General features: G+C 42.0%; 12 protein-coding genes, 1 long non-coding RNA gene and 1 other non-coding gene across 27 annotated transcripts; 5 read left to right on the top strand and 9 right to left on the bottom strand.

Moving 5' to 3' along the window:
- Window positions 1-369: 369 nt before the first annotated feature.
- On the bottom strand, window positions 370-12,726 carry rpgra (retinitis pigmentosa GTPase regulator a). Of its 2 annotated transcripts, none has more exons than XM_069532329.1 (14): window positions 12,497-12,726; window positions 11,990-12,117; window positions 11,455-11,565; window positions 11,259-11,351; window positions 10,907-10,969; window positions 10,666-10,824; window positions 10,421-10,570; window positions 10,104-10,262; window positions 9,406-9,561; window positions 8,968-9,092; window positions 8,615-8,815; window positions 7,651-8,140; window positions 7,472-7,554; window positions 370-4,875 (listed from the first exon to the last, which is right to left on the bottom strand). In XM_069532329.1, the coding sequence occupies exons 2-14, from the start codon at window positions 12,018-12,020 to the stop codon at window positions 853-855; spliced, it is 5,844 nt and encodes a 1,947-aa protein (XP_069388430.1). In that variant the 5' UTR covers window positions 12,021-12,117; window positions 12,497-12,726; the 3' UTR covers window positions 370-852. The 2 variants fall into 2 exon arrangements, with proteins under 2 accessions (XP_069388430.1, XP_069388429.1); XM_069532328.1 differs by having other exon boundaries at window positions 11,455-11,571; window positions 12,497-12,634.
- A 78-nt stretch (window positions 12,727-12,804) lies between these two features.
- On the top strand, window positions 12,805-17,122 carry otc (ornithine transcarbamylase). Its single transcript, XM_020089620.2, has 10 exons — window positions 12,805-13,010; window positions 13,126-13,264; window positions 13,361-13,442; window positions 14,065-14,152; window positions 14,308-14,461; window positions 14,548-14,670; window positions 14,985-15,038; window positions 15,127-15,276; window positions 15,802-15,939; window positions 16,043-17,122. Exons 1-10 carry the CDS (start codon window positions 12,928-12,930, stop codon window positions 16,100-16,102), a joined length of 1,071 nt encoding a protein of 356 aa, XP_019945179.2. The 5' UTR covers window positions 12,805-12,927; the 3' UTR covers window positions 16,103-17,122.
- A 487-nt stretch (window positions 17,123-17,609) lies between these two features.
- Window positions 17,610-25,041, top strand: gpr161b (G protein-coupled receptor 161b). Of its 3 annotated transcripts, none has more exons than XM_069532337.1 (6): window positions 17,610-17,797; window positions 18,951-19,338; window positions 20,709-21,430; window positions 21,795-21,902; window positions 22,941-23,066; window positions 23,193-25,041. In XM_069532337.1, the coding sequence occupies exons 2-6, from the start codon at window positions 18,995-18,997 to the stop codon at window positions 23,468-23,470; spliced, it is 1,578 nt and encodes a 525-aa protein (XP_069388438.1). In that variant the 5' UTR covers window positions 17,610-17,797; window positions 18,951-18,994; the 3' UTR covers window positions 23,471-25,041. The 3 variants fall into 3 exon arrangements, with proteins under 3 accessions (XP_069388438.1, XP_069388440.1, XP_069388439.1); XM_069532339.1 differs by lacking the exon at window positions 17,610-17,797 and adding an exon at window positions 17,967-18,068; XM_069532338.1 differs by lacking the exon at window positions 17,610-17,797 and adding an exon at window positions 17,973-18,100.
- A 357-nt stretch (window positions 25,042-25,398) lies between these two features.
- On the bottom strand, window positions 25,399-43,138 carry dcaf6 (ddb1 and cul4 associated factor 6). Of its 7 annotated transcripts, XM_069532330.1 has the most exons (21): window positions 42,613-43,138; window positions 39,766-39,827; window positions 38,531-38,623; window positions 37,852-38,037; window positions 37,627-37,740; window positions 36,510-36,645; window positions 36,096-36,307; window positions 34,757-34,850; window positions 33,571-33,690; window positions 32,928-33,332; window positions 32,434-32,619; window positions 30,762-30,821; window positions 29,697-29,901; window positions 29,271-29,371; window positions 28,735-29,071; window positions 28,510-28,551; window positions 27,360-27,498; window positions 27,069-27,225; window positions 26,877-26,965; window positions 26,624-26,729; window positions 25,399-26,475 (listed from the first exon to the last, which is right to left on the bottom strand). In XM_069532330.1, exons 1-21 carry the CDS (start codon window positions 42,698-42,700, stop codon window positions 26,417-26,419), a joined length of 2,991 nt encoding a protein of 996 aa, XP_069388431.1. In that variant the 5' UTR covers window positions 42,701-43,138; the 3' UTR covers window positions 25,399-26,416. The 7 variants fall into 7 exon arrangements, with proteins under 7 accessions (XP_069388431.1, XP_069388432.1, XP_069388433.1 ...); XM_069532331.1 differs by lacking the exon at window positions 28,510-28,551; XM_069532332.1 differs by lacking the exon at window positions 30,762-30,821.
- Window positions 43,139-44,208: 1,070 nt separating this feature from the next.
- mpc2b (mitochondrial pyruvate carrier 2b) lies at window positions 44,209-49,465 on the top strand. The gene is made up of 5 exons (XM_020109029.2): window positions 44,209-44,599; window positions 46,657-46,697; window positions 47,087-47,171; window positions 47,504-47,615; window positions 48,364-49,465. Exons 1-5 carry the CDS (start codon window positions 44,506-44,508, stop codon window positions 48,428-48,430), a joined length of 399 nt encoding a protein of 132 aa, XP_019964588.1. The 5' UTR covers window positions 44,209-44,505; the 3' UTR covers window positions 48,431-49,465.
- Window positions 49,466-50,622: 1,157 nt separating this feature from the next.
- On the bottom strand, window positions 50,623-53,590 carry rpl24 (ribosomal protein L24). Its single transcript, XM_020109028.2, has 6 exons — window positions 53,512-53,590; window positions 53,310-53,385; window positions 52,472-52,582; window positions 51,357-51,493; window positions 50,951-51,014; window positions 50,623-50,753 (listed from the first exon to the last, which is right to left on the bottom strand). The coding sequence occupies exons 1-6, from the start codon at window positions 53,514-53,516 to the stop codon at window positions 50,673-50,675; spliced, it is 474 nt and encodes a 157-aa protein (XP_019964587.1). The 5' UTR covers window positions 53,517-53,590; the 3' UTR covers window positions 50,623-50,672.
- LOC138411959 (small nucleolar RNA SNORA23) lies at window positions 51,852-52,032 on the bottom strand. Its single transcript, XR_011244448.1, has one exon. It is a non-coding gene; the product is annotated as a small nucleolar RNA SNORA23 (small nucleolar RNA).
- Window positions 53,591-53,624: 34 nt separating the features above from the next.
- Window positions 53,625-59,629, top strand: cep97 (centrosomal protein 97). The gene is made up of 11 exons (XM_020109027.2): window positions 53,625-54,151; window positions 55,236-55,378; window positions 55,508-55,666; window positions 55,751-55,852; window positions 55,947-56,060; window positions 56,176-56,342; window positions 56,442-56,606; window positions 56,720-56,898; window positions 56,989-57,643; window positions 57,783-57,858; window positions 58,007-59,629. The coding sequence occupies exons 1-11, from the start codon at window positions 54,115-54,117 to the stop codon at window positions 58,535-58,537; spliced, it is 2,328 nt and encodes a 775-aa protein (XP_019964586.2). The 5' UTR covers window positions 53,625-54,114; the 3' UTR covers window positions 58,538-59,629.
- A 3,390-nt stretch (window positions 59,630-63,019) lies between these two features.
- Window positions 63,020-64,282, bottom strand: LOC138411752 (uncharacterized). The gene is made up of 2 exons (XR_011244239.1): window positions 64,148-64,282; window positions 63,020-63,495 (listed from the first exon to the last, which is right to left on the bottom strand). It is a non-coding gene; the product is annotated as an uncharacterized lncRNA (long non-coding RNA).
- nxpe3 (neurexophilin and PC-esterase domain family, member 3) lies at window positions 63,363-68,034 on the top strand. The gene is made up of 5 exons (XM_020089622.2): window positions 63,363-63,503; window positions 63,989-64,770; window positions 65,174-65,244; window positions 65,341-65,562; window positions 65,651-68,034. The coding sequence occupies exons 1-5, from the start codon at window positions 63,411-63,413 to the stop codon at window positions 66,205-66,207; spliced, it is 1,725 nt and encodes a 574-aa protein (XP_019945181.2). The 5' UTR covers window positions 63,363-63,410; the 3' UTR covers window positions 66,208-68,034.
- A 474-nt stretch (window positions 68,035-68,508) lies between these two features.
- On the bottom strand, window positions 68,509-80,166 carry me3 (malic enzyme 3, NADP(+)-dependent, mitochondrial). Of its 2 annotated transcripts, none has more exons than XM_020090119.2 (15): window positions 79,972-80,166; window positions 79,368-79,629; window positions 75,054-75,187; window positions 74,398-74,547; window positions 73,938-74,013; window positions 73,655-73,816; window positions 73,312-73,415; window positions 73,125-73,234; window positions 72,890-72,987; window positions 72,630-72,743; window positions 72,420-72,525; window positions 71,784-71,926; window positions 70,869-71,042; window positions 70,524-70,622; window positions 68,509-70,076 (listed from the first exon to the last, which is right to left on the bottom strand). In XM_020090119.2, the coding sequence occupies exons 2-15, from the start codon at window positions 79,581-79,583 to the stop codon at window positions 69,915-69,917; spliced, it is 1,848 nt and encodes a 615-aa protein (XP_019945678.1). In that variant the 5' UTR covers window positions 79,584-79,629; window positions 79,972-80,166; the 3' UTR covers window positions 68,509-69,914. The 2 variants fall into 2 exon arrangements, with proteins under 2 accessions (XP_019945678.1, XP_019945679.1); XM_020090120.2 differs by having other exon boundaries at window positions 79,368-79,588; window positions 79,972-80,126.
- Window positions 80,167-80,927: 761 nt separating this feature from the next.
- On the bottom strand, window positions 80,928-86,362 carry ildr1b (immunoglobulin-like domain containing receptor 1b). The gene is made up of 8 exons (XM_020090300.2): window positions 86,067-86,362; window positions 84,919-85,089; window positions 84,414-84,563; window positions 83,959-84,078; window positions 83,700-83,846; window positions 83,327-83,452; window positions 82,043-82,959; window positions 80,928-81,667 (listed from the first exon to the last, which is right to left on the bottom strand). Exons 1-8 carry the CDS (start codon window positions 86,116-86,118, stop codon window positions 81,629-81,631), a joined length of 1,722 nt encoding a protein of 573 aa, XP_019945859.2. The 5' UTR covers window positions 86,119-86,362; the 3' UTR covers window positions 80,928-81,628.
- Window positions 86,363-88,553: 2,191 nt separating this feature from the next.
- On the bottom strand, window positions 88,554-102,722 carry ildr2 (immunoglobulin-like domain containing receptor 2). 4 transcript variants are annotated; one of them, XM_069533048.1, is made up of 10 exons: window positions 102,369-102,545; window positions 98,650-98,979; window positions 97,650-97,769; window positions 94,326-94,382; window positions 93,454-93,600; window positions 93,130-93,291; window positions 92,746-92,859; window positions 91,592-91,793; window positions 89,723-90,383; window positions 88,554-89,163 (listed from the first exon to the last, which is right to left on the bottom strand). In XM_069533048.1, the coding sequence occupies exons 1-10, from the start codon at window positions 102,406-102,408 to the stop codon at window positions 89,128-89,130; spliced, it is 1,869 nt and encodes a 622-aa protein (XP_069389149.1). In that variant the 5' UTR covers window positions 102,409-102,545; the 3' UTR covers window positions 88,554-89,127. The 4 variants fall into 4 exon arrangements, with proteins under 4 accessions (XP_069389149.1, XP_019945795.2, XP_069389150.1 ...); XM_020090236.2 differs by lacking the exon at window positions 92,746-92,859 and having other exon boundaries at window positions 102,369-102,722; XM_069533049.1 differs by lacking the exon at window positions 94,326-94,382 and having other exon boundaries at window positions 88,989-89,163; window positions 102,369-102,679.
- A 285-nt stretch (window positions 102,723-103,007) lies between these two features.
- gpa33b (glycoprotein A33 (transmembrane), paralog b) lies at window positions 103,008-108,491 on the bottom strand. Its single transcript, XM_020089888.2, has 7 exons — window positions 108,318-108,491; window positions 107,777-107,943; window positions 105,997-106,210; window positions 105,694-105,858; window positions 105,486-105,602; window positions 104,473-104,596; window positions 103,008-104,374 (listed from the first exon to the last, which is right to left on the bottom strand). The coding sequence occupies exons 1-7, from the start codon at window positions 108,367-108,369 to the stop codon at window positions 103,768-103,770; spliced, it is 1,446 nt and encodes a 481-aa protein (XP_019945447.2). The 5' UTR covers window positions 108,370-108,491; the 3' UTR covers window positions 103,008-103,767.
- Window positions 108,492-109,234: the final 743 nt, after the last annotated feature.

The raw sequence follows: 109,234 nt of genomic DNA, 5'->3' as shown, positions 1-109,234 counted from the left end.
TCTCTGCTCACCTGGCTCTGAGGATCAGTCTGACAACTTTAATGTGACGTTACAGGCAATGATTTGGGATTAGGTCTGTCTCTGAGCTTTATTTAGTTGTGTTTAACTGTTGTTTACACACAGTTTAAGTGAGTTGGTGCTCTCAAAAGAATCTTTTTGGGTTTAAGTGAGTCAATTTGAATTCATGTTTTTAACCCTAAAGTGCATATGCACTTATAAAGCATGTCATTTCTGCAGGTAGTGAATAGCACATGCACGTTAGGAGTCTGATTTTAGTGCAGCTACAACATGAACATATAACAATCAGCTGCTGCAGTTCAACCATAATGATTATACAAAATCCAGGCAGAAACAAGGAATACAAAACAATACAATTCATATATGCAATTTAATAATTGAATCAAATCATATCCAATTATGTACGGAGAAACAAAATGGTAATTTAACTTGTGTAATCAAGCATAACGAGCATTTCCCACACTCTATTGTAAACCAAATGTATATTTTTAAAGGATGATCTGTGATAATCTGTTTTTTCTTACTGTCAACAAATCGCATGAAAAGACTAAAACCACCAATACAAAGTACTGCAGATGTTTCCAGAGCCTGATAACTTATTATTATTATTTCTCTTTAACAGAGCTCTGCTGCTGTCGGTGAGGGATGAAGGAAACATATTCTAGAGTCTTCAGAGGGATACAGATTACAAATGTAGACACTAAGATTTTGTGTTTGTGAAATGTAGTCGTACATCATTAAGTGTGTATGTGGACAAAACTTTCTTTTGACCACAGTGGAAACACCCAACAACAGTCGACAGGAACCTTTAACTTGCTTGATGTGTTAGACACTTCACTGCAGGTCCAGGTACTGTGGGAGAACATTGTTCCAGAACTTCTGCTCCTCCTCTGGGTTCTTCTCTCCTGCAGTTCTCTGCCTCGTCCTCGGAGCTGGTTCTGGTTTTTCTCTCTGTTGCTTCTCTTTTCTGTCGGGAGGCAACTTCTGTGTGTCCTTTCTTTTGGTTTCTGTTTCTTCTTCCTCTTCATCTCCCTCCTCTTCTTCCTCCTCCTCTGCTTCTCCTTCTTCTCCTTCCTCCTCTTCTTCCCCTTCCTCCTCATCTTCCCCTTCCTCCTCATCTTTTCCTTTCTCCTCTTCTTCCCCTTCCTCCTCATCTTCTCCTTCCTCCTCTTCTTCATCCTCCTCACTCTCATGTTCGTCTTCAGCTGCCTTTGAAACCCTTCCTCTTTCCCGACCCTCTTGTTCCTCCTCACCTTCTTCTTCTCCTTCCTCCTCTTCTTCCCCTTCCTCCTCATCTTCCCCTTCCTCCTCATCTTTTCCTTCCTCCTCACCTTCCCCTTCCTCCTCATCTTCCCCTTCCTCCTCATCTTTTCCTTCCTCCTCTCCTTCATCTTTTCCTTCCTCCTCATCTTCTCCTTCCTCCTCTTCTTTACCCTCCTCACTCTCATGTTCGTCCTCAGCTGCCTTTGCAACCCTTCCTCTTTCCCGACCCTCTAGTTCCTCCTCCTCTCCTTCATCTTTTCCTTCCTCCTCATCTTCTCCTTCCTCCTCTTCTTTACTCTCCTCACTCTCATGTTCGTCCTCAGCCACCTTTGCAACCCTGCCTCTATCCCGACCCTCTTGTTCCTCCTCCTCCTCCTCTCCTTCTTCTTTTCCTTCCTCCTCTTCTTCCCCTTCCTCCTTATCTTCTCCTTCCTCCTCTTCTTCATCCTCCTCACTCTCATGTTCGTCTTCAGCCACCTTTGCAACCCTGCCTCTTTCCCGAACCTCTTGTTCCTCCTCCTCCTCTCCTTCTTCTTTTCCTTCCTCTTCTTCTTCCCCTTCCTCCTCTTCTTCCCCTTCCTCCTCATGTTCTTCTTCCATCTCTTCTTCATCCTCCTCACTCTCATGTTCGTCCTCAGCTGCCTTTGCAACCCTGCCTCTTTCCCTACCCTCCTGTTCCTCCTCCTCTCCTTCTTCTTTTCCTTCTTCCTCTTCTTCCTCTTCTTCCTCTTCCTCCTCATCTTCTCCTTCCTCCTCCTCACTCTCATGTTTGTCCTCAGCCGCTTTAGCAACCTTTCCTCTTCCCAGACCCTCTTTTTTTTCCTCCTGTTCTTCCTCACCCGCTTCTTCTCCCCCTTCATCGATATCTTCCTCATCCTCTTTTTCCTGAGTTTCATGATCTTTCTTTTGTTCACATTGTTCCTGTCTCAGATTTTTAATTCTCACTTCTGTTGTCGGATTAACCTTTGTTTTATTCTCTTCTTCCTCACCATCCTCTTCATCATCCCCTTCCTCCTCCTCTTCCTCAGTCTCTGCCCTAGCCTTTTTGTTACCCTCCATACTTTTCTCTTTTTTCTTTATTTTCTCCTCCTCCCCTTCATCTTCCCCCTCTGCAACCTCTTCCTCGCCCTCTTCTTCTTCATCCACTGTAACATCCTCTCTTTCCTCCTCTCTTTCACTTTCCCCCTCATCTGACAACTCCTCTTCCTCACACTCCTCATCTTCTTTTTCCCTTTTTTTATCTTGCTCCTCCTCCTCTTCATCACCCCCGTTGTCCTCTTCTTCCTCCTCTCCAATCTCAACACTCACTTCATCCTGGGTCTCATCATTTTCCTCCTCTCCTTCGCTCTCATCTGACTCTTCATCTTCTGAGTCTCTCTCCTCATCCTCACTTTCAGTGGAATCTTGATCGTCTTTTTGCTCCTCAGTTTCACCCTCTTCCTCTACCTCATTCTCTTCTTCTTCATCTTCCACTTCATCACTTCCTCCAGACTCTGCAGTGTCACTTCCCTCTCTCTCCTCCTCCTCCTCTTCTTCCTCTTCACTCTTGCTGCCTGTTGTGCTCCCCAACTCTTCACCACTTTCATCTTCTTCATCCTCAATCACCTCACTTTCATCCTCTTCCTCTTCACGCTCTTCTTTACTGCACTCTTCACTTCCTTCCTCCTCCTCTTCATCTGCTTCGCACTCACTCCCTCCCTCACCCATCTCTTCACTGCTTTCTTCCTCTTCTCCTTCTTCCTCCTCTTCAATCTCTGTTCTATTGTTCATCTCACTTCCTTTATCCTCTTCCTCACTGCTAGAGTTTGTTTCCTCCTCAGCCTCTTCTTCCTCAGATTCACCATCTCCCTCTGGCTCACCCTCTCCAGAAACACTCTCTGCTTCATCCTCTTTGTCATTGCTGCTTTTTCCTCCATCCTCCTCCTCTTCTTCCTCTTTGTTTTCCACATTGCTTACACTCTCTCCCTCTCCCTTCTCATCTTCAGTATCTCTGTCTTCACCCTTTTTACTCTCATCCTCTTCTCCTACATCTTCTCTGGAGACCTTGGAGGTTTCCTGATCTTCATCCTCCCCCTCTTCATGGTCTTGCTGGGAAGTATTGAGTTGTGTACTTCTGTTCTTGTTCTCCTCTGTTTGTGAGAAGTCTTCAACCTTTGTCTGCTTGGACGTGTCACTTTTCACCTCCTCATGCTCAGACGGATCACGATCATCTTCATGAACTCTATTCCGAGGTTTAAACGGGACACTGACTTCAGCGTGTTTCTTTGTGTTTTCGTCTTCTTGATGTGACGATTCTGTTGAAGACAATGTCGAGGCGAAGGAAAGCTGCCTAATCGCACTTTGCTTTGTGAACTGTTTCCCTCTATTGGACACCCTGGTCGGTGTAGAGACGGCCGTGTCGCTGTCGGCCTGTAGCCTTGTCACTGCCTCACCTAGGACCTCCACCGCTGCACCTACCATCCCAACAGCCGGAAGAACAGCGGCTGCATTATTCAGAATTTGTGCCAACATTGCTTCATCCTCCGATTCCTTGTTTTCTCTCTGTGAAACGAGCAGATCTCTATCAGCAGGTTCAGAGGCCTGCTGGAATTTGGCCCCTGTATTATCCTTAGTGTCTGCTTCACCTTTATCCTTGATTTCCTCTCCTTCATCCAACCCAGTCTTTTCCTTTTCTTCCTTTTTATCAGGTAACTTCTGCTCGTCTGCGGGTTTACCTTTTATTCTCCGATCCGTGCTATTGATAGATCTTTCTGCACCGGGTCCTTCACTTCCACTTTGAACTGCATTATTTTCGACATGTTTACTCTTGAGCGGTTGTTGCTTCTCTTTGACTTTCACAGGTGTAGACGTCACACGCGCTTTCTCAGGGGTGGTGACAGCTACATTTCCTTTTTTCACTGGTGACAGTTTTTTACTTTGACCTTTTCCTGCTGCAGATTTAACCTTGTGCACATCTCTCGTTGGGGTCGGTTTGATGTCTGTTCTTTTGATTTGTGCTCGTTTGACGTCTTCCTCTGCAGTATTTCCCCTGATATTTGAACTTCCTCTTTGGAAGGACATGCTGTTTGTTTCATGTCCTTCTCTGGCCTTGATAACAGGAGACGTCTTGTCCAAAGCTGACGATTGAGCTTCCTCTTGTTTTGGTGTCCCTATCAATTCTGTCACATCCCCCTGGTTAATGTGGACTTCTTGCAGATTTCTACTTTTCCTGCCACTTTCCTTAATTTCAGTTGCTCTCTGACGTACTTTAGTCAGATGAATAGATTGTGGAGTTTTTTTATTTAACTCAGATGAATTGTTCTTACTGTGTTTTGTGGATTTAACATGGTAGAGCTCCTTTAGTGCCTTTTCCTCGTCTTGATTTTTTATTTTATTGGGCTGCTTTGTGATGTTCTCTTTTCCTTTGGATGTGACTTTGTGGTTCTTTTTCTTTGTTGCAGAGTCGTCTTTCTTTAAAGAGCTGAAGCCTTTCAGAAGCTCAGCGGGGAAGGCCCTGTGAGAAATTTGGTCTGTTTTCCCTTCGGACTGGAGCTGCTCAGAAAACGCAGCGTCGTCTTTTGTTGTTCTTCTGAGAGCTCGGCCCTTTTTCTTTTCCTGAAATAAATCGAAGAGAAAGCAGAGATTTGGTAAAATGTGAAATTAAAAATAAAACAAGAAGAAAAAGGTCATATGCTGACTTAAAAAACAAGTTGTAGAAGCACAGAACAGACCTGTAATCAATGTGACTGCACATGTTATTATGACATTTTACTGCCAAATTCCATCTGACTGTATCATTTCAGACATGGATGTTATTCATTAACATTATTTAAAAAAAAAATATTTTTAGTATAACAGTGAATATACATCATCATGTCAGCAACAACACAAAAATACATTATTTTGTATTTTGAGATTAACTGTTCAGTATAATTGTAAAGGAGGTGGTCTAAAAAGTTGGAGGGAAATCATGACCTTTTATGTAGATTTCAATTATCGTACCCAGAATATCCCAGGACATATGTTCACGGTGGGCACACATAACAAATCAGTCATCAACTAATCTGTCGCCAGGTTTGAACACAGATGTGGGCATGAGAGGAAACCATGGTAACGGTGGAGAAAACTAGAGGACTCCTTATTTTTTCCATTTATAGTGGAGATCAACAGATGGTGGTTGATTTGGGGTCAGTGAGGTGATGTGTAATCAGTCGCAGCAGCTTCTCAAGCACCATAAGTTGTTTGGAACTTCAATAACTCATGAACACTCTTTCATATAATTATCATTTGTACCTCGCTAGATTATTTCTGTGTCACACACCAAGGCTTACACACAAGAGCAAAAGAGAGGTACACTCACTGAAGTACTACTGTATATAATATTGAGTTTCTTTTATTTCAGCATTTCAAATGGATGCAACTTTATAAATACGACACTTCACTACATTTCTGAGGGTAATATCAACTTTAGACTCCCAAAATTTTTTTGACACTTTAAATTACTTGCAAATTACAATTTAACATTCAAAACATAGGAGCAGTTTTTAAAATATGATGCAATTTTAAACCTATTTAATCACTAAAAGTACTAAACTAAGTCCCTAACATTTTAATGTAATGAAAAATACCTTATGCATTTTTTTCACTTGTTTTAAAATATTAATAATAATGTGTCATGACAACATGGAAACAATGTGACAATGTAAAAGGAGTCACTCAATGTAACATATCAGCTGAATCCCTCTTGGCTTTACAGAGCTTTACACTCCCTGAACACTTCATATGTAGACTTTCCTATTCTTATTTAATCAGCCAATCATGTGGCAGCAGTATGATCCCTCTCCTCGTGCAGTTACAGGTCAAGAGCTCCTGTTCAAAGTTCAAACCATTAATCAGAACAGGTGAAAAGAAAATATGATCTGGAAGGATTGTGTGGGCCAGACAGGGAAGGTTGAGTGTTTGTGAAACTACCACTCACAAAGTCTTGAGAGTTAATACTCACAAAGGTGTGATAAACCAAAAAGTCCTCCAGCATGGCCAGATGGATGGAGCCTTTGTATCTGCAGTCTATGGCTGGAGCTGGCAGAATGCCTCAGTCACTCTGATAACCTCGCTCTATATCGTTTCCAGCCGCCACTGAAGCTGAAAAAGCTCTAAAAAATCCACTGTGCACTAAATGCTCAGCACCAAACAGATGCAGGTACAGACTGTCTGGTGAATAAAGTGGAGAATAGCAGCGACAGAGACAATTATTTCCCTCAGTGGCCAGTGGAGACCAATAACGGAACTAAAAGAGATTTAAAATATTTGACAGAGCGGTTCTCTAACAAGAAGGTCGCCGGTTCAATCCCAGTCTTCGGCAAGAGACTGAATCCCAAATTACTGCTCATAGTAAAAAGCTCCTGCCCATAGATGCACTGTATGAATGTGTGTGTGAATGGTGTCAGGTTTCCAATTATATAAGTAGAAAAGAAAATACCATCATGTGAGTCACGTTTTCATTGTAGTTGGTACATAATTCTATTGTTTTATCCTCATGTGAAGCACGTGAGTATGAGTACGAGTTATTAATAAAACCCCTGGACTTTTTAAAACTACAGCCAAGAGAGGAAGGAGTTACTGAGCACCACATGTTCATACATTACTCCACAGCTTGCTTCATCCCTGGCAGTGGAAACAATGATGAGATGTGGTGAAGTTCCTGCCAACTCTTCCAAAGCATTGTGTGTGTGTGTGTGTGTGTCTGGGTGTGTAGCCCAACAACATTTGTTTATTAGTAGAATCAATCCAAACTATTGTTAGTGATTCATGGAAATGAATGTGAAAAATTGAGACACTAAACCACGCAAACACACAGCCTGCAGAGACACACACACACACAAACACACACACTCACACACTCACACATGCAGCATGTTTGCTGAGCTATGCACATTTCTTGGAAAACCCAGTGAGTGTTCAACATTGCCTCTTCCTGCCCTGGAGTGCACACAACTTAAACCACAACCAAGAAGCCTACAGAGGAAAGTAACGTCCAACTATGAACAATGTGCTACACACATCATTATGAACTGCACTTTAACTCTGGTTTAACTCTCCTAACTGCAATATTCATTCTGCCTGTGCACGGCTTAAGTGCTATGCAGTCCACGCTATATATTCTAACACTGTATATATATGTTTTATTCAATTTGTATTTTCTCCCTCTCACCGTATCTGGCGAAATATCAGAGTCGACTTCTCTTCTCTTCTGCAAATCTTCACTGATCACTTGTCTCTGAACATTTTCTCCCTCTGAAAGAAGAAGACAAGAATGTGTTTAACAGCTGTAATATCTAATATTCCTTTTTGGATTTACATGGATCTCCAACAAGCACAGGTGTGATATACCTGTTTGTGATGAGGCGAGGCCTTCACTCTCTCTGAGACCTGTAGTGGGAACATGAGTGCTGTGTGATGACATCCTGCTGTTTAAGACCTTTTTAGCACTCGACATGTGTCGGACTCTATTTCTTCCAATCCTCTTTGGGAACGGGACGTTAGGGTTACGTTTGGTTATGGACTTTGGCAACAGTAAGGAAGAGTGAAAGTCTCTGGGTTCAGACGTTGATGAGGCGACTCCATGGGATTTACTCTGAAGCAATGATTGAGAATGTGAACTCGATGGCTTGGAGGATTCAGACAGAGGTGCTGGTGAGAGTGGTGGGCTTGGTTTTACATCTGACAGGGGTTTGGGGGGTGACGAAGGGGCAGTCACGTCCTTTGAACGTGTTCTGGGGGTTAAGATGTTTCTGGAAGTTTGCCAGGAGGCATTGAGGAAGTCAGAGTTCAAACGTGGGAGGTTCTGGAACATTTCCCCAAACAGATCCACTGAGCTCTCCTGAAACACAAGAGGAGGGAAACAGCAAAAATAATCATTACTGAGCTCAAGGTTTAAATCTATGGAGCTCCTCCACCTGGTAAGCTAGTGGCACTACAGTAGAGGCACATGTTGGTGCAGCACTGTCCCCTACTGGATTTAAACAATGATTACAATTATCTGAGGTTAAAACTTTTTTTTTTTAATCCAGGATTTGAGCAGGAGACTCAAGGGACTGTTCATTTTTAATACCACATGAAAGACAGTTAAATATCTTTTTCATCATCACATCAGCCAAAGAATGATGGGAAACCACTAAGGCATAAATAATGTATTTGTTATATCATATTTTTTCCTCTCATTTAAAAAATGTTACAGTCGAAACTAAGCTTCCTTAGATTTTTAGGGATACATCCACAAAGTCTGAGGTCAATCAGATGAGCAGTTGTTGAAATAGAGACTGTTAGAATTAGAAGTATCAGTGCAGGTTCTCACTTTTTCTCTGCGGCGAGCTCGAGCAGCGAAGGCCGACTTTGGGACCAGTTGAGTTGGATCTGTCAAAGTGTCTAACAGGAGCATTTCTGAACGCAACAAGTTGTCATTGACCTCGACATCCTTCTCTGGCACCACCACCTCCTGGCTCTCTGGTGGTCTGGGTGCAGCCAGCACCAGCATGTGGTCACAACCGCAGGACACCTGAACGTAGGAAAACACACGGAGTTTATAACCGTGTGCCGTATAAGTCCTCTAATCTAACCTAACAACCACTCAGACTGATTTGCTTTCAGACACAGGTAATTGTTTGGCTAAAACATAGTTTGGAGCTACAGATGAATCAATCCACTTACTAACTGAACGTTGTGTTTGAGAAAACGTGAACAAAGTGTTGGGCTGAACTGGTTTGTGAAGTTCTCCTCCCCTGACCCCAGTTTTCCATGACGACCGTCACCGAATGTGTAGAGCAGCCCGTTTTCTGCAGAGGAGGGAAAATTACATGGAACAAGGTTTAAAGGTTGTGTTTAATCTCTGCTGCCTCATGTTATCATCATGTAACTGTTGTTGTGTTGGAATAATACGTTTCATCCATTTGTCAAAAAACTAAAAATTTACAAAAAATGGAAAAGAGTGATTATTTCTCAGATTAAAAATATTTACTGTTTTTCATAGTTTGAAGTACAAAAAAATCATTATTTTGAAGCCTTGAGTAAAATGTAAAGTATTTAAAACATGCATGGACAACCACAACGGTGAACAGGCTTTACTGATGATGACTAGAACAATCTTACCAGTGATCACAGCAGTGTGGTTTCCTCCACAAGAGATGTGTCTGATGCCGCTGGTAGAAAAGTGCTCCAGTGGTTTTGGCAAATCGACCTCAAACAGAAACGTTCCATGGCCCAGCTGACCGTACTGACCCCTGCCGAACGTGCACACGCTCTCCTCTGGCAGAGACACAGACAAACAGGCCATACTGGTTATATACGGTTAACACCAGTGGTGCTCAGTAACTGTAAATATTTGATCTTTATCTTTTATTAACTTGCTTCTTTCCATCATATGATACTCATACTCCACTACATTGCACAAAGAAGTATAGTTATTTTTTACACCACTACATTTATCTGAGTGATTGAGTTATTTCTTAGATTTAGATTTTTTGTTATTTCTGAAATGTCCATGACACAGTTTCACTTGTGTCGGCCACAGGTTGAAATAATTTAAATATAAACTGGAAGATTTTGTCACTTATTTGAGACAAAATAGAACTTTCCTACAAAATAATTCAAATATATCTGATAATTGATTTTACTTGACTTTACTGATAATGTACTTTTACTTGGATAAAACTTTCAAAACATACAATGGAGTATTTCTACACTGATATCATTACCTTTACTACAGTCAGTAAAGGACCTGGAGGTGAAATGTTTGTGTTTTAGTTCAAACAGAGGAGTACGTTAAAAATAATGATTTTAACACCTACCAGTGAGTGCTGCAGTGTGCTCCCCTCCACAGGACACCTGGATGACGCGACCCAGAATTCCTTGCACCCGCTGGGGGACTCTGTGATTGGCGAGCTGCTCTGTCTGGAGACCAAGACGTCCATTCGCACTTTCACCAAACGTGTAAAGACCTCCATCCACTGGAAACCAACACAACAGTCCCAACACGAGGAATCATGTTCGAGGTGTCTGACACAAAAAGTCTTAAACTTACTGTATCTTTTAAGATGAACTGCCTATTTAAATCTCTATTGTTTTATGATTGAGGAGTGGGTCTTGTGCTGTGTTTGTGTTGTACCTGTGACAAATGCTGAGTGGTGGTATCCACAGGAGACCCACACCACCGCTTCTCCAACATCCACCTCTCTGGGTTCTGCTGCTGATCCCACGTCCCCCAAACCAATCTGACCCACGGAGTTGTCTCCCCACATGAACAGCCTCCCGTCCTCTGCCAACACACAGAAACATTGTACGACAACGACACACACACACACTCAGATTGGACGATGTGCAGCAGAGACACGCTACATAGATTCCTCAAACCTGTTAAGGCAGCTGAGGTGTTGCACCCTGCAGAGAGCATCCTCACAGGGGCATGGTCACAGAAGGAAGGCAGCAGGGTGAAGGATGTCGTGTTGCTGCAGTGACCCAAACCGAGCTGGCCCTCCTGGTTACTGCCAGAACCGTACACACAACCCTGCACTGAAAACATGCACAACCTCGTTCAACACGAGAACAACCACCGAGCACAAACTATTCACCATTTGGTCATTATTGATCTTACATGTGCAGACAATTGTGTGATCTCTCCCACAAGCTACAAGCTTCACCGTCTCAGACTTTAAGGCTAAAAAGGAAGAAATTGCAGTTAAAATGTAAGTAATTTGTTAGTAAGATGACAAAATTAATCAAAAGCAATATTGAATTATTGCTTTAAACATACCTATAAGCTAATATTCAAATAATCGTTCATTTCAACAAGTCATTTGTGAGGTTTTGCTGATTTTCTTTGTCATACGTTGTGGACTGTTAAGTGATTCAGAGTTGTCACCTCGGGCATTTCAATGTTGATTAAGGAATTAATCAGGAAATAATTCCGCTTATTGTAGTTACACTCCTAATGTGAAGTAACGCACCTCTCACAGAGGCAGGTTTGCTGGAGGCAGGTTTAACTCCCAGCCCCAGTTGGCCGCAGGTGTTGGCACCAAACATGAGGATCCTCCCACTGTCTGCACAATCACAAGAGACATGAAAGTTTGACTTGGCTGCAGAAAATGACTCTTTATCCACAAGGAAGCATGGTTTGTATTTATTTAAAGAAGTACTTTGTACCTGTGATGACAGCCGTGTGCTCCCCACCCCCAGACATATGCACTGGATGGTCATTCTTTAACCAGAATATACTGTCTGCAAAGCTGCTCTTTCCAAATGTGAAGATGGCTCCTGTTTCTTCAGGATGCACACACACACACACACACACACACACACACACACACACACACACACACACACACACACACACACACACAGCAATGCACATTTGCTGAACTTCACAGAGCTGGTTGCACTGATTTGATGACAGGGGTTCATCATTGTCAGACAGGAATCCTGCACTGCACAGGCCCTGAAGGCAGCACTGTCTGACTGACTGCTTTCTAACTTAACACAGGCCCTGAAGGCAGCACCGTCTGACTGACTGCTCTCTAACACCGGCTAAATCCCGGCCCAGCCTGCTGTCACATCTCATCTCTTTTAAGAGGCAGCCTGACAGAAATAGCAACAGGTTTTTACAACACAAACACACGTTAACAGTAATTCAAGGTAAATAGAACCATATGGAGATCATATATGTAGAGAATAGTCTCACCAGGTATGTCTGCATCAGTCTGTCCGGTCATCTCCTCCACTGCCCCCCCTCACATGTCACATGTAGCTCTGTGCTCAGGCAAGCAGATGAAGGAGAGGTCAGGGAGGGGCAGGACCAGGAAGATCATCCTGGTTTTAGCCAGAGAAGAAGTCATGGGCAGTTATATTTTTGATTATTAATGTAAAGAGCAGACTAACATTTTGTGTTTGGTGTAGAGTGAAAAACAAAGTAACAGGAATTAAAAAAAGATCTACTCAAAGACTTTTCTCAACACATTAGTTCTCAGGAAATCCAGGATAATAGATGGATGCATATTTTGAATGTCCTCATTCTGACATGGCTAACATTGGCCTTGTTTTATGAGAAAAGGAGACAAACAACCTTTCTCAATAAACAAACACTGTTTCATTTTCAAAAATGCATGTGCTCACTATGTTTTCCATTTTTTGAAAATGAAACAGTGTTTGTTTATTGAGAAAGTCTGCTTTGGTTTGTTAAATAGCCTACCTTGATTCAAACTGGGAAGAATTTGATTGCGTTGCAAGAACTCTAAAAAAAATGACGTCTTGTTCTGTGTGACCATGTGCACACAGAGGAAATACAAACACTGATCATCTGTGATAATAACTGAAGAAGTCTGTGGGATTGGAAGTTCACATGTACAACTCCTGCACGTATGATGTATAAAATGTAGAGGTATCTTCTCTGCAGGCTTTGGTTCTTCATGTTATGACATCATCCAGTGAAGTGAAGCAGTGATATTTATCTGTTGCTGCTCGAAGCCCCGCCTCCCCCTGCGCTGACGTCACCAGCAGCCAGGCTGTCGGTTGGCTCTCCGGCTGCACGTGGCTGAGAGGCAGTGAATCAAAGCCGATCCATAGCTGATGAAACTTTGAATCAACGTATGTTCTTCCACTGGATTAATTTTCTGAGCTGCGATGTTTGTGAAACTATTTCCTGTCAACAGCTCGGTTTTCAAAAGTCTGAAAACTTTGCACAGCCGCTCTGCACGAGGGTTTAGGTAAGAAGCTCCACATGAGTTGTTTGGAACTTATTGCTTTTCAGGTTGTTCTGCAATTAAAGTGTTATAGTGCAGAGACAGTTTCATGCATTCTGATTTCATTTGTTTCATGTAGCTGCGGAGCTGCTTCCTTCGCCCCGGAGAGTTTAAAAGGTCGCAGTTGTCTCACACTGAGAGATTTCAGCTCAGATGAGATCAAGAGGCTGTTGTGGGTGTCAGGAGATTTGAAACACAGGATCAAACATGAGAAACAGGCACGTTGCTCTCGTAACTAATGCTGTGTATTCAATATCCATTTGCTTTGAGTGTTTCACTGTGCAGCCTGTAACAAAATATCATTTCTATTTCAGTATCTTCCTCTTCTGCAAGGAAAGTCCATTGCCATGATATTTGAGAAGAGGAGCACCAGAACAAGAATGTCCACAGAAACAGGTGTGGTGCTGTTAGCTGCTCCGGTGTGTGCTGTGAGGCTCAGTTAGACTTTCACATGAATGATAGTGGAGGTGGGTCATTGTGGGTAAAGATGTGTAAATGCACTGGACAGTTTTCATGTTCATACAAATATCTTATTATTATATTACATTTGTGTGAACACTCGTAGAAGAATGTGACTTCACACTGTTAGCTGGGCTGATAGCGTTCCTCAAAGTTATTGTTGTATGGACACAAAAGAACTGCTGAAAGGACGACTTTTAGTGCATCCCTGTAACAAAGCCTCTGTGCAGCAGTAACACACACACACACACACACACACGCACGCACGCACGCACGCACGCACACACACACACACAGTTGTGTATCCATGACTTCAGGGAACATTACATTGACTCTTATCTTAACCATACTTCCCTAACCTCAACTTAAACTTAACCTATACCTAAACTTAAAAACATGTCTTCACATTAAAATGTAATGATTTACATTATGGGGACTTGGATTTCGTCTGCAGTCTTCATAATGTGAACAGATTTATGTCCCTGACATGAACATGAAAAATACCTGGATCACATCTACACACACTTGAAAATAAGTTGTCTAAATATCATAATTGCAGGTTTTGCTCTGCTGGGTGGACACCCCTGTTTCCTCACCTCTCAGGACATCCACCTGGGAGTGAATGAGAGCTGTGCAGACACAGCCAGGTGAGTCTTCTTATAGCAGCATCTGTGTAATGTACTGTTCATAGAAACACTTTTAATCGTCTTTGTTTGTATTTTAACAAACATTTTATTTGTGTGCAACTTTAAACAAAGTCAAACCAAAAGCCCCATATTTAATGTTTCATCTTCCTCCTCAGGGTTCTCTCAGGATTCTGTGACATTGTCTTGGCCCGAGTGTACAGTCACTCCATGTTAGAGGAGCTGGTTAAGAATGGCTCCATCCCCATCATCAACGGTCTGTCCGACCTCTACCACCCAATCCAAATCCTGGCCGACTTCCTCACTTTACAGGTACCTCGACTCTTCAGTTTACTCAACTTAAAAAACCCAATATATCATAATGATGTCGTGTTTTTTAAATGACCTCCCTGTTACAGGAGCATTATGGGTCGCTCAGTGGATTAACGGTGAGCTGGATTGGAGACGGCAACAATGTCCTCCACTCCTTCATGATGACTGCAGCCAAACTGGGCGTTCATCTCAAGATTGCTACACCAAAGGTTGGTCTCGTTATCCACCGTCACAAGCATTTCTCTTGTCTTCGAGTCCACTTTTATCATTTTCATTTGCAGATTGTTGTTTCGTAGTTTGCAGGTATAGAGGCATGCAGAAAACTGTCAGCATCTCTTGGATGATTGAGAGAAAGGGTTTGGTTTGTCTTCAATTTTTCTCCCTGGATCTTTGTTGTCTGCTCTTTTCTGAGCTTTTGGCAATAAAAACTATATCCGCATAGTCTTGAGAGAGGAAATGCTTGAGGAACAAATGGATTGTAATTTACATCACAGTTCACCTAAAACTGTATCTTTATTAACAGGGGTATGAGCCAGAGAGGAGCGTTATTCAAGAGGCACAGAGACTCTGCAAAGAGGTGAGCTCGTCATTAGGCGTCATTATTATAAACATACCTGATGTCTAATAACATTTTAGATGAGCATGATATTTTATTTTTCTCACAGCACGGGACGCAGCTTGTTTTGACCTCTGACCCGATGGAGGCCGCACACGGCAGCAATGTTTTGGTGACTGACACCTGGGTCAGCATGGGACAGGAGGAGGAGAAAAAAAAGAGGCTCAGAGACTTTGAAGGTTACCAGATTACAATGAAGGTAAAATCTGTTTTCGTGTTTTTATTCATATTTGAGGAAGAATCCAACATCTTGACTTTTCCAGACTTTGTTTGGTACAGACAGCAGAAGGGGCCACCCACCAACATGCCTGTCACTTTAGGTGAACTTAGCAGGAGCCTGTTTCCACACAACTGTACACACACTGAAAAACACCCACTTTGTCCTAAACAGGCTCCTGTAAGAACAGCTGTTCTACTGACTAAACAAACCAGCTGCATTTAACTGTGTTACTTTATTTATACGAACAAGGAACCAAGGTTCAAATTAAAATCAGATGCACTTCTATAAACTGAGAAAGATATTTGTACAGTAGATTGTTATATGAACAAAACTGCCTGTGTGATATTATCTGTAAAAATGCACAAAAAATATATTCTGTGAATAAAAAAACAAAAGGATTCAGTAGACCATGTGTAGGGATGTAAACTGGTTCACTTTCTTTGTTATGACACATACTTCATTGGGATTATTTCATTAAGAACTTTGTATTTTGTGTCATTTCAGACAGGAAGTGTGGCCAAACCAGACTGGACCTTCCTTCACTGTCTCCCCCGTAAAATGGAGGAGGTGGATGACGAGGTTTTCTACTCCTCCCGCTCCCTTGTCTTCCCTGAGGCAGAGAACAGGAAGTGGACAATCATGGTGAGATGAAACACAGGTTTAACAGGAACCTAGATTAGATCCCACAGTCTTCAGCCTCCCTTGTGTTCAGGGTATTAATCTGTATGTTTCTCCTCTCTGTCAGGGTCTGATGGTTTCTCTTCTGACTGACTACACTCCACAGATCCCCATGCTGAAGTTCTAACCTCAGGTCCTAAAGTAGTGTTACAGTCACACTGCAGGTGACTCTGCTGGATGACCCATCTTAACACGAGATGGATTTTTGATTTAGAGCACAGATGGCATGGTTTGCCTGGTCTTGCTCTTCAATAGTAGACTGTTTCTGTGCAAGGTTTTCTGTTTACATTCTAAATTTACTGTGACTGAGAGCAATGTTTGTGGCAAACTTTAAGTTTCCAGTGGAAATGTATCTTTACGATGTGTGTTACTGAAAGAGAAAAGATTAGCAACTTGTACAGTTGGCGAGCATGATCACACAAACACCGCTGTTTTTACACATCTCAGCCAGTTTATGACAATTATAAACTTTATGTAACTGCAGACTCGTTTCCAGGATTAGATCCAGTATAAAAGTATTGTTTATTACAGTAAGAAAATCAGTGTATGGATTGGATTTTGAGTTAATTTTATTATTGTGTCCCAGCACAAATGGGTTTACAACCATTAAGAAAACAAAAGAACAGAATTACAACATAGTGAAGATAATCAAAAAGAAAGAGCAAAATCCTGAATGGCGACATAAATAACAGATAATACTAAACAAATAATCCCTTTTTTCTTGCACTTTAGAAACAAAATGAATTGAGATTGGAATTGATATTAGCTTGTGAAAGATGATCCGCAGCAGCAGCAGCATGGACCACATGTGATGACCCTATTGTTGTTGATTGCTATAATGTGAAATGTTTACATGTCTTAGCAAATGGTCTTAAAATTAAAACAAACCATGGTATTGTAGAAATATTGAAGTAAATAAATATTTAGTTTTAAGTTAAATATCTCTACTCTGTGGTTAAATATGTCTTTTTGTCATTTCTTTTGGTGTAAATCTCTGGATTTGTTTTGCTGCCTCGGAGTTTCATCCCTTAAGATTATGAAAAACACAAGCAATGCAATAAAACACAAATACTAATCATAACATTCACATACGGAGGATTTACTGCAGCTCTGCTAAATTAATAAATACAATTAAAATAAAATAAAAATGGTGATTGACAATGATTTCCTCTACGTGCATGTGTTGTCATATAATATTTATATTTATCGGCCTCAGTGGAACCATGAACGCAGCATCAGGCAGACTGCGCGACCACATGGACGGAAGCGGTACTGCTCCCCTGCTTCTCATTGGCTGACGGAGGATGACGCGTTTGTGCGGGAAGCTTTGATCCATGTGGGTGGTCCGGCCGAAAAAAAAAACGAGTCTTCATTCACAAATCTGAAACACACACACACACACGTTTATATTGTGTTTGTGTTGTTTCTACACTTCCCGTTGAACATCAGGGTGAATTAAAATGTCCCTGAAGAAGTTTTAATCGCCTCTGAAGTTCTGCAGATGTAAAAACATAAGATTATCTGAGCTACAGGCTAAAGAGGCGCTGGACCACCCACACACCGGAGGAGTCAGCCGGAGGAGGTGGGAGCAGGAGAAGGAGGAGGAGGAGGAGGAGGTGGGGGGAAGGGGGACGCCATTGCAGCCGCCACTGGTCGAGTGTAATTCGGCTCAGATGTTCCCAGACTCCTCGGTGTCCCGGGTCCTCTAGAGACCCTCCAGCTCTCCGTCTCGTCGCCGGATCCTAGCGTGAAAGACCCAGAAGATGGAGGTTTTGTCGCCGCAGAGAAGAACATGTGGAGCCGCTGAGCCGAGCCAGAGCAGGTAAGAGGGGGGGGCGAGGGGACGCGTTTCAGCGGCGGACAATGGGAGAAAGTTTGGAAGCTAACCCAGGCTAACTAACGGTTGTTGTTTTAGCTAGCGGTGTGTTCTCACGCTTTTCTTTCTTTCACACGTTTCTGAAAGTTGTTGTGAGTCAGCGATGAGCTGCGGAGGAGGACAACAACACAACGTGGTCAACTTTACTGTCACTCCCCGAAGTTTAACTTTTTTTCAACCGAGCTGAGAGATGCTAACAGACCCGCTGGAAAACAACGTAAACTAACGAGGCTAATGTGACAGCGTCAGGTTTTACAGTTTCACTACTTTGTGTTCTGAAGCTACGAACTTTGATTTCCTAAGTTTCTAATCCTCTCGAGTTTTAATTTCAGAGCTTGAAAAAATAAGTAGCAGCTCAGTTCTGTGTTTCACCCAAAACCCAACGATGGTGATAAATGTTCACCTGAGGAAAACAAGCAGCAGACACGTTGTTTCTTGTTGTCATGCTTGTGATTTTATTTTTGCTGGAGTTGGAACTTCACATTTGGATCATAGATTATTTGTTCCTGTCATTTTTCAAGCAAGTCCAATATTCTCAAGTTTCATCTTCTGATGTGTGACATTCTGCTGGTTTTCTTCATCTTGTGACTGTACATGGATTAACTCCAGGTTTCGTCAAACATGACCTGAGAAATCTTTTTGCATTACATTTAAAAAAATAAGTGATCAAAAGATGAAGTAATGATCAGAATGGTCATTATGTACAGTTTTAAATATGTAATAATGACGTCATCCTTATTATTAATGCATAAATATGTGAGAAGCATTTTAATGTTGAAGCTGGTTAAGTTTGAAATAACTTAATACTTTAAAGTAGTGTTTGGTTGTTTAATCTGTTTAAAGTTAGAAATGAGCCTGTAGACAAACAAGCTTTATCAAGTCAATTTAAATATATATATATATATATATATATATATATATATATATATATAGTTCTGTTAGCAGTTTATTTGGAATTTCGTGTATTTGAGTACTAGAGTCTAGTAAACGATTCGTGTTTAAGGAGCCAAAACACGAAAACAGAAGATTTTTAGCAATGCTTTCTATTTAATATCACTTTCCCCATCTTTCTTTTAATCCATGTCTTGTTCTTCAACAGTCTCCTACCATTCCTTAACCTGTCCGGTGGCCCAACCTCTCACCATGAACACCAGTAGGAACTGCACCGCAGCCGGCAATGGTGAGGGTCTGGCTGCCCTGGAGTCCATCTCCATAGTGACCATCACGCTCCTCGCCTGCCTGGGGAACCTCTTGATCGTGGTCACCCTTTATCGCAGGCCCTATCTGCTCACGCCCAGCAACAAGTTTGTGTTCAGCCTGACCCTCTCCAACCTGCTGCTGTCCACGCTGGTGCTGCCGTTCGTGGCCGTGAGCTCGGCAAAGAGGGAGTGGGTGTTCGGGGTGGTGTGGTGCAACTTCACCGCCCTGCTCTACCTGCTCATCAGCTCTGCCAGCATGCTCACCCTCGGGGCTATCGCCATTGACAGGTCAGTGCTGAGTACTTATAAGTTGCTACGGAAAAAAAAACAAGAGCTGGGGGCAGTTGTGTCACTTGATAACAATTCCCATTACAAGCAACTCTAAATAAACAGGATGCAGTATTCTTACCATCAGTTGTGAAGTTTTGAAGGATGCAGCTTTAAATTCAGACTTTTGTCATGCAGAGGAAACAGTGGTCTGACTTTAACAGAGGAATGTTTGTGTGACCAGAAATTGTTCCCGTGCCTTTGATTACGACCGTTAACTACCACCATTACCAGTGCAGCTGCAGCGGATTGTGGTTGTTTTGGTCAGCTTCCACGTGTTGGTGAGCGTGAGGCAGGTTACCGCTGAGATGGAATGTTTGACTTCCTTAATACACACTACACATTCGTTTTTGTTCCATTGTGTTTAAAACGGCTGAAATCACTGCGAATGTGGCCCAGTATTTGTCATCGGTGGAGCAGTATTATTATTGCCAAGTTTAAAAGTTAAAAGGCATCTTTTTTCACTCTGGGAGTAACAAACCTGTTGTGGTGAATGCAAACTGCCTGTTTACCTCTGTGTAATTACAAAGCGTGTTTCTGCTGTAGTGGACTCCGAAAGAAACACGTGCACGCTCACAAACTCAATAAGTCTCGTTTTTCCCCTTTTAGTTCAGTCTGCATCCTTGTAAATCAGATTAGTTAACAACACAATTAGTTCATGGTATTTTCCTAGAGATTTTCCCAACTCAAGTGACAAGCATTAGACAGACTTACACAGAGCACTGCCTACATGTACATAGCTAATCAAGTAACTACTCATTACAAATATGTTAAACTTTTTTTTGCCACAGACATTTTTAATAAATTGGACTGTTATTAAACTTTTAACCTTATTTAGATAAAGACAAATTAAATATTTGATTAATTGTTTAAATAGTGTAAAAAAAAAAAAAGGCCAAAACATTCACATGATACTGGTTAACTCAGTTTATAGCAATTAAAATTTTATGTCAGTCAGGTTTGTTTGTTCAACAACACACGACTGTTTCCCTCAAATTACTATATTACATGTTTATTGCAAGTAACTAAGCCTTCCTGTAAATGTTCCCTGAAACATACAATCCATACTGTTCTCACTGCTTTTCTAATTACCTCAAGAACCTCGGGGTGATACAGTAGATGCTTTTGTTCTCCCACCGAGCCCCCCCGTTCCTCCTCTGTTTTCAGAAATCACTTTACCACATTGTTGAAGGGGAAAGTGCAGAGTTCCTGTTTCACACATTCAGATCTGAGTCGTCTCTGTTATTTGGTCTAGAAGGCTCCTTGGAAAAAGGTGTCAAGTCTCCCCACTTGGTGTTTTCCTCATTAGTTTCCCTCTTTTGTCCGAACAGGTACTACGCAGTGCTCTACCCGATGATCTACCCCATGAAGATCACAGGAAACCGGGCCGTCGTGGTCATCGCCTACGTGTGGCTCCACTCTCTGATTGGCTGTGTGCCTCCTCTGTTCGGCTGGTCCTCCTTCGAGTTTGACTGCTTCAAGTGGACCTGCGTTGCGTCTTGGCACAGAGAGCCGAGCTACACAGCCTTCTGGGTCAGCTGGTGCATCCTCCCGCCGTTGATCATTATGCTGGCCTGCTATGGCGTCATTTTCCGCGTTGCCCGCATGAAAGCTCGGAAAGTCCACTGCGGTACGACCGTAGTGGCTCAGGACGACTCCACTGGGGCTCAGAGGAACGGACGCAAGAACTCCAGCACCTCAACTTCCTCTAATGGAAGCCGGCGGAGCCTTGTGTACGCAGGGAGCCAATGCAAGGCCTTTGTCACCATTTTAGTGGTGATAGGCACCTTCCTGGTGACGTGGGGGCCGTATGTCGGTGTGGTGTGCACCGAGGCTCTGTGGGGACAGGGGAGTGTATCTCAGGGGCTGGAGACTCTGGTCGCATGGCTTTCCTTTTGCAGCGCCGCGTGCCACCCGCTCATCTATGGTCTGTGGAATAAAACGGTGAGGAAGGAGCTGCTGGGGATGTGCTTCGGAGACCGCTACTACAGAGAGTCGTTTGCTACCCGGCAAAGGACGTCCCGACTCTTCAGCATCTCCAACAGAATCACAGGTGGGAGAGTTTCACGTGCAGCTCAGTATGAATGAGGATGTTGGTATTTCTCTGACAAACTAAAAACCTTTTGACTTTTTATGACAATTGAAGTTTACCACAGGTTCTCCTTCATGTTTGGAAGGGGAGGGTGAGGTGATGGGTATTCAGCTGCAACATGCAACTTCACCACTAGATGTTACTAAAGTTTACACACTGAACCTTTAAGATATCATATTTTCCTAAATATGATTAATTAATTCAGAGTAATTCAAGTATATTATGTCCATGTATAATGTTTTGCAGTGTTGTTTATTTGATGTTGATTTGTATGTTTGATGATGTATTATTTTCTTATGACAAGAATTTGCTTGTGCTCTTTCAGACTTGGGTATGTCTCCGCACCTGACGGCCATGTTGGCTGGTGGAGGGCATCTGTTGGCCCCTGGGAGCAGCACAGGAGATACCGGCTTCAGTTTCACTCAGGACTCGTGTAAGTGTTGCACACAGGAAGCAGCGGGATTAAAAAAGCCAAGTCCCCCTAAACCATCCGATATTCAAATTCTACATAGCATATACTAATACATGAAAATAACTGGACTATACACAACAAGTTTAAAGTAACATTTGTGATGGTTCAGAACGGGTCAGTGGTCTTCTGCAGATCAGTGTGTACTCAGTTTGTTACATGTGATACAGGCAACACAACACCTGATTTCAAGGCCGGATAACAAATTATTGTCATTCTGAGAATCTCCTGTCATTTTCAGTGACTAGAAGATGCTTTAAACCAATAACATAACAACCACTACTTCCAAAATTATGTTCAATAAACTCTGCGTATTTCACAAGTACAAGTATATAATATACTAATCAAATACACTTTTTTTTGTGGGGTTGAGTTTGCTTAAATGTCTCGACCATAAAATCTAAAGATTATAAGATTTCTCTAGCTGCAAACAATGTTTTCACATGACCACAAACTCAGCAAGAGCTGCAACTTACTATGATTCATTATATTCTCTTAGGGTTTTCTAAGTTGTCCATAAACAATCCAAAAAATGGGAAGTTTTTTACCTGACTACAACCGTCTGTGGCCCAGTGATATTTCATATGACGAGTTGTCACTTGGTTAATGACTACTGATGGTTTCTACCAGTAGAGCTGGAACGTTTCATTCATTCTGTGACATTGGGTCTATTCTACTTTAGAAAACTCTATTAAAATAAAATGGAGACAACGTCATAAACATGAGGTGTGAGAGGTCTTACTAACCCTATTGCGTCATTCTCCCCCAGCTTTGTTACCGTAGGCTTCACATTCCTGTGTCACAGCTCATGTTTTCATTTGATGATGGCATGAATGAGACAAGTAATGTCATGTGTAAACATACAAATGTCCAATTATCTAACTCTTTTCTGTACCTGTCTGGTTCATCATTAGTTTAAGAATGTTTTCCCTTTTACACTTTTTTGTAAAGTCTTTCTTTCGGTGAAGTGAGTGCAGAAGGATTTTTGTTTTTCCTCCACAGGCACAGACGTGATGCTGCTGGATAACTTCTCTGTTGACGGCTCCTCCCAACCACAGCAGCACGGGAATCTGTCCGGAAAGAGGAGGAGCTCAGTCACATTTGAAGACCAGGTGGAGCATTCCAAAGGTATCTTTTAATTTCCTCTCTTTCACCAAAGATAAGAAAGGGGGGTTAACGTCGCACTGACTGATGATTGAAAAATAACTCAAGATTAGTTCACAAATAATTCGGTATCTACACTTTTCTCCACAGCTGAAAGCCACAACGCATCCTCGGTCCAAGTCCACGCAGAGGTGCACAAATCTCTCGACACTTTTGCCTCCTGCCTGGCCAAGGCCATAGAGAGTGACGCTAAGCTCACTCTGTTTGGCGAGGGCCTGGCTCTGCCAGGGGGACTGTTTGTGACGAGGGCGGTGCCGAGACCCAGATACTTGGACGGTCAGAGACTGAGGCTGGAGAGCATTGATGAAGGGATCGTCAAAGACGACAGAGATGAAGAAGAGCGGGACGTGGAGGAGAAACCTGCATGAACGATGCGGCTCGTCTGGTAACTTGTCAGACATCATTCCACTATACTCAGTTTATTATCAGTGAACTGTGCTGGTTTCACACCCTCGGCACTATTATGTGACCTGTCAGAGCGGAGCCTGTCCTGCTCTGTTCTGCAGATGATAAGGTCTCGGACACCGTACTTGAAATGATAAGAGGTACGTTGACACTTGACGACACGCACCAGCAGTTTTTTTCAAAGCTTTTATATGGATTCATTTCATCACATAGGAGGCCTTACCCACTGTCTGAATGGTCTGATGTAGGAAGTAGTTTACTACATATTATTATTGTTATTGTTTGTCCTCAGAATCAACAGGAACGTATGCGACATCAGGACTGAGCTGTATGAAACAAATTCTATCTAACACCGTCATCAGGTCCATTTCAAACTTTATTAACATACAGACAAGTTTGTTTGGAGCTCAGTTTGTCTGTTGTCTAGAAACAGATCAGGAGCCAATTTGTGCTTGTACTGCACTTCAGTAGTTCACAAACCCGCTGTGTATTAGTTTGAATGACAAGAACGTGATGCTCAGGGGGATTAGAGGGTGTTTTCAACATCAATTCAATATCTGCAGATTATTTACATGATTATTTATTTGTCTATAAAATGACAGAAAACAGGAGGAAATTCCTGTTATACCCAACTCTACATAACATATAGAAATTCAGTTTACTAGCAAAACAGTTGAAACCATCAAACGTTTGGTGTTGTTGCCTAAATAATTCAAATGAATTGGTGTGAATACAGAATGAATTGGTGTAGAAACAGATGGATTGTGTTCGTACTGCTCAGCCCTTAGCTTCACTATATCAACACAATCTGTGGCCCAACATCTCCAGTGTTAGAAAAGTATATAAAGTGTGTTGCCTGTTGTGTAGACATCTGCAGGGACAGCGCTGACATTTCATGCTTATCTGCGACAGACGACTGTGGATGTACCACAGTGATTGCACTTGAACGTGTGGCACCTGCTCGTTCCCACAGAAACCACTCTGGTGTCACGTTGGAGGAGGTGATTCTTACTGTTAAGTCAGTTTTATTTCATATGTAAAGCAGAATAATAGCAGATTTGGATGAGGTAAGAGGAGAACAGAGTTATATTAATGGCAACACATTAGCAAGGTCCCACGTTTCATATCGTGGAGCTACTGTGACAACGTCAGAAATGAATGACTGTATTTTCCTTCATCGGTCATTAAAAGTCAACTCACTGAAAAATAAATTGAATGCATTGTTGAATCAGACAGGTAAAGTCTTAATGAAAAGTAAAGGTCTTTAACTACAAAGATTTCTCTTATTATGTAGTCGGCTCATGTACTTTTACCTCAGTTTCTATGCTCCACCCTTTCCTTCACTGTCATTAAAGGAAGTCTGATATTTATGAGTAGAGCACGACTTCGGTGCTTCAGTCTTACCTCGTATTTTCATACTATGTTTGCACAGGTACTACTTTTGTAAGAAAAAGCTGTGTGTGATGTAACCTTTTGATTTTTACTATACAGAAAGTATTAATACCCATATTTGCATTAAAGTTTTGTATCAAGATTCTTATATTAAAAGTTGTTGTTTTTTTAACTTAAAAATATCTGCACACGGTTTTCGTACTTGTTATGAGCTGCTGGGATTTGAAACATCTGCAATTCAGATTATTACCAAAAGCCTCAGAAAGTTTGAAACTCTTTCTGAGATGCTTTATTTTTCTTGTCTGTCACAAAGGATTTCCTTATTGACAGATGAACTTTGTTGTATTCTGTAGTTTCATATATATCTTGGTGACTCTTGATGTGTGGATTTAACCACTTCAGGAATCTAATGTGCAACCATCGTTTAAAAAAAAAGCATTTTAATTAATTCAAACTACATTTGGTTGATTGTTTTTTTTTAACACATAAACTCAACATCTTTAAGAAGCCATTTCGCTTTATTTTTTTCCAAATGTTGTAAAAGATAATAATTTAGTAACAACCCTTTGAGAAGAAGTACAGGGGAGTATTAGAGCCACTTTAACAGGAACAAAAATCTGAGATCGAGAATAAGGTCGTAATATTACTATTACTGTCACTTCTATGAGAATGAAGTCATAATTTTTGAATGTGTCATCTTTGAAGGGGAGTATCAGAACATCAGCCTGCTCCTTGTGTCGAAATGAGGAGTGTGATTATGGGATGTTGTGTTCTGCATCTTTTTCTGAGATTTCATGATTTCTCAAAAAAAAATTAGATTTTTATACCAAAACTTTGAAGGCCTAAAACTCAGGTTCTCCCTGCTTGTAATTTCCTTAAAAAAAATCTTGATCATAATATTTTGACTTATATACTCAAGACTATATTATGACTTTTTTCTCATTTAAATATATAATTTAAATATTACGTTATTCTCGAAATGAATTCTTTTTTCTTCGATATGGCCCTAATACTCCGTCACAGATCCACAGCTTTGTTTTTTTTTTTCCTCTTCAACAACAAAAATTGAACATTTTTCAAAATGTGTTTTACTGAAACTCCTTGTTCACATGCGTAACTGCCGCAGCAGCACATCAACATCTCTTAGCTTTGTGCTACAAATTCAAAATGTCACACGTTAACACTGATCAAAGTTCACTCTCTCCTAACAAAATATTGCACATAACATCCTCTCACACCAGCCGCCGTTATTCTCACACATAATATATATATATGTATATATATATATATATATATATACTGTATATACTGACGTCCTTTCCTTTTGCATTCACACAGTTTATCCTCGTACAGAAACATCAGTAAGAAAGTGATCTTAAAAAAACACAAGGGGGCAAGAAATTGTACTAATTTCCGAAAGGAAGTATTCTACACTATACTTGTACAAATCTGTTTTTTTTTCAAGTGCTATACAGCAAGAAGAAATGGTGTTTTCTGTAAAATAAAATCCCAGCAGGCTACTGCTCGTCCTCATTTTCCTGGCCCGAACCTTCAGAGCGGTCGCCCTCTAGTCGATCTACAAGACAGAAAAGAAGAAAAACAAGACATTTACAAAAAATCCTGTGAAAAGCACGAGAAGAAAAAAGTTTTTGTGGTCAGACATGAATATGCACAAATATTCCAATGATTTGCACGAAGTTTAAACAACGTAGTTACGCATGTACCTGATCTGATGTGGTTCAGAGAGGCCAACATCCGTAGCATGAAAGAGGCCGGGACTGTGATTGTGTTTCTCGTTTCTTCTAACATCAGCTCGTTCCGAGTTATGACCTTAAAAGAGAGGGAGGATGACAAAAAGAAGTGTGTCAGTAAGAGTGAGGAGCAAATTGAACTGGGTGGATGACAGGAAGTCAAACATGTTTTAATGTTTGCACTAGGAATCCAAAAGCTAAACATGATGAGTCTGGTTTCCTGTACCTCATTAGCGAGGACTCTGTTGAATGATGGCGAAACTTCCAGCGGCGACCAAATCTTGATGTCGTAGTCTATCCCTGAAGAAGCGAGAACTGAAACAGACCAGACAATGAAGAAGTTAACGCTGTCGACGACATCATCGTGTCACCTTTATGTTTTAGACGGGATGATGAAAGTGGGTGGGGCTGGACTCACTGGGGTCGTAGGGGTGCGGCTGCAGGCAGTTGACCACGTGGTTGTCGGCTTCGAGCAGCATCAGGTGCTCTGCGGTGTGTCTGTCCCAGATGAAGATGTGGCCGCAGTCGGAGCCGCTCATCACAAAGTTGTTGCCCCAGAAACACGACTCCTTTATCTACGCATAAAGAAAATGAAAGAAGTTCTGTTATCTGCCTTTTCCCCAAAATGTTGAACTCTTCCTATATGAGGATTTTTCACGAGGTCTCTAAACTCCTCTAACCAATGGGAGGTAAATATCCTGAGGTTTACCATTGTCCTGGAGTTGCGGTGGCCCTTGTAGACCATCTTGACCGAGGGTCTCCTGATGTTCTGGGTCTCGCTCTCCTCCATCTCCCTTCTTTCTTTCCTCCTGCGAAACAGCTCCTGGATGCGAGCTGCTGCCGAGCGTCTGACGGAAAGAAAAAAAAAACGAGTGAATATAAAGCACACAGAAGAAGACAAGACACCCCCACATGCTGTCGCTGATGCTCATGAACTCCATGCTTTGAATTGATGCTGGATTTGTTTCAACCAATAACAAGCTATTTTAAACTTGGAAGCAGCCACTTTGAAAAGAAAATCACCTGCTTGCTCCGTCACAGCTGAATTAAGCCATTAACAGCGTTGTGCAAAGCGTTGTCTACTCGCTACACGACAACAGTGTCACTGAATTCACTCAGATAAACGTGTGTATCATGTCACGTGGTTTTTTTTCACGACTGCTGAAAATCAAAGCAATTCTTCAGCTTCTTTTCATCAGGATGTCATGCACACGCACATTCGTTACTCACTCCTCATTCTTAACTTTTCTTCAGTGTAACGTCTCCAAAATGCTCGCAGCGTGTTCACAGTCAGTACTGACATGCACAACACTCGGTTAACTGTGTCTGTTAGTTCAATCTTTGTGAGGGAAACGATCAAACCAACACATAAACCTTTCTCTTCATTCTACACAGTGTTGAGGTTTAAAGCTGCAGGTCACAGACATAGACTGTGTGTAAAGATGGACGACTTGACAGCACCCCCCCAAAAGTTAACCCAAATCATCTTGATCGCCCCCTGGTGGCTGGCAGCATGGACCAAAATAAAGAGTTACACAATACATGTAAAACAAAATGCTTCTTAAATATGTTCAAATTGATTTAATGTTTTCTGTAAGTTCGGTTTATTAGTTATTTGATGATATAAAATGGGGGTAAATGCAATGATTGACAGCTGAGACTGACTCATGATTGGTCCAGCATGTGTATCGGTGGGACCTCAATACTTTTATCCCCCATTGCTGCTGCACAGACTCTGGCTCCAAATAACAATGAAAGTGCAAGATGGCAGGGGAGACTTGTCGTCCATCTTTATAAACAGTCTATGGTCACACACCTGACAGGTTAGATGCTTTTAGCTGCCAGTGCAAACATTTTACCTGATCATCCTATCTCCTACTGCAGATCCTCTGGTATTAAGTCTATATTTGTAGTAAAACAGTCAATGGCAAAGCATCACAAAAAAACCAAATCAGATTATCCACTGTCAAAAAGTGAGCAGCATTTAGATCTAACAGAAAGTAACCTGCATTCAAACCTATGAGGGAAAAGAAGAACAGAATATAGAATATGAAGAAACGAGAGCGACATCTTGTCTGACGTACCTCTGTCCCTGTCCTCTGAGCCTCGTTGATGGGATGAGGATGGGATCGTCATCGCTGTCATCAGAGTCCTGGTTGGCACGTGCGGGCTGACTCTGGCCCTCCCACTCTGACGGGAGTGGGCCGCATTGGCTCTCCCCAGTGGGCTCTGCCCTCCTGCAGCCTCCCGATGTGTCCTCCGCACCCTCCGGCTGACTCCTCTCCAGCGCTGAAGACGCCATGCCGTCCCCCTCGGAGGAGCCCTCTGCCGCAGCTGGAGCCGTCGAGCTGCAGGAGGCGTCACACGGTGGCTCTGCAGAGGCGGCCGGCAAAGTCTGCTGCCTCGAGGCCTCAGAGGGAACTGAGGGGAAATATTTTATAATTGATCCCTTTCAACTTTTTACTCCTCATTTGAATTAGTCACATTAACCTTGTTTGTATAATACACTTAAGTTCAGAAATAAAACAAGATTTCCAACCACAACAACCCACATGCATCGGTGATGTAGGATGTCAGGAGTGACACTCTAGTTTTCATTGTGCTGCGGGAGATGACTCACTTTGCCCTGATGCTGAACTCTCCGTCGACACGCTCTCTCTGCTCTGTACAACCTCAGATGTTTTGCGAGCTCCGCCGCCCATAGAGCCGGAGGTGCTGCTCCTGTAGAGGAAAGACGACAGTGATTGAGTCCCAGAAGCTTCTAATGTGTTTTCAACTGTTCCTCAATAAAAAAAATAATCTGACAAGATCAATGTTGTTTCTATATCCACCACATTTGTTTCAATTTTCACAAACAGAACAACTCAGAGGGTGAAGGGTTTGTAAGTCAAGGATACATCACTGAATGAAGAAGAAAGGAAAAATAAACTCTGCCCCCCGTTGGTCAGCTGTAAAATATCACGTTTCTGGAATAAAGAACTATTCTGTAAACAAAACTGACAATATGTGGATTCTCTAAGAAAGACTCTCTCAGCCGATGACTCACCACTCATCAGTGAAGTCGAGCTTGATGGTGCTGGTAGTGGTTCCCTCTGAGCTGTAATGTAGGCTGAGGACCGGCTCTGCTCCACTGGGTCGACTGGTGCTGGTCGTGGTGGAGGAGGTGGGAGCGCTGCTGCTGCTGCTGCTGCTGCTGGTGACTAGTGCAGATACAGATTCACCAGGAGATGAAGCTGCAGCTTCTGCTCCTCCTGAGATGAAGACACAAGCAAACAAAGATTTATTGGTGTTGTAGGAAGATACCAGTTCTTGTGTTTAAATTAAGTTTTGATTAAAACATAAAGACTTTCGTTCCAACTATTATTCACATCATGTAAAGCACACTGGAAATATGCAACCATCTGTTGCATCACTTCCCTTTGATTCAAAGCACTGAACAGAGATGGGAACATGCAGCGAACGTTATCGGAGCAAACACACTGTAACAGACACGAATCGACGACCAGCAGCCACAGCAACAAGACGGAAACACATAGAGACACAAGTTAGACAAGTCAAAGGCTTTGAATGACCGTTACACACCTCAGTTGGTTTATAACAATCATGTCACAGAGATTCAACCTGGATCATATTAGAGCTTTTAATTGTCAGAGTTTTTGGAGCCATGTTGAGTTTTAAAACATGTCTCTCCAACAGAACTTGCAACTCAGGTTCATATCTGCAATAATTGGTTACCTAATAAATTCATAAGTAAAGGGACAATTCATTGTTTTTAACCTATCACCTTTTCACCTATCAATCAGTATCAGTAGTCACCCTCTAGCATGAACTGTTTTTTTGTGTTTTCTTGGGATATAAAGTCATACAACAAAAAATGTGGGTGAACTAATCTTAACTTGTAAAATCAATTATTAATTCAGAAGAGTAATTCAATATTCATATCTATTGATGAGTTATTATTTTTCCTTGGGAAAGTAAATCTGTGGATGACAAAGTATGAAAAGAAGTGAAGGCAATGGAGGACACACTGAGGAGGTTCAACACAAGGATAAGTGTTTCTTAGGGTGAGGAAGACAAAGCAAGTGGCAGGGTGGTGGGGGAGAGGACGCACCCTGCTGTTCATCAAGAGTCATGGATCCCAGCTGTTTGTTAACCACAGACGAGGGGGAATCTGGAACACAAATGAGACCCTCTAAACATTGGACACAGAGGTCAAACCTGAGCGCTCACACAGTCAACGAGCAAGAGCGTTTAAAAAAAACACACGACCCAACGCCAAGCGAGAGAAACTGTAAAAATCAGCAAGTCTGATTAAAAACAAGTTCACACGTCTGCTACAGAAGTTCTATCTTATCACCTCCGCCAAGGAGGTTATGTTTTCACCCCTGTCTGTTTGTTGGTTTGTTTGTAAGAAGGATTACACAAAAACCAGGGGACAGATTTCCACATTGGTGGAAGGGTGCAGTGTGGGTCAAAAGAATCCTTTAAATCTTGGTGCAGATACAGGATTTTTTTTTCACTGTCTTTAACATTATGAAGCATTTTTCAGCATTTTCCTTAATTTCTAAGAGACTGGATTCATGGATTTTGTTGAAAAGAATCAGACATCCAGGTCTAATGAACTGTAGTTTCATAAGGTGACTTTTGGGCCTTGGCGGAGGTATCCACTCTACTGAGTGTCATTCTAGTTTATCAATTATTTTTATAAATTCGGAAATCACAACCATTAAGATTTCCCTATCCTGAGATCAATGCATTACCAATAAATTAACTTATCATAAGTTTGTTTGTTTGTTCAAAAATACTCTACAACATGTTTTATATGTATAAAATATCCTCTGCTCTTCCTCTATGGTGACAGCAACGATTGGTTTCACCTTAAACAAGCAATGACTGTCATAGAATATCTGGTGTCAGATTCATTCCTGGTCGAGTAAAACAAAAAGCCCCTTTCAGACACGAGACCTCATGACACAAACATGACGGCAATTTCATACTTCGATCTCATGTGCAAATTGTGAAGTCGGGAAACAAAAGAAATTCCAGCACTCACTGCCTTTTAATTTTTTTATGCTAACTGCATGGATGGAGCTCACAGCGGTCATTAATTAAGGTTCAGGCTGCAACATTCAAATTTAAAAACCACCACTGATGCAGCCTGGGAGAATAATCTCCTCCCTTCATATGACTACTCTAAACTTTTTACAATCTGACCACCACATGCCAAATGTTATTATTGTCACTCCTTGTGTAAAGTCACTTCACATCAATGCTACATGTTCCGTGTCTGAAAAGGGCTTCAGGTGTTATTCTAGAGTTGCAGTGAGATCAAACCAAAGCGAGTCAGTCCCTGTATTATGGTGTGTATCATCAAACACGGGTGAAGCACCACATGAGCCATGAGGATGCCAAAGCAGAGTGTCATACGTCAGCTGGTGACACTCCAACCGGAGAGTTTGCAGGTGAAAACTCAAGCGACAGGGGGAGCAATGGAGTGAGAGCGTTAGTGAGTGAGGGGCTGAACAAACACCAGAGAGGCCACAGTGGAACCTACAGGGGTTAATAAGCACAAGGTGCATTATTGCAAAATGGAAAGAGGATCACTGTGGGATTAGTGGTCAGTTCTGGCAGGACAGAGTAACTCTACAGCATGACTGTCTCTTCAAACAGACATGTCTGCTGAGCCTACATAGAGGGGAAGGGGGAGATGGCAGGGGAGGGGGCTCAGGCGGACAGTCCATATGGACAGGCTAAGTGCGGGGGAGCTTGGAGGGGAGGGTAACCTGTATGGGGTTGCGTCTCAGCACCGGCAGCAGCAGAGGTAGCAGCTCTTTGTGACTGTCTCGCTCTCTCTGCAGAGGAAGATGATGGGCCCGCCCTCTGACCATGTCCCGGGGGGTCGGCCAGCCGAAGTAACCTCTGCAAACGCCTACACACTAAACTTATGGGAAGCCGGTGAGGACCGTACTCTGACAGAGAGGCAGAGGAGAAGAGGGAGAGTGAACGCAGCGATTAGAAGACTGAGGGGAGGAGAATGTGAGGAAAGGCTCAGAAGCAGAGTCAGGCAAAGAAAAACTAGGATGAGGAGGAAGAGGAGGACAACAGGATGCTGAAGGAGAAAAAGGATGGAGTGAGGCGGCTGCTTGAGTGGAGAGGCTCCAACAAACACACTTATAGACAGTTCACCCTCAACATACTGAATAGGAGAGAATGCATGTTGACCTAAAGAGTAAAAAACTTGACAGGTGTCCAGTGTGTGTTTTTTTTAACCTTTTACCTGAGAGTGCAGCTTCTGAGGTGGATGCGGCCGTCGGTGTGGGGGTCCTGGTCGTATCTGCCTGACTCCTCTGCTCTGAGTCAGCGGAGGATGTGAGGGGGGAGGTGGAAGGGGCTGAACTCCCCACTGATGTGGAGCTGGAAGGTGGAGGTGCTGTGACTGTTGATGAAGACCCTGAGGAGGAAGAGGAGGTGGACTTAGGCATGGGGGCAGCAGCGTCGGATGCAGAGGTCGTGGCAGCTGTGGTGGCAGCTGTGGTGGCAGCTGTGGTGGCAGCGGCAGGAACAGCAGGTTCCTCTGAAGTGTCTGTCGTCACTGGCCTCTCGGGGGCACTGGAGTTCTGACTGGAGTCTGCTGCAGGGGCAGCTGGAGGATTTGACGAGGGCTCGGGACGGACGGCTGTTCCTGAAAACAAGAATAATAAAATCACTATAGCTGCTTTCAGACCTGCGCTGAAGTCTGGACATTTTCCTGGAGGGGCTATTTGTGAGTAGGCAAATGTCTGAGTCTGATGCTCCGCAACTTTTCTGGCCAGCTACCCTAGTTAAATGTCCAGGAAATGTCTGAATGAGCCCATGTGAGAATACAGCAGAAAAAAGTCCAGAAAATCGAGCGAGTGGGCCTGTGGAAGACTTCCTCTCACCTCTGGGTCGTGTCTGTGGTCGCGTTCCTCTGCTGCTCTGAGCCTCGCTGGCCTCCTCAAACCAACGAGACAACATGTCCGACATCCTCTGCATCAGAGATACGTTTGGGCTCTGCTCCCCTACAGTGAAGGAAAAATAAACACCTCAGATGTTGTCAACTGTTCATAAATGTTAACATCACAGATCATCCTGGTGGCATTTCAAAATAGGAACCTAAGACAACATAAGATTGATATTTTCTTTCCCCTTAGAAATAAAATGGGAGCTTCGATTTACACAAAACAGGGACCTTGTTGGTAAAGGAGCAAAATTACAAATCATTTGACAGCCAAATTAAAAAACAACAGGTGATGAGAGTCCGACCCAGGTGATTTTACCAAGTCGCTCTCTGCTCGGGGAGGGGCTTTTGTTTTTTTAAACAAATTTTAAGTATGTTAATTCTGAAAATAAACTTCCATCTCTCTGGTCAGACCACTTCAGATGTTTCATTTTACTCCTGAACAGCTTTCTCTTTGCAGACGGGACAGACAGACAAAAAAACAAGTGGCTGAAATCTATATTCATTTATTAACAATTACGTAATGTGAGAAGTATTATTCATAGTGAAAGTTTTCCTCAATTCTGCAGAACTTTACTACTTTGGTTCACTGTCACTTCTCTCACAGTGCTGATCTGAAAACTACCTGCTCAGCACCAAACAGGCGATTGACACACATAACGACTGGCTGGTGAACATAATGCAGCATTAAGCAGCTAAAGAGCCAGATATCTGGATTAGGAACTGATGGGGACGTGAAACAGAGCTAAAACCAGAGTGAACACTGGGCTTTAATTCTAGAAACATGATTTCAAATGAATGACAATGCAGTAACTGTTAATAAAGGGTAATATCTTTCAATTCAAGTTTTGTATTTGTATCTATTTAGGTTAGCACTTAGCATGATTAAGCACAGTTTGGTATCTGTGACGTAAAAGAGGAAAAGCTTATTTTTATCCTCTGATTTTGCAGCATAATCAGAAAATGCCTGGGTTATTCTAAAACAGAAAAAGCTGTGAGAAAATGGATTCATGATGAGCCACATCCAACAGTGATGTGTAGGGGACCTTGTTAAAGTTCTTCAGGGGCCTGATGTGTAATTTGAGATCTCTGCTTTAAACTAAACATACATGTCACTGTGATCTTACCGTCTCTCTCCCTCTCGCTCTCAGGACGAGCTCGGGGTCCAGTGTCAGACCAGTCACCTCGTAGTCGGAGGCGTTTCACTGGAGGCTGCCTCAGCTGGGGAAACACACGCACAAGGAAATATTAGCAGCTTGTCAGTCAAAGCAAGATCAAAATTAGCTCCGCTGCCAAAGCAAAACACTGCACCACTCTGTCAGTTTCCTCTTTTAAGTGCCCCCTCCTTCCTCTCTGCACGACTGAGGTTGCCATCACTTTCCAGTCCCCTGGCTCTCGCTGCTACAGGGCAACAGGCTGACGGCCAGAAATAGAAAGTGCAGCGTCTATCAACTGCTATCAACTTAAGAAATGTCATCGGGTCTGGACATGGCCTGGAGGTGGTGAAAGGGGTCCAAGAGGGTGAATGAGATTGTAGCAAGGGGAAATAAAAGCCCCTGAACAAATGGGGTCACAGGTAGAAAAAAAGGGGAGGGCTGGGTAATGAGCTTCTACTTGGCTGGCACCCCACACCCCCCACCCCCCTCGCTCTGAACTATTTTGGAGGACAGAGGAACACTGCCTGCGTCAGTCGCTGAATTTGGAAAGGAATGCGTGTGGTGGTTGCATCTCGACACAGCTGAACTCACCACGAGGCTTTGAAACGCTGGCACCATGATCCAGCACATTCACTCACATGTGCAGCAGTGACTGGTTCTCACCACGAACACCTACATTTATCTGAGGTGCAGTTTTCCTGGCTGTTCATTTATCTGATCTCCGAACCAAGCCCCTCCACCAGACAGATACACAATGAACAAAGTAATTGTAAGAAAATACTCATGCTGTAGATTGTACACATTTTCCATCATGTTTTTCTTTCTGTCTTCATCCCTGCATTTCCTCCCCCTCACCTCCGTCCTCCTTGCCTCTCTCTGAGGGTCATTTTGCTCTGCTCACTGCACTGCATCAGCCAGTACAGATTTAGCTCTGATGTCCGCAGCGCTCTCTAGGAAGCAGGCAGCAACAACAAGCAGACATCGGCTCTATTCACAACAAACAATCCTTTCATGGTCCCTGCAGGTTGTATCCTACTAACTAATGATCCCCAGGTCATTAACTTTAACCTCAACATTATTGTTCACAACCAAACACCTGCAAAACTGATTATATTCCCATGAGCAGCAGTTCTACTTTGCGTTCAGCACCAATGAGCTTAAACAGTGAACTCAAAATGACTACAAATCAAATAGTCATTAAGATTTATCCTCCTCAAGTCTGCAAAGCTAAGCTGCTAGCATGCAAAAAAACACAATTCCCGTCAGGACTCGTATGATGTCACTACTTGAGTCTTTCCTGTGCTCTCACCTCCTCCCTCCTCTCCTCAGAGGGGCCCTTCAGCTCCCGGGCCTGGTCATCTTTGGGATTGAACAGGTAGATGTAATCGGAGGAGTAGCTGACCAGCACCTCCTGTCCGTCCTCGCTGTAGCAGAGAGACGTCACCCGGCACGACTTGTTGGACAGGTGAGCGGGAACAAAACGAACGCACATGCCCGTCGTCCCCCGGCCCATGTAGTTACCTGAGGAAGAGAAACGGTGAGATATTCACAGCGTCAAGGGAGCTGTTTGGATTCTTACAGGACTTACGGACGTGTCTTTGGCTATTGATTGTTAGGTGGCAATGTTGTTACAGCCTGAACTAAAAACCGAATGAGACACTCATCATGTCTGCTTCATCACCTCCATCTGCCAACTTCACTTATTAATGACTAACTGTTTTACCTGTCGCTCTGGTTCCCAGCATACGTCTGTCGTAGATTCGCACTGAGCTGTCGGAGCAGCCCACAGCCAGATAATATGGCACCAGTGGAGAGATGGATATAGAGGTCGCTGCCCTCCGACAGTTAATCAGGATGTCCTGAAATCAAAGAATGTGATGAACTTTAAAGAGCTTCAAAGTGAATAAAATAAAGTAATTTCTGCTCAGTAACAAAGGAAGTGGCACTTTTGAGAATTTGGGGTATGTGCAGATAATTGTTGATGATCAAAATATACACCTAGTTACCAGTTTATTTATTTATACTCCAAGCTTAAACTAAACCAGCCTAATACAAATGTCTAGCATCAAACCCTAATTTCATCAAGGTAATAATGTTCTGTTTTTATGTTTCAAAGAGAAGTTGATTTAACTTTATGGATAACTAAGAGAAAGAGACGTGAGAGGGTCTGGAAAAACTGTCCTGGCAGTTTTAAGGTCACAGGTACTGATCTGCAGCATGAAACATGAGAAGAAGCAACACAATCTGGGATACGCATGCACGCACGCATGCACGCACGCACGCACGCACGCACACACACACACACACACACACCACATCCATCTATCCATCAGGCACTAGGCCTCCTCTGATACAGACTGGCCTGAAGCCAAGAAAACTGGATCACTCCAGAGACAGAAAGATGTTTGTGACAGAGAGCAGTGCTGAGGACGAACGTCTATCAGAACTGTGGTGGACAAAATCTTCAACATCTGCTACAACGATCAATAGAAAATACAGAAAATTAAATTAAACACACAAAGGATACAGCAAGATCTTAAGTCATGAAACAGATATCAACTAAAACGTACAATAACATGAAATTATAACAAGTTTTGATGTTGATGAAAAAGAGAATAAAGTGATTCAATGAAGGTTATTCATGAGTTGCTAATTTCCTGCAAACATTTCTATTTTATTGCTAAAGATCAAGGCCGACGACTGGTGAAGAACATACAACTATTGTAAATCCTCTCATTAATCAGTAGACATTGTTGGTGGTGTATTGTTAAACTGAGACCACACCCTCAGTGTCAATGGGATTTCTGCTCTCTGAACAGATATCACAGTTGTCACCGTACATCTTTGCAGTCTTCTTTATTGCAGCTCGTCTTCGTGCGAAGATCGAACCACCGCACCGTGCCGTCCTCCCCGCATGACAGAAACGTGTAGGGGTCATTTGGTACCGTCATAATCTGAAAAAAAAAAGGGAAGGTTACGATTAAAGAAAACAGAAAACATTAGTGAGGTTTGTTATTTCTAAAGTACAAGCTCTGTGTTGTGTTGACATTTCTCTGGTTCAGTACCTCATAAGCTGTCCCATAGTGACAAGTGAACTGACATTGTCTGTTGTGCTCAGGACTCTTCTCAGTGTTGGTGTAGTAGATGATGCCATCTCCAGAGCAGGAGATGATCTCCTGATCGTTGGTGTGCGGCATGAACTTCGCACTGAAGATGTTCGCCCGATGACCTGAACGTATCGATTTCTTAACCTGAAGATGAACAAAAACGTGACAGTTTGTTGGGACAATCTTTAACATATTAAACTCTCTCTGACCTTAACTTTTAAAAACAAGAAATACTGCACTGAATTCGATTTGTTTCCATGAAAAGAAAGCGTGTAAAAAAATGACACTCCAGTGGTTAAAAAAGAGAATTTTACTAATGACTATGAGATAAAAGTGTTGATTTATTTAGTTTTTTCCAAGAAACTATTAACAGAGAATCACAAAAACGCTCAAGACATGATTCCTCCACTTTTTATCACCTTTTTAGTGTATTTGTTTTGGGGCAAACCAACACTAAGGAAAATCCATTTCAAACACCATTTAGTGTCTCTTCAGGTATCTCAGAGTGATCGCTGGTAGCTTGTTACAGCCAGGTTTGGCAATTGACAGATACATTTTTTTGTATATTATGATATTATATTATATATTATATGATATTATGATAACTGTGCTAACTTCTTTATTAATTAAGACCTACCTTTTTGTTGTATGGGTTCGTAATAACCAAAAATGTGTCGTCTGATCCTGACAGGATGTATTCGCCTGTGTCGTTCCAGGATATTGTGTTGACCTGTGGAGACACAACAACTTGGATGAAGACAAGACAGAAATGCAGTTTACAAGTAGACTGGAAGTATTTATCAATTTATTCTTTAATGATTCCAGCGTCTCAGACGTGAGGATTCGCTGATTTTCATAACTGATATGGAACAAGCAGTTTCAAGACGTCACATTTCACATGATATTTTATAGAGGATAAACCATGTGGCTCCCAAACTGGACATCCTGCGATAAAATTACATTTGTTTTCAGAATCTGAGCTTTGTGACATATTGTCTGGTTTCAGTATTGGATTGTACAAATATTAATTTCCCACGATGAGTCAGCAGGAATTCAGAGACCAACTTTCTCTTCTATTTCTTCTTTTCACTCTGTTTATACATTCAGCAGTGACAGGCCACGGTGCATCAGTAGATCCAGCTCTTAGTATCCATCCTCTGCCTTTTAGTTAATACTCCACTGGTGCGGTCTCTATAATTTATGACTTCCTGTGGAGAAGCTGCTGCATCATCTTTTCTTCTGAACTGCAAACTCATTTGGATTAATATACCTGTGTTACCAAAACGCTGATTAACATTAATATTTACAGCATGTGGGCCTGAAAAATAAAAAGACCCATTTGTTTCAAAATTTTTGCTGCATATAACAAGAAAGCAGCAAATGCACATCATTTAAACAAATAGTTCAATTTAAAAAAAAATATTTTTATTGCTCTTCAAGTCATTTGTTAATTGACTAATTGTTTCAGCAGGATTCCATTAATTTCCCTGCCTTTAACAGCCCTTACTTTTAACATAGAATATCTCAGCTTGTCTATATATAGATTAAGCATCTGAAATATTTGTATCATGCAATAAAAAAATATTCCTCAGGTATTAACTGCTGCTCTCCAGGGCCTTGTATGCTTGTTGTTGTTGTTTGTTGTTGTGGTGTTTTGCTGGGACAGACGGCCGTGCTGATACTGAAACAGGACGCGTGACTGTTAACATGTCAGCTTCAGGTTTCTAAGAGGCATTAACCATCTGACCCGGAGTCAAAGATCTGCTCTCTGTTCAGACACCGAGGTCTCAAACTGGCCAAGGAACTGCTGAGGACACATGGAAATAAAACAAGGCCCGCCACGAATAGATATAGAAAAATGTGAACACTTACACAGCCATCATGTACATTCAGTGTCGCTTCAAGTTTAAGCCTCTGGACAAATTCTCTTCTACCTGTGAAAAGAGAAAAAGGCAATTTGTAAAACAATGTCAGGTTTCAGTATCTTATTTTTCCTCCGTCCGTCCATCTGTCTAAATCATGCTGCTGTCAAATCTGACTATCCATGCAGGATGCAGGAATGAAGGACTACAAATCACTTGTTTGTGTTTTTTTTGAAAGACTTTCCTTTAAAAGGTATTAAAAGTTATTCCTCATCCTCAGTAACAATGAAAACCAGTGGGATCCAAACACAAGAGTCCATGTGTTGCTCTGTTTCAAGACTCCTCCTGGTCTTGATCATAACTGTTTACATGGAGCATGACTTTATTCTAACAGTCCCTAGGTCTCTGATCATCTGTGTTGTGTCTTGATTTCACATCATCTCAAGTTCTAAATCAAAAAAAGAAAATCAGGTCTTGACATGTCGAAAACTCCTGTCTTCTATCGGAGTGCTCTAAAATCCAGGATAAAGCTTTATTCGGTTTTCTGAAACCAGGACATAAGTGCACATAAACACAAACTGTTTAACTAACAGACTGTGGTGGAATTTTCATTTTTCTCGGGTTGCAAATCATTATTGATTCATCTGCTGATTATTTTCTTATATGTTAGTAATAGTAGGATGAAGCAGCAGAAACTTCCTTCCTTCAAGCTGCTTCTGTAATTTGTCATTTTTTTATGATAAATCGAAACGTCTTGTAAAGCAGTTGCACAAGTTACAGCGAGAGTTGCCTGATCTATTGGGCAAACAGGTCTGTGCTAAGACCAGAGGCTGAACATACCCAACCTGCACCAGCAGGTTTTAAACGCAGTGGAGGAATTGTTCTCTGACAGTGGAAGAGTCAGTTAAAGCCTGACTTCACAGTGCTGTATAGAAGCAGTCAAGCTCACAATCACGTAGACTAATATTAATATGTATACAAATTGAAGTTGAGGCCTAATCATCTCAAAAATGATTCTATAGATCAGATACAGAGTTTTTTTACTCCCTTGTCAACATGTAGAACAACAGCCAATGCCAACAACGACAACAACAACAACTCCTTAATATTTCTAAAGTTCATGAAAAGTCCAAATGTAAATGTGCAACACAGTTATTTTCCTCCGGACATTTCTCTGGTGGAAATTAATATAGACCACTACTTGTTACCCCACCCCCCCACCCCCTTCTTAGAGCTAAATATAACCCACAAGAGCTCTGACCCACACCTCCCTGCATGTCTCCTCTACTCACACACAATAACAGCTCAAACCGTATCAGTCCTGCTAAATGCAGCAGTGACTAAACCTCAGTGGCCCCTGCCCCAGCTCTGCAGGCTTGTAAATCTTCATTCAACCACTGTCGGGTGCTGACTTTTTGACAAACTGCAGACGAGCCCTCAAAACCTCTCTGCCTGCACCAGGAGACCAGTCCTCTGTTTCCTCTGCACTCATCTCTCCTCTTACATGTTGTTCCCTCGCGACCAACCCGGAGACTTACATCAACATCTATTCCCTACATCTCTTCAATGAGGACATGTATCAACAGGAAAACTCAGACTGACAGTTCATTTTATAGCAACAGTCCGTGTTACCTCATGCAATCACCTGCAGGACATGAAATAAAAACACGAAACTGGATCATAATTATACACAGTAATTATACATTTTTCAGCTACTTCTGCACATTTATTGTTTGATGTGTAGGACTGAAAAATAAAATATTGGAAAACTAAAATCATTACATTAAAAAAAGGTTAAATATGTGTCTATAAATCACTTATGCATTGTGTACGCACAGTGAGGAGTTCAAATACATTGACTACATACACGCGGCATCTGCTGCACTTCTCTGTCCCGGGAGAGAAATCCCTCTCTCTGAGGTTCCTACTTATTTCCCCCGTTATTTACTGAGATAAAGATCAATATTGACATATATGAACATTTTTATCTTGATTGATAAAGTTTCACCATGTCGTCCAACCCTACTGATGTGCTGTCCTGTTACAACAATCGTTACTAGTTTGGACACAAGACTCAAACCACACGTCCCAGCGACATTCCCACAATCAAACATGAGGCGACTAATCCCTCAGGAAACACAGTGTGTCGAAAATGAACTTGTTTGTACTTGTAAGTCAAATGATCATTGTCAATATTTAAACACATCATCATCCTGTCTGACAAGTTCAACACTAGTGGTTTCTAAAGATATAAAGCACTGCCATTTATGACTGGTTTATATTTTATATATATATGAATGATGTGAGCATTTTGAACTGAACTCTTTGTTGTGCATTGTTTTTAAAAAAAAAAATTCTGGCCCTTTTACGGGTGTTCTCAGATTGTGTGGTGGGGTCTGCTCTGCATTATCCATCTGCACAAAATCCTGTGATTGCACGGAAATTGCACGCATGCTGCAATTCGTGTGCAATGTTCTGTAATCTCTCAAAGAGGACACACACACACACACATATATATATAATGTTGTTGAGCTTCAGTGCTGCTGGACTACATAACACATAATCCCATGTGTGCTGGTGCTTCAGCTGTGAACTCTCACACGTCTTCTTTGACTGCACTTCATTATATTTACATGTGGAGGGATGAAGAGCAGCAGCAGCTCTTCATCTTGTCAGATATGAGAACAACACATGAGAAGAGAAGCTCAGAGGCCATGTTGAGTTTAGCTGTCACTTCATCTGACTCCTCTGCCTCACACGATCACACAACAACACATCTCCTCCTCCTCTTCTTCTCTCCTCCTCCTCTCCTCCTCCGCTGCCCCGTTAGCATCGCATAGCTTCCTTTTGTTCTTACCTAAGTAGTTGGTCCTGATGGTGTTGGGTTCGCTGTATCCAATCAGGCGTTTATTTACATCCCAGACCAGGTTCCCCGAGCAGGACATCGTGACCAAATGTGCTTTTAATTGACAATAACATTGAAACTAAGCTAACCCCTTTCCTGTCGATGTCGCCTTGTCTCTATCGTCGCTTCGGTTCTGCCATGGTCCGCGGGGACGGCGCTAACGTTAGCTAGCTGCGACACTCGGTGTTTGCATTGTCGGGTGGAAGTAAGACTCGCCCCGGTGGTGTCTCCGCGGTGCTGCTCGGTTTGTGCGACCCGTTCCCCCGCTCGGTGGGCTGCTAACTGTCCGGGCTGTTAGCCTAGCCTGGTTTATTCCTGCTCGCAGACAGCGGTCAGCTGTGTCCACACAACGCGAGACAAACACACAGGCGCTCGGTTTAACACACCGAGCAGCTGTCGGAGGGGCGGTGTGAGGCGCGGAGTCGACCTTACATGGGACATGTTTGACTTTATCACCACAATAAAAGCTCAATATTCACATGAACACGGAGGATCTTTGATTTCTATCTGCTTCTGTTTGTTTGTTTGTTTATCACAGGGGCGGACACAGGGGCTTGGCCAGGGGGCACTGGCCCCCAGCTGAAATCTGATCGACCCTTCAAAAAACATAATAATAACGATGATAGTTATAACAACTCAAGTCTGCTCTTTAATGAAACACATGCATGTTAGTTTCAACATGACATTTATTACAAAATGTACAAAACATAAAAACCTACATTCATGGGTTGAACATTGCTCATAATGTTAGTGGCTGCAGGACCAATACTTCTATGTAGAAACGTCTATGTGCTGTGGTCACAGATGAACTTGTAAACACAGTATGCTGTCAATCTATCAGGGCCCTGCTCTGGAATCTCACATCTCTTATCAAATTCACTGGCTCGTTGCAGGATCACCGACTTTCTCTGCTTCAGAAATGGATTAGAACATTTTTTGGGCACATTTACTTCGGGGTTGATTGTAAATGCGTTGGACTCAGGACTTGTCCAGAGTTCAGCCTTTGGGGGCCCCTGTGTTGATCTCAAAGAAAATCTAAATAAGTTATTATGCTATACTAATGCAGAAATCTCAAAATATGATTACAATTTTAGATTTAGGCGTTAAACACTTACATGGAGGGAAACTATTAAATGTAGAATATTGCGCGTGTGTATGGTTGATTGGATTTTAGACGTTTTGAAATATTTAACTGAGTTTATAAATCATATTTAAATGTGCGTAATTTTACAGGGGCAATAAAATAAACATGAAAACTAAATTTGTTTGTAGAAGAAATGTTGTCATTAAAATCAAAACTTCTGCAACACAATTAATGACAAAAAAAGATTTAATTATTACATTCAAGTGTTTCCTGTTTTAAAGAAAAAAAATCACACTTAAAATATAAAAATATCTTTCTGATCATATTTTTTTATGAAGAGGATTTATTTGGACCCGCCCACTTGGGATGCGCCGGGCCGAAAAAGTAATGCTGCCTTCTCAACCAATCATCTTGAGGTTCTGAGCGGGCCGGCCAATGAGAACAGTGGAAGCTGAAAGCCCCGCCCCTCGCGCGGTAGGTTGCGTCGCACAGAAAGTCACCTCGGTGTCGGTCAGAAGAAGCTGCTACTGACGGTTAGCATCGCTAGCTTGGTGAGAGAGGCACCGGGCGAAGGTCGACAGTAGGACGGCAGCATCCACCGCTTCACTCTCACTCACCCGCCGCTCGCTTATCTATTTGTCGGATAAGACATTTGATAAAACCAGCGGCTGCTAAAGGAAAGACCCGTAGCAAGCTAGCCGCCTGAGCTAGCTCCAAGTTAGGTTCACTACCCTCCTCTCTCCGTGTGAACATCCACGATCATGGCTGCACTCAGAGCCTCCTACCACCGGATCATGGACCGGATCGAGCACATGCTGCCCGCCAAACTGAGACCCCTGTACAACCACCCGGCAGGTAATGCAGAGCCGACCCCCTCCCCAGCTTCCCGATGAGCAGGCTGGGTGTGTGTTTTGTAATTGTGGGTGACTGATGTGGAGCTCCGGTGAGGTGATGTGGATGCACTAACTCGACTTCCCCCTCATCCTGGAGGGGGAGAGGTACCTGCACCTGATACCTGAGCTTCCTGGTCTCTGTGTTAATAATGTTGACTCTGCTGCTCCCCCTCCCCCAGACAATAATCTGCCTGGGTGACAAACTGACAACTCAGTCAAAACTGTTTCCTCATTTAAAAGTGAAAGAAATATCCAAACAATTCCAGATGTCCCGCTTTGTTCAAGTGTGTTTATTTTGAAACAGTTTATTCAAAACTAAGAGAAAAGCTGCGGATCTTCACATCAACTAATTGTTGTTGTCTGAAATTGTAGCATTCCCAAATTTGTGTCAGGTATTATTAAGTTTATCAGCTTCCTGACAACTCCCTCCTTCACAAAGGTTTATTTAGTCGTCACATTTCTCAGCCGAAATCTGTCAGGAACACCTCACAGTGACATTTAAAAGAAAAGAGTTTAAACAAACGACTGAGAGTAAAGTTATATTAGAATGCTTTGTTTTCACTGAGGCGTACCTAATAAACTGAGCATTTGTTTGCACATACATGCTCTCTGTGACTCTGACATTGACTAGAAGGTGCTGAGATTAAGGAGTCGCAGGCGTCACTGTGGTCAGTGTGGTTTGTGTTTGGTCTGTGCAAGGGTACAGCAAGGACTTTCTCAACAGGTACGAAGGGGCGGAGACAAAAAGGTAACTCGCTCAGTGATGATTTGCTGAGACACACGTCCTCCTCGACGCTCAGCAGCAGCATCGGTCAGGAATGTGGTTGAAAGCTAGTTTTCCTTCCTGTGCTGCAGTGAGAGGTGTGAGTGTCAGTCAGATAGATACTCCTGACTGTCAGGGGTTGTGTCTAATCCTTTCACCCATTAGAGAAGCCTGGCAGGAAGATTACCTTAACTTTACCTGAGGAGAAAAACCTCAGTGAAGCTCATTGTCATGTCAGATCAAATGGTGACATACTTTCCAATGGCTGGGTGTGTTTTTGTTGCTGTCCAGTGTTTCCTTATCAGCCTCATGATTTGATAGTCTGTGTTATTGCTTCGGAACATTTTGTCCTAAAATGACCTTATCAGATTGTGTAATTAGGATCTGCCATTCAAAACAAATCGAAAATTGAAGCCGTGCTTAAACCAACATGATTGCGATCTGGTAACTTGTGTGGGGCTCCGCTGCAGTTAACCATTATTGATTAATCCCTCAATTCTTTTCTTGATTAATCATTGATTTTTGTTTTTGAAGTGCAAAAGAAATGTGTAAATGGCCACCAGAGCAGCAGGTTTTACGCATTTTCACACTTTTCCTTCCTGTGTTTAAAAGTAAACAACACAGCGTCTTCTCCCAGTGGGTTTGGACACTGAAACGTCTGAACATCTTTCCCTGAATCTCCGGCCTGACAATCACAAACACTGACTACGTCAACATGGACACCAATAACCTGATTATTGACCTTATTCTGAACAAGACATAAATGTTAACACGAGTTACTAACAGAATATTCATTTCAAATTCCCAGAGCATTGTCTGATTGTGACTCATGCCACATTACATTCACAACGTCCCTGCCAGGATTTTAAAATTCTAACCTGCATCAGCAAGTCTTTTAATTGTAAATATGCAAAACTTCTTGTTGTTTTTCCATCTTGTTCACTCTCGAACCCTGAAAATGCTGTGAAAACTCCAGCTACAGGACGTTATAACACGATTAAAACTCAAACATGTCTCATTCTCATTCTTATTCAGGTTGAGGTATTCAGAAAACAGTGTTTACGTGGCAGTGTCCTATTTTGATTATTGTCTTAATCTGGTTAATCTCAGAATCTTGGTGTCCATGTAAACATTGTCTACTGAGACTAGTTCCCTCTGAGAGAAAACCTTATAATCAAACCACATAATGTTACGTTCATTGTTTCAAAATGTTTATGAAATTCACATTTCCAATTTCTTGTGCTGTTTTATTCCAGGTCCTAGAACAGTTTTCTTCTGGGCCCCAGTGTTTAAATGGGTAATTGCATTCATCACACATTCTACTTTAACTTTAATTACAACTTTTATAGCAACGGTTCCCAACCTTTTTGGAGTTTGACTTTTGAATAAAGATTTGTCTACTTGTCATAAACTGTATCTGTTTGTAGCAGCCACAATCTGTGTTACTTTAACTCTGAGTTATCCAATAAACAATTAGTAAGACCTAATAAACACAACTTTGTATTTTAAATGCTTCCCTGTGTTTTGAAATATCTCACAACCTGTTTGGGAGCCACAACAACAAGGTTGGGAACCAAAAGGTCTAACCAGCCACCAACAGTCTTGAGTTGTTTTACTGTTAATACAGCAGAAAACCATCCACACCAGATTTCACGGAGTAAGGACAATGTGGTGTCTTTTCTACAGGGTCTGGTCGGAGCTGGTTTGGCTGATATGACTCGACCAGCAGACAAACTCAGCCCCGCCCAGTCTGCGGTGCTGACGGCCACAGGTGAGAAGAGATTTTTTTTACTTTACACGTAATATAGGAAATAATATAAAAATAACGCTGAAGACATCTACGTATGAAGTTGTGAAAATATGGATCAGTGATTTGTGTGGATATTTAAAACAGGAGTTCTTCATGAAAATGTCATAATTGTCAGTCTATGATTTTGACTCTTCTGTGCTGAAGGTTTTCTGATGCTTTTGCAATATGTCTCTTTAAACAAATCTTATCTCCCGACTTCTTTGCCAAAACATAGACTCTGTTCTCATGAGCGACCGCTGGTTTACCATTAGTGTGCATAACCTTCACTTGTACCTGCTGTTCTTCTCCACCAGGGCTCATCTGGTCCAGGTACTCACTGGTCATCATCCCCAAGAACTGGAACCTGTTTGCTGTCAACTTCTTCGTCGGCAGCGCAGGAGCCTCCCAGCTCTACAGGATCTGGAGGTTTGTTTTCATCTGTCTGTAATAATTAGGATTCTAAGATAAGTGAACAGTAGCTGTTATATATGCGTTCCTCGCTCATTGCTGATATGAAATCACGGCAGCAGGTTAATGTGTAAGTGCATCGCTGCTGATACAGTAAAAGTTGTAAATATGTAACATACATTAGTTTACACAAGTGCTTCATTTCCCAGTTTCAACATTTAACGAATCTCCACCACAGAACTGGGCTCAAACAATCGGTGTACAATTCTGAATGCCAGAAAAAAACGAAACAAATGTTTACAAATCTCCACAGTCACATATCGAGATACATGACAATAGAACCTCAATATCAAAAATCCACCCTTCACTTTGCTTGTTGAACCTTTCTGGATCGAGGGTGTACTGTACTGACACATTTGTGACAGTAGAGCTCAAACGTCCTCCAAAGCCCAACAGATCATAGATATCAGTTCTCTAAATATGCCTGATTTTTCCCTCTAGGATCCACGAAAGATTCCCCGAGAAATTAGTGAAAATGTCCTCATCACACACGCTCGCAATTTTGAGAATTGGAAATAAAGTTCCGGATCCGCCCCTTTGTCCGGATCCATGTCAAAATTGAATTGTCTCTTTCGTAGCCAATGTCCCATCCTTCCACCAAATTACAAACACACATGGAACATTACAGCTTGCATGTTTTTCTTTCTCTTTAAGGAGCCGGTGGTGAATTGTTTAATCTTAATGTACATATTTGTTTCTCTCACAGGTACGAGCAGGATAAGAAGGCAGAGGCTAAAGCAGCTGCAGAATCCAAAGAAGCTGCAGAATCCTGAGTGTGTTCCCGCAGTGGACTCAAAGGGAGACTTGAGACCAGGCACCGACCTGCCCCCTCATCATCATCATCACCATCATCTCATGTCTTCTTCATTATATCCATGCCATAACCACGATTCTACCACATCAAGCCTGTCGTCCCTGTTGGAAATGTGCACTTTCCTTAAGTTTCTATTATCCTCAGGGTCCTAAAAAAAAATCCACAAGAAATAAGACGAGAATTTTTTTTAACTGTAGTCAACACGCAAGAATGGTGGTCATCAGCGCACAAGTACAACTTGTTCAACAAGTTGAATGATTGTACGTTAAGTTCATGCTGAATATATCATGCACTAATTGGGAAGTTTTGCTTTTTCCATCAGTTTTTCAGGTGTAGCAAATCAGTACCTCATGCAATAATTTCCCAAAAAAATATAACTTCACTCTTGGATTTGTGTTGAACATGATTGAAGGAATGTTTCCAGATGAAATTAAGAAGGGCACCATTGGGTTGTTTTTTCTACTACTTATTTATAATTATAATAAATTTATAATTTGGTTAAGTTGCAGCATTTGTACCTCAGTGATGATTGAATCAGTATTTCATGTAACATTTCCTTCCATCTCATCGGCAAAATCCTAATTTGTGAATCATTTGATTAGTTTTTTCTCTAGTAGTCAAAACTGTATAGAAAGATGCTGTTATTTTCTGATATTGACACCAATGTCACATATTTAACCTGTGCAGCTTTTTATTGATTGTTATGACGGAGTGAACCAGTAAAAACTGTTACTGACACGTTAACTCTGGCTCTTTGATTTTAAAACCCTCACTTTTGATGCCTCATCGTTGTTAGAAAATATATTAAAAAATGGTTTTCTTTGACATGTTTCCACTGTAGTTACACTGAATACCCCCAGTTGATTTGAGCAATAATTGGTGTTGTCACTTTCAAGTTTTTCTTAATCTGCTGTAAGAAAAATGGGACTTTGAAGGTTGATCATTAATGCTCTGTAATGGCGTTACAATGTTAATAAATCCTATTTAACACCTACGGTTGATCTAAGTTATGGACACATTATAGTTATACAATATATGTAATATATTACAATCTGCTCTTAAACAATGGAAGATGAGTTGACTTTCGATGGTGGAAATAGTGAGCAGTTAATGCAGGAGGCTTTGAATGTCTCTATTTGTGTCTCTGGCTGTGTGACATGTGAGCCACTGTTTCCAATGTAAACAATACAGCTCTTTTAAACCTCACCTGGAGCAGTGCCTCTGCAGTATTTACCAAAACAAAGATTTTAAATGCTGGTGTCATAGTTTAACAACGACCTTGAATCAGCTGTGAGTCAGAGCAGGCCTACAATTCAGTACATTCATTTATGTGTATTTTGCTAAAATACATATACCCACTGATAGTTAAAGCATCTTGCTATTTGCAGTAGTGTTTTTAAAAACGTGGTGTAACATCTGACCAAAATGTGAAAAGGTTACAACTAATGTTAATATCTGCAGCAGAAAAGAAATATTTATTACAGACTTAACATTAGAACTTAATTTGAAGGTGTCTGAGATTATAGCTTTTTAACACAAACTGAACATCATCACTCCCTTGTGCCCAAACTCTGCATTACAGCAACAAACGTCAGGATCTTCCATCCTCAACACCAGTTAAGTTGTTATCTGACAGCGTAGTTGATCAAGTAGCAAAAACACACCACATTCACCTCAGGGTGAATTTGAGTGGACACATAACTCTAAATCTTAGGTTAATAAGTTTATTCAAGTTATAGAATTTAAGAAGCCTGAGCACTGGACTAAATTCCAGGCAATTCATCTGAATTTTTGTAAAAGATTAGCAGGAATTTAAGGTTAAGAAAGTATCACAGCCTGCAGGCATTTGGACAACAGTCATGACCCAGCACACCTCCATAGGCATTAATCTAATCTAATCAGGAGAGCCAGGGAGTCTGTATTGCACAAAGGAGAGGACGGCCATCTACATTTATTAAATATTAAAACACAGGAGTATTTAATTAGTTTCCCTTTAGAACCTGAATTCACTCAAAATCCTGTCTGTGAACTTGGCACGTCACTGGTGCAGCGTTCCTCGTCCTGAACAGCAGGGCCACAGATATTTGTGACACAAGGTTCTTAGTTTCACTATCTTCAATTCTATGTCTTCCAAATAAAAAAGCACAAAGATGATGGTTTACCACAAAATTTTATTCACAACCATAAATGATGAGTGAGGCTTAGCGTTTTCCACCAACACGGGGTGCGCTGATCTTCATGGGCTTAGCGATCTTGGGTTTCTGTGCAGCCTTGGTGGTGGACTGGGGAAGGAGAAATGCATTTAATACATAATACAATTAAAATATGAATTTGCTGTATAACCCAGTGATTAAAGACGAGCAGGCAGTTAATATTTTTCATTTACTTCAAGTGGCAAACAAATTAAAACTACACTCAGTCATATGAAAACCATTTCACTGAGCTCAGATCAAATAAGCAACCAATCAGCAGATCTTACCTTTGCACTCGGGGCAGCGGGCTTCTTGGCTGCCTGCTTCACCTTCTTGGCCTCCTTGGCAGCTCTGAGAAAATAATTTTAAAAAAACTTTAGCAAACAAGTAGGTGAAATAAAATCCTTTTGTCTATCTGTCATGTTATACTATGACAGGAAATGATTGGAGAAAGATTAAATTGACCAAATAACCCATCGTCTTCAGCAAATAAACAAATGAAATATGTGCAGAGGTGTTAGAAAAATATTGTACTACACTTCCCACTTTAATCGTAATGAGGGTGACAGAATATAGTCCTATACTCCTGGGCTTAGCAATATTGGGAAGTAAGAAATATCAAGTTATCATATTATCAGTGGGGGGAAAAAAGAGACTAAAATCAGTCAATGTAAAATTTGTGTTGTGTCGTACCTGATGGCCTGCTCCCTCTGGGCTTTACGGACCTCAGGCTTCTGGTTTCTCTTGGCCATGATCTCAGCCAGGGAGGCCCCAGTGATGGCCCTCTGGAATTTGACTGCGCGCCGGGTGCGCTTCTTGGTCACCTCTTCCTGTTAAAATACATGCACAGACCCATGTTTATTTGTGGCCCAATATCACAATCTCAAGTTATTTTACAGATGAACGTGGCACCATGTCCAATCTAATAACAACCTGGTCCACATCTCTCTACAGGAGAGGGACGCCATCAGAAAGTCCATTTGTGTTAAGTGATACCTCACACTCCACATGAACGTCGATAATCTTACACACAGGCTTTGCTGCTACTTTGACTAGTCAATAAACAGGAAGTATGTTGTTAAATTAGAATTATTGGTGGCTATGAAAGTTCCACAGTCTTTATAAAATAAATTATGCACTGCAGAAATCAGATTTTACATATTACACTTACATGTGTTACGTATTGTAGCATGTCAGAGAATTTGGAGGCTGATCAATGGTGAGAAGTCAATACAGACGTCAAGGACCAGTACTATGATCTCCAGTTTTTCTATGGCTGTAGGTGTGGAGTGAGCACTGTTGCCCAGACTGCAAAACGCAATCCGACAACAGCACATAACACAGACCGACACCGTGCACACCAGTCACCTGCAGCCAAACTGTAGAGTGGAACTGATTCCACATGAACCATCTACAGTGATAGTGTGTTAATAGAGCTTTGAAATGTGTTCACCCCATATTATAAATGTAAAGGACCAGTGTGACCAGCTGAACATCATTGTGCAAGAACAAGTCAGATGCCAATATCACAATAAACTAAATATCAGCACCTAAAACTAATATATTGCTTGACCAACAAATGCTACTTCTAAAGTGGATACTGGCTGCTACGTTAGTGTCAGACACTATATCAATTTAGGCTAAAACCTAAATTCGACCATAACAAGGCTCTATGCCTCTGCAGCCGCCCGGGTTTGATTTCAGCCCTTTGTTGCATGTCATGCCCAATTCTCTGTCCTCCTTTCACCACTAACTGTCAAAGCCCCCAAAAACAGAAACACTTCATCCACACACAGGCAGCTACTTACAGACTGTCCCTTCTTGTGCTTGCGTCTGTACAGCACAGTCCAGTTGATCTGTCGGGGGTTCCTTTTGGCCAGGAACGCAGACTCACACTTGGCGTTCAAGAACTGGAACACCTAGATGAAGACAATAACCTCAGCATCAATAACTTGTTATGATACCCGAGTCTTAAGATCACTCCTGCAGTCACCTACAGATCATCTGGATCATTTAGTGACATCAGTCCAGAATGTTTCAGGACAAGTTAGTGCAAACACGAAAGACCTAACAGGTTGAGAAATAGCGTGCAGTGTTATTTGTACACAATACTCTTAATTTCACCTTTAAGGACACTAGGAGGGAGAGCAACTTAAATTGCAGCAAAATTATCAAGTTAAATAGTGAGCAATAACAATATACACACAGGAAGTGATTAAGGACAGAGTCTGACATTCAGAGATGGAAAACTAGTTTTATGTTTAAGTTACTCCTGAAAGCGATACACACATTTAATGAGGCACATTAGTTGACATGCTTGTGACAGATAACTGTGGACTGTGGCCACATGTTAGATACCAAACTACAAAACTAAAACGTGCTGTGACATTAGATTCTGTTCACACGAGCCTTTTGTACAACTGTTAAAAAGCAAAGCCACTGGAAACCTGAGCGTTCAGAGTTACCTTGTTTGCTAGCTACATAGTGACGCTAGCAGCTAACGTTAGCATGCTACATAAGATTCAACATAACCAGGTCTCTCCAGAGTTAAGTTACACACGTGAGTTCACAGAGACGATCACAACAAGGATTTCACGAAGGTTCTCGTTAGATCTGCGGACAGTGCGGAGATAAACCGGTGGTTACCTTTCCGTCTATCCTGGCGTATCGGCGGCCATGGCCGGGGTAAATCTTATACCCACTGAAACTGCACAACTCGACCCTGAAAACGACAAATACAAACCATCACTTGAAGAATAGAATACATGTGAAGCATTGATGTGTGTAGCGTCGTTAAAATGTTTATTAGAAGGTGTGGATGGTATTTGATAGTTTTCCCTTCACTCACTTCATGATGGCGACGAGAGGGCACAAAACCGGAAAGAAAGATGGCGGATACGGAAACGGAATTGAGAGGGTTAAAGTTTACTATAATACAGAAGTAAACACCGAATATTTTTGTTACTTGGCATTTTGTTAATATTTCGAGCGTTGTAAAAACACATAAAATATTATTTCAATAAATATATAAATCGCATTAGTACTTTAGCTGTTCGTCACAGTGACGTCACTACCTAGCAAGCATAGCATCGACCGGCTAAGCGTTAATTTCTTACTTTAAAACACGTTAATAAATTAATGGACCGAACAGATTGAACGAAATGAAAATATTTAACATAACTGTCTGTGTGTTTTTGTCGGTAACGTTATTTACGAGCTTATTTTAAATGATTCCAGCGGGCGGGCGGTTTTCAGGAATCAAGCGCAGTTGTAGTTTTTCCGCATCAATAAGACGCCGCTCTGCAACGAGCGAGACAGTCGCTGTGGACTACATTTCCCAGGAGCCACTTGGTTTAGCCGTTTTGACAAGTGTCAGACGCTTCTTGTTTCTCGCGCTGCTCTGCGGCTAACAGTTGTTAGCAGGCGGCGGGTGTTTGTCCGGGACCACAGGATGGGTGTATCCGATATAAAGTTTGATACCAATGCCGGTAAGAGTCTCGTGGTTCGTTGTCAGCAGAGGAACTGGATTATGTCGCGTTTGTTTTTCCAGGGAGCCGATGTGTTTCTATAACTAGCTAACGTTAGCTCTAGCGTGAGGGGTTCGCCCCAGTGATGCCGTGAGCTTTGTCCAGCAGATCCACATCAAAACAACACGTCGTGTCAGACTCGGAGCGATGTTCGGATTGAAACTTATTCGTTTGCCGGTGTGTGTTCTGCGGATGTTCACATCGGAGCGATGCATATTTTCGCGTTTCATGTATTTCACATGTCCAGCTGAACAACAGCAACACAGTACATGTCAATGGTTCTGCAGACAAGATCGTGTCATGTTACTATGATTTAGCACGAGATTACCCAAAACTAGCACTAGCTATAGCACAAGTGTTTTCTCTATACTGCTCTATAGATAAGGAAAGTTTGTTTGTATAGCACATTATAACAACAAGTCATTTCTTAATGCTGTTCATGAAATATAAAAAGCATCATGGGCAATTGTGAAAGAAACACGTGTCATTGTGAAAATGTTTTTAAAATAGAGTTGCTTAAAGAAAATAAAGAAGTAAATGGAGAAATTAAAGAGTGAAAGAAACAATGCTGTGTAAGAAATGAGTAACAAGAATGGCACTTAGTTGACTGCATACCTTCGCTAAGGCCCCACAGTCCTTAAATTCAATCAAGCTGCACCAAGCACCCCGTTCTCTGGGAGCTTATTCCTCATGTGTGCAGCTTTAAAACTGAGAGCTGCTTCTCCATGTTGGTTTGTTTTAGAAAGCAGACTTGTCCCAGATAACTTCCCAGGTCTAGTTTGTTCAAAATGTAGCAGCAGATCAGTAATGGATTACAGCCCTAAACTATGAAGTGCTTAATAAACCAACAAGTACATTGTTCCACAGACATGAAGCCATTGTAAAGATCTGATTTTAAACCAGTTCAGTGTCTGTCCCTGTGTATACTGTGTATGTGCATGGCTGCTTTAAGATATTGTGTTATGTAGTCATGGTGATGATCAACTCACAGTTGTTGTTGTGGTTTTCCAGTCTGTGTAATCATCACCATCTCTTCTCTCACAAGGACCCGTGGTGGATCTCACTGCCCAGGGGATGCAGAAGCTGGATCCCAGTTTCACCTGCTCTGATGACACACACACTCTCATCCTGGACCGGAACCACATCATGAAACTGGACTATCTGGAGCGGAGCCCAGGCCTTCAGCAGGTAGTTACTGACTGTTTTTACTCTTTGTTTAACAGAAGTATTGCACAGTCATACGGGTCTCCATATCTGAATACTGTCTAGTTTACTGATTGGAGCTCCTGTGGTAATTCCTGCTCTTTTCTACTTCAGCTGTCCGTAGCAGGAAACCGTCTGGTGAGAATGATGGGTGTGTCTCGTCTGACAGAGCTAAGAGTCCTCAACCTTCCTGAAAACAGTATTGGATATATCGAGGGGCTAAGAGGTCTGCCTCACCTCCAATGGCTCAACCTGTCTGGAAACAATATTAAGGTGAGTCGAAAAGAGATGCTCACACATTTACTTAGGTCTCAGGCAGCCGGATGTTAATATGTCAAACCAACACTTTTTACACAGGTCATTGAACAACTCACCAACTGTGTTTCCCTTCAACACCTTGATCTGTCTGACAATAACATATCAACCATTGGTGATCTGACGAAACTGGTGGCATTAAAGGTGGGTGCTTCAGCCATTTAGGTCAAAGACAAGCTTGAAAAAAAAAATACTATTATTGAGTTTTGTAATTATTAATATTTTTTCAATTTTCCAGACACTTTTACTTCATGGAAATAGCATCACAACACTTCGCACTGTTCCTGCCCACCTACCTGCCCATTTATCCATTCTCTCCCTGGCCGAAAACGAGATAAGAGATCTCAATGAGGTAACGGTCAATTTCTCCGACTCGATGCAGCATCAGTGATCTTCATTTAAAATATATGAAATCGCTTGTATTCAGTCACACGTTTTTGTTTTTTGTTTTATTTCTCGCTCCATAGGTGTCATACCTGTCACCGCTGCAGGAACTGGAGCAGCTCTCTATAATGAGCAACCCTTGTGTTATGGCGACCCCGTCATTACCGGGGTTTGACTATCGGCCTTATATCATGAGTTGGTGCCTGAACTTAAAGGTCCTGGATGGCTATGTGGTGTCACAAAAAGAAGGGTGCGTACATGTCTATGCTGTCACATTTTGTTAGGATTAACAGAGAGTGTCCACATGTTTGAATTTCTCATATATTGTGTGTGATTGTCACAATTCCAGTCTTAAAGCGGAGTGGCTCTACAGTCAAGGAAAAGGACGTTCGTATCGACCGGGTCAGCATGTGCAGCTTGTTCAGTACCTCACCAATGTTTGCCCTCTGACCTCATCACCCGCCTTGGAGACGGCAGAAGACGCCAAGCTTGAGAAGATCCTCAGTAAACAGAGGTATTCTGTAAATCTGATCTTACAGAGAGACTTTTAACACCGCATATCTGATGAAGGGAAATATTTACTGCAACGACCTTTTGTTTTGCTGACGTGTTTTTTTTTTCTTTCAGGTTTCACCAAAGGCAGCTGATGGAGGAGACGCAGGGGAGCGGTCACAGTCCTCCTCGTCCGACTCAACTTGATGTGGAGAAGCACAGTCCTCCAGTGGACACATCACAGGAGGGAGCCAGAGAGGTGGAGAGAAACACTGCAGCTGGACCAGATGTTGCTCCATCAGTCTCAGAGTCAGGTGGGAGAGTTTTGACTTAACACTATGCTTGTCTCCAGGAAACCAACTGTTTTTACAAGTATATTTATGCAGTTTTTGTTTAACCTCCAGAGCCAGTTGTGCAGTTCAACACTTGGGTGAGCTGTGATTCTTCCCACCCGTCACTGCCGACAGTTCGCAGCGCAAGGCTCAGAGAGGAGCACATGTCTTTGGAGGATGTTCACACAGATGAGGATAAACTCAACGGTAGCATGCTTTCCTCAGACTCCACCTATCTCCCCTTCATGTCTGATGTGGAGTCACAAACAATCCAGTCGGACAGCGAGGACGAGACAGAGACATTTGAACCTGATTCCTTGGCCCCAAAGTGTCCAGCTCAGCTCAAAAAGCACAACACAAACAAGATATATAATTCCCCTCCTGTGGATACGCAAGAGAGGAAGACTCCTGAAGAAGAAGTTATTTCTGGTGCAGCCGCAACAGCTCTCTCACCGGGGGTCAGAGGTAGCGCAGCACAAAATGACCTGGAAACAACCTCTGATTGTGTTAAAGTAGAGATTAAAGAAGCCCCCAAGCAGGAAGACGCTGGTATGTGTCCCAGCAAATCCAGTTTGATGGAAGCAGAGAGGGCGGCAGTGAGAATACAGTCTTGGTGGAGGGGACATTACACTCGATGTTGTCACCCTATGGCCAGAGAGGTGCGCAGCGAAATCCGCCTGAGCAGGATGCAAGAACACATCCTGTTCCTGTCTGAGAAGCTGGACAGGTAACTGACTGAGGGTCAGAATTAGTAAACAGTTTCTGTGACTGCATTCAGGTTTTATTTATGATACAACAGTGGTTTCTTATACTGCATATAAATATTGACTTTATGGAACTAAAAGTTAAAACTGATGTGTTCGCAGTGTGCAGAAGCAGTATGAGGAAGAGCGATTCCAAAGACTTGTTCAGGAGGAGGCTGTGAAGTTTCTGTGGAAAGAGGTCAGTGATTGAAGTTGGCTATTTTTAAAATGTCCTTCTCGTTCACTTCACCTCATTCATTATTAACGCCGTACATCATCTCTAGAAATACTCTCTGAACTTGTGCGATTTCCATTAGTTTTAAACTTTTCTTGTGTTTAACATGCAGCTCCAGTCTATGCAGCAGTGGAAGACGTCTGTGCAGCAGCAGCTGGCTGACATCGCTCAGGCTGTCCCCCTGAATCAGACCTCATCTCCTGGATTATGTAAGGCCGCGCCCCCAGTCGCCTCCAGCACAACGAATCCTCCCAGCACAGACGTCTCCTTCCCAGACTCTGGCTTCCAGTCGACGAGCAATCAGCAGGCCGCACAGGAGGACAGCTTCCTGAGCAGCGGGACAGAAGACTCCCTGAAGACGGTGCGAGCAATGAGTCCCATTCGCAGCGGCTTCGCTGGCGTGGACAGTGCAGACTGCAGCCTGCTGGAGCAGTACCTCTCCTCTGTGCAGCAGAGAGAGGAGGAGGCAGAGGAGGTGATCAGTGAAGGAACAGCAACACCACAGCCCTCCTCGCCGCTCTCACCTGGTAAAACAGCACAGTCCGACTCCATCCAGCAGAGGGCAGCAGATGTGCAAAGAACGGATGGAACGTCTGTGTTGACAGTGGACACTTTTACAGAACTTGTGAGTCTGTGTAAATAGACACTGAGTGACCTGCACTCATCTTGGTATCTGACCCAGTTTTCAAACAACCGTGCGCTGGAGTCTGAACCCAGCACAGGCTTGAAAACAAGTACTTTACTGTGAATGTAACCCGAGCTTTATACTTCACCTCTCGTTCTCTTGTTTCGGTTACACTTTCCTCTTTGTGTGAAGACAATGATTGTGAGGTAGCTTCAGAAGTAACTTAAATCTGTTTTTTAATCGTATACAGTCAGTAGGTTTTTTTCCTCTTCGTATGAAAAGACCAGGCACATTCACTTTGTCAATATCCACTGAATTATTAATTAACTGCAATAAATAGGACGAGGAGCCGATGTTTTAAACTTAGCACACATCCAACCACAGATGAATCTATACCTGAGCAACAACATGCATGTCACAGTTTGACCTATGAGAAAAATGTAAATAAATAAGCAATTAGAATTTTCCACACATTTGTTTTGTTTCATATTATTTTGAAATACATGACAACCCAGAGCTGCAGTGAACAATTATTTGAATGAACAATAAATCTGCAAGTTGTTCAGTGAATCCTTGTGTGTGCAAAGCTAAATATTAAAAACAGATTTAAATTAGAGTAAGCAGCACCATCCATCATTTATGACATTGATTGTAGCTGTGACAAGTCAAACTGTGTCCTGTAAAGAAAGTGTATTGCTAAAGAGATTCATCTTTTGTGATAAGAGTAATTTATAAATTGAACATTATAAATGTTTTAGCTCAGCTGGAAAATCCGACTTTTTGTTTTATCCTGGAAGTGTTTCCCTCTCCAGTGACCAGGATACTTGGTCCAGTAATACCTGGAATGACCGGTACGTCCAAATTGATATTCTCTAATCCCTGCACTGGCCTCAGACTTGTTCATTTATCTTCTGAAAAAGGATTGAAATCAGTTAATTAAGATCTGATTAACATTAACAACTCTTCTATAACCATTTATTAACTTATACAGGGTTTGACCAGCCGGTGATATGTTTGCAAAATGTGTAATGGTAAAAGGACCAGTATTTATAAGTAAACATGTTCCCATTCTGGTTGTGTGCCCTAATGAAATAAAAGATTTTTTCACAATAATGTAGCCCTTCAGTGTTTCTATGCAGTAAGAATATAAGATGAATATTGGTTAATTAGCAGCAGTAACTAAGAGGACGACAGCGGACATTTAGGCCAAAAACATGGAGTAAACGACACGGTTGCTGTGAACCATCCCTTTAAATGTCCAGTGTGTAAGATTTAGGTGAAAGGAAACTATTGTCAGATTTAATGTAGAATAATCCTCATGATGTTTTCAGTAGTTTGTTTCATCTAAATTGTATGAATTACAGTTTTCTTTACCCCATTTATATTTAAATACTTTATATTTACATCGAGTGGCTCCTCTCTACGGAGGCCGCCATGTTTTTTACATTAGTCCAGACTGAACACACTAAACACCTTTTGAGTTTTTATGAAAACTGAAGCTACCACAGGTTCTTCTTCATGTTAAGAATGAGAGGGTGAGCTGAGGGGTGTATGAGACTTCACCACCAGATATCACTAAAGTCTACACACTGAACCTTTAATGAACAACAACAACAACAAAGTGAACGTGTTGTGGTTCATCCTCTTTATAAACAGTCCATGGGTTCATCTTACGTTGTGAATGACTGACCACCAGAGGGCGCGACAGGGACGGACCTCTGTATTTCCAGGCCCCGCCCCCCTCGTCTCTGCCCTCCTCCTCCTGACACCGACTCTGGGCTGGCTGCCCTCCCCGCCGCTGCAGCCTCTCTCCCGGCATCACCATCTGCCTCACTCGCCCCTTCACCCCTCCGTCTAAACGCGATGCCCCGTCCTCACGTGTGAGTGTTGCTTTTGTTTGCATGTCGCGGCTAAAGCGGTCGCTGTTATCATCGTTAGCTAACAGCGTGTTAGCGTTGTTGCTGACAACTGAATGTCTGAACGAGCTCCGCCGTCCAGAGGAATCTTTGTCTGCGGCTCCTGCAGCCGCCAGTTAACGTGATGGAGGCAGAGGAGGGTCGTTGATGGGCGAAGACTGGAGATGGAGGAAATATGAAAACACCGGATGAGCAGGTGGTGAACGCAGCTGCTCACTGTCCTGGACGTGTGTGAGTAAACTGCAGGTATAGTAGGTCAGGTGTTACCGCCACTTAATGAAATGCATGATTCATGAAAAAAAAAATCTAATTGATTGATTAAGATCAGTCGTAAGTTGGAAACATTATTTTGCTGACGAAATAATAATGTTGGTAATTACATCAGATGAATACGGTGTCTTAGTTCAAGTTGAATGTCTGCATCAAGTGATTTGACATTAAGTTTAAATTCTAGTAACTTCATAGATATAAAGAAAAATGTAAACAATATACAAAGATACCTGAAAATTCACAGTGATTATGCACATGAGAGTAGAGAATATACATTGGGATGTAACAATTCAGAGATTATTGCACCTAAAGATTGAGTTGGCATATTTGTAAAAAAAATTTGTACATTTGACGTCACTTAACTCAAAAGTTTAATCCAGTTATGAAATTATTATTATTATTGTTAATGAATTTAAAAAAAACTTACTTGAGGTCCTTGACTTTGATCCGCTAAACCTTTGAGTTAAGTGACGTCGTTTCCCTTCAGAGTAACCGCCCACCTTTACTTCGTGAACGACCCCTGACATCGAGCTGGTTGGGGATGTTATATAACATTCTGAGCGCACAGGACAAATCCGAGAGCAGACGATTCACCAGCGCACAGAAAGCAGCCTGAGTGAGGAGGAGAGCTGGAGCTGGAGCTGGAGCTGGAGCGCAGGAAATCAGTGCGAGCAACAACATATCTGAGTGCAAGCGCACAGTTTGAGCCGAAGCAGAGGAAATGTAAGTGCAAACAGCAGCTATCTGAGTGCAGGGGAAGGGCTCTGATGGAAAGTAATGCGCATTCTGAACATAGATCCAGTCATGCGCTTGAACTGAAAGACCACGCTAGATTAAAGATGGGGATTTTGAATTGCAGTCTTTGGAGCCAGTTGAAGCCAGCCCCTGCTGGATCTCCGGCGGTATTGCACCTTTAAGCTCTTCCACACAGGCTTCTTCTTTTGGAGCCTGAATAGAATAGAATAGAAAGTTTATTCTCATTGTACAACATACAACTAAATTAAGGTGCAGCTCCAGAAAGTGTTTGAAGGGACAGCTGACCCACCACCAAAGTAGCCCGAAAGTAATATTTACATTCACATTAGTGCAGCGCGCACACACACACACACACACAGCCAGATAAGATATGCAGGAAGGAAATGTAAACAGGCCATACAGTGCAACCGAGTAGAACATATGAATGAAGAAGAAGACTAGACAGCAACTTAAAAATGGAACGTGCAAATATGAGTCAAACGGATCCTACAGTGCAAAGAGAACATGGACGATCATTTATACTCGCATTCAGTGCACTCAAGGTATATACACACACACAGTAACCTAGTAATACAGTAGGTATATTATTGCACTACATCCATCTTTTATAAACAGTCCTGACACGTGTCCTACTCACAACTGCAGGAGCTCAGTTACACTGGTAGTTTTCAGGCTGTTAATGCTAAATGTATAAAGTGTGGATGCTTTGCGTCTCTTGGTGTCTTATGTTTCATATTTTGTTTCATATATTTGATTGTTTTGTGTCAGTTTATATTAAATATTATATCTTTGTTTGTCTCTATGGAATGGTGGTGCTGCGGGGTTAAAATGCATGTAAAACAAAAAGAATGAGTGAAAAAAGAATTTCCCCTTGAGGGATTAATAAAGGATCTCTTCTTCTTCGTTTGCTGGGCACAACTGTCGGCATTGTAAAATGTGGAGGAGGGGGAGGGGGCACAGACATCAGGCAGACAGTAGCCATTTAACGGCCTGAAGCGCCACTCAGTTTCCTGGCCTTCCTTAAGAGCCTATTAGCTGTCCTTTGAGGGTCTGGTGAAAGACACAGGAAGAAACCCCAGCCGTCTTTAACTTGACAGCGCTAACAATTAAACTACCATGACAGACCTTCTTAATATATATATTGTACAAGGGAAACAAGAAGAGAAGAGTGGGCATGTGGGGGAGGAAGCAGTGGGAGGGAGAGATGAGAGAAGATGGAGGGGTGATGGGAGGGTGTGTTTCTTTTTGTTGTTGAGTTTGAATATCGACTGACTTTCTCCAGAATCACTTTGTTCAGTCGTCGTGTACATAGACCTTTGTTATGTTATTGTAACGGATCTGTTGTCAACAGAAATGCCTTTCGGACAACTGAGCCGACTTAGTCTGAGACAACTTCATCCCTCAATACAACTTAAAAAAAATATATATATATAATAATTGGACCTTAAGCTTAGATTGTTACAGTATGACTTCAGTAAAATACAAATGGAAAAACTTGAGTAAAATTACTATACAATTTCTATATATACAGATGTACCATGTACAATGCAAAAAATAATCTGCCACAAAAAGACTTTAAATTATATTTTTGAATCATCTAACCAGCAGACAACATGTCCTGTTAATGCTTATAATTAAACACAGTCAAGAAGATCTAAGGAGGACATGTGCCTGTGAATTTATGAAAATGCAGCATGACTGTTTGTCGTAGACTTGTCATTTAGAATTTTAGCTGGATGCGTTGTGGAACGCCTCCCGCTGTGCTTGGTTGTGATTCGTGCTCTGTCCCATAGAAAGGCGATACAGAGCTGGTGTTGTTTTCCTGTCTTTCTGTCTGATAGCAATCCTCCGTCAGCATCGGGCGCTGAGGACGCACTGATGCAATCATCGCTGTGGTAACGGCAGAGAGAGAAGCGGGGCCTGATTCTGGGAGACAGAGGGAGGCCACCATGTGCCGAAATGTGTCCAAATACGCTCTACTTTTCTTCTTCCTCGCTCTCTTTGGAATCCTCTTCCTGCTTCGCAACATCCATACTGTGGAGGTGAGGAGGGCAGGGGATCAGTGCTTGGTTCCAGCTGTTTGTTCATTTTCTACTCACATAAGAAGTAACTGGATCCATCTCAAAATGTACTTCTAGCTCTCTGTCGCTGCTTTCAGACATGCACTGAACTCCAGACATTTCCCTGAAATTTTGCAAAGGGGCTGCATGTGAGACGTCACTTAAGATATTACATTTTTGACCCTGACATTCTCCAGCTGCATTCTTCAAATGGGAAGAACAAACGGTCAAGATCCAGTTTGCTGGAGTTCATGTCTGAAAACAGCTCGAGTGTTTAGTTATGCTATTGCTGCATCAAACCAAAAGACTTTTTACAGTTTGCTAATATCTGTATAACATTCATTTACACTCATACGGTGTTGTGCATCTGTATTTGATGTATTTTTATCTGCCAGTTACAACATCTTCTCCAGCACCCCTTAACTTCTCTTTTTGATTTGTATGCCACCACTTCTCTTTTTCTCCAGAACTGGAACTGTCACACGATTTCAGCTCTCTACCAGCTGCAGAGCAGGATCCAGTCGTCCTACCTCCCCGTCAGTCTCCCCACTTTTCATCGCAACCACACCTTCTGTGCTCACCTGGGCCAGAAACCCTCCCCCAAAGATGAGCTGGAAGAGCGCTACCTGCTGGACTCCATCGCCTGGCCCGGGCCCCCGCCTCGCTCTGCACCGATGGCCTTGCGCCTGACGAGCGACCCTTTGCACAGCCTGTTCGCCATCCTCCCCACTAAAGGAGGCAGGGAATGGCACGTGGGTGACCAGCTGGAGGTCCTTGTCCAGATGCACGACTTCCAGGGTCGTCCCAAGCGTTATGGTGGCGATTTTATTTTGGCCAGGCTGCACTCTCCGGAGCTCGGGGCAGGTGTGGCAGGTAAAGTGCTGGACCACAGGAATGGATTCTACTCTGCTCTGTTCCCGCTGCTCTGGGTGGGATCTGCACAGGTCGAGATCACGCTGGTGCACTCCAGCGAGGCGGTCGCCGTGTTGCAGCGGCTGAGGGAAGAGCGACCCGACCGGGTGTTTTTTAAGAGCCTGTTCCGCCTGGGCTTCCTGTCTGAAACTACTGTGTGCAACATGTGCCTGCCTCCGGATCAGCAGCCTCTCTGCAACTACACAGACCTTTACACCGGAGAGCCATGGTACTGCTATAAGCCGAAGATGCTCAGCTGCGACACCAGAGTCAACCACGCCAAAGGAGGCTACCTGAAACACCTCATCACCAACAAGGAGGCACTGCTGTTCCAGAGGTCTGTCACTGAGAGAGGGAGATCTTTTCTTTTCTTAAAGGAAACCGTCACTGCAGTTTATCTTCAGTTGATCAAACATCCATCATCCTGCTTCTAGAAGATGTACTGTATCTTCAGCTGAACATTTTCATCTTAGCGACTGGTTTTGGTTTGATTAATAGAGCTCAGCTGTTACAGGAAATTATCTTTCTATCTTTTCATCTATTATTGATAAAGGGGTTGGTGGGTGTTTGGGGCAGAGGGTGGCAATGCTTAAAATATTTAGGGACTGTTTTAAAACCCTGTCACACATATGCAATGTACCAGCGGCGAACATTAACATAACTTTGGTTCGCTTCACTTGACCTTATTTGTGACTGAGCTCTGAAATGGTTTGTATTGAACTACTTGTTTTCTGTTGTAGTGGTGTAAACATCAAAGTTCACATACAGGCTTCAGGACCTGACAGAGTCACTGTGCTCCCGCCAAGAAAGGGTAAAGTTCAACACTCACATTTCAGTTGGTCCATGTTTATGATTTCATTTATTCAGGTTAATTCATTTGTCTGCACCATTTCTTGGCTTGAGTCAGATAAAGCAGAGGCAGAGAGCAGCAGTGCAAAACCAGACACCATTATGCTGGCATCATCTGGGTATTACTACGAGGAATCATGGAGGCCATCAGGTGGCGTCACGATGCGCCAGTTCAATGAATCGTCTGCCATCATTAAGTGTTTGAAGAACAAGATGATCCACCTTTACGGAGACTCCACCGTCAGACAGTGGTTTGAGTACCTCATTGCTTTCGTACCAGGTGAGGGTTGTTTTTTCTCTTGTATTAGATTTTTGTAATCCTTGTGAATCCCGATCACTGGACCCTCCATGTGTTCCTCTCTCCTCAGGGTTGAAGGAGTTCAACCTGCACAGTCCTAAAAACGTCGGACCTTTCATGGCAGTGGACAACACACTCAACATTCTCTTGAAATACCGCTGCCACGGTCCACCCATCCGCTTCTCCACCGTCATGTCCAGCGAGTTGAGGTACATCTCCAACGAGCTGGACGGCCTCTCTGGGGGTCCCAACACCGTCGTGGTCCTCAGCATCTGGGCCCATTTCAGCACCTTCCCCGTGGAGGTATACATACGAAGGCTGCGGCACATTCGGCTGGCGCTGGTGCGACTTCTGGACCGGGCGCCTGGGACGCTCGTGGTGATCCGCTCGGCCAACCTTCAAGCCTTGGACCAGGAGGTGAGCCTGTACAACAGCGACTGGTACTCCCTGCAGCTGGACAAGGTGCTCAGGGCCATGTTCAAGGGAATGAGCGTCCTGCTGGTGGATGCCTGGCAAATGACTGTAGCGCACCACCTCCCCCACGCCCTCCATCCGCCACCAGCCATCGTCAAGAACATGATAGACATGCTGCTGTCTTACATTTGCCCAGAGAAGAACAAGAGCTAACAGGAGCAGGACAGTGAGGAAACTTAAGGAGTTCTCCGTGTGAATCCACCGACATGTTCTTCAAATCTTTTATTCCCCTGAAGCCACCCCCCCCACCCTAACTGGAAGATTTACCAGACGGATCTGACTGAACCATCTGTTTACTTGCCTGATACATTTCATCTTTTCATCCGGGAATGCCAAAGACCTTGGTGACATGTGCTGAGGTATTCTGTGTGTATGCAGTACTTTTATGTAACTGGCCCGTATCTGCTGCCGTCTCTCAGAATCACAGTGTGCGCTTTGTGTTTTTCTATTAGTGTTGGTCACTTATTTTGCCAAAGTTAAAATCGCGGTGACATTTCATTCCAGCATTGTTTTTTCTGAGCCACGTTTCAACACCTCAAAGATTGTCTGTTACTGTTGATATGTGTAAACTGTGAGCCCGTGTGCAATAAGTTACCTGTAATGTGAATCATATACTGTATGTTTACTGCATTGTATTTGAGGTCCATGCGTATCATTGCCCTGCAATGCACCGGCACGTTTGGCAGCCATAGTATTGCCAACTATAATTTTCTTGCTCTATATTTTTTCTAATATAGAATTTTATTGTACAGCCGACTTTTTCCTGATGACGTCTCTAACTTACAGATCTGCCTCTTTGCCTTTCAGACACCAAATTTTACCACGGTAAAAATCATCAAATCAAAAACAGGCATTGTCCGACCTTTACATAATGACTCGTTTGTGTTTATATTTTACTTTATTTTACAGAAATCATTTTCATTCTATGTTCAGTTTTGTTTTTGTGTGATTTTAACGGACATCTGAGCGTTAATTTAGAAAGATCAAATAGTGGCACATGTTCATTAGAGCCCGACCGATATGGATTAGGATTCTGAAACCAAAATATGATATAAAAATTAGCAGTGATGCCTAAGATGTTATCAAACCTTCATCAAAAAAATGGAATTGAGGTTTGATATTTTACAGTTTAAACATGAACTTTATCACAACCTAAAAACAACCAAATATCTATTAAATGTAAACACATATTTCTGCTTTGTTAAATCGATATCATTTATGTTTTTTATATCACCGAACATAAACAATGATCCTGATATGTCTGTGAAAGGATCGTAAATCGGACTCTAATGTTCGTCAATGGACGTCAGTGATGGAGGGAGAAAACAGTGGAGGTTGTTAATTGACAGTTTTCAGATCTTTGTGACATAATGTGCCTATTTTTATATCTAATTCTGTCCCCGACGACGATCAAAGTATTAATTCATGATCTATAATAATTGATTTGATTTGTATTTCTGGTTTTGTTTTTCTAATATTGTTAAAAAGATCAAGTCATGAAACCATGAGCTCGCTCAAACTGTGGGTTATAGATCGAGCTCCTGTGTCTTCATCATTCAATTAACTTATTCCTCCGTCACCCATCGAAATCCTGGATCTAATAAAGACGAATTCTGGAGCCAAAGAGTGTACCTGCTCTACGTGAGGAGCCAGACTGGACTCACTGTAATAAAAGAGGCTAGCACCTGAAATGTTCCTCACCAGTTCATTGTAGATGAAATTACTGTGTATTTGATTTTTTGTTTTGTTATGTTGCACATCAGCTCTTAGTCACATTTTATAGCTGTTTCATTCGATGCCATCATGTTGCTGAATCAGCTTCAAATAATTTCAAATCATATTAAAATATTTAGTTCCTAAAAATGTGACGTGGACGAGCTTACATCGGTGTACCATGTTTATCAGTGTTACTGTGGGGAATGTTGGAGGATTTCAAAGAAAACCAATGCAGCTGATTAAAAGAGCCATGCAAAACCCAAATGACTGTTTTATTTAAAACATTTTCTGTGAATGTGTAGAGAAGAATTTTGATTGATAATTTTTGTTTTAAAAAGGTTGTAGCCAGTTTAAATTCTGTCAAATTCCTTGTGCTATTCTTTTAATCTACATGTGTGATCTCCACCATTCGTTATAATATCAGTGCAAAAATGTTGAATAATGATAAAACCAGTCAAACTGACAAACTGTTTTTTGAATGAAATTAAATAACTATGAATCCATTTAACTCATCAATCAAAAACAGACCCTGTCTCATAATCCTGGGTCATGTTCCATCCTTCCACCAAGTTTCAAGAAAATCAGTTCAGTGAGTTTTTGTGTAATCCTGTAAGCAAACAAATGGATCTGTGGACAACATAGTCTCCTTCCAAATGAACTGCTCAAGTACTGAGGTTTTGGAATTCTGTAAAACTGTGTCAAAGAAATCTGTGATAAAAATGCAACAAATCCATCATATTGAGATAACAATTTTATTTAAAAAGTTTCATTTTTCCTTTGAAAACTTCAAGCTTGTATTTCGGTACTAAAGCGCGCTGAGCATCATATTCTCTAAGAGTAAAATAAGATAAGATCCATCTCATCTGTAACTTTGGCAAACACACGACAGGCAGAGCAGAGTACAAAACTGAAGGAAAACACACTTCTGTTTACAAAAGAAACGTCCTGACGATCACACTCAGTCTCTGACAAAGCCTCCTCTGAACATACTAAAGACCCTAACCCTAACTGACGATCACAGTGAAATAGAAACTCAGGATGATGCTGGAGTGTTTGTCAGTGTATGCATGTGTGTGTGTGCAGGTTACAACATGCGCACTCACTGACGGTGAAAGAAGAGGCACAGGATGTTTCTGTCGGTCTCTTCATCATTCTAAACCACCGCTTTGTTTCCTGTGCACCAGCTCCGAAACAGATAATTCACTGCACGTGTTTGCATACTACAGTAAAACATCTCAGCTGGAGAATCTAGTGACAGAGGAGCAGTTTCAGTTGTAGAGTAACAGATGACACGGTCTGGATGTTTGATATGCTGTGTGTGAAAGGTTCCGTTCAGATCTGGAAGTAACAGACGTCCTGAGAGAGCCGATCACAAGAGATTAGCACCAAAATGGGATTGGATCTTACTACCACGCTTATATGCAAATAAACATGTACGTCATTTGTGTTGGTGGGGACCAAATGATTTCGTTTTTACCCAGTCTGAGTTTACAGATGTGTCACATGACAATGTGTGTGTGTGTGTGTGTGTGTGTGTGTGTGTGTGTGTGTGTCTCGACTTAAAAGAGTCAGGAGGGGCTGAACACAACGAGCTGCAGATCTACTGTGACGAAGGTTTTGAGCAATTTAAGAAAAGCATCAGTCATTCTGTGTTGATCAGTGTTGATGTTGGGGCCAGAAACTAATCGACACGGTCACAGAGAGCCGCAAAAATACATTGAACTCATTGTGAAACTGCAGCAGGTCAGAGACGTCAGCTGAGCAGCTGCTGATCCTTCATATGTGTTCCAGGACGGATTTTCATTCACACAGCAAACAGACTGAGGCCACAGGCATCTCAGACCACCTCTGGATGTGAGATCTCACACGACCACTTGTGATCGGATCACTCAGGACAGATGTTCATTTAATACCAGGTATGAACGGGGTCATAGAGAATCTTTATATACAGCATTATGCAGTGTTTGATGGGCATCTAGTCAAAAATAAGCGCTATAGAGACAATATCATTACAAAAAAAACGAACCGTAACAATAATAATAAAAAAAAAAGTTGCATATCATTAGCTAAGTATGTATTTATGGAGGCAATGCAGAAATTGTGCGTGATGCCACGGCAGAGTGTTGAGTTTAGACACTGACTGATCACACATCCTGGACGTTCATGGCCTCCTGTGGCCAGTTGTATGTGTCCAGAGTGAAGGAGTCGTAATCAGGACTGTAGATGTGAGACAGCACAAACGCCTCCTTGTCTTTAGGCTCGGGGTACACCGAAGCAATGTTGTGTTTGTACGCATAATTGACAATCTGGCAGAAAGGGACACATAAAGGAATGTGTGTGAGGAGTGAGAGATAAATTCAAATTACATTTTTAACACCATGATGAATGAAAGACCTGTGTCAAGAATGAGACATGGAGGAATATCCCAGGTAGTTAGGTGAAGTAAACAGAAACAGAATTTATAGTTTTAGCAGAAACATGCAGAAGTCTGTTTTTGTTTTTATCGTATACATGAATTTTATTTTACTACATTCAGTTGATATGATGTTTTATTTGTGAGCTGTAAGAACATGTTGACTGTTAAAGTAATGAAGTAGACATTCTAAATATAATAAACGTCATTTTTCTTCTCCAAAAGACGAGGAAATATTTTACACGATTTCGTTTCTGAATCGTTCCATAACATCTGATTTTTGAATGACAAATGATCACGATTATATATTTCTATCTGTCACGTTGTAGAGGACACCTACCTTAACTGCTATCTTGAAGGACACCTCTCTGATGGTGCTCAGAGGAGGATAAAGTCGTCCCTCAGCCAAGTGCTCCTCTGTTACCATGTCAGCAATCGCCTGAGAGACACAATCAATAAAGTTGATTTGAAGTGGAGGAGTCTCCACGAGTCAGTCTCAGCTGTTAATCACTAGATTTTGTTCTTAAAGCATCAAAGAAGTGATCAAAAAAATGAACACGTGAACAAACATTAATGTGATGAGAGATACTTAAAATCACAGAAACCATTCAGGAAAAGAGCTCGGAGGGGGTCTCGCCCGGGGAGTAACTCAATGTAGAACCGCCACTGAGTAAGAGGAACGTACCTCTGCTGTGGTGAGGAAGACGTCGTCAGATATGTGGCGGACCCTGCAGGCTATAACACCCAGAGCCACTCCAGGGAAGACATACGCGTTGTTTCCTTGCCCGGGGTAGAAGGTGCGTCCATCAGCCAGCGTCACCTTGTCAAAGGGGCTTCCACTAGCGAAGATGCCGCGACCCTGATCCAGAGGACAGTGATGCACAAGTGTGTTAGGATGTAGATGTCAATATATTAAAGGGGAGATTTACAGAATACTTGTTTCTGTACAATCTGACAAGAAAATCTGTTGTATGAATTTACTGGATGACCATGTTTTCTAAAGAGGAAAGATCACTTTCTAATTTTAGTTTTTTGGGAATATAAAGTCCCAATCCTCAGTTTGGTGTCAAATTTCATGAAACGCTGGTCAATAAAAGTCTCAGGGTAATGGGATCGTAGTGGTGGAAATGAGGAGCTCGATAATAACAGGAATAAATAAAAATGGAAGTTGAATAAATGTGGGCAAATTGGATTTGGGACTTTTGCATGAGATTTGATATGAATTGTTTTAGGCCCCGGACACAAACAATATTTCTGGGTGATTAATATATAAATAAATAAATATAATCAAACTGTGAAATGTGATTTTCTGTGATAGAAAGGTGCGAGGAGAGTGTGTAGCTCTAATTCAATGTGTTAAAGACAGTGAAAAGAAATTTAGGATGTGCTCCAAATTTGAATGTGTTCTTTCTTGGGTCATGTCTCAGCCCTCTGCAAAATTCCACAGAAACTGGTTGACTTGATTTTATGTAACTCTGCAAACTACAGTAACTAACAACCAAGCATGAAAACATGACCTCCAATGGTTCAGTTAAAGGCTGACTTTAGTGTCCAGGATGTGCTGAACGTGCCCCCGTCAGTGAGGCTGCACACCTCTCACCTCTGTCAGCTTGTAGCACTGCTCTGCCGTGCACTCCGCCTTGCTGGTGGGGTTACTCAGGGCGAAGATGATGGGCCTCTCATTGAAGGCCGCCATGTTTTTGATGATCTTCTCAGTAAACGCTCCCGCGATAGCAGCCACGCCTTCATGTTCAGGACACAGAGGGAGAGTCCACAGTTTTACACCAGAGATGACTTCGATTAATGAGACCATGTGAGTAACAGTTTCATTTGTAGGATTTTAAGTTGAAACCATTAAGGTCATGATATCACAGATATGATTAGGAATCTGAAAATATCTTCCGCTTCATCATACATGCAGTGTATGAATTTAAGGTCCAGAATTAACATTTAATCCTTGTCAAACTTTGAGGCATCAGATTAAATAAACAGAAGAATTAGTGGATTTGTAGCAAATTACCAAGTTGTTACTGTGGTGAACAAAACTGTAGAGAAGAAAATTCACCTTTAACAGGTTCTCTGTTTTTCCACTGGTCAAATAAATGGATGAAAGAACAGTGTGGGTTATAAAGTGGTTTCATGTGTTAAATATAACAATGTTCTTTGAGGGATGTTTCACGACGTTTAGTGCGACGGCGTCTTGATGAAACTCCAGTTTCACAGCAGGTGAACTCACCTATGATGGCGGTGGGTTTGATGGTTTCCACGACCTCCTCCAGCGTCTTCAGGTGCGGGTGGTCGTGGGCAAACTCCTCCTTCTCGTGGTTTAAATGTCCTCTTCCCTAAAATTGTTTAAAATTTTGTATAAAACTCCACATGGTGCTGTTTGGTTATTTATGAGCAGGGGGACATCTCAGAGGACTGAAGAGACGAGACACACACAAACCTTCACAATGAGACCTTTGGAGTCGACCATCCAGATCCTCTTGGCAGCTTCCTCTTTGGTTACTCCCTCTTTGGCCATGGCCATGATGAGCAGGTGAGCGATTCCCAGAGCCGCCTGATAGAAGAAAGAAAAGATGAGCAACTCTCCATCTGCCTCACAGTCTCTAGCTGTCTAGAGACTCATTATTATCTCTCTTGGATTAACTGCAGTCATTTTTATTCTGAATCAGGATAAAATTCTGACCAATCGTGTCTTCTCACCTCGCCTGCTCCTTGGAAAACAAAAGTGTGGTCTAACAGTTGGTTCTTTGTGATCTTCAGAGCAGCTAAGACTCCGGCAACAGCTACTGAGGCCGTGCCTGAAAGAAAAAACATATTTTCACTGATTCACTTTTGTAACAGGTTTGAATTGAAAACTGAAATGACTGCAATTTTCTATATTTTTGTCTCTTGGTCTGGTTATAAACTGGCTGAAGCTGTAAGCATGTTCCAAAACCTTGGATGTCGTCGTTGAAGGTGCAGTATCGATGCCTGTATTTGTTGAGGATGCGAAAAGCGTTGCTGTTGGCGAAATCCTCAAACTGAATCAGACAGTCCATCCCGTACCTGCAGAGCGACAGAGAGTTGGTCAGACACCACCATCACTTGTACGCCTCCTCATTGTCATCAGTGTTTCCACTCACTTGTCCGTCACCGCCTGCATGAACTCATCGACCAGATCGTCGTATTCCTTTCCTCTGATTCTCTTGTGCTTCAGTCCGATGTACAGTGGGTCATTGAGCAGCGTCTGCACCAGAAATACTTAATCAGTTAATCAGTGAATCATCAAGAGACAACTTGACATCACTCTCATGATTTGGAGTTGATGATGCCTTTGAATCAGTAAATGATTACACAAGTCACCTCAGTGGCTCTTTGAGCTCGTCTGACATGTAATCTGTGACGACTGATAAGAGGCAGATATGAAGCGCTGCACCAGCTCATAAAATTGGATTCCTGCCTTCCTGCAGCTCAGGTCATACTCGCCTGGTTGTCAGTGCCGACGTCCAGCAGGACCGGGAGACAATTCTGTGGCCGAACACCGCCGCACGCTGTGTAGAGCGCCAGTTTCCCGACAGGAATCCCCATCCCGTAGCCGCCCAGGTCCCCAAGTCCGAGGATACGCTCCCCATCTGTCACAACGATGGCCTTCACAGAGACAAAACGCATATTAGTCACATAACGATGCATTATGTGTGTGTGTGTGTGTGTGTGTGTGTGTGTGTGTGTGTGTGTGTGTGTGTGTGTGTGTGTCAAGAGAGCAACACACCTTTATGTCTTCTTCTGGCCAGGAGTTGAGCACGGAGGCGACGTGTCCTTTGTCATGGATGGTGATGAAGAGTCCTCTGTAAACAAGTAGTTTGTAAAGAGAAGACATTAGTATAGGTGGCGTTGTACAGCCAAGATCAAAGGTATGATTGATTTGATGACACTGACATTCATTAACTTCACAAATTCAAGAAATCAGTGTAAAGTTATTTGAAACTTGATTCAGCACATTGAACAACTTTCAAACAGTAAAATCATGTGGAACTGAGACACACCCGTGTTACCATGTAAACTAAAGTGTAAACACTGACACACATGATATTGGCTGCAATAAAAGGAAAAACTAAATCAAACTCAAAAGTGAAAACTGCAGGAATGTCAGGAAAACATGAGACAGTAAGACTGAGACAAAACCTCAACAAAAATCACAGTGTGAGTCAAACTCCTCTGTAAACTCTCACCGTGGTCTCCTGAAGGCCAGTCCGTACTGCTGACACGCCAGACCGACGGTGGGCGTGTACACGATGGGCATGAACTCCTCGATGTCAGAGGTCAACAAACGGTAGAACAGCTTCTCGTTTCTGTCCTGTAGTGTCATCAACAGGATGTACCTGAGATGGAGAGAGAGAGAGAGAGAGAGAGAGAGAAAAATCATGATTTCTGTTAAGTTGCATGATGGTACATGTTTTAAATCAAATTTATCTGAACTCAAAATATTTATTCTGCTTGTATCATCCATCTAGAGAGGCAGCTGCATTAAAAGTACCTTCATTTTGTCTTTAAAGTGTTTTATGTTGTTTAACCAGCCTCACTACATGACAAGCTTGAACCAAGACAGCTCCACAGGTCCTTGATGGAACTGAAACCAGGGACGTACTGTGCGTGTGTGTTTTAACTACTCGAAAACCATTCAGCTTTTGTGGGTCAGTGGATACACTTTTAATCATGCGATGAAAGACGAAAACAACTGTTGACCGTTGCCCTGGCACCAGATGTGACATGCTAAAGAAGATTTAACCAAGTGGGACGGCCCCGATAACGATGAGCTCATGTAACATCTGCAGCGTGACAAATCTTGGTCGACACTTCAGCACAACTTCTGAGTCTGTTCTCTCACTTGTCCAGAGGGTTGGTGCGAGTCTCGTAGCTTTTCATGACCCGCAGGACCTGCACATCCTGGGAGAGGAAGCAGGGCGGCAGCAGGCCGTGGATGCCCAGTTGTAGGCGCTCTTCCAGGGTGAACGCCATGCCCTGCAGGGTGGGACAAAGATCGGTTATACAACTCTGTGACCACAGGGAGGAGTTTGCACTGAACTAAATTTTAAAAAAACTACACAATCCAGACCAGTGACTCACATGTCAGTCAACACGCTGTGCGGTGAGTCATGACTCATACTCGTTCCCAAATACAGAGGTCTTCATGATCTTTTGTTCTAAATGATAAATGATTCATCTTTGTATGGACACAAAACAAGGCCCAGGAGAAATGTCCTGCAATGTTTAACAGTGAATAACATGAGGCCGAGCATTTACTCTGGTGAACTGTGTGGAGTGAGACGATTAATCTATTTATTCTGTCCAATAGCGTGAGAGCCTGAACTCACTCCCTCCTAAATAAGCTCCACTTCTTTTTCCTCCTCCCTTCTTCATCACTCTTTCCATTTCCTCTTAAATCTCACACAACAGAGGAAACAGACCCACGTGACAAATGAATTCACTTTCTGTTGTCAGTTTATTTGACTGTGTGTATCTTCTGAACACTCTTGTGTCCCTGTTAATTATTCATGAGTGTAAAATGTGATTCTCCATTTGATATTTGGTTACTAATAATACAATCGATATTTCTACACTTGCCCACAAGCTGCGTGCTTCCCCATTGAGGAGGATTTTGACGCAGAGCAACACTGCACAGCTTTAACTTGCACAGTAACCGTAGCTGCACAACATAAGCTCTGCCTGCCAGAGGTCACTAAAGGAGGTACTACAGAGATACCTTAAATACTGATGCCTTAAATACCAAACAGGAGAGAGGGAGAGAAGAGAGCGAGAGAGACAGACAGAGCGATAGAAGGAAAAAGAGAGAGCGAGAGCTACAGAGAGAAAGTTAATGTGGAGTACAATTACAAAAACTATTACCATGCACATGGAACTTTTCACATGCAAACAGTATTGACAAATCAGAGGCCGATCGATGTGGATTTCTGGGGGCTGATGCTGATATTGAAAATAGGAAATGTTTCTGATACTGATATATCAGCTAACATATATATATTTTTAAACTGGCAATGATTTCTAAGATGTTGTATCATACCCTCATAAAAGAAGTAATGTAATTGAGGCTTTATATTTTATAGTTTTTTTATGGTTACCTCTTTTTTAAAAATCTGCAAATACTAACAGACCCTGATACGTTTGTGAAAGGCTCATATCAGATATCAGCCAACCAAAAAACCGCTCAGGCTCTAAAACAAATGCTGTACGTCCACATTATCAGTGGAATGTAGAAAAATGGGCCCCATGGCACAGACATGTAAAAGCTCCCCCCACACGTCCTACACTACAGCAAGAAGCACAGACTGAAAGAGACACAGCACTGATACGAAGGTGAGAAACTCAGTGTTTCTTCTGCATCACTTTATACTTATTTGTGGTTGTTTTGTGTCTTTCATGTTTGTGGAGTCTGTGACTGGCTGGGCCTTGGGGCTTGTGCCAAGTAGGACTGCTCAGTAATCCAGCCATGATCCCAACACTGTGAACTTGGCCAAAGAAAAGTCACAGATTAACAGAGTTAAGATAAACCTATTAGAGCGAGCAGGTAAAGAGGCACTAAAGTAAACTCATTAAGGTGACACTCCTGACCAGCAGCTGTTGTGACACCTACACACACACACACACACACACACACACAGAAACACACACGACTCTAATTCAAACCACATTGTGAATTACTGTACTTTGGTGTTATAATATCACAGCACACATGCAGTAAGCTGTGATTGTAAAAATGTAGGTGCAAGAGTGTATTACCCCTTCCATAAATAGATAATACACATATGTGTAATTGGCTCAATAAAACAGAGTAAATCACTCAGGTGGAACAAAACATGTATAAAATGCAGCCAACAGTTAAATTTGAATTTATTTACACTTAAATAAAATGTCAAAGAATTCTCCCAATGTAAAGCAGGGCTCCACTTCCTGACTGCTTGTCCTCTGAATCAGTGTATAATACAAGTGCTGACTGGGCATCAGCAGGGGAAGGAACTGTGTCCGACCTCCTGTCAGCCTCAATCAAAGCAATAAACTCAGCCGAAGCTTCTTTATCTGTGCTGATGTCCTCGCAGAACAGCAAGGCAGCGAAAAAGCAAAAGACAATTCTCTGTTTGTACAGAATTTATTGTAAAACCACTGGTGAGTCACTTGGTGGATGTTTTTCTTTAGTTCTGGCACAACCACTGCAACAACAGAATCTTTTGAAGGAGCAGTCTCTTCCTCTTTAACACTGAAGGAAAATATTCTTTCCATAATGTGACTGCAAACGTTTTGCCGTCACTACAGAGAATATAAATGTTGACGATTTATGGTTGTTAAATGACACTAAGTCAAATTTTTTTAAAACAATGTCGTCAGCCTAACAATGATATTTTATATTATGTTTTCTGATGGTCTGACTCAAGGGCAGCATGTTAATTAGGAATAATAAGGGACCCAGGATTGACCCTTGAGGAATCCCATGACTAAAATGGGAAACCGAAGATTGTGAGTTTCCAACCACAATCAAGAAAGTTATTTTTGACAGATTGGAATAGATTAACAGCAGACCCCTTTAAACCAAACAAGGTTTCAAGACCCTGCAGCGTGATAAGAGTGGTCTACAGTGTCAAAGGCTGTCTCACAACATACAGAGGATTTCTATAATTCATACATCCACTAAGGTCAACAAGCATATGAAGTCTGCATTGTTGGGTTGACTCAATCACAACCAAACATTAGGGGGGAAGTAGGAATGGAAGCTGCATGATCTGAACACACCCAGACCTAAAATAACTTCCACTTCAAAACTCCTCACATGTGCACAGACGGGTAAATCCTTCCACCTCCCCTGACCTCACAGAAAAGGCACTGAAGCATTCTAGAGTGAATGTCTTTAACATTGAATTTATGGTTTTTTGATAAGACCGAGACAGAGACAGACGACTGTACAGGCAGGACTCAGCAGGCATTTGACTACCTCACTTTAGATAGGAGCTTTCACACTCATGTGCTCCACTGCAACATAAATGTGGTACTTACTTGCTATATATGTTATTCTCTGTTTGCCTTTGTTCAACCATCATAGCATAAGGTATGTAGGACAGGTTTTCTGTTGACACAGTCATGTGACTGTAGTGGCAACACAAGTTCCCCGACACAGAGCAGATCACGACATGTTTCAAGTTCTTTGCTGCATATTTGCACAACTAATGCTTTATTGTTGTATTTGTAGAAAAATGAAATCACGTACTTATATGAACTAACTATTATTAATGCATGTTTTGTAGTTACTATGTAGATTTTCAGTGTTTTTGCAGCAGTTTCACAGATCAAATAGTCCAGTTTTCATGATGTCTGTGTATGTGGTGCATGGCCAATAACCATCATGTGCAGGTAACGCTCCGAACCCACATAATCCACCACCAGTATGACACAGTGATTGAAATGAGGCGAAAAGAGCATCAATAACTTAAAACTGCACCTTTCAAACTGAAGATTAAGGAACCTGTAAACCAATCATTTCAAAGATGTCATTCGTTTACAGGTTCCTAAATCTTCAGTGTTCACAGTTTGGGCTTCTCTATGTCAGTTATGACGGAGGACGTGTCTACTGGGCTCTGAGAACTTACGACAGTTAATATCCAATGCCACTGGAAAGTTAATGTCATAACTTTTTATTGACCAGGAGATTATTGTTTAATCTATGAAATATACCGGAGGTCACCAGGGACACTTTGGGGTTCGGTGTCGAACATTGCACTTTGTACTTTGAATGAAATTCATAAGCTGTAGCGTCAGAGAGTGAAGTGCTTTATGATAGTGTCTATGTGATTTGTACTGTTGTTGCTTAGTCCTGGATGTTTTCATTTCTGTGTTCTTTTTCTGACTGTCACACTAGATAATACCTGAGAACAGAATGACAGAGTTATGATATGTTATATACAGTAAGTTAAATGCACTGGTCAGAATTCAGTATCAAAGTCCAGGTACGGGAAAGGGAAAGATGGTATTTGAACATCTCCGGTTCACACCTTCACCTGGTGATGTTGAAACGTGGCCATGTGTCATTGTGTAGATATTTGCTCCAGGAACTTGAGGTTTATTTATATATGTAGATTTAAGGATACAGGCCTTCGTGATTGTGAGGAAAGAAGCAGACACGTGATGGGCAGCTCACCTTGTTGAGGTGTGGGTTTCTGGTGATGTCGTAGCCTCGCTTCTTGGTGCTGACGCTGCCCTTGCGGTTCTTCCCAGAGTGGCAGACCCGCACGGCCTGGACAGAGGCCGGCAGGCTCCCAGCGGGGTGCCCCGGGGAACCGGCGAGGATCCTCAGCCCGCCGGCGGCCGTGCGCCTGCACAGAGACAGCGCTGCTCTGCCCGGAAGAGAGTTCATGGTGCCTGCGGACAACCAGGGGGCGAGACACCGTCTGAACCGGAGGCTGGTGGAAGTAAAAGTCGCCCCCAGGTTACGAATGTGAAATAACGACAGTGACTCATCCATCAGACAACCCGCTGCAAGAGTGTTAGCTTTGGAGAAGCTGAGTCACTCCAGCGACAAACAACCTTCATCTCACTGCTGTGAAAACAATTACAAGAGCGGTGATAACGTGGAACCTCCAGCCGATGTGTTCACTGTTTCCCCCACATCATCACCGCTGCTAGCACCTGTTAGCATCACGCAGATTTTTACGGGAATGTCTTCCCGGGACAATGTGCGCAGCTAATGCTAGCTAGCAAACAGGAGGCTAACAACCAGCAGCTGCTTTTATTATTTTTTTTACCTGAAGACGCCGGGAAGCTGCTGGGACTTCACTCCTCAGGAGACGGTGCGATGCTCCTGCGGGTCAGGGGGTGTTGTCGAGTGGGGATCGAACACACGAGCAGCTGATCCAGGATCCTGTGTCATTGACGGTGTTCGCTTCCCCCGGTCAGAGCTGCGGGTCAGTCCGCCCACAGTCTGGAGCCCCCAATCACAGGAGGAGGAGGAGGAGGCGGTCAATCAGCAGCCGGCACCTCCTCCCTGCTCCCTCACTGTAAACACATACATGTGTCACATGCACACTCATGATGTTTGGACTTTAAATCAAAATGTAATTAGTTGTCCACGTTTATATATTTGAGCCTGTTAGACATTTAGTTTCATCTTGTTTTTAAAAGCACTGGAACAAAAGTATAAATGTGTTTTAATCCCTGACTTCTACTTTTGTGCTGTATGTTGTTTAATCTATTTTACTTTGTATACTTCTTCATACTTTATTTGCTCTGTATGTGTGCTTTATTTTGTATGTATGAAAAGTGCTTGATGAATAAATCAATATTGTGGAATTTTCATGGCTTCCTCCAGTTTTGTTGAACCCACAGCTCAGGTAAACAACACATATTTGAACTCACAACTTCTCTGCAACGAGCAAAAGACAAAAACATCTGAACATGCACTTCACATACACATTCTGTGGCTCCCTCTGCTGGACTACACATGGTCACACACTTTCTGGTTTAACTGGTTTAGTGCCCTCGGGACAAAATATCAGAAACACCTCTCAGGATAATGTGCTGCGGTTCAACACCGCTGTTTGGTGCCACAGAAACTGAACATGTATTAGTATGAGTTGGGCGTACCTAGTAAAGTGGTGGCACACCTCATACATTCATAAACATCAGTCTCCTAACTATGTCAGAGTAAGTACAGTACAGTAAGTACATGAAATAATAAAGTACATGAAGGAACCACTCACACTTGCTGTATCTAAAAATGTTTATTAAAAACATACACATTTAGGACGATGCATCTCTGTTCATGTTTGTAACAAAGATAAAAATCATACTTATATTTTGGTGTCAAAGTGTCCACTAACTGTCCACCTTACTACAAATGTCCACATAGAGTATTTCCCTTTGCTGTTACAGTCAAATAATGTTACTACTGATAAAGATTAAAAAAAAGACACTTTAAATAGTACAAGAAATTTTGTAAAAAAACAAATACACATCATATGTGTCTGAAAAACTCTCATAGCCTCTTCATGAAACCTAAATAACAAACAGAATGTCACAGTGTCCATCTGTTTGTTAAAACTGTGTTTACTTCACAAGCAACAGGAGGAAACATTTATCCACCAACAGCAGTGAAACAAACACATAACTACTTAATACAAGGACACGAATCACACACAGTAATTATAACATGACACCAGGCTTAATATTACTTCATGTTTTCAAAGCCTCAAATGAACTTTTTCTTCATCTTTAAGAATCATATTTTTACCACATACACAGTAAGAAAGTTTATTCATGCAATACATTTTCACAACTCAACGGAACAAACCACAAACTACATCCATGCACGCTCATTGAACTCATGAAGGTACCTTTCTGTTTGTCTTCATGTCTCACCGTTCTGGAAACATTCAGGAAAGGGTCAAAATAGACGGAAATGCTTTAGATGACTACGCTCGTGGCGCTACGGGAGCTTCTATCCTGAGAGAGAAGAGTGACAGAGATGAGGTTTAGTTACAGGAAGATATGATTGGCGGACAAATTCACATTTGGACCTGATGATGACACTAAAAGAAAAGTTACAACAATTCATCCGGAGAGACCAGAAATGTCTGAACCACAATTCACCTCAATCCTTCAAATACTTAAAAACACAAATGTAAACTTAAGGAGGAACAGTCAGGAACAGGATTCATGGTTGGTAGAGTGACATCCACTGATCCACCTCCCTAACTTGGCTAAAAAGGGATGAACAGAAAACTAAAAAAGAAAAGCACGCAGAAACAGAAAACATTCCTTCAACGGACGACTGGTTCAGAGTGTATATCAATGTCAGTATTCGTGTGCGGCTCTTACAGAAAGGCGGTGGTAGTTCCTCCGGTCGCTGCTGTTTCCTGGTTCGATCTCAATGGAGGAGTAGCTGGGAGGCTTCTCTGGCCAATCCTTCCCTTTACCTCCTCTCCGTCCCCTGCTGTCCTCGTCGTCGGAGCTCCAGGAAGCTTTGCGGCGCTGAGGAGGTGAATAGCTCCTCTCCCTTCGAGTTGCTCTGCTGTGCAGCTCCTCCAGCAGATCATCACGACTTCGGGTTCTCGGTCTGGACCCGCCTCCTCTCCTCTTGGCCCGGCCTCGACTCTCATTTCTCGAACCACTGTGGGGCGCTCTTTCTCGCCTGTTATCCCAATCGGAGTCGTCGCTGTAATCCCGTAAGATTCCTCGCCTGGGTATGGATACGTCTCTGTCTCTATACGTACGTCTGTCGCGGTGGGCACCTCCTCCAGAGTAATTTGTACTCCCACTGGACTGACTAACAAATCTGGGGACACCCCGGGCTCCGTCTCCACCGCCAGGCCCCCTCTGAGAGGTAAAGCTGGGTACACGCTGGATTATAGGAGGCAGAGTGATGACCCTTCTCTCCACCCCTCTCACTCCCATATCATCCAGGGCTGACAACATACTCGGAGGCCCGGGTGTGTATGGAACTGCTGGAGGAGGTGACTGGCGCTGTAGCTGAGGATAATGTTGTAATGGAGGCCTTTGCTGGACTGCGTACGGACCCGTTTGAGGTGCCACTGTGTCCAGCCCCCTCACCTGGTTCTCCAGGTAGTCCAACACCTGGTTGGCACCATGAACGCTGCTGTGCACGCTGCCATTCATGTGGTGTACAGGTGGTGGAGCGGGCTGGTGCTGCATGGGAGCCATCTGCTGCATGGGAGCCATCTGCTGCATGGGAGCCATGGCAAAGTTTTGTTTGGAAGGATAGTCTGCGAATGACCCTGGAAAAAAGTCAAACATGAACATTGATTTAGATTCATGTTTGGCGCCATCTAATGCAGTTATATAAAATATATGAAACCAAACAAAAGGTTTTCAACATCCAGAGCTGGTAGAATAGTAGGATGTACTGCAAGTAGCTCAAAAACACAAGTGAAGACAGTCAACTTGCAGTGGTGGGATTTGAACCCATGACACCTGAGAACCTGTAGCCATAATCCAGGGCCTTAGCTACACTACCTCCTATATATGAGTGTATTATGGCCTATGTGGGGAAAAGGTCCAGTCTGTGGTGTACTCTGATGCTTTAACAGGGTCTGGAGAAACCCTCAACAAAAAATGAATGATGAGTCTTATTGTGTCACTCACCTGAGTACAGAATGGGGACGCCCTGTGTGGAGGGATTTGAGCTGATGGGAGCGTAGATGGGTTGCCCGTTCATCCAAGGAGCCATGGCTTTCTGAGCATCTCGGATCATCCTGTGCTGCATCACAGCTGAAATCACCACAGAGACATGATGAAAAACTGTTAAGGTATCCCTGCTCACTTATGTGGTTTATTATTGTTGTTATACTCTATATAAAGTAGTTACTATTACACCGTCAGAGGTCATTCTGCTGTAAAATGAGTAATTTACTTAAGAACATGTTATTCATAATACTTTGTTAAAGTCTAGAATGGAATACATTTTTATTTCTAAATTGTGGATAAGAAAAAAATAGATAAAAAATCATCATTCTACCCTTTTCCGGGCAGCAACATGTCTGCGGACAACACGGGCAGCGGACGTAGCAGCAGCACTTCTGTGGACAGCACTGACAGCAACATATGCAGAACAGCATGATGAGCAGGAGAGCGCCGATGATGATGAGCAGGACGGTCAGCCAGTCTGGAACACGCCAGAGTGAAACAGGATTTTACTACGGACACTTCATGCAGCTCAGTTAAACCAACTAACGTATCCAGGCTGGACATGAAGTCAATCAGCTGTAGAAACGTACGGTAAACGATGAGCTTCACTTCCTTATCCGAGTCCCCCGCCGTGTCACCAGTAGCATCGATGTTGCAGAAATACACACCGTTGTCCCACCACATCACCTCACTCATGACCAAGTCAGCCTCTGTTGATGATAATAAAATAATGTCAAAAAAAAGTATTTTTAGATATAGTTTTGATGTACAAAAGTATTTTTCAGATTCTATAGCTTCTCCAGTTATGCTTATAAAATTAAAAACGTAACATGGCAAAAGTGCAAAAGAACAAATATTTCTTTCTTAATATACAGTTTGCTCACAAAACTCTATTAAAACCATCTTAAAGAATGAAATATTTTATTATTTCCTGTTTTTAATGCAAATACACTATCCAGCCTGTGTGGTGTCTCGCTGAATGATCTAATTACATATCATTGCATTTAGTAAGTTTGATTTAGAATAATAACACTGTTATACTGACTGTTTTGAATGGTGATTCTTCTCTCTCTGTAGTCAGCACCCAGGATGGGCTCATTCAGGCCTCTCTTCTGGATCACTGTGCGGACTGTGCGCTGGCGGTCCGGGCAGTCGTTGGACGGATCCTGACCGAGCTGCAGAGATGCCTGATAACCTTCAGAAAGAGATGACAATGGTAAAAAAAAAAAAAACGTCATTGCATTTTGTATCTGATATATGTTCATTACAACGATTCCTCTTGATAATGATGACAAACAGATGGTGGTTAGAAGTTAGTGCTATATAAATGGACAAAGATGTTTAAAAAGCATATATAACACAGTATGTATAAGCATTTGGTGTTTTGGAAACTAATACAAAAAGTCTTCAATTCTCTAAAAAATAAAACTACTGTGAAAAGTTCACCCTCATGGGAAACTTCCAAAGGATGACATTTTATTTCCATCCTTTGGTCGGGCAACATTAAAGCCCTTAAAAACAACCCTGTCTCTTTCCAGCCGTCGTCTCACCTGTGGAGTAGTACTCCAGCACCGGGTCTTTACAGAAGGACTTGTATCTCCAGGTGACCAGAACATCCTGAGGGTTCGCTGAGGTTGAATAGTCGCAGCGCAGAATTATAGAAGCAAACAGAGTCGTGCTCCTCTCCGTCTCTGGAACGATCACCTGGATGGACAGCAGCTCTGCCACAAACAGTCAGATGACAGGTCAGATATAATGTAGAATAACTACAAGACACACTATTCAAATGACTGTAATTCTAAAACAGAAGAGCTCCTGTAGGATTGTGTCATAGATTTCCTCTTGGATGGTGGAGCGATAAGAATCCGACCAGACTAGTTAACAGTTTAGCCCAGAGGTCTGTAACTGTGTGTGCATTACGTCTGTGTAAAGAAACAATTTAATTAGACGTAATACCGCCTGTCAGTCATGATCAGCGATTCAGAGCCTGACAAACGAAAGCACACTGATGACAGGCTACAGCTGCTAATAGAGCTAGAGAGGTAACAAGGTTTAAAAACTTGAATTAAATTCAAATAGGAACAGCTAACACACACAACATCCTAAAACACAGTGATCAGACTAAAGCACAACACAAACACAAAACATGGCAGAACAATGGCAAACAAAAAAACATGGTCAAAGCAATGACACCAAAACCAATATATTCATATATATATTGAATCTTTGTTATATTGCTATTAATAGAAATTATTTTGCCAACCACGAGATATCACAAAAAAATCTTCTATTAATATTTAAAAATTGGAGGGTTGTGGTTTCTCTTATTTCAGACACACACACACACACACACACACACACACTAGATCAATAATCCACAATATACTGATCTGTTCAACCTTTGTTTTATGACTATCGATGACAACAGTATCGTGATATTTATTGATATTGAGTCATGGTCCAGAGTTAGTTTATGATTTAGAGTAAATGAGAGGTAGTGGTGCACAGTCACGTGACAACATGTCGGCCTTGTGCTGTTTACACCTGTCGATTATTAACCTGGACACATTACTGCGAGTTTCATCTGTTTGTTTTAGTGGCTTCACTCGACATTCCTGCACATACACAGAAATAAAGAACGGAGGATGAAGTGTCCGTGTTATTAAAGTAGTTATTTCCAGCAGGAGGGAGGCCTCACCTGTCGGCAGGTAACCCAGCAGCAGCAGCACCGTCACTATCGTGGGACTCATCTCGCTGATCTTTATCCTTCCGCGGTGGCTCGTCTCTTTGTCCCGTCGGCGACTGAAAATCCGCTAAAAAGTAAGAAGTGTTCGGAGGAAACCGTCCCGCGGCCGCTGCTCTTCATTGTAAACACACTGCTACACGCCAGGACGCCATGTTGGTCCGTGTGGGTTCGGTTTCCTGCGCTGAAAGACGAAACTGTGAAGAGGCAACTATAGATCACACAGGTGACATCATGACTCCGCCCCCTCTGACAGGTGCAACACTCTGGTCCAACATGGAGGACAGAGAAGAAGAAGAAGAAGAAGAAGAAGAAGAAGAAGAAGAAGAAGAAGAAGAAGAAGAAGAAGAAGAAGAAGAAGAAGAAGAAGAAGAAGAAGAAGAAGAAGAAGAAGAAGAAGAAGAAGAAGAAGAAGAGACACGTCACAGGTTTTATATTAAACATTATTTACAGAAATTCAAGGAGGACATTGATGAAATGATTCCTCCTGTGGGGATCTCAGGAGAAACGCTGGTAAATTAATTCACACTGTGGAATATTCGTTTTTTGGATACATAGAGAATGAGAGGAGTCTTTGGCAATGGAATCTCTTCTGTCAGATTTTTGAAGAAGGCGATCAGGAATTTTCCTTATTTCTTGATATTTTACCAGTAAAATGAAGGATTAATGTTCAAAGTGTATGATAAGCTTACAAAACAGTGTGGAATATGTAAAAATGAAAATTAGATCCACCTAGATCCACACAAGCTTCTGATGAGTCTTATCAAAATCAAATGCTGTTTATTTGGCAGCAGCAGACATTTTATGTGAACTCCCCCCCCCCCCCCCTGTCGATCTCTCTGCATGTGAACACACAGATTCTAGAAAACAACCGTTGGATTTGAAAGGAGTGAAGCATGTGTAATCAGAATGTAAATGCAGAGTGAAGCAGAGCAGGTCCGTTTCACTGAGGCGATGGTTTTCATTTAATCAGCTTTGGCAAACAGCCGTTAAGAGTAAAGTTCACTCTCAGGATGAGTCATGTCGAGCGAGTGTTGGAGCTCTTTGTGCGAGCATGTTTACATCTCTTATCCAGGACATAGACCCCAGCCAGCTTCATTATTGACACAAAACAAGCGCGCCTGAGCTGGACTCAAGTGCTGCTCTCAGCTCTCTGAAGTGTGCTGCTTGAAATCCTGAGAAAAATGCTGCATGAATGAAAAGCATCAGTGTCTGTCTGGAGGAGACAAATATAACACTTTATATTCTGTGTGACTGGACTTGTTCAGGCTCAGAGCCCACAGCACCAAAGCCTTTGAATGAACTGTCAACATTAAGACATTTATATAATATTTATATAATATCAATTGACAACCTTGACAAGTAGGGTGACTACAAAGATGTTCAAAATGAACATACAGTTACACAAAACAGTGAAGAGACAAGTTAAACAATGACCACAAACGATGCTGTTGTGTTGATTACGGTCATTTCGTGTCTCTTTCAGTCTCAGTGTCTCTCTCTCAGTTGGAGGGCTGGGGAGGCCATGTCTGTGTTTAGTGTCCCATCGTCCCTTAATCTTTCTATGACAGTAAGTTATGTGTCCGATATAACTACTGACATAATTTAACTTTAGAACATTAAAAGTTGTTTATTTGACCTTCATTTATTACACAGAATAATCATTGTGACTAATCATCATGTACAGTTTATAACTGCAGAGAATATGGGCTCTAAACATGATTTTCTCTTCTTATTTTATTTTGTGCCTCAGTCCTTTGTAACCTGCCCCCATTCACACCTTAAAATACTTAATATAAACTTTCTAAAACACATGTGTAGCATCTGTGGCAACATGTGCAGCCTTAGCAGATGGAAGTTATCAACAAAGCTATAGTGTTTGTTTGGTTGTGTGTTTGATAAGCTACGATAAAAAAACCATAGGCTTTGTCCAAGGTACACACTCATTATCACACACATTGTTATCAAATACAACAGCTACACAAACATTAAATTCTGTGACAGACAAAAGGAATTAATCTCAAAAAATGATCTCATAACAATTGAAATGCAAATGTGTGAGCCCAAAAGCCAGTTAACAGTAACTATGACTATGTCTAAGTATGAAGAAATACTTTATGCCAAAAATATAATTCAAATTAGACTTAATCCTTCAAAAGTGAAACAAGTGTTGTAAACAAACCTCTTATCAAAACCATGTTGAAGTAAAGCCTTTAAAATTCTGACCTGCTACGTTTTAAAACAGCATAAAAGCAACAATATGCTTCCAAAAATGCAAAGGTTGAAAACAATTTATAAAAATGTAAGATCTGACTGATATGTTAATAATATGTTACGTTAATTTCCTGTGAAAATAACTGATAGTTGATCTCCTATAGCTGAGTGTGTTCTCTCCGTTGATCAGGATACATCAAGTCAAATATATTTATTAGTGACGATTACGACTTTTATAAAGTTTTCTTTATTTAAAAAGCATTTATTTAAGCAGTGCAATTCAAATCTGCAGACAAATTCAAGGTACAGTACTAATATACAGTACAATATAAACAACAGACAACCACACAAATACACAGTGAACCTGAGGTGCAGTATACTGAGTATGAAGACTGTAGGAAAACAATAAGACTATGGTGCTCTGCTTGGTTTACAAAAGACCATTGGCAGAAAATAATAATAAAAAACACATCTTGGCACTAGTGTGAAGTCAATCCAGTCACAAAACTCAAATAAAACTGCTGCACACACCACATACATACCGTCGATATGCCACACATGCAGAATACACTGGTGTAACTCATGCATTTGAGTAAAAATGTCCAGTACGAACAGAAATGTCTGCACATGCTGCTTCGTGCACATTTTTCATCCATTTATGTTGTTGTTTTTCAGTGCAGTTACATCAGGAGTCAGGCTTCATGTGGCGGGTGGCGGAACAGTTATCCCCTCCTGCGTAGCAACAGGACGGTTTAAATGAACGGACTGGCAGTGCTGTGCAGATGGAGGCTGGGAAACCTCCTCACACTATGAGTGAGTCCCTGCTCGGTGCGGTGCTCTGTTAAGGAAGACACCAAGAGCCACACGATTAGAGGCTTTGCATTCATGCTCATGCGAGGTTAGTCCAGCCTGATGTCTGAGGTAACAAAGATTTAATACAGTTTATAGAAGTCATGCAGCTCAAGCCTGGTTAATAAAGACTGAATCACTGATTCCACGCGTGACTGTTTTTAACAGTAACAGATTATACAAGTTCAAATGTAATGTGATCATTTCAGTTTCTCATTCAGTTCCCTCATTTTTAAAGACATATGTTACAGCTACCTATAAAAAAAGTCAGATTCAGTGTTAAGACCATGTAACTTGCATGCACATTGCACAAGAGACAGATTATGTACAAAATACTGTGAAACATTTTGAAATGTTAAAGCACTGGTGCTGTTCTCTTTTGTTCTTACTGCCAACAAAAACAAATGATGTTTCTCAGAACTTTTTGACAATAAGAAAACTATAGAATATCACCGGTTGTGTCCTGCAACTATTTACAATATTCAGCGGCTCCATTCCTGAGGAGCTGAAGAGGAAGGAAGTCCTTGTTCCTGCTACAAGTAACTCACCAGGTTTCGGCTCCTCTCCTCTCTGCCCCCCTGTAGTGTGTGGGACGTTCCCTTGGGGGGGCGGGTGTAGGAGAAAGGCCTCATGGCTTGATCAGTGGTTCTGTATCTGTCTGACCTGGGAGGTTCTGCAGTGCGGTACCGGTCTGTGGTGTGATCAGCCCTGCGGTACCGCTCGGCCTCCCACTCAGAGTACGGAGGCAAAGGGTCATCCTCTTCTGGACGGTTGCTAGGCGACCGGCTGTAGTAACTATCGCTGCCTTTTCCTCTGGAGCTGCCTTTGGAGGGAGTGTCACTGTCCTCGTCCATCCTCCCAGCACCTCTCTCTGCTCCCCGCCCCCTCGCCTTGCTCTCTAGCACGCCGTTGAGGAAGGCGTCGTCGTATCCTCGGCTCTGAGGAGGCCGAGCCGGACGATCGCTGTCCCATGTGTCCCTTCTCTTTTGGGGTAATGGCGAGGGGCTCCTGCGCCCCCAGCCATCATCTTCATTTTTGTAGAAACGCCTGGGCGGGCTGTAATCCCGATCATACGTGCGGTATGGAGGCTCAGCCCGTCGACCGCTGGAGTCGTAAGAGCGAGCAAATTCCTCCAGCTCGTCCAGGGAGCCGGTGCGTCCTCTTCTGCCCAGCGTCTTTCTCTTCAGGTGCTCTGAGCGAGGGTTCCACCTACCAGCAAAAGAGCACATAGCTCAGCCCACAGTAACATGGAGGTTACACTTACATAACAAAGTAGGCCAGCAGGAAATAACCTTTATAAACTGAAAGACAATACAAGCAAATAACACTAAAACTTACTAACTCGCTGGTCACCCCAGGTCTGGTGCTTGGTGTGGGATGGAAGGGATAGATGTTGTAGAAAGACAAAGCAAAAGCAAAGAAAGAGAAAGACACAAAGCAAAGAAAGAGAAAGACACAAAGCAAAGAAAGAGCGTGTGATGGAGGAAAGGTTTGTGAGGTAGCAGGGTCCCTGGTTGTGGAGGGAAGAGAACGGCCTTGAATTGTATCCAGTGTGGGAGGGAACTGCTGAACGTGTTGAAAGACTGGTTTGGTGATTTTGAGTGTTGGCAAATAAGCAGCAGAGATATGGAAACACACTGACGACAGCAAAATTCAGACTATTCCGAATAAGAAATTCCTCCAATTATGATGTTTATTTGAGTTACTATAATATCATTTTTCATTTATATTCATAATCTCTATAATCTGATTAGGATTTACATCAACATTGCTGCCTACTTGTTTACACCCAAACTCAGAGCATATGTCGTCAAGCAGTTGGTAACGGCCATATGTCTGATAATAATGCGATTAAGACGTACACATGTAATGCAACTAAGGTTGTTATACTCTACATCTTAATTTGATTATTACTGTTTCCGAGTATAAACTTATTTGGGTGAAAGTAATCAGAAAAGGCTGTTTACACAACAGTGTCTTATTCAGACTATTGTTTTAATCAGGTTAATATTGGAATATTGAGTCCATTGAAGTAAATTAGACGATTTTGTCCTGCTGCATGTGAGGAAGTTTTATTGATACGATCTGTGTTGTGTTGCTGTCAAAGATTATAACAGAGTTTTAAAAGTGTGAGGAGGAAGGTAAAGAGGCCAATAATCATTTATCAGGATTCAGATTGAGAATATTGACTTGCATCTATGGTCTAGTTTCAGTGAGACAGTAAGTCAGGATGTATGAGTGTCAGCTGGACATCATCAGCATAGAACTATGAAGTCAGGCTTCACTACTGACTATAAAGCCACATATTGTAGCCTACGTCCAAACAGGCCTGGAACTTATAATAACATTTCATGGGATCTTCACTCTCTGCACACAAACAGACAGAATTACACTGAAAACATATTTTGAGATTCTACCTTCGGTCTAGTTCATCATCTGAGAGGTGTCCTCTGTCCCGTCTGGGCCTGTGTCTCTGTGAAGGTGGAGCTGCCCTCACTGCTGGGTGGTCATCGAGATCTGCGATGGGTGGGAGCGCCTTCATCTGGACCGTCTGATAGGTGTGTCTGAAGTCCGTTGTCCCGCCCTCGTGCAGAGAGCTCAGTTCTGATAGGCTAGTGGCTGTGGTCACAGATGCATCAATCTTATTCTCATCATGAAAATATTTCTCAGGGAAACCGTGAAACGCTGTAATCAAACATTTATATACTAACTATATAACGTGCAGTATATAATCATGACTTCTAATTACAGCTCACTGTGAATTACTGAGGCCAGATATGTCTTCAGTGACTTAACTCTATACTATGTTTTTATGTTGCAAGTACCTCAGGTCTGATCTTTAAATCTGATTAAGGGCAGATCCAGGAAGAGCAAGAGAGATGTGTGGAATTATTTGGCTTGTGACTTGTTTTTTGAGTGACCAGTGAGTCAGAGGTCAAGGGTCAGGACCCTTAACTTAAGACCAGCACAAAAGGGGTCTATGCAAAACACGATTATCTTAGCTAGTTTTGAACCAGAGTCATCTTCCTGTTGAGCACCCGCATTTAAATAAGAAATAAGAAACAATTGAGCGCCCATGTTGGTCTTAAAACCAGATGTGGTCAGGCATGTATTGTTGTCTTGAGACACCAGAGACTGGTTGTGTGTTTGAAGACAAACCTGGTGCAGTAAAGTTTTTCTGCCATTAAGAGAAGAAAAAGTTGTTTTGGACCTGCTCTACGTGAACTTGCTCTACGTGAACTTGCTCTACGTGAACTTGCTCTACCTGCTTAGGTCGTTAAAATCGTTAAAATTGTTTTCATGGAGTTTGTTGACAATAACAATTATCTCAAACTCTAGAAGAGTAAAAGAAAGAGGGGCTGAACATATAAACCGTCCTTTTTGAGAAATGAGAAATGACTTAGAGTTAGATGTTATGAAGTGAATGTAGGGATTACAAGAGAACTAGTTCATTTACACAAACCATGCACATTACATAAAAAAGACACTTGGACAAACACACACACACACACACACATTGTCAACACTGCCACACAGATGACAGAGACTGGCCTCATCTGTGCAGGCTTACGTTTGAGTGCAGCCATCTTGGCAGAGGGAAAGTGATTCAGGTCCTTCTCTATGTAGTACAGAACTTTCATTGAGTCCTGGTCTGGACTGGCTTTCAGTCGATAACCACTCCGCACTGTGGATGTGGACACACACACACCCGTACACACAAACACACATACACGGTGACGTACAATAATCATGCAACAGACACTTAATGAACATTCTTACGAGGCAAAACTGCAGAGAACCACAGACAAAGATTAGATGTAAACAACAAACATGCATGTGGCTGATGGACATTTCTTTAGTTTCCATGACAGACATGAGGATGAGGGATGAGGGTTAGTGAAGGCAGAAGTTACAGAGCTTTCTAATATCTAGGAACCACATTGACGACACTCACCTGCAGCCAGGTTATTCTCCACTGAAGGTATTGAAGTGATTTTTGTGTCCATGTGGGATGACGGGGCAAGAGGGACCACAGTAGGGACACCAGGGATGTAGTAGGGATACACAGGTACCTGGGCCTGTTGTCCACTCTTCGCCATCTTCCCTGCCTCATACACTGCACAGGATAACAGCACAACAGTAAAACTACAGTAAACCTGCTGTCAATGATGCAAATAAAGAAAAGATAGTCATGTTTTAAAGTAATTCGCTTTGGACAAACATCTGCTAAATGCCCTAAATGTAAATGTAAATTCATTCAGCTGTTTTTGATACTCACGGTGTCTTGGACAGCAGCAGGTGTCAGGACAGCAGCAGCAGCGGACGTAGCAGCAGCAGGAGTGCGGACAACACTGGCACCAGCAGATCCCCATCAACAACAGGAACAAGACGCTGCCCAGGACAACAGATCCCACAAACGCCCACTCTGGAATAGAAACACAAACAGATAAAAATATATGTATCTATTGTTTCAGGTGCAGAGCCTCTCAGTTTAACTTCCCAATAAAGTGATCTTGACAATCAGACAAAACTGTCAGACAAAAATTATGTTCTCGCCACTTATTGAACTTATTTAAACATTTTGACTCGTTAAAGTATATTTGCATTTCTCTAAAGTTGCTGCGGTGAGTACGCTTCCATCATAAATGGTTGCAATGTTTGCCAAATCTACACTTCAATTGTAATTCATTACAATTCTCAATGTTATTTTTCTGCATCTTTCCAAATATGCAACCAAAACCCACAGACCACTTCAATAGGAAACTTCAGCAGATCTCTAGGGAACTCTAAGTGACTCTTATCCCTCATCACATCATCACATCTCTAAAGTATCCAGACTCTAACAACACACTTCCTCAGGGTGTGTCGTGAATTGAAATCCACTCGAAACGCCTTGCTAAGTCAACACGCACACACACTTGTGAAATACAAATCACGGCCAAAGCATTTCTTTATGTTGCGTCAAAAACCTACAGACTGTGTGTACATTCAGGTTGGGTTAGATTTTGTAGCTGGTAATATTTCCTCAGTCAGTCGACTTTTGTTAGTCAAAGTTGTGATTAGTCTGATGTGAGAATTAAACATTAGGCGGCATTAGGAAAGCTGGAAAAGGCCAGGAAATGAGACATAAGTGCAAGCGAAGTGCCGTACCTGGCATAAACTCCACATCAAACTCAGGTAGGAGATCGTCCCGCTCACCTGTCCTGCCTGCAGAGAGAGGGAGAGCACAGGTGAAGGCCGGCAGAGGAGGCAAGAAGCAGGAGTCAAAAGGTCAGGCAAATAGAAAATCTGGCAGCAGGGTGGATGATTGATGGCCATGCAGTAACAGAAGGGACTGACTTATATATTAAACAAAGCATTGATGTTTAATTAATGTAAATTAAATGAATAGAATCTGTTTTTTAAATAGATTTGGTGAATTACCATATACGCTGTCTTTACTTTAAGATCAATGAGATCATGTCAGATTTTAAGCCTTGTTCGCAGCATGACTGTCAGTGGATCAGTCCATATATCTCAGCAATTATTAAATCAACTGCCTTTCAGTTTTGTTCAGACATTCATAGTCCTCAGAGGATGAATCCTAATGGCTGCAGAGTTCCACTGAAGTTTCCTGTATAGTGACAGAGATACTCATGCTCCCATCAGGTTGAACTGCTGCTGATCCCTTTTGTGAACCTTAAACCTTTCTTCTAGCGCCACCATCAGGTCAAACATTTAAAACTGTCCAATAATTTGGTGTAAATACCTAATTCAGCTTCTACAAACCTCTGAACATGAATAAAGTTCAGAGCTCAAAGGTCAAACTTATTTTACATTGAATCTAAATTTAGAAAGCGCCCTGCAGTGCCATGTTTCTGTGATGAGGTTCACAACAAACATGTGACCTCTCCACAGCGCACGAATGAATGCACATGTATGTTACGTGCATACAGACACACAGAAACCATTAAACTGAGAGCTGCCAACAATGTGGGTGAGGACCAAGAGGGGGTTTTGGAAACTGGGGCACATCACAATTCTAGGGCAACAATTCACTGCAGGAGTTCGTTTAAAAAGGTTGTGCAAGTTGTGGTTGTGAAACAATGCCTCCTCTGTACTTCATCTACAAGATAAACAGGTCAAAATGTAGAGAACCAAAAGAGAAATGTCAAAAGAGAAAAAAGAAAAGAGAGAGTGGGCGTTTGAGTTTCTACTGTGTTTTTATCATGAGGTGGTGAAAAAAGGACTGTAATTAAGAGTAAAGACCAGTCACTGTCAGATCACATAATTACACTACAGGCAGTTTCTATGGTGAGTGGTGCTGAGTATGTAGTTTCCAGGATGAAGGTAAAAAAAAAAAAAAGACACACCCCTCCCTGATAAAATAAGTAATCTTGCTTCCCGGCCTGGCACACTCATCTACATACCATGAGGCTCAGTAACGCTGAGTAACCTGAGAGAGCGCAGCAGCTATGCAGGCCTGAGAGGGAGGGAGGCAGTGAGAGATGCAGGGAGAGCAGTGAAGGTCGAGGAAGGAATAATGGAGGAGCGCACGAGAATATTCAGCAAGAGAAAAAATGTAATTCAAAAGAAAAATGAAACCAGAGATTAGAGAGATTGTGAGAGAGGAAGTGGGACAAGTTGGTGCTTTAACGCTTCATCAGTGAGAAACTTGATGTCACGTGTTAATGGTTGAACTTTAGAGGTTCTGATAGATGTGTTCTCTTACTTTCAGCCACATTGTTTCACCCATAGACTGTTTTTTAAAGATGGACGACATGACAGCTCCGCAAAAGTGAGGCCAGATTGTCTCAATCACCACCGTGTGGCTGGCTGCTGTATAGGTTAAAGATCCTGCCTCATCCATGTTAGTTGAGGTGACCAAACTAAAAAGTCAAAGCACACGTTAAATGCTTTTTTTTAAAAGATGGTTTCTACCATTTAAGGTAGCTCCAATCACACATATTAAAAGGGGTGAAACATTATGATTTACAGCTGACACTGACTCATGATTGGTTGTAGCACAACTGATCACTATTGTGCAGCGTTCATATCCAGGGTGGATGGTGGAGACGCATCGTCCATCTTTATATACAGACTAAGGTTTCACTCTGTTTTCCTTGGCTAAACTAACCTGCTTCTGTCAAGAGCTTGATGTTGAACTGACAAGTATGAGACAATTACTTTATCATCTACTGCTCAGCACAGTGAAAACCTCAGGAAATGCTAATTTGGCCCTGAAGTGGTTTGACTCACTTTCTAATTTCTTTGTAGGTGCAATGTGGCGAAGTCAAAATGAAATCTGGTATCAACCCAGAGTAGTTTTCTTATTCTCCCAAGTTTGACCCCCTCCTTCTGTCCTGTGAGCTGCTTATAATCAGATTAGTGCACAGTGGAGGAAAACTTAAACACCAGCTTACTATGGTCAGTTTTAACTTTAGGAAGAAATCTCTTTTGGTTTACATTCAGATCACAGTATCATGAGAATTCATAGCCTCGGTTTGTTCCTTTTCTTCGTCTCCTTCCCTCTTTTGTCTTCCTCTGTCTTTACGTCTGCACCAGCACCAACCCTTAACGTGCTCCTGTCCGCTGTGAAAAAACCTGTCGCCATGGTAACGGCTTAAGGAGTGGCTTTGGCAACAATGGTCTCCACAATTTCTCTCTCTCAGTGAGTGGACACACTACTTCAGGTTTCATTAACAGTAGATGGTGAATCTCCGACCTTTAGCACTGAAACATTAGCTGTTCGGAGCGGCTTCAAGAGCTCTGTGTAATCATTAATCAGCAAACAGCCTTTACAATGAGAAAATAGACGGTTGTGCGGCTGGAAATATGACCACATGGTGTCACAACTCTGACATTCATTTTGTTCGACTGACTTAAGATGCAAATAAAGTCCAGTCCTGCCGACCTGGGTGACCAACAGAATCTTTTGTGAGCTGCTTTCAGATATAAACTCAACTCCAGTTATTTTCCTCGATTTGAGGGGCTGTTTGTGAGAAAGCAAAGTCAGCTGCTCTGCCTTCCAGCCCCCTGGCAAAATGTCAGTGTAAGCCCAAGTGAGAATACAGCAGGAAATTGCTCAGTGACCAATTGGATGTGTTGAGGACGTTTCTAAACATCTAACATACACAAAACTAAAAAAAAAACAATGCAAACATCTCAGGATGAAAACGAGGTGCCAATGCACAACTGACTGTAGATGTACCTAAAGTACAGTCCAGCCATCTAGAATAAACAACTGCGTCCATCATGGAGGATCAGGACCGTGTAAAGATGCAAATACCATTCAACCGTCTCCATGGAAGCTGGTGTATGGACACTTAAGGACAAAGGCAGTAAATAGGTTTTTCTAAAACCTTTGCTAATGCAAAAAGACACTAAATATGCAAACATACAAACATAAATAAGGAAAACTGTCAACTGATCATGATCTGGCTCAAAATGTGTGTACTGTCATTCCGTTCGTTGAAGAGTCAAGCACAGACATACCAAGCACAAGTAACTCCAGCTGACCCTCATTCTTCCCTTCCAGATCGTCAGCAATAATGACTTTACAGAAGTACACTCCACTGTCGCCCCACTGCAGCTCTCCGATCCGCAGGTCTGCTTCTGTACAAAGACAAGAAGACAAGGTTAAAAGTGCTCAAGTCAAAGAAGGTTAAATTGTTGCATTTTGTAAATTCAAATGATCCTCTGTAGAGCATTGCTTCTATTTAATGAGAGTTAGAAAGCAAACACGAGATTAGACACATTTCTGTAAGGGGCTCAGTAATCAGACATGACCTTTGCCTGTTGTTGAAAATCTCATACTCTGTCATATTTATCTTGAAACTATTTTACATCTGTATATGCTGAAAGTATTTCAGCACACTAAATGACTCCTAACCCCACACAGCTGAACACTGATATCTGTGTGTTCATTTGAAAACATAATACATCTGCAATTTGACCAAATCGAGTTCAAAACACGAAGGTATTCAATTCACAATAACTTAACAAGCGTACACCATCTTTGTGTTTAAATCACTTCTATTAATATTCACTATGCAAAATCCCAATCAATTAATCAGCTTATTGCTTGTTGACATGTTAACAAAAAACTAAACCCCTTATCATTTAAGCTTTAATTTATCATGGGGCTATTTAAACTGTACTGGATGATGAGAGGAGCAGACTTGTTGCATGTGGGTTGTTCCACTCACACTTTTGGATAGAGGACAGCTGTTATGTCCTGATAAGGCTTGAGGTTTAAAAAGAGACATGAATAGGAGCTAGAGCAGGATTGGTGTTTGTGTGAGTGTGTGTTAATGCCTGCTCTATTGTAAGACGAGGACAAAAGGTGTTTATTTAGAGAACAGGAAACACAAAGCACAGTCAGCTATGATTCCTGCTCGGGGATGAATCTCAGGGTGCAGTGCTCAAACAGCTGCAGCATTTCTTCCTCTATAAATCATATCTTTCTCTCAGAGTATAAGAATGATGACATTACTGTTTATGATGGACATGTCTCTGCCCTTGTAGTGCTCAGCCAGCGTCATGGAGGCTCCCTGCGCCGAGGCCACGACCCGAACTGTGCGGCTGCTGTCGGAGCACTCCAGGTGGGAAGTGGCTCCGAGATCGGAGACCTGCACGCCCAGACTCTCTTGCAGGCTGAAGGAGTCTCGTGTGCGGTCTCGACAGTAGGACTTGTACCACCACTGCACCACCGGGGCCTGGGTGGAGGCCGATTGGTACTGACATGGGAGGACCACGGACTGGAAGAGCATCGCAAACCGCTTCTTCTCCCGCACTGTGACATGGACACCATAACACACACACACTGACACAGACAAAACAAACAGGGAGAGAAGAGGACAAATAAGTGAAAGTGAAAGTTTCTTGAATAACAGACACAAAGATAAGCCTGTATTCTAATGTCTTCAAACTGCCTTTTTGTCTAAGCATCATTAAAAAAATAATGATAAATCTTTTTTACAGCCCCGGGTTGCAGGTTTGTATGTTTAAATATTCATTCATTACTTTTATTACCATATATGAATTTAATTCCATTCATTATGCATTCCAGTCCTGCATAAATTCTACCATCGTAGAGACAGTTTTTTGTTTTAAGGGATCACATTTTAAAGTTTCAAGTTCAGATATTTTATCCTCCCTGTACTAAAAAATAGAGGCTGGCCAATTTGGATGTTTGGGGGGGGAATGCAAACACATAAAGAACTTAAATAAATCAAATGAAAATATGTTTTACCTAAAATAAACATAAATGCACATCTTATGTGATTGAAATATCCTGAAGAATACAAGTTTTTATATATAGTGCACATAAGTAAACATAAAATCTAACACTAATATGTCTGTAAAGGGCTTATATCGGCTGAGTTTCATCATCAAACAGAAATACAGTTATCGTAATATTGGGTTAACTAAAGACCACTTGAAGTATCTGCATCAGACTGCTGAGAGTTCATATTAGCTTTCACCTTTTTGCACAGAATGAAGAAGGTGGATTTGGCTAACTTTAATCAGCCGCTATGAACAACAGGCAGTTACCACAGTGTTATGTTGCAAAGTATTTCTAATATATTTAGTCTAGGCTCAGTGATAACAATGGGCTGGACTAAATATCACAAGGCTGTACAAGTCTTAGCTGAGTCTACATAGACAAAAACAGTTTATAAACTGGAAGAGGATGCACGTGATCACATCGCAATTGCAGCACAATCTATTGTGTGTATGTTATTTGTCTGCAGAGATGTTTCATGGTTGCACTTCATCTGGAATATACAGTAATATCCGTCATATCAAAACGGGAGAAAACAAAAGAAAGAGAGATTAGGTGTGTGTGTGGGGGGGGGGGGGCTCCTCTGTTGCTCGGTACCAGGGTCAGGAAGGTTAAATTCCAGTGTGTGTGGGGGGCTGGGAGGCCCGTGGAGAGGCAGGGGGTTGTCATCACAGAGGGAGGGAGGGGCTGGAGACGCTCGTGGGTGTATTCTGCGAGTCATATTAGCTCTAGGTGGGGCAGGAACTCGCTCTAAATGTTTCCCAGCAGACAGGAAATCAAAACAAAAGCAAGTCCACTAGCGTGAGTCTTCTTCTGACCAGGAAGAGAAACATATACAGTGTGCGTTTATCGCCTTTATCTAAAATGAGAGCAAGTCTTCCTATTTCCACACAACCATAGGACTGCAGCTAACACTAATTTTCATTATTTAAAATGTGGACTCATTAGTCCATTAATAGATTCATGGATTGACACAAGAACCAACTAGAATGACACAGTAGAGCGTCTATATCTGCCAAGGCCCAACAGTCCCCTTCAATTCAATCAAGACGCACCAAATTTCCCACTCATAGATATCAGTTTCCTGAATATACCTGATGTTTTTCTGGTGCAAACTGGTTGAAAACAAATCCTCCTATTGTGATAATTACATCACTGTTTTGTTAATTAAAATAATCAGTTATCAAAATTGTCGCTGATCATTTCTGTCTGATTGAGAGTCGTAGTGAGTCTTCAGTGTTTGTCCTTCATGACACACTGACCCCGGTCAGCATCACAAGGTTTCTGATTCCTCTGACAAACAGAGATGACGGTAATTAAACCAAATGATTTTACAGGATGAGAAAACAAGGAGGGGGGGGGGGGTCGAGCTCCTAAATTCCTCCCATGAAAGAGCATTGGTCTTCCCTTTGTTTCTTTTTTTCATGGACCAGTCCATTGTTACAGCCCCCCCCTCCCCTCCCTCTCTTGTCCCACTTCAGGATAGGAGGAAGGGAGGAGGGGGGGGTGAAGTCACAGACTCCCGACCAATGGGAGTGCCTGGCCTCGTCCAGCTGGGTGCGAGCAGACCAATTATCTGCTAGAGATTTAAACCAAACTGTTGCCGCATGAATACCATGAGTCTGAGGTGAGAGGAGGTTGGCAGAAGGGAACAGTCACTGCTGGATGCATCACCTTTAACTACTATTTACACAGAGCTCATATCAGGTGTGACTCACTGTAGGTAAATGAACAGGTTGCACAGACAGTCTCCTCCTCCTCCTCCTCCTGAGTACAGACGAGGCCTCAGTTCATAGCAGCATTTTTTAAAACAGTGTGCGGTCACAGATGTGTTCCAGGTCAAAGCTCTGTTAGTTCTGCTGCTGCTGCTCCATGTTTCCTGAACACCGTCAGACTTTTCCTCTGCAGAGCCGTCGCATTTCCTGCCTTTTCTGTGTCACGCATTCCTTCACATTGACTCAAAGGCCCAACGACGAAAAACACACTGATAAGAGTGAATAGAGGCTCCATGTTTGATTAATGATTTCACTGCAGTGTTACACTAAAACTCACAGTCTGGGAAAGTGGAAAGTGGAAAGTAACACAGTCTAACATAGATCAACGGATTACTTTCAAAATCGATTAAACTGAAAATGACTCTATATGAAATATAATTTTGACTAAAAATGCCTGAAGTAATATACTGAAGTTACTATTTTTTATTCCGATTTCAGTAACATTAATACAAAATGCCACTGGACAGGTGCACAGCGTAAAGAAGGAGGAACAGTAACCACATCATATGAAACTAGTTGCTAAATATATTCAATCAAAGGTCTAAAACTCCAGAGTAGAATATTCACTTTATTCTTATTATAAGAAATGTCAAAGAAAAGCATTTATTATTATAATCATTGCAGCTTGAGTAAAAAAGATACCATTTTATACACATAGTATATTACAATGTGTATTAACTAGTACACTGTTCTTGTATAGTATGAAGTATAAAGTAGATTCCTGATGTTCACTATTGTACTTCAAAGGTTTCCTGTACTTATAGGCCTGTAACAACACTGTGATAAACACATGTGGAATATTATTATCATGTAAGAATGGGCGATGTTTACTATAAAGTACAATCAGCACAATATTAATCAGCACAAACAATAAATCCAGGGATTAGCAGCTTCACCCCATCAAGCCCCTGATGTGTTCTTAGTTCTTAAAAACGGAGTGAACCATCTCTGTGAATAATGTTTTCAATCTTATCTAAATCACACAAATGGAGATGCAGAAGAGAAACAAACATTAAACTTAAAGCGCACAGCCTGAGTGGAGTAACGGTGCCTGGGATAATGAGGCGGGGAGTTTATAGGATCAACCTGTTGCGTAAAAAGGAGACATGTTATCGAGGGTTACGCGTTTTGTAGAGTAAGAAACAGACTTACATGAAGCTCCCAGTAAAACAGCCAGCTGGTACAAGTTCATCCTAGTGTCCGTGTTAGAGTAAAGTGCACTTTATCCGCATGTTGCTCATCTCGTCGTGCGCAAAAACTGCAGCTGCTGCAAACACAGGAGGCTCCAGAGAGAAGTAACGGGACTGTACCACTTCACTCTCAGAGGTGAGTCCCGTCAACGACACGACCACGCAGCGCCGAGACCCGACCGCTTCTCCCGCAGACGAGTCCACGACACACACCGCGGGGGTTGGAGCTGCGGTTTGCGGTTCTTTATGTCTCCCTGCAGCGGCTGTAGGAGCAGATGTCTGCGGCAGGGTCGAGAGGTCTGCCCGGCGTGAGTGTGGAGGAGGGAGGGGGGCAGACATGGGGGTGGGGGGGTGGTGGGGACTTGCTTGGTCGATATATCGATAATTATCACGATAAGTGTCACATTATCATTCATTTTTAGGTTTAGTGCGTAGGTTGTGGGATGTTTCAAAATCTTGATGTGTGTTTTCTTTGTGTTAACTTAGGGCTGGGCAATAAAACAATATCAATAATTATTGCAGTATCATTTTCATCAATAGCAATATAACAAAAGATGAATATATATTAATATAATTCTTATGCAAGCACGTACTGACCCAATTTTCTTAATTTAAATAAATTTAATTAACTTCAAGCTCTTACATTCAATAGGATTCATTTACCACACAATGTGAATTGTTTAATTAATATAAAGAATTAAAAAATTCAAGTAAAACACAAATTCAACATAAAGTCACGCTCACTTTGCCTCTCAATCAAAGACATACAAAAGAAAAAAAGCTGTAATAAGCTTGGCTTTACAGAGACGTTCACCACACACATAAAAAAATTGGCATCATTACAAAATATTAAACAGACATTTCAAATCAGATATAATGCAAAGAAGTTATTCATAATATTCTGAAAATATTTTTACTTTTTCATTTATAAGATTTGGGATTTTTTTAAATGAAAATACAAAAAACATTTAAAAAGTACTTATGTCAAAAACTATTCAAAAATGAAAATATCTTTACCATTAGATTTTGAATTTCTCTACTCGTGATATGTACAGCATGTTGACAGCACGACATTTAGGTTTAGTTAATTAATTCAGATTTTTTGTAATCAGAAGAGTAACATGCTTATGGTTTCTTTACCACCTGTTATTCTCCTATAATCAGGATACCAATACATTATATATTTTTATTCACTGTTGTAAATATGAGTTGTATGGTTTTTACTATAATATAAGCCAGGTTGATTTGGATGATATGGATTTATGCAACTCAGACCTTCAGCCATGTTAACCCAACCAGGTTAGCTACCCTAAATTAACACGGGTCTTTAAAGAGCATTCAGTAAGAAGGGATTACTCATATCAGTGCCTGTATTGATCGTCTCTATAATCGAGTCGATCTCGGCTGCCACGATAATTATCACGTTGGTCGTCAAGTCGATCTCGGCTGCCACGATAATTATCACGTTCGTCGTCAAGTCGATCTCGGCTGCCACGGTAATGATCGGGATGTTCGTCGAGTCGGTCACGGCTGCCACGGGAACGAGGGGGTTGTTCGTCGAGTCGGTCACGGCTGCCACGGGAACGAGGGGGTTGTTCGTCGAGTCGGTCACGGCTGCCACGGGAACGATCACGTTGTTCGTCGAGTCCATCACGGCTTCCTCTATGATAGTTAGGTTTATCATCAAGACGATCACGACTCCCACGATAGTGATCATGCTGGTCGTCCCGGTAACGCTTAGAGTTGATGTCACTGCCCTTGCCACCATCTCTTTCTTTACCACTGCTGTGACTGTTTTGATCATCGTCAAACTTGTGAGCAACTGTAACAGTGTAACTGTTTAGGGGAGCAGCTTCCATGTCTTCATGCTGTTTGTGTTCCTTTGTCTCGATGCTCAACTCGTCGTCCAAGTACTGCTCTCCAGCCTCAGGAGCATCTCTGTCATAGAACTTCACTTCTCCAGGAGCACTAACAGAGACAAACAGTGATACTAATAATCCATACACTGTTATTGGTGTTGCTGGTAGATTACAGTGGAGTAAACACACAGGACATACAATACGTACCCCTCAGCATACTCTTCCTTTTTGCCCTTTTTGCGGCAGTAACAGAAGATGACGATCCCCAGAACCAGGAGACCAGCGAGGACTCCTCCAATTATAGCTGCAGTGGAGCCCATATTCATACCACCTACAGAGACAGAAAGAAACACAAGGGTTTTCACCCTCTACTTAGTCCAGGGTTAGTTCAACCACCATTTACAGCTTCATTAGCCATGCTGAATGCAAGTTTTAAAACAGAGTTGGTTTGTATAGATGGGCCATGTGTCTCCACTTCCTCCCATTGTGCAAAAATAGTCAAAATATCTTTGATACAGGGCACTGCCATTTTGTTTTATCCTTCTGTCTATGACATCATTTTGAGCGAGATTTTGTAGATCTGATCCAGGTGTGGATCTGCGATCTCCCATCCTCTAACATGGAGGAGGTGGATTTTATGACCTTTTCTGCAACCAGCCACCAGGGGACCATCAGGATGATTTTGCTTCTCTTTTTGGGATCTGTCATGTCCACCGCCTTTACACACAATCAATGAACATGTGAGGCCCACAAACGAGAAGTGTTAAAGCTAAGTTAATTGTATTTTTGGGCCACCAGAGGGCAGCAGAACAAACCATAACCACAAGAATAATGGATTATTACCTAATCAATGACTTTGCAGCCTGATATTGTTGATATATTTTATTGTAACTCGTTATTAAGCATAATGAATTTGCTATACAAGTGTATTTTTTAATTATCTCCTTGAGAGGAAAGTCTGATATTTTAATGGCCAAATGCATTGCCATGTTCAATAGCCTGCTGATAACCTTTTTCTGATATTTGGTGATTGCAGGATGTAGTGTACACTGAGTTTCTAATAGATTTTGTGATGAAAGCAGCTGCAGGAAATAAGGTTTAAGGACATGGAACAGGCAAATTAACTTAAAGAGACTAAAAGGCTCAGAGGAGCTGATTTAAAAGTTATTTGAGGGCTCATTGTGAAGAGATGAGTGTGTAAATAATGTCTTAACACTCACCAGGTGTTACTGCTAAGGTAATGTTGCAGCTGGCAGTGCCGACTCGATTTGTTGACATGCAAGTGAAGAACCCTGACGTCTCTCTGGAAATATTGAAGAGAGACAGAACCCCGTCCTCTGAAACACAATGAGATGAAGAGCCATTCGTTCATTCTGACACAGATGAATGGAAAACGAACTCTTGGATTTCTGCCTCAACGAAACATACTTTGAGTTGCCCTAGGTGGAAGTACTCTGGGAATGTTTTCTACACTGGAGCTCTTCCATTCATAGGTAGGTTTCGGGGATCCCTGCTCAGAGATGCAGGTGAGGGAGATGTCCTTCCAGTACTCTGCTTTCCCATGTATGCTGCAGACCGGCGGAGAGGGCGGCACTGAGAGAAAGCAGAATGAAAAACAGTCACTTTATTTAAAGGGAGCTCTATTCATTCAATATAATCATGGAGGCAATGTATGAATACACTCATTCACAGCAGACAGATAAATAAAGTACATCAGTGGTTAACTCTCACCCAGGACCAAAAGGGAAGTGGCGGCAGTTGTTGTTCCCTCGTCGTCATTGGGGATCAAGACACTGCACTGGTAACGACGGCTGTCCTTCACGGTCACCTTGTTCAGGGTGAGTGTGCTCACATGGTTTTCTAGGTCGACCTCCAGAGTGGCTCGGCCTTCATAGGCAGGTGCAATGTCAACAGGATTATTCTTAAAGTAGGTGGCCACAGATTTCTGGTGATATAAACACAAACAACATTTATTGCTAAGACAATATACAATTTAATGGTCAATATAATATAAAAATAAAATGTGTTAACAATATAATCAGTGCTGTGCCACAAATAACCATGACATAAATGTGAGGTATAAGAGGCTGTACAGAGTGAAAAGTTATATGCACTGAACTAAATGAATCAATGAATCAATTGTTGATTAAATGTCAAAATGATTATTGAAGCATTCCCCACTTCTCTGTTGAGTTTTTGTATCTGTCGCATGTGACTGTAAAATGTATTTATTTAGATGATGGGCTGTCAGTTGGACAATACAGGTCATTTAAAACAATTGACTGTAGTCATAAAGCAACACTATGCAAACTTATAGGGAGAATGTCTTTTTAATTCCCCCTAAAGGTCTGTTGTTGCTCTTTGTAACTCTGAAACTTTGGGTATGATCAGGTGTGAGAAGTGTGGGATTGATAGTCGCAGGTTAAATCAACAGAATTAGGTCCAGCAAGTTCAAGAAGAATGCTGAGCTGACAAAAAAGACTAAGAAGTCATTAAAAAACAGGGTTAATCTCCACGATTCAGTGAGGAAACTGAAAAATTCAAAACAGAGTTTGGTGAATTTGTCACAGCAGCAGCTCTTCTGGTTCAGGAAGCTGGGGATCATGGGTAATATTCACCATTCAGTTGTGTTTATACATTAAGTGAGTGGGACAACACAGTCAGAGCTCTGTTCTTTAGTGGCTGCAGAGGGCGCTGTTGCTTGGTAGAAGTTTAATACAATTGTGTTGCTGGGTTTGAACGTTGACCCTTCAGTGAATCAAGTTTCCACAAGTTGGCAGCAAACCACTGAACCCAGAGCTTTTGCCCCCTATATGAGGAGTTACCAGATATATTCACCATGAGATATTCATGGTCTTCAGAGGATGCACCTCAATAACTTAAGTGATTCCCTAACCTTCCTGATGCAGATGCAACATTTTCACTTAGTAAAATATTTCAACTGTCACTTGAAGGACAAAATGTTTTTAATTAGATTAATACAGGACAACTTACTCTTTAATAAAGATACTATTATCTAACTTGTTTACTTTGAACTTGCATTTGTAACTTATCAAGTATTGAAAGGACACCCTAAAAAAATTTAACTATATTATATACTACAGTGAATCATCGGTTTTGGCAAGTGTCCCTTGTCCATTTAAGGAAGTGATATTGTCATGGACTTAATTCAACAATAGTCTGTTATATACATATCGAAACTCACCGGTTTATTTTAGTGTGCAACATTTTAGAGTTAGGAGTTAATAAGAATGTGATTGAGAACGTTATCGGTAATAAAGAAACATAACACTTCACGCCCACAGGTTTTACTTTACAATCCCACCAGCAGTTGAAATAACCCTGATGACCTCATCAACCATTTTTCTTTCTCTGACTTGACAAAACCACAGGAAACTAAATGTCCACAGGCCCATAAATACTCAACATGGCAGGTCAACCACAATATTTCCGCACTTACAAAATATTCCCATGACATGTATCTTTACAGGCAGTTAGATTGAACTCTTACCATTGGATCGTTGATATTTTCGGGGTCGACCTCCCAACTGAGGACGAGTGTGCTGTAGCCTGTTCGAGCTGGGATGAAGGAGCAGGTCAAGGAAACGTCACTTCCACTTGCAACCATGTATTCACGCTCAGGAATAGAAACCTCTAAGCTCCTGCAGCAGGGCAGCACTGAAACAACAAGCAGTACCTAATAACAGATAACCAGTCTCTGCCCTCCTCAGTTTTATTATAATATTATTGATTATTTTGTGAAATTAATGACATACAATTTTGTGACATGTTACTCCAGAGAGAAATTGTTTGAATCTGAACAACTCAAACTACATTATGTAATTTGTATTCAATGTATATTTTACATAAATAGAAATGAATAAATTGAAATGGTATAAATAGTTTAATCTGCAGATCTTTCTTGAGTTAAACCAAATCCTACTTCCGGTTGAGTAGCGATACGTTAGATTAATGATTAACACAGGTGATAATGGCACAGGGGTGTGGTGGTTCTTTGAAAAGAGAAAGAATGAAAAAAGTATGAAACCAACCTGTGAGAATCAGAAACAGCTTTCGCCATCCAACCTGCTTCTTTGTCGTCATCGCTGTAATGGGATAAAATCATCCAGACATTAAAAAATATCTAAAACTGATGGTCTCAGTCCAGGAGCGAGAGCCTGCCTAACCTTCACGGTGAACTCCCAGGTACAGAGATTATGACTCTTCCAGTTAAAAAGGCAATAGGTACGGATCACATGTCACCAGAGGACCAATCATTGACGAAGAAGAAGTGTGAATGCCTCAACATGACAAACACAGTCTGAACAAACATAGCATTTTAACTGACACTCACAGATTTATTCAGCATATATGAGCACTAGATACATATTTTGCAAACCACACTGAAGCAGTCAACAAATATGTTTACAGATATATATATTTCCTCTTATAATGCCTCATATAAAGTCTACAGGTATGCCAGAGTAAATGACTGAAAACAATATAGTAGTGATAACAATATTACCAATAGTAAGAAATATAAACATATTATATATTTTCAAAAATAAAGAAAGGTTTGGGATGGAAAAATGATTGTGAAGTGTTAGTGTTTGTCAAAAAAAAAAGTAATGTCTGACTAATGTGAACAACTCTGTATTAAAACAATACAGATATTCTGGAATAAAAAGCTCAGTTGATCACAGTCAGTGTGTTTTTATCTTCCTACAAAGCCGTATTTGTGTCCATTATGTACCAACAACTGGTGTTTTGCTCAAATTGCCCTGCAGGGGGCAGCATTACACAGAACCCATTGCAGGAGTTCTATACAAAGAGATGATCACTTGTCTCTTAGTTCAGCAAATCACAGACAATATAAAAACATCATGAAGGTACCTGAGGGATGATGACCTTTGACCCTGCTGCTTTAATTAGCTCTGGTTTCTGCTGGTTCTGGGTGATTGGCTGTTAA

Source organism: Paralichthys olivaceus, chromosome 10, assembly GCF_024713975.1.
Source record: "Paralichthys olivaceus isolate ysfri-2021 chromosome 10, ASM2471397v2, whole genome shotgun sequence".
NCBI classification, from domain to species: domain Eukaryota; kingdom Metazoa; phylum Chordata; class Actinopteri; order Pleuronectiformes; family Paralichthyidae; genus Paralichthys; species Paralichthys olivaceus.
This window is presented reverse-complemented; position numbering and strand designations above follow the sequence as displayed.

Excerpts from the sequence above, each read along its gene's own strand:
- otc (XM_020089620.2), top strand. The coding sequence starts at position 12,928 with ATGTTTGTGAAACTATTTCCTGTCAACAGCTCGGTTTTCAAAAGTCTG. Across the intron at positions 13,443-14,064 it reads AAGAATGTCCACAGAAACAG|GTTTTGCTCTGCTGGGTGGA; the intron begins GTGTGGTGCTGT and ends TCATAATTGCAG. Across the intron at positions 14,153-14,307 it reads AGCTGTGCAGACACAGCCAG|GGTTCTCTCAGGATTCTGTG; the intron begins GTGAGTCTTCTT and ends CTTCCTCCTCAG.
- rpgra (XM_069532328.1), bottom strand. The coding sequence starts at position 12,020 with ATGACCGGACAGACTGATGCAGACATACCTG. Across the intron at positions 10,571-10,665 it reads CACCTCAGCTGCCTTAACAG|AGGACGGGAGGCTGTTCATG; the intron begins GTTTGAGGAATC and ends GTGTGTTGGCAG. Across the intron at positions 4,876-7,471 it reads CTGATATTTCGCCAGATACG|GAAAAGAAAAAGGGCCGAGC; the intron begins GTGAGAGGGAGA and ends GATTTATTTCAG.
- rpl24 (XM_020109028.2), bottom strand. Across the intron at positions 52,583-53,309 it reads ACGCCAGGATAGACGGAAAG|GTGTTCCAGTTCTTGAACGC; the intron begins GTAACCACCGGT and ends GTCTTCATCTAG. Across the intron at positions 51,015-51,356 it reads CAGAGGGAGCAGGCCATCAG|AGCTGCCAAGGAGGCCAAGA; the intron begins GTACGACACAAC and ends TTATTTTCTCAG.
- ildr2 (XM_069533048.1), bottom strand. The coding sequence starts at position 102,408 with ATGAACTTGTACCAGCTGGCTGTTTTACTGGGAGCTTCAT. Across the intron at positions 93,292-93,453 it reads CTGCTGCTGTCCAAGACACC|TGTATGAGGCAGGGAAGATG; the intron begins GTGAGTATCAAA and ends TATCCTGTGCAG. Across the intron at positions 89,164-89,722 it reads AGGAGAGGAGCCGAAACCTG|AGCACCGCACCGAGCAGGGA; the intron begins GTGAGTTACTTG and ends CTTCCTTAACAG.
- mpc2b (XM_020109029.2), top strand. The coding sequence starts at position 44,506 with ATGGCTGCACTCAGAGCCTCCTACCACCGGATCATGGACCGGATCGAG. Across the intron at positions 44,600-46,656 it reads CCTGTACAACCACCCGGCAG|GTCCTAGAACAGTTTTCTTC; the intron begins GTAATGCAGAGC and ends GTTTTATTCCAG. Across the intron at positions 47,616-48,363 it reads CAGCTCTACAGGATCTGGAG|GTACGAGCAGGATAAGAAGG; the intron begins GTTTGTTTTCAT and ends TTTCTCTCACAG.
- ildr1b (XM_020090300.2), bottom strand. The coding sequence starts at position 86,118 with ATGAGTCCCACGATAGTGACGGTGCTGCTGCTGCTGGGTTACCTGCCG. Across the intron at positions 82,960-83,326 it reads CGTCCCCATTCTGTACTCAG|GGTCATTCGCAGACTATCCT; the intron begins GTGAGTGACACA and ends ACTTTTTTCCAG. Across the intron at positions 81,668-82,042 it reads GGAACTACCACCGCCTTTCT|GATAGAAGCTCCCGTAGCGC; the intron begins GTAAGAGCCGCA and ends CTTCTCTCTCAG.
- dcaf6 (XM_069532330.1), bottom strand. The coding sequence starts at position 42,700 with ATGTCCTGCTCGGGGAACCTGGTCTGGGATGTAAATAAACGCCTGATT. Across the intron at positions 38,038-38,530 it reads CGAACCCATACAACAAAAAG|GTTAAGAAATCGATACGTTC; the intron begins GTAGGTCTTAAT and ends GTTCATCTTCAG. Across the intron at positions 34,851-36,095 it reads CTGAGGAGAGGAGGGAGGAG|CTGAGGCAGCCTCCAGTGAA; the intron begins GTGAGAGCACAG and ends GTGTTTCCCCAG.
- gpa33b (XM_020089888.2), bottom strand. The coding sequence starts at position 108,369 with ATGACGACAAAGAAGCAGGTTGGATGGCGAAAGCTGTTTCTGATTCTC. Across the intron at positions 107,944-108,317 it reads GCTGTTTCTGATTCTCACAG|TGCTGCCCTGCTGCAGGAGC; the intron begins GTTGGTTTCATA and ends TTGTTGTTTCAG. Across the intron at positions 106,211-107,776 it reads AAAATATCAACGATCCAATG|AAATCTGTGGCCACCTACTT; the intron begins GTAAGAGTTCAA and ends TTATATCACCAG.
- cep97 (XM_020109027.2), top strand. The coding sequence starts at position 54,115 with ATGGGTGTATCCGATATAAAGTTTGATACCAATGCCG. Across the intron at positions 56,343-56,441 it reads GTGGTGTCACAAAAAGAAGG|TCTTAAAGCGGAGTGGCTCT; the intron begins GTGCGTACATGT and ends TCACAATTCCAG. Across the intron at positions 57,644-57,782 it reads CTGTCTGAGAAGCTGGACAG|TGTGCAGAAGCAGTATGAGG; the intron begins GTAACTGACTGA and ends ATGTGTTCGCAG.
- me3 (XM_020090119.2), bottom strand. The coding sequence starts at position 79,583 with ATGAACTCTCTTCCGGGCAGAGCAGCGCTGTCTCTGTGCAGGCGCACG. Across the intron at positions 73,817-73,937 it reads GGCCAGAAGAAGACATAAAG|GCCATCGTTGTGACAGATGG; the intron begins GTGTGTTGCTCT and ends GTCTCTGTGAAG. Across the intron at positions 72,988-73,124 it reads CTTCAACGACGACATCCAAG|GCACGGCCTCAGTAGCTGTT; the intron begins GTTTTGGAACAT and ends TTTTTCTTTCAG.
- gpr161b (XM_069532337.1), top strand. The coding sequence starts at position 18,995 with ATGAACACCAGTAGGAACTGCACCGCAGCCGGCAATGGTGAGGGTCTG. Across the intron at positions 21,903-22,940 it reads CAGTTTCACTCAGGACTCGT|GCACAGACGTGATGCTGCTG; the intron begins GTAAGTGTTGCA and ends TTTCCTCCACAG. Across the intron at positions 23,067-23,192 it reads CCAGGTGGAGCATTCCAAAG|CTGAAAGCCACAACGCATCC; the intron begins GTATCTTTTAAT and ends TTTTCTCCACAG.
- nxpe3 (XM_020089622.2), top strand. The coding sequence starts at position 63,411 with ATGTGCCGAAATGTGTCCAAATACGCTCTACTTTTCTTCTTCCTCGCT. Across the intron at positions 63,504-63,988 it reads GCAACATCCATACTGTGGAG|AACTGGAACTGTCACACGAT; the intron begins GTGAGGAGGGCA and ends CTTTTTCTCCAG. Across the intron at positions 64,771-65,173 it reads GAGGCACTGCTGTTCCAGAG|TGGTGTAAACATCAAAGTTC; the intron begins GTCTGTCACTGA and ends TTTCTGTTGTAG.